Raw genomic sequence first — 136602 nt, 5'->3', positions numbered from 1 at the left:
AGATCAACAATTGCCTGTAGCTGTAATTTTTCTGTTGCAGTCCCCAGTGTATGAAATGGCCTGCCTCATGATGTCAGGAAGATTCCCACTCCTGGCATTCCTCAAACTATGCAAAACTGAATTGTTTGGGAGGACAGTCTTACACGGGTTATACTGTAACAGAAAGATGTTTTAAAGAAGGGAAAGGGGTTAAACTATACAACTGTATATAATAGTACGTATCTGTTGCTGTATGTATTATCCTACTATGTAATTTCTGCGTTGTTAATACCATGTTAATACTTATGCTTTGTTTCAGATTTCTGCTTGGTTTTGTCATACTTTATTTATACCCTACCTTTCTTTCCAGTGGAGACCCAAAGAGGCTCACATCATTCTCCTGTCCTCCATTTTATTCTCACATCAATGCTGTGAGGTAGGGTGGGCTGAAAACGTGTGACAGGCCCAAGGTCACCAAGTGAGCTTCCAACCTCAACCTCCCAGTTCCTAGTCTGACACTAACCATCACACCACAGCAGCTCTCAATCACCAGTTTAAACCAACAATGTGAAAGTCCTCGTGAATAATTCAGTTTCACATAGTTTGCGGAATACCAGGCAGTCCATCCCATAAGGTGGGACTGCAACAGAGAATACACATATACAGGCCCTCGTCATCCTATTACATTGTTCATTGGATGTCCTGTTGATTGTTTTAACTTCTTCTAAGTCTCAGTGAGAGAGGCAGACTATAAACAGTGTAGATAATAAAAATCTGTGCAAAGCTTTCTGGAGGTGCCTCCTTGCGAATTGGTAAGATTAATAATTGTACAAGTGCATTCTCTGTTGTGGTTCCTTCCTTGTGGAATGGGCTGTCTGAAGAGATCTGGAAGGCTTCCGTGCTTCATTTCACACATGTGAGATAGAGTTGTTCAGGAGGGCATTTGTATAGAGGTAATAGGCTGATAGTATAATGGAATGATTCGGGAAGGCACTTTTTATAAAGAGAACAGGGCTATAGTCTATGCCACTGTGTTCACTATCATATATTTGCTATGTCTATTAGCCGCCTCTTACTGCACAGTTTTCTACTTACACAATTCCATTCTCTGCATCAGTTGATACAGCATGTCTGATGCTTGGCACTGTTACTAATTTTTGTAATCTTAGTTCAATTGCTTTGCTTATTACATCTCTTATGCTATTTAATTACATTGTTTTACACTATGTAATATGCCTTGAGTGCGCATGAGAAAAACGGACTATAAACAAAGTAAATAAAAATGCTTCAACTGGTGCAAAAAGAAGTGCTAAAATTGCTTGCTGGTATGTGTTACAGAAAGCACATCTTGCCCATATTAAGAGACCTCCAGTGGTGACTCATTTGCTTTTCAACAATACAAAATGCTGGTTATTGCCTAAAAAGCCACAAATGGTTTGAAACCATAGAAAGTCAAAGACTGCCTATTCCTGGCTGTCAGCTAAGAGCAGGCACAAATGCAGCAGTTCAGTTTTGTCTGCTCTTTAAAATGAATAATTTTACTATATTGTTTTACATGGATTTTCACCACCTGTTTTCAAAGCTTGTGCTTAATAGTTTTCCTTGATGCATTCTTTTCCATGTTTCTGTATAGTTTCTCCTGCTAGCTGTTCTTCTGCCTTTTCCTTCCTTTCATTTTAATCTCTTAATATCCTTCTAAAGTTATGGACATCTAGTTAGTATGCAATAGTCTTGTTGACGTTCTTTCCAAAAAGGCACACTTTTATATTGCTGCTTATTTCTCAGTGGTCCTTGTTTCACCTTCACAGCATGCTGTTGCTGTTTTAAAGTGATTTTAATATGCCGCAAGGGCCCATAGTGTGGCAGGCTGAGGGGCTCTTTTTATCCCCTCCATGTCCTACCAAGTGCTAAAACAGCCACACAGACACACAGAGAGAGAACTGTTTCGATCAGGATTGGGTCCTTGCAGTGCTTTAAAATCAGGAGGATGCCATCATGTCCAGTTTGGCCCTGACTCCCTAAGGAACCGGGCTGATTTCATGAGGTTTCACAGCTTCCCTCTTCCCACTGAGCCCCTTGCTGCTGCAGTTCTGCTGCTCGGGCTCCTGATCAACTGTGGGGAAGTGGGAAGGAATCTGCACTGAAAGGGAGAATTTGGCAAGAATGACACACACGCCCAAGGGGGGCTTGATCTCTTGAAAACTGTACAAGGTGGGATAGGAGCCCCTCTTCCCTCATGTCCTGAGCAGAATCGAGCCACCCACAGCATTTGTAAACAGGGAATTCCAGAGGTAAAATGGCGGCAGTGTCCCAGGGGGATGCCATTTTATTCAGGTTCTCTTTCCCTTGTATCCAACCCAGAATCTCTCTAATTTCATAGATTGTCTTATTTCAGGAACTTTGTCCCTAGTAAGTGGAAAAAATTATGCAAAGAGTTTGTCTTCATAAATATGTAACTTTTGAGTCATTGAAGCTACTTCAGTCAGCCTTCAAGCTTCAAAATACATCTTCAGAAGGGGTGAGAGAAACAGGGGAATGCTTTTGAAAATTAAAAAAAAATATTCAGCATATTTATACAAATACACTAGTCTAAGAAGCACCTGGTGATTCTCCAGAAATATAATGCACAGTATTGTTTTGCTTACTATATTTTGAAAAGTGCTATTAATGATCTAGAAAATATGGGTGCTATAATGAGCTCTATGTTAGGTATTGGTGACCAGTTTTCAAAGTCTGTATTTTAATTAGTTTAAATGTTTACTACAAGGTATCTATGTTTTTGCAAGCCTTTGTTGTTGTTCTCACTTTGTCCCTTCGATGGACAGGAAGGACCATCTATATCATGCCAGGCTGCATGGAGGCAACTCAGTGTACCATACAGAAGTCATGGTTTAACACCTGATACAGGGAAAGTAATCTATACAAGAAGAAAGCAGAACACTACATTTTGCTTTTTCTCATAGTAAAACTGGGCAATATTTTCAACCTGTTTAATTACAACTTGGGATCTACATCAGAGCATGAACCATATTGCTTCTCAGGTTCCATTCAGCTTAGTCTTCCTGTTGAATATCCTTGGCACAAAGTCAGAATCCAGCCATTTGTTCCAGATTCTCCTGTCCTACGCACACCTGTCTAGAAGAATATCCACTTTAAGCACTACTGAAAAAAAATATTTAAGACCCTTTCCTTCCACCTTCAGCCTATGCATCAGAAGTAAGATTCCTCCAGAAAGTGCACCATAAATATTGTAACTTTGATTAGAAAAGCTGGTCCAAAATATTGTTCTATTGAAATTTTGTAACATTCAGCAATCAGCATAGAATTCTGTTTTCTTTTGCTGAGGATGGAAACCTGGCCCTGAAACTGTTACTTGTACTTAACATCTTTTCCAGAAGTTGTGCTTAAACTCTGCCACATTTTGTTGTGCATAACCGTCATAATCTGAACATTTGATAAATGAAAGGAGCTCAGGCCTGCAGTACCATCTTGTGGCTATTAGGCAACATTGGTGTTTTGATACAAGGCTCATCTCTGCCCAGGTTTTCTGTGTCTCCCATGTTGTTCTTTGCACTCTTCCAGGGTAACTTTGGATAACTCCACTTCTAGCAGACATGCCAGGCAGAGAGCCCAGTGGCCCTTGTGTTTCTGACCACAGGTGACCATTAGATGGAAACTCACTGGTATCTCCAGTGGTTATGTACTGAAGTATTTTAAAAAGAAAGCCTGACATCCTTACAGTACACTGTTTTTTTACAGTCCTGTGTGAGAGTTTCCCTGATTTTCTGAAGTTGCCCTGATTTTTCCTGATTTTCTGAATCAGCTTTTCAAGACAAGGGCTTGAGGGGCTGTAGTTGCATGGGGGTGAGCAGAACACAGAAGCCTTACAAGGTACACAAGAGTGCTGTGCATTAAATAGCTCTTGAGATCCTGACTAAGGCATCACACTGAGCACTAAATAACTATGACAATACTGTGACTTATACATTGTTACCACACCATACAGTGCCATATCATGTCCATTGCCACAGACTGCACCAAAAAATCATGCACACACTGATTCATGGCACTGCCAAGGCACAAAACCTGCTTCAAAAGCATGGATCTTCATGGATCCTTTATATGGGGTCACCCAAAACTCAATGTAATGTTGGGTAACTCAAGTTCTCCACTCTCTGAAGTCTGCACAGCCTAAACTGTCAATCACTGGCTCAGAGGACCCTTTTGCACTACCTCAGTGCAAAAACATGCTTCAAAAGCATGGATCCTCACAGGGGCGGGGCATCATGAGCGTTCATGCTGGACGTGTGAAGATCAGGCTCCTGGCTCCGTCTTCCCCCCGATTGACTTAACAAGCAAGGGAGAAAAATCTTCAACTTAAAACCATGGGCAAGACAGGAGGCAATAAACAGAAAGCCTCAGAGCCAACAACGCAGTCTGTAAAAACCATTTTTTCAGCAGCTGAGCCCAGGAAGGAGGCCGAGGCGGAGCCACATTCTACAGCTAAAATGGCCGCCGCAAATGCTGACGATCAAAAAAATGAAGGAATACAGGTATTGGAAGCTATTATTAACCTTAAACTAGAGCAACTTGAAGAAAAATTGTCAGTTGGTTGGAAAAGATTCTCAAACCCATGAATGACCAGCTTACACCAATTAATGAGACGCTTCAGCAAATTACTCAAACTGCTGATTCAGCTTTAAATCTCAGCCTGTCTCTGCAAAAAGATGCATGCATAATATAATCAAATGAAACCTGGCTGAAGAATAAAGTGCTGGATTTAGAAAATAAAATGAAATACAACAACTTGAAATTCCGCGGTTTTGCAGAGTCTGAGGAAGGATCATCAGACTTAATAGCATTCTTGACTGGATGGCTTGCACATGAATTCAAGTTAGAAGAGGGGGGGTGTCTAGCAGAGCCCCTTTAAGTCTATTGCCTGTATTGGTTCAGGCTTCTAAGTTTCCACAGGCCCAGTTCAAGTTTAACTTCCTGTGAGCAGAATGTCTGGCTCAGCTAATTAACTGCACCTGCAAGCTGTTGCTGAGAGAGGGGGCCTTGAGAAACAAGGGAGTCTTATCTCTGCACGTACTCCTCTCAGTTCCCGCCTAGCAACACTGATTGACGGCACCTCTGATTGGCTAGGAATCTGAGAGGGGGATGTTGGCTCCTCTCAGCCCTCAGATTGTATCACGCGGCTGCCACCACATCCAGGATAGGGGTCCAAGGGGCTACCTCCCGCCTGCCATTTCAAGTGCTGCTTACAGCCACTCAACCCCCTAGCAGGCCTCCTGGAAGAATAGCCCTTACCCCTCCTGTTGAGACTCACCGGTCTCTGGGTTCTTTTCCAACCTGGGGGACTCTGCACACACTTGGTCAGACACTCACAGACACAAGGCTTACATAAAAGGTGTTTATTACTTCAGAAGAATGTATGCAAGTAGCAGGAACCACTCTACTAAGGCACAAGCAAAGGACATTTTAAACAATAAAAGCTTGTCTATTGTAACTATAGCTGACTAACTAAAACATAAAGCTGGCTAACTTAGCATTTCTCTGAGGAAAACTTGAGGCTTATACTCACTAACATACTCCTTAAACTATACCAGGCAGGTCTGGTCGTCAGGCCTGGCATAGAGCAAAAATCTCCCTCATGCTGATGGAAAAGTAGCCTGGAGCAATTTGAGGGCTGAGAGGAGCCAACATCCCCCTCTCAGATTCCTAGCCAATCAGAGGTGCCGTCAATCAGTGTTGCTAAGCGGGAACTGAGAGGAGTACGTGCAGAGATCAGACTCCCTTGTTTCTCAAGGCCCCCTCTCTCGGCAACAGCTTGCAGGTGCAGTTAATTAGCTGAGCCAGACATTCTGCTCCCAGGAAGTTAAGCTTGAACTGGGCCTGTGGAAACTTAGAAGCCTGAACCAATACAGGCAATGGACTTAAAGGGGCTCTGCTAGACAGGGTGCACCAATCATACTGTCTGCATATAGACTAGGCTCCCCCCCGCAACTTAAAAATGAACACCAACAGAGACATAATCGCCAGGGTTTCGGAGTCTCATACTAGAGAAAAAATCATCCAGGAAGCAAGGAAAAAAGGCTCATTTTCTTTCCACGGGAAGAAAATACAAGTTTTCCAAGACTTATAAAGTGAAACTCTCATGCAAAGAAAGGACCTTAAGCCTATTATAACAGCACTGAATAAAGCAAACATCAGATACAAATGGGTGACTTCAGCTAAGCTCCAAGTAATCCTTAATGGCAGAGCACTCCATGCAGTCGACATGGACACTGGTCTGAAACTGCTTGCAGAATTAAATTTGCCTACTCAAGACCTGGACATCAAACCATCGGAAAACAACATCTTACAGAATCTTTCCACACAAGCAAGATGGATCACGATCCCAAAGAGACTACCACCACCATGAAAAAGTCATCCTCTGATAGTGAACTGTGTCTTCCTTAGATTCTTCTAAAAAGCTCAGGGAAATTACAAACTCTATACGTCTGAGTACCTTTATTATTCTTGCTCATATCTATCTTTTCCTACTACTACTGCAACTTTTTACTTCTTTCTTTTTTCATTTGCTGAATTTCCTTTCTCTCTTTTCATACTAATCCATTGTTTGGGGGCGGGGGGAGATGATACCTGGTTTTCATTAAAGTTCCCAGTTGGTTTAGGGACCTCCAGTCAGGGGGAGGAAAATTTTTCTTTTCCATCCCCACCTGTTTTTGTGCAGAATGTTTAGCTCTGTGCTTCTGGAGAGGTTACTCCTTGATTTAAAGGAGATGAGTAGCGTGCAAGTTCAATTGTTTTTGTTGTTTGTTGGGGGGAGTTGGGAAGCTGTTTGCTCTAATAATGATTGCTCTTGGAATGACAGTATTTTTTCTGTAACTACAGGAACTCTTAATGAAGGTAATGTTGATGCAATTCAGCCACTACAAGTGGTCATTATCCTTGCTAAGCTCCAATATGTATTATCAGCATTGTTAAACATCCTTTCTAATTTGACGTACTATGACAGATAAAATTAAGATTATTACTTTGAAATGCAGAGGTCTAAACAACCCGATAAAACTTAAACGTGTTTCTACAGCACTAGTGAAGCAAAATGTAGATGTACTGTTTCTGCAGGAAACTAACTACAGAAAGAAAATGCCACAGGTGCTGGAATCTAATAGGTTTATCTTACAATTTCAAGCCCCTGGCTCATCGAATGCATGGGAGGTTGCAATCTTATTTTCAAAAAATGTCAAATTTCAGTGGATGGACTCTAGGATTGATCCCAGGGGTCAATTTATATTTATCAAAGGGATTTTAGAAGAAACAAGAGTAACCCTAGCTTCAATATACGTGCCAAATGATAAGCAACTTGACTTCCTTCAAAATACTTTTTCTAATTTGTACACGTTTGCAGATGGTGAAATTTTGATGGGGGGGAATTTAACAATATAGCAGACTTAAATTTAGATCGATCCCAGAACAATAGGAGTCATCAGAAGAAAAAATCACACCAATCAAACGTTCAACTTTTATTTGACAAATTTGCTGTCAAAGATGTCTGGCGCTCACAACATGGGCTAGAAAGGGATTTTACATATTTTTCTCCTCGTCATCAAATACGCACAAGAATTGATTATATATTGGCCTCATGTAAAATTTATCAAAATTTAATTTCTTCCAATATAGGCAGTAAAATTTGGTTGGATCATGCCGGGGTAGAAAGCCAACTGAACTTGTCTGAAAAAATAAGACATGACACCCACTGGCTGTTGAATAAATCGCTTTTATTACACCCAACAATTAATAAAGAAATAGAAAAAACACTGGAAGACTACTTTAAAGACATAGCAGGTGAGGTTGCACAGGCAACAATCTGGGATGCCATGAAAGCTGTAGTTAGAGGGTGGATCATTTCATTGGCTTCATTCTATAAAAAGACAAGAGATTTAGGCTAGACATCATAGACAAAATTCATGCACTAGAATATAAACATAAAAAATATAATAGCAAAAAGGCTTATAAACAATTATTGTTAGAAAGGAAAAAGCTTGAAACACTAGAATCCTCTCGTATAAAAAAGAATCTTCTATTTTTAAAGCAGAAATACTGGTATAATAGTCCTAAGATGTTACGCCTAATTGCCTGGAAAGTCAAAAAGAGAGCCTCTTATAACCAAATCAATCTGATCAAAAAAACAATAAGACCTATACTTCTAATAATAGGGAAATTTTAGATGTATTTTATTACACCCTTTATACAACAACAAACCCTTCACCAACTGAAATTGACAATTTCTTAGCCTCCTGCGCACCACTAAAACAACTTACATCAGCGCACAAGGAATTTTTAGATAGCCCTATTTCTACCCAAGAAATCATAGATGTCATCAAAAGACTCAAATTTAATAAAACCCCTGGCAGAGACGAGACGGCTTTCCTGCCGAGTTTTACAAAAAGTACAAACACATTTTAGTTGAACCACTTAAACTAACCTGTAATGCAGTTCTTACACAAGGCGTCCTCCCTCAATCCTGGTATGAAGCATCGATTATTGTGATTCCCAAAAAAGGGAAAGACGTCACTCTTCCATCATCTTACCGTCCAATATCCCTCCTAAATCAAGATGCAAAAATTTTCACAGCAATTTTGGCCAATAGATTAAATAAAATTATACACCAATATATACACCCCGACCAAATTGGCTTCATTCCAAACAGAAATATTGTAGACAATGTGAGAAAATTCCTTAATATTATCAATCACTGTAACAACAACCAAATTGAAACACTTTTCTTATCATTAGACGCTGAAAAAGCCTTCGATAGTTTGGAAACCAAATTCTTACTGAGGCCCCTCTCTAAAATGGGATTTGGCCGTGCCTTTATTCAAACAATCAATTTACTTTATGCTAAACCCACAGCTCAACTAAAAATAAATGGACAGAAATCACGAAATGTATGGCTCACAAGAGGGACCAGACAAGGGTGTCCCCTCTCCCCACTTTTATTCGCCCTTTCAATAGAACCACTGGCAGAAATCATGACGCAACTTAGAAATTAAAGGCATTAAAGGACAGAATCTAAGAACAGACCAACTCAAATTTCCACTAATCCTTTCTTGAATACTACCTTAAAAATATGGGATCGGACAAGACAAACTTTAGCCCCGTCATCTTCATCATTATTGTCCTTCCTAGATCAGACTTGGTTTCCACCTGGACAGGATCTAAACTCATTTCAGCAATGGAGGATAATCAACAAAACAAGAATAATAGATATAACCAAACAAGGTGTAATTCTAAATTGTGTACTGGGCCGAGCAAGGCCTCTAAAGTAGTTACTGTATTGATTGTAATGCACTATACTGTGTTGAGCTTGAGGTTCAGTCAAGGCTCCCAAAGCCTGCATTCTCATTGATCCATAATCCCTGCAATATCACTGGATACTTTCTCAAGACAGCAGTCAATCGGTCCTCTATAATAAAGACCAATCAGTGGCCTGTTTACTTCAAACATTGTATATAGTTTATGCAAATGATGGTATTCTAAAGTATGTATTCTCATTGGCTATCAGTTATTCTGGGGGTGGAGCTGCTGTATATATATTGAGGGCTTCTGTTCAGTCTGTCAGTGTGTGTTGTGTTCCTGCTAAATAAAGAGCTGTTGAATCACCTTGTGTCTGAACCCACTATTTAACATAAATAAAGGGCAATTAGAGCGCAATACAGATGATACTATTCCATGGTACCAATATTTACAAATGAAACATCTTATAGGCTGTCAGCCAATTGCAAACTCATTAAAACGAGAACTAACAGATTTTGAATATCTACTTCAAAAGGGGCCGTAGAATTGGACGCCATGGTCCAATATTCATGAAACTTGGGTGATCTTTAGAGTACAGTCAGAAGAAGGGGCCCTGAAAATTTGGTGGTGTTTGCTTTAAAAATGCCACCCCCGACCCCTGGATAGTCCTCAGATAGTTTTCTCCATGGGTAATAGTGAAGAGCGGCTGGGGGCACCTTGTTTGAGGGCTCATAAAATTGAACACCAGGGCCCAATCTTCATGAAACTTGGAATCTAAAGACAATCGGGAGTAGGTTCTCTGCAAATATGGTGGAGTTTTCTTGAAAAATGACCCTCCCCAGCCCCTCTAATAACCCCCAGATAGTTTTCCCAATGGGAAACAATGGCTGAAAAAATCCAGGACTCTCTGATCTGTCTTAACCAGATTAGAGAATCTTTCCAAGATTTCAGGAGTCACAGGGTTTTTGTTTGTTTGTTTTGTTTTTGGATCCTGAAATCTGGGCCTGAATTTCCCAGATTTTTTTGGGCTTATGTGCACACCACTACAGTTTACTTCGTGAGCAGAGAACTGCAAATTATGTGCAGTGACTTGTTTTTTATAACAAAAAGAAGACTTAGGGAGCTGAAATTCTGACCAAAGAAACAATGAATAGTAAACACTTAACCCTTTGCCTCTGGCCATTGTTCCTCCTCCGAGTGTCCCATCAAGCCACACTACATATATACAATGAAGTAATATAGTGATCCTCAACTATATGTTCTCCAGTTGAAGGGAGGAAAGGCTCAACCACACCCCACATTCTACATGTAAATCGGAGGCCATGTGAATGGAATCTCCTTTTTCACCAGGTTTCACCAGTATCCACAACAAATTGTATTTACTTACTTACTTACATACTTCATTTATACCCCCCTTTTCTCCCCAGTGAGGACTCACAGTAGCTTGCATCTATCTCCTGTACTCCATTTTATCCTCACAACTACTCTGTGAAGTAGGTTACAGAGAGAGTGTTTCACTGGCTCAACATCATTCAGCAAGCTTCCCTGTCACAGCAGGGATTCGAACCTTGGTCTCCCAGATCCTAATCCGATACTCTAACTACTATACCACACTGGCTCTGGTGTGGGATTACAGAGTGAATTAAAAAAAAATATTTAAAAAGAAAAGATATAACAGTCAAAAGTGCATAAAAGCTTATACAAGTACTACCTTTGAAATTAGATTAAACTAATAGACAGAATCAGAATATATAACAACACAATTTAATTGTATAGTAGCTCTCTATAAATTGTATAGTAGCATTTTAACTTGTTCCATTTCTGTAAAAATTTTGTAAATTTTCCCTAATAGATGCTTCAAATCTCCAGATAATAATTGAAATTCTGTTTTTTCTCTTAACCTGCAGCCTTCTTTAAGAGTTTGTTCTTTGAACCTTGATACTGTTTGGTGATACATCAGCTATGGAATATTTTTGCCTTGTGCTTGAATTTCTTACCAAGTTTTTACATTTCCTTTCTTATCAATCATAGATTCGTAGCTGAGCTGATCAATTCTATTTCTAGCAGCAGCGTCATAATGGACATTTGTTAACGACATCAGTGGGGAGATCAGTGGGCTCAGTCTATTTCTGAATTGAAACCATGTTTTAAGCAGTCCATCTCTTAGTATATGGATTCCATCCTGGTTTTGAATAGATTTTAGTGATTTCTTAAGCCAAAAATAATTATGTATGCCTTCTTTAGCATTTGTTATTTCCAATTTAATGTGCTACTCGGATTTGTAATCCAGTTTGTTATCCAAACTAGTGCCACCACTTGGTGATACAATTTGATGTTTGGTACTGCCAGTCCTCCTCATTTTTTGTCCTCTTGTAATACTTTAAATCTTATCCTTGGTTTCTTCCCTTTCTATACTTTCTGCCACTTATTTAAGATCTTTTGATCTATATGAATTGGGACCATTTGAAATAAAAAGTTCAATTTTGGAAGTATGTTCATTTTAACAGCAGAGATTCTTCCTAGCCATGAAATGTTCAATTTTTCTCATCTTTGCAAATCTTCAGTAATGTTTGTCCATGCTTTTTGACAGTTATCCTTATAAAGATTTTCATTTCGTGTTGATACATTTATCCCTAAGTATTTTACTGGCTTTTTAGTAATAGCACAATCGGTTATTTTTTCAATCTCTTCTCATTCCTCTGTTGTTGTTGAAAGTAACATTATCTTTATTTTTATTCAACTTGTATCCAGAGTACTGTCCAAATCTTGATATTTGGTCCATTACATAAGTCAGAGAATTGTTTGGGTTTGTCACTGATATGACCACATCATCTGCATAACTTTTCGTTTTATTTATCTTTCCCCCCTCCTTTATTCCATCAATTCTTCTATCTTGCCTGATTCTCACTGCCAAGATTTCTAAGGCAATAATAAACAATAGTGATGATATTGGACATCCCTGTCATGTTCCTTTTATTTCAATTTTCTCCATAAATGAACCATTTACGAGGACTGCAGCTTGCTGATTGGTGTAAATACTTAGCATCCAATTCAAGAACTTAGTCCCACAGTTCATTCTTTGCAGTGCTTTCATGAGAAATTTCCAAGACACATTATCAAACACTTTTTCAGCATCTAGAAACATAAATGCAGGGTTTTTTCTCCCTTTTTTCTTGAATATTCAATTGCATTAAGGAGATATCTGATATTATCTTTCATATAACTCTTCAGGACAAAGCCTGTTTGATCTTCCTGAATTACTTCTGAGATTCATCTTCTTAATCTTTTCACTGTTATTGTTGTAAATATCTTATAGTCCACATTCAGTAAGGAGATGAGTCTACAGAGTGAATTTTGATGGGACTCCATTAAAAAATTATGAGGATTCATGAATTTTAATGTAGTTGTCACACAATTGACAAACCATGAAATACTATATCTGTTGTTCTTCTGGGTCACTCTATGGTCATTGGTGAGATATGTGAGTGCACCATATATTTTGGTGGAGCAATTTTAAATATCTTAACAGTCCATGCGGATCCATGTATTTAATACAGTTTTGCACAAAGACAACACCACAAAGACTTGGATTGAGGATAGTGGGGTTTTTTGGTTCATTCTGTGTCCATGAATGTGAATACTTCATTTAGAGTTCTGAGAGGCCCTGAGGATCCATGAGGCTCAGTACATTGGATCCATGTATCATGGCTTTGGTGGTGAGTTGACACAAAGCAGTGGATTTAATGTTTGTGGTGCAGTCTGTGGCTATGCCCCTGACCTGGATAGCCCAGGTGAGCCTGATCTTGTCAGATCTCAAAAGCTAAGCAGGGTTGGCCTTGGTTAGTAATTGGATGAGAGGCCTCCAATGAAAACCAAGGTTGCAGAGGCAGATAATGGAAAACCACATCTATTATTTTCTTGCTATGAAAACCACACCAGGGGTTGTCCTAAGTCAGCTATGACTTCAGAGCACTCTCCACCACCACTGTGGCCATGGGCATGATGACAGATTTGATGGTGAGTTTTGGAGGACCCCATAGAGAAATCTTGGTGATCCATGAGTGTCCATGCTTTGCAATGACGTCTTGGTGCCGGGGAGCACTATGAGTACATGGTACATGGGTACATGATTTTTGTGGTGGAATCTGTGGCAGAGGACTTGATATCTGATTGTTTGCATGACCCCATGTAAAAATCCTGAGGATTCATGAGGATCCATGGCTTGCATCCATGTTTTTGCAACTTGGCAGCCCCGCGCAGCGATGGATGTTTGGTTCAATCTGTGATGATGGACATGATATGTGATTTGATGGTGAGTTTGGGGTGGCCCCATGTAAAAATGCCAAGGATCCATGAGGATCCGTCTCTTGGAACCACATTTTTGCACTGTGGTAGAACCATGAAGCATAAGATGCATGATGGTTTTGCTGGTGCCTATAGAGTAAGACATGATCTTCAATATGACAGTGTTTTTATTTTGTTTAAAGGTAAAAATCATATGAATTCATAAGGAGTAATGCCCTGGATCCATGTTTTTATGCCGTAGTGCTGCCATGAATTTCTGTATCTGTGTTTTTTATGTCTCAGTCTGTGAAACTGGCTGTGGTATATGATCTAATGCTAGATTTATGGGTGTTCTATTTTTAAAAAAACTACAGGATCTGTTAGGATCCATGTCTTTGAACCACATCTTTGCACTGTGGTTTCCCAACAAAGTGGTGGATGCATGATTTTTGTGGTTCAGTCTGTGGCTATGGTTATGATATGTTATTATATGGTGTAATTTGGGTGACCCCACGTACAAATCCAGGAGATCTCTATCTTGGAACCATGTTTTTGTGCTGTGGTGGCATCAAGAAGTGGTGAGTGCATGATTTAGTCTGTGTCTGTGGCTGTGGACATATGGAATTGGATGGTGATATGTGGCCGTGGCCGTGGCTGTGGACATGATATGGGATTGGATGGTGAGTTTTGGGCAACCCCATTTAAAAATCCAGAGGATTCATGATAATCCATGCTTTTGAACCACATTTTTGCACCATGAGAGTGCTACGAAGTGGTTGGTACATGATTATTTAGTACATTCTCTGGGATTGCATAGTGAGTTTTGGGTGGCCCGATGAAAAAATCTAGAGGATCCATGCTTTTGAACTATGTTTTGCTCAGTGGTGGTGCTACAAAATGGTGATTGCATTTTTTTTGCTGCAATCTGTGATAGTAAATATGCTGTTTAGTTGCATGGTGAGTTTTGGGTGGCCCCATGTAAAAATCCAGAGGAACCAAAATCCATGAGGATCCATGCTTTTGAACCAGGTTTTTGGGCCATGGCAGTGCCACAAAGCAGTGGATGCATGATTCCCCCCCCCCCCTGCAAAATGTGGCTATGAACCTGACATGGGATTGTATGGAGAGTTTTGAGTGACCCAGTGTACAGATCCTGAGAATCCATCAGGATTCATGTCTTGAAACCAGGTTTTTGCCTTGTGGTAGTGCCATGAAGCGGTATCTGCATGATTTTTTGAGTGCAATCTGTGGCAACGGACATGGTATGGGACTGTGTGGTGAGTTTTGGGTGACCCAATGTACAAATCCTGAGAATCCATCAGGATCTGCACTTTTGAAACATACTTTGGCACTGTGATGGTGCCACAAAGTGATGGGTGCATGATTTTTTGGTGTAATCTGTAGCAATGGACATGATATGGGACTACATGGTGAGTTTTGGGTGACCCCATGTAAAAACCCAGAGGATCCATATGACATTTTCGCGTTGTGGTGGATGCATGATAGTTTTGGTGCTGTCTGTAAACTAGGACATGCTCTATAACATGACGGCCTTTTTGTTTTGTTTCAATAAAAAAATCATATGAATTCATGCGTTTAAAATAATCTGGATCCAACTTTTACCCTCTCTAAATAAGATTTCCCTCAAAGCTGTCTGTTTTTGAGTTGTGGACTACGATTCCCAGCATGCCTCCTTCCCTGACAGCTTGTTTCTGATTGGCTACCCCGTGTTCTAGTTGGAACTCTGCATGTGGCTGCTGCTGTGCTGGGAGGAAGGCAGTCTTTTGCTGGCTATATATGTACATATGTATGAAAAAAGGTAAGTGAGCTCTGCTATGCGCTCCATTTAGAATGGGGTTTCCCGCTTCCTTTTAATGATTTCCCTCAAATTCTTTGTTCTTGACCCAGTTAATGGTGAGTGCTTCCCTGAAGCAGCTCCTTTCAAAAGGCATGTTTTACATTGGAGTATGTTTAAGGAAATTTAGCCAATCCAAAACTGGAAAAGCAAGCTTTGGCTGGGGATGTGCTAACGATGATCCCCCAAACGGATAAAGAAATACGTTCAGAGACAATTATTGCACACTCGAGAGCTTTGAAAGCAGGTAGCGATTTCTCTTCCATTTATTTAAATGCCAGCTATTTCTGTTCTTTCATGGAGAGAAGCTTAACTTAGTCAAGCAGAAAAGTGCAGCTCTGATACGAGAGATTTTTTTTAAACCCTGGTCTTTATTAAATGTGCCCCTTTGAGCAGTTCTGATTCCCTTCCGAAGTCATTGCAGAGGGAAGAACGTTAGGATCTGGGCTGTTGCTTTCAAATCTCTTCTGAATTCCCGTTGAAATGTTGCATTTTGTTAAAGTTTGCCTTGCATCGTGTGTGGTAAGTCTCCCCCCCCCCCCCTCATTCTAGACATGATTCTGACACTTGGAGGGAGGTTAAAAGCTCTGCAGTTTCTCGTTAAAATCAGTTTGGGAATTGAGGATAGCCCTCTAGAGCGCAGAATAATTTCTAAGCAGGTTTCTTTCCATCTAATAAATTGCGTTGCTTCATTTCCAATTTTCAAAACCTTTCCTAGGATGGGCTAGAGAAGGAAAGTTTGGTGGTCCACCAAAGTTGTCACCTGCCCTCAAAAAGATCAGGTCTAACTCTTCCTCCTTTCCCACTTCTCTCTTTTTCAAAGTTAAATCGACTAAGTCATGTAAAGTTAAATCAACTATGTAACATAAAACACAGAAAAGGCACCGAAATCTGATTTGCTGCATTCATGTTACCACTTACAGAAAAATAAAGATAGGATAGCTAGCTTCTCATGGGAAATGCTTGAAGGGGGGACTGACCAACATCAGGATGGAAAGAAGAGAGGATGTGTGTAAAAAAAACCTGACTTCTGTTAATTCCAAAATAGAGACAATAGAAACAAGCAGATGCAACAACCCTGGGAGATCCTTATTTAAATCCTGGGCACTTTGGGGAAGAACAAGCAAAGAATGTGTTGTTTGTGTTTGCACAGACACTGTCCCTTACAGGCAGGAGTAGTATGTCAAGGGGACAGACTTTCCCAGAGCTTAGCATCAGGACCTGTTTTCAGTACCAGGCCTCACCCTTGGAATACGATAAAGAGATAATGTAGAGTTGTCAACAGCCACTTGGGAAATTCCTGGAGATTGGGGGATGGTTCTTGGGGAGTGCAGAATTTGGGGAGGGAGCTCAGTGAGGATGTGATGCCTCAGAGTCTGCCTTCTGGAGCTGCTATTTCTTCCAGGGCAGGGGTCTCCAACTTTTTTGAGCCTGCTAGCACCTTTAGAATTCTGACACAGGATGCTGGGTGCAACCACAAAATGGCTGTCACAGGAGGTGAATCCAGGCACAAAATGGCTGCCACAAGGAGGCAGAACCAACCACAAAATGTCAGCGAGAGAAGTCATGCATAACTCTAATAGTGAGACTTCAGCATATCAGGCAGAGGCTCTGCTTAACAGTATGCTTTTTAAAATGAACATTTAAAAAAATACACACCACTTACCTTCAGTCATGCAATGAAGATTCTTGTGCTGTGGTTGCAGCTGCTGTTTAAAAAACTCTGCATAGCCAATGATAGGCCCTGCTGAGTAATGGCCCCCTCTGGTTCCACCTACTTTCTAAAAACACTTGGCGGGCGCCAGGAGAGATATTGGTGTGTGCCATGGTTCCCATCGGTATTACATTGGGGGACTGCCCTGCTCCAGGGGAACTGATCTTTGTAGTGTGGAGATCAGTTATAATTCTGGGAGTACACAAAGCCCCACCTTGAGGTTGGCAAGCTTATACAAGTGTGTGAAATATCTTTCCCTGTGTGGACTCAACTGGACCTCAAGAAATCTGCAATAAGGGAAAGAGTTTCTAGAAGAGATTGTGTGTCTTTTGGGGAGGCTCAAGACTTGGCAGGTCACATTCAATTAAAACCAATCTTAAATACATCTGTCTATATACTTAAGAGCTGGTGTGGTGTCATGGCAAAGAGGGAGCTGAGAGCAGGAATTCTCTGATTCAAATCTCACTTCATCTATACTGTGTCTGAATAACATTGGGGGAAGCTGCTGTTTTCTCTTTCTCAGCTCCCCATCTACACTATGGGACTTAGAGTAATAATACTAACCTGTCATCCAGGGGTTGAATCCAGCAAATCTGTCCCATTTGCAGAGGTACTTTCATCAAACTGAAGAAAGCTTCCTCTGACACAAGATGCTTTTCTTGCATCAAGGGAAGGCTCCTTCAGCCAGAGTAAAGTGTCTCTGTTGGATCCAACCCCAGGATCCAATCATTATGACATCATTACAATCATTATGATTGTAATGATGTCATATGGAAATCTACCAAATTGATTTCCTGTACTTGGTGGCACAGTGTTCTCTGTTCCATTTCAATTTGGAAATCTTGTTGATTTTGAGGAGAAGACAGGACTGTGGCTCAGTGGCAGAGTTTCTGCTTTGCATGTAGAAGAGCCCAGGTTCAATCTCCAGTTGAAAGACTCAGGTAGGAGATTATGTGAAAGACCCATGCCTGAGGCTTTAGAGAGCTGTCACTAGTCAGAATAAACAATATTGACTTTGATAGACCAGTGGTCTAATTCAACATAAGGCAGTTTCATATGTTGAAGGATCATAGCCTAAAACCAATATTCTGCCTTGTTTCTTTTCCTTTTTATGTGGGACTCTTATACATCTGCACTTCGATATGGCAAAAATAATCCCAGAGTAGACTTCCAAGATGTGATGCGAAGGCACATGATACAGCTGGGCCTAATCAGTGCCTCGATGGAAATCCCCCCCAGAAATCCTATGTGTGCACCCTTGAGTTTCATGAAGAACGAAAAGTGGGACACAAATGTAAGCTATAAATTAAACTCTGTACATGCACACAGAAGTTTGTGCTCACTGCTTTCATTTTTGCAAATGTACAAACCTCATCCACTAAGTTTTTAAACTCTCACTTCAAGAGTAGTCCTACTTCTGTAAAATCTGATCCTTCGCAGCTGGAAAGTGACCTTGGCCCAGCTAGGGGATGCTCATCATGGCAGATGACAACTTAAAAAAAAATTAATTTACATTACGTATAGACTGCCTTTCTCACTGAGACTCAAGGTGGATTACATACAATAAGTGGGCAGAGATTCCAAAACACATACTTTTGTATATGTGTTCTTGCTTTTTTTTCATTTTAAATATCCTGATGTTTAAATAACTAATTATGGCTTCAGTCCTATGCACACTTTCCTGGGATTAAGCCCCACTGAATAACATGGGTCTTCTTAGTAGACATGCATAGGATTATGCTATATACTTTTTGCACTCAATTTTACATTTTAACTGTATAACTATAGCTGAAAGTGCCTCATACCTGTGCTGAGTGAACCTATTGCCCTTTGGATTGCATTATGTTTTGAACTGACCTCTCAGTTTGGTGTAGTGGTTAAGAGCACGGGACTCTAATCTGGAGAACCGGGTTTGATGCCCCGCTCCTCCATTTGAAGCCAGCTGGGTGACCTTGGGCCAGTCACAGTCCCTCAGCCCCACTCACCTCACAGGGTGTTTTGTTGTGGGGATAATGATAACATACTTTGTAAACCACTCTGAGTGGGCATTAAGTTGTCCTGAAGGGTGGTATACAAATCGAATGTTGTTGTTATTATTGTAACTCCCGCAGCCCTACCTCAGCTTTCTGTTGCGTATATTAAATCAGGCCTGATGGATTTACACTCCAGAGCATCTGACAAAGTAAGCTCTGACTCATGAAAGCTTCTGCTAAACAAATTTTGATCGCCTTTAAGGTGTAAGTGGACTTGTGTTTTATATTGAAATAAGTAACAGTTATATTACCAATAAGCTAAAAATGTTCACTGTCCCACTAAGCAGTTTCTAATAGCTTATTCTTTCCATAAGCAGTTACTTAAACAGGAGCATTCCCACTGGACGTGTTCTCTGTTAATATGGGAACTTCTGTCCACTTGTTATTGCAACTCATCTGATCCTAGGTGGATTTCAGCTGAACTGCACGCTTTCTGAATCTCACAGATATTAAACGCTCATCCTGACAAGCTGCTGACCAGTGGGGGAGTTGTAAAGAACACTTCATAAATAGCCAAAACATACTTTACCACCCACCTACTAGCCACTTGATCCCCCTCAGCTGTTTTTGATACTCATGGCATAGTGGAATGGTCAGTAGGGCTCATTTTGGTCAAGTTACTTGGACAGCAGTGAATTAATAGAGAAAATATTTGACATTATATCCACTAAGGAAACTGCACATGGCTGGATTTTTTTAGAAACTTTGGAAGAGAAGGTAAATCTGCATCAAGGAACAATGATCTTTTACCTCTCCTATTCTTTACATAAAATATATATTAATTTTCTCCTCTCTTTTAAATCCATTCAAATCATGGCAGGATAGAGATATGTAATAATGGAATTCTGTACTGAATTCATGAATAGAAAGCAATAGCTTGGGTTTATTTAATCCTCATAATAGTAAACTTTTCTTATAGAGCTGAACATATACCACATCCAAATAAACTGGCTTAAGATTTGAACTGATGAAGTCTATCCTGAATTGCATAAGTACATGAAAACCCGGGATTTCTCTCCATTGTAGCTTAAAGTTGGTTAGTCTTAAAGGTGCTGCTGGATTTACTTACTTTGCACAGACTACTGTTGGGCTCTATTCTATACATGCCTTTATAGTCACCTTCATCAAATAAGGTACAACAGCTTAGAGGGTAGGAGATGATCTGATCAACTAAAGCTTTCATCGCTAGTAAGTTTTGAATTTGTTATCCAAGTTGTTTTCTTTCCTGATTTTTGTTGTCAGAACATAGATTTATCTGTCCACCAAATAGTTACACAGCCAACCAAAGTCCAACATTTTTCTATCAGTACTCACTTAAAATGATTGCTTCATAATGTAGTCTAGCACACTGTAGTCCTGTTTAGAGATGCAGTAGCATAAAGCACTACATTGCAGGCAAGAGATCTTTACAAACCAATGGTAACAAGAGCTATGGTTGTTGTTAATGTAAAATAAAGAAAGCTTTGGTTCATATATATAAAAATAATGCAGACTTTTTTTACAATAGGCTTTTTCCACACAGGGTGTTTTCATCAGTCCTAATTAGGTGTTGTGGACCGGGTCAGCACAGGCAGGATAGTCTAAGTTCAGTCCAAGGTCAGTGAGTGTTTCAAGTCCAAAGTCCAGAATTCAAAAGCCAAGTCAAGAGGTCCATAGGTCAGTTACCAGTCAGAGCAAGGGCTATCCAGACGCAGAGTCAAGGCACGGTCCCGTGGTCACACGGCAAGGCAAGAGCAGGGCAAGGTTCAGCAGAGTGGTTGCAGCAGGAACAGGATTCCGACGTGTTGCATCCACGCTCCCTGGTAGTCTGTGGCAGGCTTTTATAGAGAGGCTGGGCTTGCAGCCAGCTGCTTACGAGCTATCCCCTGCTCACTTCTCATCACTCTCAACAAGCAGCTGTTGTCTGGCCAGGAGGCGTGCACTTTGTCTGCTTGCCTGCAATTCAGTTCTCTGCTTCCGTCTGTGGGGCTCAAAGGGTGGAGGTGAATCTGGAGGGCTGGGGTCAGCTAACTGGGTTTCACCTGCTGGATCAGAGCTAGAGGGCGTTGGTTCTGCCTCAGCTGTTGGTGGTGCAGGCTGATCAGCAGGTATTCCCTGCTGGTCAGCTTCTGTTAGCTCCCCTTCCTCTGAGGAGTCCTTAGCTTCTGGCTGTTCATGGCTGGCTGCACGGAGCTCCTTCTCCCCTGGAGTCCTCACTATCACTCAGCCCTGGCTGACTCATGACACCAGGGCTGCCAGGTCCCCCAGTGGGGTCGGGAGAATCTCCTGCTCCCAGTCTCTGCCCCCCACCCTGCTGCCACTCACTTGGCCAGTGGAGGGGAAATGGCCTGGGGAACAGGCCCAGGAGGCAACTCCTTCCCCGGGCCAGCGCACAGTAGACATGCTCCCACTGGCTGTGATGTGTCACTTCTTTAAGTAACGTGATCACATCTGGTGGCAGGCATGATCTTTGGCCCCTGTGAAGGGCGGGAGCATGCTTGCTGCCAGGTGCAATGACATCACTTCTGGAATGAGGTTGCCCGGAGGTAAGTGCCAGATTTCCCCCCTCCCGCTGAGAGGGTAAGGAGACCTGGCAACCCTAGTTCTGGCCCCGTTCAGTGTTTGTAACTCAGGTTGCCAGGTCCCTTTACCCTCTGGGTGGGAGACCTGTCACTTACGTTTGGGTTGTCCTTGTGTGCGTGCTTTGCATGCGTGCTCCGACACTATGTGATGACATCACTTCCAGGAAGTGATGTCATTGCACAGGCCATGTTTTGCCCCAAGGAGTGCTTCTGTGCTACGCAGTGGGCTGAACTGGGCCACTGTGGAGCTCAGGAGTGCTGCCTGGATGGCGCGATGGGCCCTGGAGCTGAACTGGGCCCAAATCGGGGTGCTGCAAAGCTTGGGAGTGCTGCTGGGGTGGCGCAACAGGCCCTAGAGTGCTCCTGCGCTCTGCAGCAGGCCAACTCAGGCCCGTTTTGAGCCAAAATCAGTCTACTGTGGTGCGTGGGAACACACTGCACCACCAGGGAGTGCACCCCAGGAGGTGCATTCCCCTGCCTTTCCCCCCACTGGCCAGGTAAGCAGGATTGGGGGTGGAAAGTGGGAGCGGGGGATCCCCTGCCCCCTATGGGGGACTGGCAACCCTAGTTGTAATGCATCTGCAAAAAAGCACAAACTCACCCCCCCCATTGAAACTGCTAACATCATCTTTCCCCAGAAAGCCTTCAGTAGAAATGGCATTTTTCTCCATGCAGTGATAAAAATCAGACACCACTTTAGTTCAACTCCTTCAAGTGCAGTATTATAGGAACTCAAAGTAGATCTGATCTTTACGATCTGAAAAGAAAACCCGCTGAAAACACCCGGTGTGGAAAAGGCCCATAATTAACAGCGATGGGTGCAATTTTCTGGGAACTTCTGCTGAAAGGAAATGAATAGTACAATTTGCTCAAGAATTAAGATGAACTTTTATGCAGTTTCTTCCCATTTTTTCCCCAAAAGAGCCTGTTCAGGAGTTCCCAGTGGGTTGTGTCAATTATTTGATACCAATGGTGTTCTAACAGTTATAAAAAATATTGTGATGAATAAGTGGCATAGATTAACAACTTTTCAAGACTTTTTTGCGTTGGTATGGTAGCCATTACAACTAAAGGCTTTCATATAGTAGTATCATGAACTGGTGACATATAACTGGAGTTAGTAGGGTTGAACTGTACTGGCAAAGATGCCAGCTCTGGGTTAAGAAATTCCTGCAGGCTTGTGGGTGGAACTGAGGGAGGACAAGATTTCAGGAGGGGGGAGACCTCAGCAGAGATGTGATGCCGTAGATTCCACCCTCCAAAGCAACTATTTTCTTCAGGGGACCTGATCTCTGTAAGTCTGGAGATCAGTTATAATTCCCCAAGAATTCTAGGGCCCACTACAGTCCTATGTACTGGTGTGCTGTATTCTTCTAGCCCTGAAGATGTTGCAGTGTTATAGCATATCTTTGTTGCAGCGCCAGAATGGCCAGAGGCTAATGCGCACATGCATGTACCTCATGTGTGGATAATTCACAGCTACATTTGTACTTCATTGAGAAGTCAAGTGACATTAACTGATATGAAGGTTCTATCTGTGGAGGTTTGTTCAGACATGCAAGATAACCCATAATGCTACAGTTATTATGTGATGAACAATGATGTTTGTACTGGTCTGCAGGGGAGGAGGCATCAGATATAAAATGCCAAGCTAGAATACATGACAGTAAGCACTTAGTGTATGTAACGAAATAAAACTTTAAGGATGTAGAAAATGCAGGTTCAGATGGCCATTAATCAGTGCTCCAAGTTGTGCAAGCTATTGTCTTTCAGTACAACCTGTTCCATAGAGTTGTTATGATGATAAACTGATGTTTGGTTGTTGGGGGTTTTCCGGGCTGTCTTGCCGTGGTCTTGGCATTGTAGTTCCTGACGTTTCGCCAGCAGCTGTGGCTGGCATCTTCAGAGGTGTAGCACCAAAAGAGTGCTACACTTCTTTTGGTGCTACACCTCTGAAGATGCCAGCCACAGCTGCTGGCGAAACGTCAGGAACTACAATGCCAAGACCACGGCAAGACAGCCCGGAAAACCCCCAACAACCATCGTTCTCCGGCCGTGAAAGCCTTCGACAAAACTGATGTTTGTTTTGGTAATATATCCCATCCTTGAGCCTTGGGAGAGTGTTCATTCGTTGGTTCTCCCTCTCAGTTGTGTGCTCACTTGCCAATTTTAAAAATAAATACATGACCATTTGGAAGAGTGACTGGCAGTTTAATTGCCCGGGCAGTCACCAGGTCATTTGCAGGCAGTATAAAGCCCTTGAGCAAGCCTTCTTGGCAGAGCTGCCCCACTCACCCTTCCAGTTTTGCAGTATGGGACTAGTTAGTTGCTTCAAGGTTGAGCAGGAATTTTGGGAGGCTTTCTCTAAGTGGCTCTGAGAAGGGTTTTTTTTCACTTGTTCCATACTGTGATAGGTAGCGGAAGTTTAAAAGTAAATTGGACTGGTCAAAGTAAACTGGCAAGGCCCTAGCTAAGGTAGCAGGTTTAGTGTGAACAGCTTGGTAATGAGCAAGCACCATGGGATCACTTACTATAGGGGGAGGTAACCAAATCAAGTGCTTTGAGCAGTCCAATCCAGTACCTGGAGAGGGGACATTTTTAGTGCTGGTCATCAGTGCCTGAGCACTCATGCTGTCCAGTGTAGGGAGAATGACACTGATGGGAAACACCTCTCAGCACAACATTCTTATGCAAGCAAAAGGATAAGCAAAGAACACTTGGGATTAGTAGCCAGGGTGGTATTGCCCATATGTTGGTGCTACCATTAGGGTTGTTAGTCCCCCTTACCTGAAAAGTGGTAGGAAGGGTTGGTAGGCAGGCATGGGGCCTCGATCCACCTATATCACATGCATACTCCAGAGGCCCTGATGACATCACTTCCAGTTGAAAACCAGAAGCTTCCAGGTCTTAGTGGGGCCAAAATCAGCCCCAATCATATTTTCTATGTTTGGGGCTGATTTGGCCCTGCTGAGACCCCGTAGCTTCTGGTTTTCAACTGGAAGTGCATCATCGGGGCCTCCAGAACATGTGTGCCATTTCACTACATGCTTCAGTGGCTCCCAGCCTGCCTCCCCACTTCTTTCACCCAGCTGCCTAGGTGAGCAGGGCCCAGGGCGGAAAGGTGAGGGCAGGGGATTCCCTGCCCCCACTAGTGGGCTGGCATCCTTAGCTACCATTGGGTAGTGGCATTGCCTGCTAGTGCCTGACACCCATGTGAAAAATAGTAAGTGGCTTGACAATGCTATGATATTACTTCTAGGATGAACTTGGCAGTGATTTCATCACATCACCGCAGCACTCTAGGATTCACCTGTGTGACAGATTGCCCATTTTAAAAAGCCTGGAAGGGCTGTACACACACAGCTGCATGACTTTTAGGAGTTAATTCCTCACAGACGCAGAGAGCTTTGAGTGACAAGCTACTCCAAGGGATCTGATTGTGTAGCATAAGCTGGCAAGAGGAGGGTCTGTTTTCAGTCGTACCAAAGAAGAACAAGTGTGAAGAGTTGCGGAGTCCTAACAGAGAGCAGTTTTAACACTAGCAGGAGAACTGGGGAAAGTTGCAAAGGAGGTTTGAAAAGTAGGTGCCGACTGGGCCAAAGAAAGGGGATAGATCTTCTAAGGAGAGGAGATTTTCCCTGCCCAGTCAAACAGGGAGGTAGCTCTGGAGAATGAAGAGATCCCTGGTTGTGTGTGGTTGGAAACTGTGGAGACCTTCCGATTCAGTTAAGGACTTGAAAAACACTAGTGTGTGAAGAGAAGGGGACCGAGGTTCTAGAAGGTGGGTACCAGCATTCCCAACTCCAGAAGAGAAAGAGAATACTAAAAGAAAGTATATTAGAGTGGTAGGGAGAAAACAAGGGAACCAAAGCCTCAAAACATAAGCCGTTAAGTATCTGTGAAGAGCATAAGAACTGAAATCTGTGCATGTTCTGATTTTACCTCAGATGTGTGTGTGCGTGCGTGCACGTGTCTGTGTATGTTGAATTGCCCCAGAAATTTTCAAACCCTGTTTTCACCTGACCTTTCCCCTCTAAAGTAAGTAAATTAGTTATTTTTGGAATTTTAATTGTTTGCCATTTCTGCTGTTTAATGGTGAGAGTACATCATAACCATAAACTCTTACAGTTTTGCCATAAAGTCTTCAGTGAATCCTAGAGTGCTGCCATGACAAAATGATGTGACTGCTGGATTTGCCTGTTGTTTCTCCCTTCATTTGATATTCAGAGACATACTGCCTTGGCACATGGATATTATTTGTTGCTGTCATGGGCTAATGGCCAAATCAGGGCCCTATCCTGCATGAATTACATGGCAGGGCAGTTAGCAACATCAGGTAGTTTGGAGCAAATCCACGATGTAATGATATTAGATATGGAATGGAACAGTTACAAGATCTGGTGCTTCTTCTGTGTACATATAGTGATAGTATCACAAGGGGCACTGCCTGAGACTGCTTTCTTGCAGTTGCCATTCTCGCTGCTGCCACTTTTTGCTGCCTTTCTCACCACCCACCCACTGTCATTTCTCATTACCCCTCCTTAAGAGCCGGATAACATAATTCTCCTTTCCTCCTCATTCCAATGGTGTCTTTAAAAAGCTGTATATGCCCAGTGGGACTTCCCTAACCTTTTTTAGCTGTTAGTTATTCTAGTTTAGGGATGGGGAGGGCAGCAACAGAGGCTGCCTACTGCCTCACCTAGGTTCACTGTATAGCCATGAATACAGATAACTTATAATTAGTTTCTTCTAATGTGATGTTTTGTAATCAAAGATTCTCATTTTTTGAAGGCACTCATGATCATTTACGCAAAAACAGATTTGTGAGGTTTACACTACCTGTTGCTGTAATTTCTTACTGTGTGTTCTCTTTTGTTTAATGTGTTTTATTAATACCTAGGGTTTGTTTCACCACTGTTTTTGATTTGTTGTTTCCATATTTCTACAAGTTATATCCTATTGAATTGTCTGTTGGATGTCCCATCCTGTTCATTGTAATGCCTTATAACCTGTAATCCACCTTGAGTACTAGCAAGAAAGGCACAGTATAAATAATGTAAATAAATAAATAGCTAAACCAATTATCTATTCCAGAAATCCCATTAACAGATGCCCCAAATAAAAGTTACAAGTTCATATTACAGTTCCATGGAGAGGCATTCTACACAATCAAGAATGACAGTAACACCTAGGCCGATTCCAGACGACTAACCTTAAATCGCTCCATGCCGCCCTCTTCCGGATCGCGACGGGGAAAATGCGAAATATCGCGTTTCCTCGCGCGAGTTTTGCACGTCGTCGCGCAAAACTCGCGCGAGGAAACGCGATATTTCGCATTTTCCCCGTCGCGATCCGGAAGAGGGCGGCATGGAGCGATTTAAGGTTAGTCGTCTGGAATCGGCCCTAAATATCTCAAACTGGCCCTATATGGAAACAATAATAATATATAACTTAGAATACCTAATTGGGAACAGGAATAGATAATCTTTGCTAATGTGTTTCTGAACAGCTTATTAAATCAACTCTGTGCATTCCTCTTACATTTGAACTTTATTCAGATCAGTGGTTGTAAAATATTTGATTGTTCTCATGCAAATTTATAAAATCTCTCTAATTCCCAAGAAATGCCTGTATACACAAAAATAGTAGCTGGGTAGAGGTGCTAGTTCTCTGCTGGGGGTGAGGGATCCCCTGCTCCCACCCCCCCCCCACTTACCTGGCCGGCAGGAGGGAATGTGCTTCCTGGGGTTTGCTCCCAGGCAGCGTGCTCCTGCGCTCCACAGCAGCCGAATTTAGGCCAAATTCAGGCTGAATTGGGCAGGATTCATCCCCCTGCAGAGCGCAGGAGTGCTCCCAGGGCGGCACATGGCCTGCACAATGAGGTCACTTCCCGGAAGTGGGAACGCACGCATGCACTACACTAGCCAGGGAATCTCTCATGGATTGTTAATAAATGTGCTGCTGATTTGTCTTGTGGAATTAGCTGTTTGGCTGTCGCTTGGCAAAGAGATTAGTAAATCTGGGCTTGCAGCATTTTTCTAACAGCAGATCCTAATTCGTGTGCATGCGTGTCTAAGAACATTGTGTACTTGTTATTGAACATCTGAAATGTGCTTTCTTGTTCCTTATCTCCCGTCCCTTTCCCATTCAGATTAGACTGATCAGAAACATGTTTGTTAATTTTTATCCAATGAAATTTTTGGAAAGAACTGCTTTCTTGATTATTTTTAAAAGCATATGCTGAGGACAAGCAGATCAAGGCAATGCTAAAATCCTGTTTCATTAGCAAGATTGGCATTCACTGTCAAGTGAGGTTTCTAGTTTATAGCTTGAAATGCTTTTTTAACTAAAATAATTTTAGGAGGAGAGACTACTGCATGTTTAAAAGTCAGCCATGAACGCTGTTGCCGCTTGGGTGCATTCTTCTAGCATCACTTGGATTGCCAGTTGGATCTTCTTTCACTGTGCCAAACTGTACTTCCTAATTGAATTCCTTTGCCAGATTACTTTATGAATGAAAATCATTTGACTCGCCTTGATCATTTCAGCTTTTAAAAAATTAATTCTTTTTTCAGTTTTTTGTTTTGTAGACAGATTTGCTCCTTTAGAACATTTTGTTTTCCTAAAAAGTAACAAATATGACAGTGTATTCTGATGCTGTTTAAATGATTTCTGGTACATACCTAGATTGGTGAACATGATTAAAACAATTTGGTGTAGTGGTTAGTGTTGGGAGTAAGATCCAGGAGACCTATGTTCAGAGTGACAGATCATGCCAGGGGATGGTGCAGTAAAAATCAGCCCCAAACAATAAATTGGGGAGGTAACACTAAATTGAGGAAGTAAGGCCCTGCCAGCACACACCGAACAACAACCCCAGCTCCCGTTTCGGGCTCTGGGGGGCCTGGAAACCCTAGATCAGTCACCTTCTCTCAGCCCAACTTCATGGGGTTTGTATACCAATGTGAGCTCATTGCAAAAAGGTTGGGATAAAAATGCAATATGTCGTTTCATAATGAAATATGTTCCTTTTAAGCCTGGAAGTTAAATACTACTCACAACTATAGAACATGACTTAAATATGCAAGTTTTATCTTGTCTTTGGGCAATAAATAATTAACAGTAAAAATAATAAGCATCAGTTTTCTGTTTTGAAGTGCTTCATATATATTAGCACTGTGCAGAAGTTTGTGCAGAAATTTGAAAAATCAGAGTGAGAGAGATTCATAAATACTTTTGGTTTTAATTTGATCCATATTAAGAAGAGCATTTTTTCAAACATTCAAAGCCAATTCCCTTTTAATTTCTCCTTTTTTTATTTAAACAAAAAGGGAGTACGGAAAAGAAGGGGAGAAAAAGGCGACAAGTAAGACAAACTGTTTGCTACAAAGATTTTAAAAATACAGAGTACAAAAATCATAACCTTTACAGATATTAAAATAGTGATTAAAGTAATCATTAAGCCTGTTTAGTATATATTGTCCAATTAAACAACATATGCAGAATTCATACCTATTTCTACTTGTTATATTAGTAATAATAAAAGAGAAAAAAGACCATTATTAACAGTAACACTGCTTATTACTCAATAGAACTAGTTGTCCCCTCTTTTCTTTAAACAAAGTAAAAATTATTTTTATGGTGATGCCTTTACTTCAGAACAGAAAGGAAAATGCCTTTTGACTTCTGGACTTCCGGTTTGGTCTTATGGTGGTCTGACGTGGTCCAGGGAGCTTGACCATCTGAGTTGCTGTTTTTTGGCTGGCGAGGTGCTTGATCACTCGCAGCCCCCCGCTTTCAGGCAGAGAGTTGTCAGGAACGCTTTGTGGCCCCGAGAGTGAATGATCTCAGCAGAGGGGGGGTTCTGAATCAAGGACTCTTCCCCTGCCTTGAGGTCCCCTCGAAGAAGGGCGGCTTCTATCTCTGCAGCAGCTTTGGAGTCAATGAATTGGCATAAGATCATCGTACTCAAGCCTCAGGAACAAATTGGAGCAAGATTGGCATAATGAAACAGTGACTACAACCCGAAGAAGAAACTAAGAGGTAAAGATTACTATCTCCCCCTACGGACACGAATTTGGCTTATGGACTAAAGTTTGAACGTGGAAATAAAGGGCTAGATTAAGTAGAAGTTCTTTAAAAGCCATCCGGGAAAAAAAATTTTGAGACTTTAACGATCGTTAATGCGTAAATGAACTGAAAATGATTTTTGTTTACATATCTGTGGTCTGGGGAGATAGCGACGCGGAGGGAAGGAGTGTGGGAACAGCAGAAACATCGCAAGAGGACAACTTCTTTGTTTGTGAGAGCAGCGAGATGCAGGGAGAGAGACAAGAAGTGCTTCAGAGAACCAACGAGTAAAATATTAGAGGATCGGCGGATCAGAAGAGGAAGCGGAAGGACACCATTTTGAAGAAGCAAAAGTTTAAAGCTTCACCATAGAGTGTACCATTGAGAAAAAACGCCCGACATTTTGATTGGCTCAATGAAAAAATCTTGGAACTGTATCGAAAGTATACAAGTATAAAATTAATAAACGGAAGAAAAACGGAGCTCAGAAAGAGAGCGGACTCGTGGGCAGGTAGTAAATCAAGCCCAACAATGGCAAAAAACTGGCAGATGGCTATTGAAACTTTGGACAAAAAAGCTGACTTCCGGTTTGGGATTCATGGAGGTCTAACGCAGCTCCATTCGCGGAGCTGACCGGACTGCCGTTTTAAGCGGCCGGCGGGGTGAAAATAGCCCGCGGCCGACTGCTCTCAGGCGGAGAGCAGGCAAAGAACGCTCAAGACCCTAGGGTGAGTTAGATCTCGGACGAGGGGGGGCTCTGCGTAACGGGTCCCCTCCCGATCCTTGAGGTCCCACCTTGCGACGGGTCGGCTACAATCTCTGCGGCAGTTTTGGGGCCAATTCGGCTGGCATAAGACCTACATACCCAAGCTTCAATTGGGGGAAGAAACGGAGAGGAGAAGTTAAAATCGAAACAGCGATTACAACCCGAGGAAAGTGAAGCGAAGGTAAAGATCACTATCTTCTGATACGGGACAGATTGATAAAAACAGAGAGGAAAAAAAAGTAGACTTTTAAACTGCAACAGACTAGTGAAAAGGAGGGGAAGCTTCGGCAGGAGTTGTATTTGAAAAGAGACTAAGTTTAAAGAAGTTATTAAAGAAATCGGACTATTGTTTTGAATACCTGTGGCTTTGGAGCTGTGAGAAAAAGACACCATCGCGAGATCTGCTGTGGGAAGACGGGAGACAGGAAGTGCGTAACAACAATAGAGCGGCTGGAGAGAAGCGGCCCTTGCTGGTGGGCAGGAAGAAGGGAATCGCCATCTTTGAGAGGGGAAGGGTCGCGGCCTCAGCGGAAAAGGAAGTAGGCCATATTGGATTATAAAATCATAGAGAGACCATAGAGAAAAGACGCCCGACATTTTGGACCCTTTAAAATCAATTTATGTAAGAAGACCGGGACATTTGAAATAAAAAAGGTACTAAATTTAACGCCACGGAGCTAAGGAAGAGAGCGGACTCGTGGGAGCGAGCCAAAGCAAGCCCCACGATGTCGAAGAAAGAGTGGCAATCGGCAATAGAAAACCTGGACAAAAAACTTTTGGAGGTGATTAAAGAATTTAAAGACATGAAATTGGAGCTAATTAAAGAGGTTAAACAGACAGTTAAATCGGAGCTGTCAGAAGTAAAATCGGAGCTGTCAGAAGTGAAGAAAGGTATGGAAACAATACAAAGTGAATTACAAGGGACGCAGCAGAGAGTTAAAACAGTAGAAGGAGCGATGGAGAACTTAGCAGATACGCAACAAACAGAGATGAGGCTGATGAGGGGAAGGATGGCGGTTGCGGAAAGTAGACATATGGAGAAGCAGCTGAGATTTCGCGGCCTGCCGGAAATGGAAGGAAAGACAGCGCAAGAGCAGATGACGGAGGTGTTAGCTGAATACCTGGGGAAGGAGGAGGAGGATGTTGTGGCTATCCTAGATGTGGCATATCGTGTGAACTCAAGAATTGCAACCCAGAGGAAAGTACCAAGAGATGTGATTGTACAATTTACAACAAGAAATATGAAAGAGAAGATTGTGACTAAACAGTTTCAAGATCCATTGGAGATCGATGGCAAGACAATCATTATAATGAAGGAACTACCCAGATCAGTGTTACTAGATCGGAAAAAATATAAAGCGCTAATCCAGATGTTGAAGGACATGAAAATCAGGTACAGATGGGAGCTCCCAGAGGGTTTGTCCTTTGAATTTGGAGGTGCCAAAAAGCGTATCAGATCTGAGCGGGAGATGGAGCGATTTATAAGGGACAATGAAAAAGACTCACCAACAAGATTATGAATATGGAGTGTAAAGTATTATCTTGGAATGTAAATGGACTAAATTCACCGAATAAGAGAAAAAATATTTTTCACTGGCTACTAAAACAAAAATGTGATATTGTTTGTTTGCAAGAGACTCATATTCGAAAACAGGATGTAAAATATTTAAAACTGGGAAAATTGGGTAAGGACTTTGTAGCGGCCTCAAGTAAGAAAAAAAGAGGAGTGGTGTTGTATGTAAAAGAGGAGCTACAACCAAAATTTATAATGAAAGATGTGGAAGCCAGATTTGTAGCAGTGGAATGTACTTGGAACCTAAAGAGAGTGTTGGTAGTCGGAATTTACGCACCTAATGGTGCAAAAGAGAGCTTCTTTGAGGATTTGAGGAAGCATTTAGATGATCTTTCATATGATCAGATAATTCTTGCTGGAGACTTCAATGGAGTGACAGACTTGGAACTGGATAAAAAGACTACAATGGCACAAAAGAAAAGAGGACTATTACCAAAGCTCTTTTTTGAGCTGATTCAACAAGAGACTCTTGAAGATGTATGGAGGAGAGAATATCCTAAAAGCAGACAGTTTACTTTTTATTCTGCAAGGCACTCCACATTATCAAGAATTGACATGATCTGGGCCTCAAAAGATTTGGCGTTATGGACTAAAGATGTAGAAATAATGCCGATGGTAGGCTCAGATCATAACCCAATTATGTGGAAATTAGGGAAAAGGAGAAAAAGGAAAGCATGGAGAATAAATGAGGATTTGCTACAGGAAAAAGAGAATATGGAAATATTGAGAAGAGAGACAAAGTTTTTCATACAATACAACGTGAATAAAGAAGTACCAACTGATAAAGTTTGGGATGCTTACAAGGCGGTTATAAGGGGCATACTAATGGACTTAAATGGTAGAGCAAGAAAGAGGAGAAGAGACAAGAGATTGAGGAGAAAATAAAATCTAAGGAAATACAGTTAAAAAAGAGACCAGGGAAAAAGAAATTATACCAGGAAATTAAAATATTGCAAGAACAGCTAACAGCAATGAGTAATAAAGAATTGGAGTGGAATCTTAAAAGGCTGAATCAGAAAGCGTTTGAGGGTGCAAACAAACCTGGGAAGTACCTGGCATGGCAACTGAAGAAGAGAAGGGAAAAGAAAACAATAAACAAAATTTGTGAAGATGACAAAACGTATTTGGAACAGACTACCATTAGTAGAGCCTTTTATAAATTCTACGCTAAACTGTACAACAAGAAAGAAGTAAATAAAGACTCAATAGCGTCATATCTGGAGAAAATGACGCTACCAGAAATCTCGGATGCTTGGAGAAATAAACTGAATAGTGAAGTAACGGATGAGGAAATAAGTAAGGCAATACAATCTGCAAATCTAGGAAAGGCGCCAGGGCCAGATGGACTTACAGCTAAATTTTATAAGACTATGGCCAATGAGCTGGCACCATTCCTAAAGGAGGTGATCAATGGAGTTCTAAGGGATCAAAGGATTCCAGACACTTGGTCTGAAGCGAACATATCATTGATCCCAAAAGAAGGCCAAGATTTGACTAATGTGAAAAATTACAGACCTATATCGTTACTCAACAATGACTATAAAATTTTTGCGAAGATACTGGCGGAGAGACTGAAGGGGTGGCTTTCGGAAGTTATAGAGGAGGAACAAGCAGGCTTTTTGCCAGACAGACAAATAAGAGACAATTTAAGGACAGTGATTGATGCTATTGAATATTATGATAAGCGTTGTGATAAAGAGGTTGGCTTCTTCTTTGTTGACGCTGAAAAGGCATTTGACAATTTAAACTGGGACTTTATGTTTGCCACTATGGAAAAGCTACAATTAGGAGAAAGATTCATCAGAGCAATTAAGGAAATCTACAGAGACCAGACTGCAGCAATTGTGGTGAATGATGAATTGACTAAGAAACTGATTATAAGTAAAGGAACAAGACAAGGTTGCCCGTTGTCTCCACTGCTGTTTATTTTAGTATTGGAGATCCTGATGATACAAATACGACAAGATGAGGAAATTCGAGGAATAAAAATAAAGGACTATTCATACAAGGTCAGAGCATTCGCGGATGACATAATGTTAATCGTAGAGGACCCATTGGAGAACATGCCAAAAGTGATAGATAAGATCAAGGAGTTTGGAGACTTGGCAGGTTTCTATATCAACAAAAAGAAGTCAAAGATACTATGCAAAAATATGACTAAGCAGAAACAACAACTGTTAATGGAAACAACGGACTGTGAAGTAACAAGTAAGGTGAAATATTTGGGAATTGAACTGACTTCAAAGAATATAGATTTATTCAAGAACAATTATGAAAAACTATGGACTCAGATTGAGAGAGACTTGATTAAATGGAATAGGCTCAATCTGTCATGGTTGGGTAGGATTGCAGCAGTTAAAATGAATGTGTTACCAAGAGTGATGTTTTTGCTACAGACAATACCAATCATCAGAGACTCTAAACAATTCTCCTTGGTGGGTTGTTCCATATGAGGTGATAGACCCGAGAGCTGTTGATAATGAACGACAATGTTTAACATATAAAGAAATAACTAAAGTAGAAGCATCTAAACTTAGAATAAAGACGCAAGAGGAACTATCACCTAATTACGATTGGTTCCAGTATAGACAGATCAGAGATTTGTATAACTCGGACTCTGTAAAAGGAGGTATACGAATAGAGAATTCGGAACTAGAGCAGACCCTTCTTAAAGAGGACAAGAAAAGAATATCCAAGGTATACCAAGTACTGTTGAAATGGTATACTGAGGATGAGACAGTTAAAACACAAATGGTGAAATGGGCTATAAATTTTAACAAAGAAATAACAATGGAGGCATGGGAATACTTGTGGAAGACTACAATGAAGACAACGACATGTACAAATATCAAAGAGAACATTTACAAAATGATCTATCGTTGGTACATGACACCAAAGAAGATTGCGCTAGGGAATCTGAACACTTCTAATAAATGCTGGAAATGTAGGAAGCATGAGGGCTCCCTCTATCATATGTGGTGGTCGTGTGAGGTAGCCAGGCAGTACTGGGGGGTAATAATAAGAGAAATGAGTGAAATTTTACAATTTCAAATTAATAAGAACCCAGAACTCCTGCTACTGAACTTAGGAATGGAGGGAATTCCAGCCCATCACAGGACGCTGATATTTTACATGACGGCAGCAGCTAGACTTCTGTATGCGCAAAAATGGAAAGTACAAGAAGTGCCAACTATCGAAGATTGGATCTACAAATTGCTGTACATGGCTGAAATGGACAAGATGACAAGAAAACTGAGAAATCTGGACTCAGGGCAGTTTAACACAGATTGGGAGAAGCTGAAACAATATCTGGAGAAGAAATGGGAGGTGGGAGGAAAACTGTGGCAGTTTGAGAACTACTGAAGTATAATAAAATGTAGAGGGGGGTGACTTTACCGGGGGGAGAAGAGATAAATGCGAATTTATAAGCAGTTAGATTAACAGATGGACATATATATAGATATATATAGGTTAATAAATAGAATATTGACAGAAAATAATTAACTATAAGGATTAAATATAAGGATTGAGTAACCAACAATATTTTCTTTCTTTGATAAGATTTGTATAATGTACCAAACTGAATGTCTGAAGGTATAGATGAGTCAAATTGATTGACTATGTGATGAGAGTTATATAGAATTACTATAAAAAGACAGAATGAGCAATATATAGAGAATAAGTCAAATTGTTTGATTTAAATGTGTAAGGTTTTTATGGTTTATGATATATAGAAATATTTAAAAATGGGAAAATGGGATAAATTGCTTATCTAAGATGGAACAAAGACTTACAGTTTGGGTAATAAGAAAAATAATTAAGGATGTACTGCTTAGTATAATGGAGAATATATATTTGTTTTAGATAGAGGAATCTAATAGAAGTAAGGGAAAAGGGACAAGGGGTTGGAAAACTGTTGGAAGTCAACAAAAGGGGGGAAAGGGAGGGGGTTAGAAATGAAAAATTTGGGGAAAATTGAATGTAAATGTAAAAAATAACGGATTCTAACCCAATAAAAATTTTTTCAAAAAAAAAAAGAAAATTTGGACAAAAAAGTAACAGAGGGTAACAAGGAGCTTAAGGAGTCTATACAAAAGTCACAACAGACTTTACAAGAAGCACAACAAACTTTGTTGAGTGACATCAAAGAAGCAATCGAATCTGAAGTGGCAGAGTTGGCAAAAATATTGATGAGATTAAAAAAGAGCTCCAAGTTACCCAACAGAAAGTTCAGGAGGTAGAGAAAAAAACAGAAAGCTTAACTACAAGTTTAAAAGTGGAGACCTCAGTGTTAAATGACAGGATGGCTGTTGTGGAATGCAAAAGTATGGAAGAACAACTGAGATTTAGGGGCGTTCCCGAAACAAAGACAAAATCAACCCAGGAGCAAATTACGGATATATTAGCAGAGTTTTTAAATAGACAGCCAGAAGAAATTGCAGCTAATCTAGATATAGCCTACAGAATTAATTCAAGCTATGCACTACAAAAGGATCTACCAAGAGATATTATTGTCCAGTTAAATACAAAGAAAATGAAAGAAGAAATTATCAGCAAGCAGTTTCAAAGTCCATTAGTGATGGAGAGGAAGCGAGTGAGAATTTATGAAAGAGTTACCGAAGAGGATTTTGTTGGAGAGGAAGAAATACAGGGAGTTAACTCAGATATTAAAAACCCTGAACATAAGGTATAGATGGGAAATACCGGAAGGTCTGAGCTTTGAATTTCAAACTTTGAGAAGAGTTATCAAATCAAGGCACGATATGGAGGTTTTTATGGCAGAAAACGAAAAGGACTTACCAAAACCAGCTAGATCATGAATATGGAATGTAAATTAATATCATGGAATGTAAATGGACTTAATTTACCTTCAAAACGTAAAGCTTTATTTCATTGGCTGGCTAAACAACATTGTAACATAATTTGTTTACAAGAGACCCATATAAAAATCAGGACTCAAAATATTTAAAAAACAAGAAATTGGGGAAGGAACTTGTGGCTTTAGCAAAGCAAAAGAAGAGGGAAGTTGTAATTTATATAAAAGAAGAATTACAGCCAAAAGTGGTTATTAGTGACTCGGATGGTAGATATCTGGCTATAGAATTTATTTGGAATTCCAAAAAAAACTTAATTATGGGGATTTATGCACCGAATGGATCAAAAGAACAATTTTTCAACGAAATAGCGACACACTTAGAGCAAATGACATATGACCAGGTGATATTGGCCAGAGATTTCAATGGTGTTGTGGACTTACAATGGGATAAAAAAACGAAGGCTACTAAAAGTAAAACAGGAAGATTGCCTAAATCTTTTTTTCAATTAGAAAAACAAGAAAATCTGGAGGATATTTGGAGGAAGCATAATCTGAAAGGAAAGCAATACACCTACTATTCAGCAAGTCACCAATCTTTATCAAGGATATGGTCTGGGCATCTAAAGAATTAGCTATACGGACAAGGGACGTGGAAATAATGCCAAGAATAAACTCAGACCACAACCCTATTTTATGGAGGTTTGGAATGAGACCCAAGAAACTAAGATGGAGATTGAATGAAGACCTTCTTCAAAATCGAACTAATCTGGATGTTCTGCAAAAAGAAACTAAATACTTTATTCAGTACAATGTGGACCAAGGAGTGCCAATCCAGAAGGTATGGGATGCGTATAAAGCAGTGATCCGGGGTGTATTGATTGATTTAAATTCTAGAGACAAGAAAAACAAGGGATTGAAATTAAAGGAGATACTACAAGAAAAGATAAATCAAAAAGAACAACAATTAAAGAAAAGACCAGGGAAAAAGAAATTACAGCAGGAGATAAAAATTTTACAAGGACAAATAAAAGCAATGGAAAATAAAGAGCTGGAATGGGAATTGAAAAGATTAAGACAAAAGACTTTTGAAGGAGCCAACAAACTGGGAAAATATTTAGCGTGGCAATTGAAAAAAAAGAGAGAGAAAAGCAATAAGCAGAATTGTGGATGACGATAAAGAATTAGTCGATCAACCAGCAATAAGCAGAGCATTCTGTAAATTCTATGCTAATTTATATCAGAAGAAATCTGACCAATACCTTCAAAAGATAAATTTACCGGTTATACCTAACAAATTGAAAGAAAGATTAAATACTAAAATCACAGAAGTGGAAGTTACCGAAGCAATACAAGCAACAAAGTTGGGAAAAGCACCAGGACCTGACGGAATATCAGTGAAATTTTATAAGACGATGGTTAAAGACATTGTACCATTTTTGCAAAAGGTAATGAATGGGATACTGGAAGGAAAAGAATTGCCAGAAATGTGGAAGGAAGCGAATATCACACTGATACCAAAGGAGGAGCAAGACTTATCAAATGTGAAAAACTATCGACCAATATATTTGATATATTGTCGAAGGCTTTCACGGCCGGAGAACGATGGTTGTTGTGGGTTTTCCAGGCTGTATTGCCATGGTCTTGGCATTGTAGTTCCTGACGTTTCGCCAGCAGCTGTGGCTGGCATCTTCAGAGGTGTAGCACCAAAAGACAGAGGTCTCTCAGTGTCACAGTGTGGAAAAGATGTTGGCAGGTCATTTGTATCTACTCAGGAGGGGTGGGGTTGAGCTGAGTCATCCTGTAAGAGTTTCCCAGGGTGTGGAATGCTATTGGCGGGAGGCTTCACTGTATCCTGAGGAGGTTCTTTTGCATATGGATTGGTGCTTGATGTGCTAATCTTCTCTGCAGGGCTATTGTCGAGTATAGTTTTGTTAGCCTGGTGTTTTTCAGAACTGGAAACCATGCTCTGTTCATTCTTAAGGTTTCTTCTTTCCTGTTGAAGTTTTGCTTATGCTTGTGAATTTCAATGGCTTCCCTGTGCAGTCTGACAAAGTAGTTGGAAGTGTTGTCCAGTATTTTGGTGTCCTGGAATAAGATACTGTGCCCTGTTTGAGTTAGGCTATGTTCAGCCACTGCTGATTTTTCAGGTTGTCCAAGTCTGCAGTGTCTTTCATGTTCTTTTATTCTTGTCTGGATGCTACGCTTTGTGGTCCCGATGTAAACTTGTCCACAGCTGCAGGGTATACGGTATACTCCTGCAGAGGTGAGGGGGTCTCTACTGTCTTTTGCTGATCGTAGCATCTGTTGTATTTTTCGGGTGGGTCTGAACACTGCTTGAAGGTTATGCTTTTTCATAAGCTTTCCCATCTGATCAGTAATTCCTTTGATATATGGCAAAAACACTTTTCCTGTAGGAGACAGTTTTTCCTTGGTTGTTTGATTCATCTTGGGTTTGATTGCTTTTCAGATTTCATTTCTGGAGTAGCCATTTGCCTGAAGTGCGTGGTTTAGATGATTAATTTCCTCATTGAGAAAGTGCGGCTCACATATCCGTCTTGCGCGATCCACTAATGTTTTCATTATGCCTCTTTTCTGTCGGGGGTGGTGATTGGAGTTTTTGTGTAAGTACCGATCAGTGTGAGTTGGTTTCCTGTAGACCTTGTGACCTAACTGAAAGTTTGCTTTGCGGATGACCAAGGTATCCAGAAATGGGAGTTTTCCCTCGATTTCTTTCTCCATTGTGAATTGTTCGTTATTCCAATGGGATAACGAATGGGATAACGAATTCTATGAACAGATGGATGGGGTGGCCATGGGGAGCCCTCTCAGCCCAGTTATAGCAAACTTCTACATGAAACATTTTGAAAAAAACAGCTCTAGAATCAGCACCCCACAAACCTAGTGTATGGTTCCGGTTTGTGGATGATACATTTATCATTTGGAGCCATGGGGAGGAAGAATTGATGGGGGTTTTGAATCATCTCAACAACATCCACCGGAACATACAATTCACAATGGAGAAAGAAATCGAGGGAAAACTCCCAACTACTTTGTCAGACTGCACAGGGAAGCCATTGAAATTCACAAGCATAAGCAAAACTTCAACAGGAAAGAAGAAACCTTAAGAATGAACAGAGCATGGTTTCCAGTTCTGAAAAACACCAGGCTAACAAAACACTCTATACTCGACAATAGCCCTGCAGAGAAGATTAGCACATCAAGCACCAATCCATACGCAAAAGAACCTCCTCAGGATACAGTGAAGCCTCCCGCCATTAGCATTCCACACCCTGGGAAACTCTTACAGGATGACTCAGCTCAACCCCACCCCTCCTGAGTAGATACAAATGACCTGCCAACATCTTTTCCACACTGTGACACTGAGAGATCTCTGTCTTTTGGTGCTACACCTGTGAAGATACCAGCCACAGCTGCTGGCGAAACGTCAGGAACTACAATGCCAAGACCACGGCAATACAGCCCGGAAAACCCACAACAATATCTTTGATAAATAACTATTATAAAATTTTTGCCAGGATTTTAGCAGAGAGATTAAAAGATTGGTTGACAGAATTTGTTGCAGATGAACAAGCAGGCTTCTTGCCGGATAGACAAATTAAAGACAATTTGAGAGTGGTAATCAACGCAATAGAGTATTATGAAAAACATCCGGAGAAGGAGGCTGGTTTCTTTTTTGTGGATGCAGAGAAGGCATTTGATAATTTGAACTGGGACTTTATGTTTGCAATCATGGAAAAAATGCAGATGGGCAAGGAATTTATTCATGCAGTGAAAGCAATATATAAAGATCAATGTGCAGCAATTGTAGTAAACAACGACTTAACAAAAAAAATGGAGATAAGAAAAGGTACGAGACAAGGATGCCTATTATTGCCATGGTTGTTTGTAATGGTATTAGAAATTTTATTAAGACAGATACGGGACGATGATAATATAAGAGGCATGAAAATTAAAGGCTTCTCATACGAAGTAAGAGCATTTGCTGATGACGTGATGGTTATAATTGAGGATCCAATTCAAAATATGCCGAAGTTGCTAAACAAGATAAAAGAATTTGGAGATCTTGCCGGGTTCTACATTAATAGAAATAAATCCAAGTTACTATGCAAAAATATGACCAAACAAAAACAACAAGAATTAATGGAGATTACAAACTGTGAGGTAGTACATAAAGTAAAGTATTTGGGAATTGAGCTCACTGCGAAGAATATTGATCTATTTAAGAATAACTATGACAAGCTATGGCAACAGATAGATCGAGATATGATTAAATGGAACAAATTAAACTTGTCATGGTTAGGTCGAATCGCGGTGATCAAAATGAATGTGCTGCCAACTATGATGTTTTTACTGCAAACAATACCAATAGTAAAAGATAAAAAGCAATTTGAAAAATGGCAGAGGCAGATATTAAACTTCGTGTGGGCAGGCAAGAAACCAAGAGTGAAAATGAAAGTCTTGTACGGCTGTTGTGGGTTTTCCGGGCTGTATTGCCGTGGTCTTGGCATTGTAGTTCCTGACGTTTCGCCAGCAGCTGTGGCTGGCATCTTCAGAGGTGTAGCACCAAAAGACAGGAACTACAATGCCAAGACCACAGCAATACAGCCCGGAAAACCCACAACAGCCATCGTTCTCCGGCCGTGAAAGCCTTCGACAATACAAAGTCTTGTATGATGCCAAGGAAAGAGGAGGACTACAATTGCCCAATTTGAGACTATACTATGAAGCAATTTGTTTAGTTTGGCTGAAAGTATGGGTGACATTAAAGAATCATAAGTTACTAGCTTTGAAAGGTTATAAAAAATATTTGGATGGCATGCGTTCTTATGGTATGACAAAGTCAAGGCAGATGCTATGTTTTTACATCACTATGTGAGACGGAACTTATTTACTGTTTGGCAAAAATATAAGAGATATTTAGATGAAGAAACTCCAGTGTGGATTGTGCCGGCTGAAGTTGTTAACCCGAAAACGGAGTATAATGGTGAGGAATGGCTGACATACAAAGACATTCTGAGAATGGAACAAAAAGTAGTAAAAATTAAAGCAAATGAGGAACTACCATTTCATTATGGGTGGTTTCAGTACAGACAAATTAAAGATTTGTATGATTCTGATTGTAGAAAATCAGGATTTAGAACAAAAAACTCGGAACAAGAAGAATGTTTACTACAAGAGGGGGGGGAATTATATCTAAAATCTATAAGATTTTGTTAAAATGGTTTACCGAGGATGAAATAGTTAAAGTGCAAATGGTAAAGTGGGCTATAAATTGCAATAGAGACATTACAATGGATGAATGGGAATATCTGTGGAAAAACACACTAAAAATATCAACATGTACTAATATAAAGGAGAATGTATATAAAATGATATATAGATGGTATTTAACGCCTAAGAAATTAGCCTTTGGGAATAGTCAAATGTCAGACAAATGTTGGAAATGTAAAAAGCAGGAAGGCTCGTTTTATCATATGTGGTGGACTTGCAAATTAGCTAAACAATTCTGGGGGAATATTGTTGAGGTTATGTCAGAAATATTGCAGAAAAAAGTGAATAAAAACCCAGAGTTGTTGTTGCTAAGCATAAGTTTAGAGGAGTTTGCAGTTCAAGATAGAACATTAATGTTTTACATGACAACGGCGGCAAGGATGTTATATGCACAACTATGGAAGACTCAAGAGATACCGACAATAGAAGATTGGATTCAAAAATTGCTGTACATGGCGGAGATGGACAAATTGACAAAGAAAATGAGAGAACAAGAATCTGAAGAATTTTTTACTAACTGGGGGAAACTTAAATTGTATTTGGAAAAGAAGTGGGACATTAAAGGGAAATTGTGTATATTGGATAATTTTTAAGGTGGGGGGTAAAGTGATCTTTACGAAGGGTAAATAGATATTTGTGAAGATAAGAGAATGTTTTTAAGAAATAATATTTTACTTGTAATATAAAAGTATATAGTAGATATAATTGGATAATGGGTTGGAAAACTGTTGGAAGTCTGGTAAAAAAGGGGGGAGGAGCGGGTGGGGGAAATTAGGACATGGGGAATAATAGATTATGTATGAAATAATTTATATACTAACTCACCCAATAAAAATTGTTTAAAAAAAGAAAAGAAAATGCCTTATGAATTCTTTTGTAATAATTACATATTTTTGCATTCTGATACTAAACGGCAAAAACAGTGTTACCGTTTTATAACTTGAGAAAAATAAACTCATTCCACCGCCTTTACTCACAAGGATTCTGACATTTTATAGTCATCTATTAATGCCACACTGAAAAAGTTAGCAATTGACTTTGTAAGGGAGAAATAATTCATGCAGTCACACTGATCTCCCAGAAATGTGGCTGTGATACAAAAGTAAAATCATCCCACAGACTCTTGGTGACAAGACTTGCATTTGTAACAATTCTTTAAACTCTTAAGAGATCAAGAACATATTTCTGAAAATATACTGGCAGCAATCTATGCGTGGCAACCGGTAGCACCAGATGGAGATTCGTATTGTTGAAATCCCTGGGTGAGGCAATCAAGATGGGGACAAAATATTGTGGGCCTGGAAAGTCGGGCAAGGCAATGCTAGTGTACAGCTGCAGATTCAGAGCCAAGCTACAAGTGACGCCTTAACAGGTTGGACTCTTGTCAGCTTACGTCAAGTTTTGATGGAAAATGTAGGCATCCTGGTTTTATAGCTTGGCTGTCCATTACAGCAGTTTTCACTCTGTTCAGTTTCAGCACGCATGCACCGCAACTCCTTCATGTTGGGAAATTAGCATGATGGAGGAAAAAGGAGTCGCTGTGAGTTCTGAAGTGAGCCAATTCAGCGTACACTGGGATTCCATCCATCACTAGTGTGACAGGGAAACATGGGAGCATGCTTCTTCCCTACTTCATGTCTCCTGTCATGTTACTGTCATGTTACTATAAGTTAACAGGACTTTCTTCTTTTTCCTCTTCTTCTTACTGATCTAGTAAGATACTTCAGACCTCCAATGCTGTCTATTGATATGGAAAACAAAGAAAATGGATCTTTGGACACTGAAAAGTAAGTTCTCTCCACATGTATAGTAATAAGTCATATTGAGAGAATGGACTTTAGTTTTTGTTCATCTTTAAGCCAAAGAAACAGGAATGATACCAAATTTTGCAGCCCCATTATTTTTACTTGAAAAATCTCCATTTTGTTTTCATTTTTCCCTTCTGCAAATTGAACCAACAAGTCCTTACTTTCATGCCAGTTGGGGTAGTCGTTAGAGTGTCACATTAGAATCCGGAGTCCTGTGTTCTAGTCCCTGAACTTTCATGAAGCTTATTAGATGTCCTTGGTCCAGTCACTTTCTGTCAGCCCAGGGGCATAGACTTTCCAATTTCCCAGGGGGAGGGGGCTGTGGCTGGGCCAGAGGCATTGCCATGCCAGGGGCCCAGTGACATCACAGGGAGGAGCCAATGACATCACAGGGAGGGGCTTCCATTGCCGCCATCTATTGAGGCGGGGCCATGGGGGATTCAGGGAGGAGCTTCCCACAAATTTAGAGGGACCCATGCACCCATGGGGTGCTTCAGGGAGACTGCACTCAATTTTAGGAATTATCCTTTTCTGCAGTAGATACCACCACTCTTTTTAAAAATGGAATGGAAATTGAAAAAGGAGCTTAGGAATGGCTGAAGCAGCCCCCCCCCCACATACACATTACCATGAACAAACTAACTGTTCTCCCATACCCAGCAAAAAGAACCTCCAAAAACAAAAAACAGCAGCAACAAACAAACAAACACAGCTATTTCAACAAGGAAACAGGGCCTACCCTTTCCCAGTTTTCCATTTCCAAAATACAATGTAATGATAACATAACTGAAAAGTAAAATAAAATAGAGACTCAGTTTTTCCCTATTAAAAGGAACAGAAACGGGTCCTTAACAGAGTAGCATTGATTGCAGAGAAAATGTGATGATGGGTGGTTGGAGCATGCTGGCTGGTGTGAGTGTGAAAGTTTTAGAAAAGTTTTAGTTTTAGAAAAGAAGTAAGAGTTGTTTATTATAGGAACTCTATACTTTGATAGGAAAGTGGAGAGAGAGATTCTTATCTACCGATCTGTTTCAGAGAAGGAAATCCTGAGATTAGCAATCTACAGGATAGTTCAGGGCAGTAAAGGAGTAAACAGTAAAAAGATGCTCTGACCTGTCTGTCTTTCAGACTCTCTGGTTTCTCCCCCTCTGAAACCTTAGGGGAGGGACAGCATTATAAGTGGAGTCTTCTAACGTTCCCCAAATGTAAATTGTAGTCAAGCAATTATATTGCAATTATGTCCAAAAGAGGCCTTGCAATCTGACTGTTGCTACATTGAAAATGGGTACAGCCAGCCAGGGTTAAGGACTAAGCTAATTAGTGTGGGCTATAGCCATAGGTATTTTAAGGCAGTGTATAAATTCTTTTTTAATATAAAATTTATTTTTATAAATATAAGCAGAACAGAAAAAATAAAATAAAAATGATAGCACAATTATAATTACATCAAAAGAAAAGACAGAGTAAACATATAATATAATAAACAATATAAATAACAGGTTTTTTTATATCCAGCATATATCAATCCTTGAATGTGTTTGGTGTCTGTCAGAAAAGAAAAAATAGTCTCCAATATTCAGAGTTTTGATCCTTCAAGCTAAAAAAATTCATTACCCTATTCATGTCTCCAAAGATCATTATCTTCTTGAAAATCGAAAATGGATTGGAAAACATTTTCATAAAAATTTTCTCTTGCATTGTTTGGCACATATATTGTTGCTATTGTGTAAATCTCGCCTTCCAGGAGCCTGATTTTCAAAATCGTATCTTCTGTCGGAGTCTCTTAATTCTTCTGTAACATTTATTTGTAATTTTTTTTATATAAGCTGCAATTCCTTTTTTAAATTATAAATTCTTAATAAACACACAAATACATGAGCAAAAACAGGAACAAAGCCCCAAAGAATTATGGAAATTTTAACATGATTCAATAGGAGGGGTGGACAGTTTTGTGCTTCATCTGCCATTGTAACTGAGTCCCTCATGTGAGTTTGTCCCTGCTTGCCCCACCCCCATGGCCAAATCCAGGGGCGCACAAGCCCCTCAGCCTCCCCGTAGTTCACACCTAGCCTAACAATAGGATAAACGAGCTGGAAGAACCACATATACTACCCTAAGCTCCTAAACAAAGATTAGAATACAAGAGATTAGGGATGTAAAATTTCCAGAAATTCTGAAGGCATTGAAAAAACTGGAACATACACACTGTTTTCTTATCGAGCAAAATAAAAGACATGGTTTATAACCGAAGCAAATAAAATGATAGTATTCGGTATAGTCATGAAATTTAAAAGGATAAAATGCCTTAGTTTTCTAAAAGCACTTCTAGAAGTTTTCTAGAACCTGGACCTTGGAAGTCTGAGGTGACATCCCCCTCTGTATGTCTTCAGTTATCTTATATTCCAGATGGTTTACTATTACAGCCTACCTTATTTCTACATGAATCATTGTTCTGAGTATGCCTCCTAATTGCAAGGAGGCAAATCCAGAACAGTAATTCATGCAGAGATGGAACAAGTATTCCACTACATTTGAATACAAAGAGATGTCCAGTTCTCTAAAAGTAGAAATACTGCATCGTTAAATGATCCAGTCACACCTGCTATACTATAGAGATGCTGCAGAACTATCTGCTCCATGCAGAGAGACAAGACCATGATGATGACTCATGCAGAGATGCATAAGGCATCCTCTTAGAATCATAGGGTTGGAAGGAACCTCTGGGGTCATCTAGTCCAACCCCTGCACAATCCAGGAAATTCACAACTACCTCCCCCCACGCCCAGTGACCCCCTACTCCATGCTCAGAAGATGGCAAAACACTGTAAGCATCCTTAGCCAAACTGGCCTGGAGAAAATTGCTTCCTGACCCCAAAGTGGCAATCACCATTACCCTGGGCATATAAGAAGGGGCCACAAAAACTAGACATTGATGTAACCCTTCCTGCCCTCCCTCTCATGATCTGCCCAGGTTCACAGCATTGCTGTCAGATGGCCATCCAGCCTCTGTTTAAAAACTTCCAAAGAAGGAGAGTCCACCACCTCCCAAGGAAGCCTGTTCCACTGTGAGACCACTCTGTGACATCAGTGGAAGTCTCACAGAGCACAGGCATGCTCCAGTGGTTCCAACCAGCCTTCCAACACTTTGCCCCTCCCCCACCTCGTTGGCTTGGTGAGCAGGGATGGGGGTGGTAGGTAGGAGCAGGATGACCTCTGCTCAGACCAGGGGTCTGACAGCCCTAATGTTCAGAGGGAATACACATGGTATATTTTCCCCAGATAGTATCATTTCAGAATGCAACGGAAGGGAAAAGAATCATCTGCTTAGAGAATCACCTAATGTAGAAAAGGGCCTTGCATTTAGTAAACTAGCACATCAGGAAAATGGCTGGGCTAGAACTCTTTCTCTCTAACATGCTAATTTTCTTCAGGTTGGCATATTCTGAGGCAGCAAACCATTAAAACAGGTGCCTGGGTTCCCAAGAAATACAATCCCAGGAATTAGATATTTTATTTCAAATATGTGTAGGGATTCTGAATCCAGGTTTGAAATTCCTGGAGATTTAGGGGTGGAGCCTTGGGAGGATGCAGTTTGGAGAAGGGAAGGACCCCATGAGGAGAATCCTCCCTCCAAACCAGCCATTTTCTCCAGGGGAACTGATCTCTCTAGTATGGAGATCAGTTGTAATTCTGGGAGATCTCCAGATGTCTCCTGGAGACTGGCATCCTTAAATATATGTATACCACCTTTGCAAAGCTCAAAGCTTTTCTGAATGTGCAGATCAGTCCCTCAGTTTCAGCCGTTTCTAAGAGAGGGACCTCTGTTGTAATTTATTCGGATGAAGATACAGTTGATGTGGCATCCTGTTTCTGGCAAAGAAACAGTCACGTAGATCCAAGAAAATCTTTCCTCAAGTGTCTTATTTTTCCCTTAGTATGGGGTAGTCAGTAGGCACAGAAAACTCCACATTTTCTATCCTGCCTTCACTATTTAGCCCAAGGCCTCAAACATGGTCTCAAGTCAAACAATATAATTGAAAGGCCTTCCACATTGGAGCTTTCTGAACTGACCATGGTAATTCATTCTGTAATGCAGGTGCAGTAAGTGAAAAACAAGAGGCAGATCACACACTACCTGAGGAGGGGAGACGGAGACAATAGCTGGCCACAGGAGTGCAGTTGGCATCAGGGTTTATAAAGGGAGAGGTGGTTCTGTACCATTGTACCACTCAAATGAGCAACTATACAGGTAGCATTTTAAAAATAAAGAGAAGTGGTGAATCACCAATCCTTTGGCCTCAAACAATGTGCTTCCATTTTGTTACCTTTAAAATAATGTATTACGCTGGATCTTTAGAGAATGTTCTGCTGTTTAGAATTCTGCGCAGGCTGAATACTCCATCTCCCTTGTTTCATTTCGTTTTTCAAAGTGGTGAAAACAATTTGTCCCTCACCACAGTAGTGGCATTGTTCTCCCCTCCCCTGATCCTCATGCCCTAAGGACAAGGTACAGTTCTAGTATCTCTCTAAAAAATATTGTATGACATTAAAGCTCAAAATTGGGAGGGGGGGGGCTTTGGCCCTGGAAAAGCCCTCAGGAGCAGTTGGCACTCATGCTGTTGTGAGAGCTAGGTAGCACATACAAGCTTATAAAGGTAAGAAGAATGATTAGATATAATAGAGAAAAGAAAAGCTGGTCCTTTCGGAGTTGTAAAGAAGAGGGAAGATGATTATATAACAGCATTGTAAATGTGAGAAAAATGTTACCTGCTGAAATTATTTCTTCACAGTTCTGATGAAGGTATTTATTATTTTTGAGGATCCATACTGTACTTTAGAATGTTTCAAAATGGCTTTGTGTATATGATCTCAGTTATGCTTCCAACAACTTTCTTTCCCCCCCTCTTTTTTGTTCTTTCCAACAGCCTTTTATTGAGGTGTGAGGCTGGTTTTTAAAACTTTTTCCTGTAAAAAAATTATAAAAGCTTGTTTCTTAGAAAAAAGGAGTAAAAAGACACAAAGGAATGCTCAAGGGGTGGGGTGGGGTGGGGGATAAGAGAGAATAAAAAGAAGCGTAAATGGAACCACACGCTGAGGAAAGCCTGGGTGCTTACCAGTCCTCCTGATCCTCCATTGGTCTGCATCTTTACTGCAGCTGTGGAAACCCCTTTCATTTGAATGAGGGCAGCCAATAACAGGCCCTGCCTTAAAATGGCCCCACTCACTTTCTGGAAATGTGAGTGGATCCCATGCTGTGTGCGTAGGCTTACCATTTGCCCAGTGGCAGCAGCCAATCTCCAGCCTCCGTCTCAGCAGGGTTTTGTTGATTTTAGTGCTGTGTTGATACGGTATAAACCTGCCTGAGAGTTTTCCTGAGGTATGTACAGTGTAAAACCTAACATCCCACAACTACATTTACCTCAACTTGTGTTATTTTTAAAAATAAACATTCGTGCTCAATTTTAAAAGAAACTAATGCATGCTTGTCAGTTTTACCTCGGTTATCAATCTAGGTTTAGGTGGGCTATACTAAAGCCCAGATCTTCTACCCTCAGATTCGTTTTCTTTTTTTATTTCCCACTGGTTGCCCTAGTGCAGTGTGTTTGTGGAGGCAGGGGATCCTGTGTTGAGTGGTTCTGGTCCTCAGAAAATCCATCACAAAGGCTTATATTTTTCTTCTTGCGTTTACATTCCCTAGCCATAGCTTAGCATAGCAGACCACATGTGTTGCACACAGAAGATCCCAGTGTCTGGCATCTCCTGTTGAAAGGGTCTTGGGTTTGCAGGACTGGGAAAGAACTCTCCCAGAGACTTTGAAGAGCCATTGCTAGTTAGAGCAAGCAGTACTGGGGAGGGGGGGGGGGGCGCTAGATGGACTAGTAGTCTGATCCAGTACGTAGCATCTTCATATAAACTAATAGTTTGTCCCAATATAAGACAGCTTCATATTAATACAGCAGCATGGATGGATGCTCTCCAAAACATAGTCTCACACCCACTGAGGTAGATATGTTCTAGAATTGCAGCACTGTCATTCCCAATAATGAATAAGAACAGGCAAGCCACTTGCCAGACAAGCACACCAAACAGCATAAAATGTGATACTTTTCATGCTCTAAGGTGAACCCAGTAAGAAGTCTTTAGGTCATACCTTGAGGCTAAAAGAGACACTGAGCTGCCAGTGTTCTGTGCATTTTCCCCCTTCTTCCTCTCAATATCTAAGTAAATAATGTGATGTCATCTACACTGTCATTATCTCACCTTGCATTGATTTTACAATGCACAGGTAGATATTAGAAGAAAGCAAGAACTGACTATACCATAGCTTCTGTGGTGTCTGTTTAAACTCTTGCCATAACGAGTCTTCAAATTCTTCTTTCCTGTTTTGAATACTTCAATTTCTAGGCCGTGTTTCTGTCCAACAATTTTAAAAATGCGTCCAGTATTGCAGATTATCAATTTCTAGGTGAGGCTATATAATATATGAAAAAGAAGGGCATGAGAATTAGTTCTCCCTTTCCATTCTCCCCACTTTCCTTGGTTTGAGAAGTTAAGGAAACTCTGGAGGGTGATAATCTGAAAAAGAAAATTTTTAATAATGTTTGGAATTACCTGCCAGTAGGTGGCATTGTGGCAACAAAATTTGGCATGTGGCAGCTCCATCTCCAGCTGCATGAGTGGTGCTTCAATGGAACAATCAGAATACACCATGCAATTACAATTACTTTGTAGATGTATCAGGTTGCTACTGTTGATAGGTGGAACAAATGGAAAAATGGAGGATTAAGCAAGAAATTGCTTTTGCATCATGGTCCTAGAACCATCAAGGTAATCCTGGACAAAGGTGTGGTTCCTGATCTGAAAGGCTATCTAGAATCTAGAGAAATATATTCTTGAATGGATTCTGCAGTTTGCTGACATTGTCAGTTTAGCTCAATAGGAGAGTCCATTCATTAGCTCTCTAGTTTAGTCATGGGTTAAAGGGCTGACAATAATATATTTCATTTTGCATGGCTTTCTTTTTTCCTTTTTTTCTTTACCTTTCAGTCTTAAAATCTGATTCCAACAAAGACTGCCTCCTGGAGTTGCTAGTTAACCAGAAAAAAGCTAGTGGTCTGTATCCTACCATTCCATTAAGCAAAGTTTTCCACCTTCCTCCAAACTAGATTTGCTAGCTGCCTGTAGAAAACTGTCCTTTTAATAGAAGCTTAATAGGATGTTCTTTTCCAGAAAAAGTGTCAGCTGCCCAGTTTCACATATTTAAACTCTGTTAAAGGGGTGGGACATTTTTTTCCAGATGTTGGCAAATACCAACAGAAAAACCACTTGTTGGAAGAAGGCTCCTTAGGCTGGAGGAATTTCAAGAAGCCTAAGGTTGGATACTGCCTAGTATGCCATGTTTTCCTGCTTTTAACAATAGCTTGGTGTACAGAAATCAGCCAGTGAAGCTTTTCAAGGAATAAAAATGAAAATGATCCCTCCTTCCCCACCCATCCCATAACTGCACATCAGGCTGTACAGCTACAGTGTTCAGGAGCAAAAAAAACCCCCTCCAAAATCCTAGAGAGAGAGCCTGTGGCACTCTCTCAGCCCACAAAAGCTTATGCTATGATCAATTTATTAGTATTTAACTAATAAATTGATCATAGCATAAGCTTTTGTGGGCGAATGCTAACTTCATCAGACACCTATAATTAACCACATCCTCTGCTGTCTTGCTGAGACATTTCTTCTGAAAGGCTGTATCCTGGACAGATTTAAATTGATGGTAGTAAAGGTAGTAGCAGCTCAGTAGAAGGATGAGCAACCTGTATGTTAATCACCCTTTGTTTTTGTTAGCTATCATCCTGCTTCTTGGGGTGCTGCTGATTGCTTTCTGATATTTATTTCTGTCAGCCTTCCGGGCTCTCAAATACAATCATGATTAAGTTGTATTATAATGTATAAGTAGATCATTTACCCACATATAAGATAGTGTCTCATTCCATATTTTTAACTGTAAGATTATGGAACTGTAGCTTCTAATTCAGTTATCTTCTTTCATGGGCTACATCTACCTTCACCTCTGTTGATCTCATTTATTCTCTATGTGCCCAAACCAGTCAATATAATGAGCTAATATGCAATAAATATCCATGTATTATACTTCAAGAGGCCTCAAAGCACCCTGAATTCCAAACCTTGTTATCTAGTTTGCTGGAGGGGAGATGTAATCAAAACTGGGCCAGCTTGGATTTAATACTTTGCCTTGTGCCTTATATGATAAGGAGGTGGATACTAATTGAAGTTGGTTTCTGCTGCAAGCTGCAGGGAAGCATAATTAGCTTGGGCTGGAACTGTGAGTTTTTGAATGAGTGTGTTTGGATTTCTGTTTATCTAGAAATGTATGCAGTTGTGGTAGTGGTTATATAAATAGGTTTCAGTTTGTCTGGTGTGGTTCCCCCCACACCTCCTTTCTTTCTTTTGATGCCAGTATTTCCCAGACTTTGTGATTTCTGCCATACAATAACTATGGAGGCGTGAGTTCTGTGGCGGAGGGAAAAACAACCCACAGTTTTATTCACAATTAGTTCCTCAGCTTCCTAGCAATAGAACAAAATAACAGCTGCCTTGTGTGAGGTTTAAGGGGCATTTGTCGGCTAGGGAGCATGTTGATGCTATGAGTCTCACTGCCACTTATAAACCTATTTTGTGGAACAGTAATAAGCCTCTAAAATGAAGTCAACAGTTTGGAGTCCCATTTTTCAATCCCATGATTGTGTGTAAAGAAGCCAAATGCTTTCTTCAGTTGCAAAGGATAGCTCACAGCTTTGAACTGCTTGGGCAAGACAATCACTTGAACTAAAAGCAAGTGCAGGAATGAGAGAGAGAGAGAGAGAGAGAGAGAGAGAGAGAGAGAGATTGAAGGTGTACATTAGAAGAGAGTGGCTTTTTCTGGATTCCATTGCTTATGGATTTTACAATTGTTGGCTCTCTCTGGACATATTTTGTACTCACACCTGCTCCCATGAGTGCAAAAGAAATCAGCCTCTTGCAAGCATGAAGAATGTCAGTGGGAAGGGATCTGATCTTGGTGTATTTTAAAGGGACAGGTTCTAAACATTACACTTGTTCACCTTACCCACTTTTCAAGTGGCTTGTGTATTTTGTATATGGGAATCCATACGTGACTCCTCAGTGCAAAGGTGCAATTGTCCCTTAGTTAAACATTCTATAACATTTTGTTTGAAATAGCCCTGATAAAACTGCTTCCTGGGTAGGGTTTGCCAGCAACCAGTGGGAGACTGACTTGTTGGGTGAGGAGACCCTCACTGTCAACATAATAACATCTCTGGTGACACAATGGCGCCTCCTGGTTATGCCAAAAGCAATGTTATTGCATAAGGAGGCCATTGCTCGTCTTCCCCACCCCATTTTTCTCCACCACCCAACTGAGTGGAAGCAGGAAGAGGCAGCCAGGAGCAGAAGGTGTCCTGCCTGAAGTGGGAACTGGGCAACCTTATGCTTGGTGTCTTTGGAGAATGTTCAAAAGTCCTTTAAGCATATAAGCATACATTAAAATCAGGCTAAAAGTCTCATTTGAATTATGAAATTATTTGCTGATACTGTATTTGTAAAACCACTTTTTATTCAAGATATTTGGATAATTAGAAGGAATCTCATAAATCAGAAATGCTATTCTGTTCAGCAGTATAGAACAATCTCTTACAGTGCAATCTTGAAAATCAATTGGTTTAAGCACCATTCACTTTTTAGTACTGGGCCATGTCAAGAGCTACAAGGATTTGAACTGGTAACCCTGGGATGAGGAGTTCTACTCCTCTCCCCATGTGGCAAGCTACTGAAGCTACAGGATGAGCCTGTTCCAGAGACTATATGAAGAGCTGAGTCCTAGAGAGCTGTACCTGAGAATACAGCTCATGGGTTCTCTGATGCAGAAAGCTGCTATAAAAGCCTGAAGAAAGACTGAGCTATCCTGTCTGATCCAAAGGCTTATTGCTGGTCCTGGCAATTCCTTCTGATCTTTGCTTTCCTTTTGATCTGAGCTCCCTAGCTGCTGTCCGCAATCCCAGTCTTGGCAGGCTACCAGATAGCTGAGAGTTACATGATGTCTCTACATAAATGTGAATGTTTATGATGGCCTGCACACTGATATGCAGCTTTGCCACACAGTGCCCAGAGTGATCCTCTACTGACAGTGTGTCGATGTGTGCAACCCACCTAGAAAATGCAGAGCACAGAATGCCACAAGCACTAATATGGTAGTTGCGCTAACATGCATGTTGGATTGGGCTTGTTGCCCCATTCCTACTTTTAGGATCTTTTCTCCCGCTCTTGCTATATCAGAATAGCAGTGGAGGAACGGGGGGGGGGGGATTCAGGCATAGTCTTAGATGACTGAGTATAAGGTTATGAAAAGGCCTACTCCAGTTTCTTTGTTTTATACTATACTATCACTGCTAGGAATTAACAAGATTGAGAATAAGAGCAGCCCAACCCGTTTCAAAACCATAGAAACCTATTACATTCTTGTTTTACTGCTTACAAACTCACTCTTAAAGTACAAGAGTGTATTTAATAGGCAAACAATGGGTGATTCAACAGGTTTGAGAAGTGACCTTGTAATATAGTATATTCTGTTCCAAAGTCCATTGACTGTGCCACACTTGAGCAGCCAGAACTTTCTGGATTCTGTAGTACCTTCTGTTTTTCCAAGTGCTTTGTTCTGCAAACCAAACTTTTTCTACTGAATTAGCAGTAATTAACTTGAGAACAAATCTACTACCTCTAAAGCTGCCTGAGCTCCTCATGTGAAAGGAGTTCTTTGCATGTAGAAGGGCCAGATGAGCGATGAGAAGACTGAACGGAATTTTTTTCTGATGTGCTAGACCTTCATGAGTAGGGATATCATATGGTAAAGCAAAAACTGCAAGCTGCCACCTGGATCCTGGTATAACCTGAGAGGACTGTACTACATGCTTTCTTGGAATGTATAACTTGATCCCCAGGATTTGGTTCTTTGCTTCTAGATCTTAAAGAATATCTCAGTGGCAGAGAACAGCTCTTACACAAAGATCAGTTTTCTGTCTTTTACTGTGTCCCCACCTTTCCACCTGCCTCTAGTTGTGCAGAATCAGAATTCCAGTGAAGTCAGGAAGCACAGAGGGATGGGCAAACCACCTAATTCAGGTAAGAAGGATTGAACATGTCATGGGAGAAAGGTATTTAAAACTATTTTTAAAAAATCTGTTGCCCAGAAAGAGATTTAAGCCAAGAAATCCCTTGGCTAAATGATTCATTCAGCTAAATATGCTGAGTGAAGCATATTTAGCATGGAATCCAAATTAAATATCTATGTGAATAATCAAAATCATTGCCAAAATATATTCTCAGAATGTGTATCATTCGAGGAACAGATGAGAAACTTTAATTCTTTAAAAAATGAAGTTAACATACTTTTTGAAATGCTTCTTCATTGTGCTTGCTTGTTAACGTGATCTTGTCCACGTACATTTTAAGTTCAATTTGCCTTTATAGAAGGATGCTTACAATAAAAAAAAATGTTTGGACAGTATGCTTCCTTTAAGTGCATAAATTGTGGAGAATTTGGGTTCCCATGCAGTATTTCAGACTGAAAACTTTGTGATTTAAAACTTGAAAATGTTCCATTTTAATGACTATTTGGCTTTACTGCTAGTTTTTCTTTTGGAACATCCGCTCAGAGTTTCTGAAAGGGCTTCTAAGAGCATAGGGTCCCAGTCAGACCTAGGGCTATAAGCAGGGCTGTGACCATATTGTGATTCTTCAGGAGCACAGAAGCTGTACAGAATGTGGCCCTTGTTTCAGAATTCAGCTTCCTCAGGAGTACTGATATGGTTTCCATTAAAAAATAAAACAAACAAATATGTTTCTGGCTGTCATCAGTTCCAGGATCTCCCCATAGATATTGATTCTGGACCACTGGATCAAGCGCTACTCCCCCAGACTCCTTGAATCTTTAAAGAAATTTCTCAGGCCCCTGTGGATAAGAGCTTCCTTTCCTCAATATAGGAGAAGGTGTGTGCTGGTAATTGGGGGCTCCCTACTGAGAGGGATAGAGGGTAAAGTGTGCCGACCAGACTTGTCATCTTGAGAGGTATGCTGTCTACCAGGTGCAACATCCAGGATATGACAGAAAGAGTAAGAAGACTTATCAGACCCACAGATTATTATCCCTTCCTCTTGATGCATGTGGGAACAAATGATGTTGCCCGGCACAGTCCAGAACACATTAAAAGAGACTATGTGGTCCTGGGTAAAAAGGTTAAGGACCTTGGGAGCACAGGTTGTGTTTTCGTCAGTTCTTCCTGTCATAGGCCGTGGTTTAGGAAGGGAAAGAAGAATGCTGCAAATAAATGACTGGCTACATAGATGGTGTCATCGGGAGTGGTTTGGATTTTTGGACCATAGCTTACGCTTTCAAGATGAAGCTCTTCTATCGAGAGATGGTTTGCACCTCACAAGAGTGAGAAAAAAATGTGTTTGGTAAGAGCCTTGCAAACCTGATAAGAAGGGCTTTAAACTAAATCCTGTGAGGGAGAGAGGCAAAAATTCAAAGCCTATAACTGGAGAAGGGAACACTGAAGACCTGCAGGGAATGAAACATGCTAGGAAGCATTAGCTTGCAGAAAAGCACAGGAAAAAAACCTCAGGGCATATAACTCATGGCTTCTGATGACTCTACACTAATTCACAGAGAATGGAAACAAGCAGAAGAAACTTGAAGTCCTAATTCAGGAAGGGGACTATGACATAATAGGCATTACTGAAACTTGGTGGAATGACACAATTGGAATACGAGAATCAAATGATACAACTTGTTCAAAAGAGATAGACAAGTAAGGAAGGGGGCAGAAATAGCATTATATGTAAAAGATGTATATACTTGTGAGTAAATACATGTATCTGAGTATGAAAATTCAGTTGAGAGTCTGGGTAAAATGAAAAAGAATAGGAAATAATAGTGATACTATGGTGGGAGTCTGCTATAGACCACCAAGCCAAGCAGAGGACTTGGATGAGAAACTCCTAGAACAAATTACAAAGTTTACAAAGAGACAAGACACAGTGGTCATGGGAGATTTCAATTACCAGGATATCTGTTGGAAGTCTAACTCTGCTAAAAATGAAAGGTCAAATACATTCCTGACTTGTCTTGTCGACAACTTCATTTTTCAGAAAGTAGAGAGGGAAACGAGGGGTTCTGCTGTCTTGGACTTGATACTCACCCACAGGGAAGAACTCGTTGATGAGGTGAAAGTAGCAGGCACCCTGGGTAGCAGTGACCATGTAATTTTGGAATTTACAGTCTTCTTGGGGAAGGGAAAAGCTGTACGTAGTCAGATGTATAGGTTGAACTTCAGGAAAGCAAATTTTAAGAAACTGAAAGCTATGCTGGGTAGAATCACATGGTCAGAAATACTTAAGAAGAAGGGAGTTCAAGAGGGGTGGGAGTTTCTTAAAAACAAAATATTGAAAACACAATCACAAACAATTCCTATGAGAAGGAAAAATGGGAGGAGCTTAAAGAAGTTTTCTAATGAAGAAACAGCTTTCTAATGAATTGAGAAATAAAAAAAACCATCATCTGCTGTAGGCAAAAGTGAATATAACCTCAACACCCCACAAAATGGGGGTCCCATTAAAATGATTTGCTCACAAAGGCTCATGGACCCTTCTAGATTCCAAAATGCCTTGGGGGATTTTAGAATTCCAAACACATGCCCCATGGCAGCTGCTGTAGGAGTGTGGAACACGAAGCTCCTTGAAGCTATTGATACCATTACTCCTTGTTGACCCCTCCGACCCTTGGGACAGAAGCCAGCCCCATGGTTTACCACGGAGCTGGCTGACTTTAAAAGGGTTGGAAGACGTCTAGAAAAACACTGGCGAAAAACTCACACAGAAGCAGATAGTGCATGCTACAGAACCTACTGGAGGACCTATGAAGTGGAAATGAAAGCAGCAAAGAAACATTATTTCTCGGCAACCATTGCGTTGGCTAGCTCACGACCATCCCAATTGTTTAAGATATCCAGACACCTCCTAACCTCTAAATCTGAACCTTTACAGTCCCAAGAACAGACAATTAGCTATGAGGCCTTTGCTAAGATTTTCGCTGATAAAATAGCACGAATATGCTCTGATCTAGATGGTAGCTGCAATGCAAACAAGATGAAAGAAATGCTTAAGATGCCATCTGTCTTACATTTGGACCACTTTTGAATCAGTTGCAGTGACAGATCTTAACAGGATCTTGATGTCTATGAAAGCCACTACTTATGCACTGCTTTCTACAACCTCACTCTAGCCTGGAAGATGGCTTCTTATCTCAACATGGCTGATCTGGCCACCTGGATCCATGCTATGGTAACATCAAGGCTTGACTATTGTAATGCACTATACATAGGTCTCCCATCTACGTTAACTAGGAGACTCCAATTGGTGCAAAATGCTGTGGCTAGACTATTATCAGGAGCGAGCAGGAGCTTGAACCACTCCCATCCTACAGTCACTCCATTGGCTACCTATCGGTTACCATGCTCAGTTCAAGGTATTGGTTTTACATACAAGGCTCTTCACGGCCTTGGTCCAGCATACCTACGGGACTGCCTCCCTCCTGTTCCTCCATGGCAGCTTTGCTCATCTGATCAATGTCTCCTACAGGTGCCAGGCTGCACATGGGCAAAATCAACAGCAGCCTGTACACAGGCTTTCTCTGTGGTGGCCCCTACTCTGTGGAACAGCCTACCTGAGGAAGTCAGGAGAGCTCCCACTCTCCTGGCTTTCCACAAATGATGCAAAACTGAATTATTCAAGAAGGCTTTCTACTCAGATAGGAGGGCTGTATTGTAGGGATGAAGTCTCAGATGCTTCACTAATGAGTTAGGGACCACAGACTTCACCATGTTGCCTTACATACTATCTGCTGCTTTAAATATGTACACCTATGCACTACTGTGCTTCATGTTGTCAGATGTTAGTCCTAGAATTGATTATGTTCTGTTTCAGCTTCATGTTGTCTATTATCAGTCCTAGAATTCATTATGTTCTGTTTCAGCATTTCTTCTACTCTGTATTGGATCCTTGCTAATGGTATGTCTTTGTAAATGTGGTTTTGGACTGTATAAACAGAAGCATAGTGTCCAGATCACAGGACGTGATAGTATCGCTCTACTCTGCTCTGGTTAAACTTCACCTAGAGTATTGTGTTCAGTTTGGGGCACCACAATTTAAGAAAGATATAGACAAGCTGGAACATATCCAGAGGAGGGCAATGAAGATGGTGAGGGGTCTGGAGACCAATTCCTATGAGGGAAGGTTGAAAGAGCTTGGAATGTTTAGCCTGAAGAGGAGCAGACTGAGAGGTAATATGATAACTATCTTCAAGTACTTGAAGGGTTGTCATATAGAGGATGGTGCAGAGTTGTTTTTTGCTGCCTCAGAAGGTTGGACCAGAACCAATGGCTTGAAATTAAATCAAAAGAGCTTTCGGCTAAACATTAGGAAGAACTTCCTGACAGTTAGAGTGGTCCCTCAGTGGAACAGGCTTTCTTGGGAGGTGGGCTCTCCTTTGGAAGTTTTTAAGCAGAGGCTAGATGGCCATCTGACAGCAATGCTGATTCTGTGAACCTGGGCATATCATGAGGGGGAGGGGAGAATGGGTTACATCAGTGCTTAGTTCTCATGGCTTTCTTACATGCCCAGGGTAATGCCTTTTGCTACCTTGGAGTCACGTAGCAATTTTTCAGTTTGGCTAGGGATCCTGGAGGTATTTTGTCATTTTCTGGGCATGGAGTGGGGTGGGGATCACTGGGGCAGTTGGAGGGGTGGTTGTGAATTTCCTGCATTGTGCAGGGGGTTGGACTAGATGACCCTAGAGATACCTTCCAACCTATGAGTCTATGATAATGCCTGGTGAATCTCAGAGACCAAAGAAATGGCTGAATAAAATTTCAAGTGGACAAGAAGCAAGCATTTCAATGTGCCATATGGGTCCCTGACAGAGCAGAACTATGCAAAATAGTAAAAATTGTCAAATCATACAAAATAAGAAAAAAATCCAAAGATAATGTAATTTATATAATATGTATGTTTATGTGCCATCGAGTTGCAACCAACTTATGGCAACCCCAGCAAGGGGATTTCAAGGCAAGTGAGAAGTGGAGGTGGTTGGCCATTGCTTTCCTCTGCAGAGTCTTCCTTGGTGGTCGCCCATCCAAGTACTGATCCTGCTTAGTTTCTGAGATCTAACGAGATCAGGCTATACATGCTGCCCTCCCTCCCTTGTGTAATGTATAGAGACTGAAAAGTTTTAATAAAATAAAAATTAATTAAAGAAAAAAATTAAAGAGACTGAAAAGTTCAGATTTGTTTGGTGCACACATACAAAACTTTGGCTGTTTTTTCTTTCCATGCATGCATTTAGCTATTAACTGGGTGCCACTTATTCTACAACTGCAAAATACTGTATAGAAAGTGATAATATTTCCATGCAATCCTTCAAAAAACGACTGAAGCTGCCAAGCCCTTGAATGGGCTTTTAAATTGCTGTTTTTCTTATTTATCTTGGAATAACCATCAACGAGACCCTTATTTATTCCTTCAGTGTGTTCTTCTGGATTATGCCAGTAGAGACAAGTTCAAGGACTAGTGTCTCAAGTTAGGATCCCATTTAGACCACTCTTAGTCTTCTTAAAGGTTCTTAAAAAGAGTCTGTTATGGGATCATCTACACTTAAGGATACAGGTGAAGTTTATTCTAGATAGTTGCTGGAAGAAATTTAAGCGCACTTCATATGTTGTAAATTAAACCTTTGTTTCGATGAAAGCACCATATGGAATATTTCTTATAACTTTAATCCAGGTGGATCTTGAAGGCAGAAAAGAAATATTGACTTGCTGGTAAAACGATGAACTGGGGGGAAATAATATGAGTTACAGAGTTCAGTTTACAATTAAGTATTTAGGTTTTATGTCGGAACTGATCTATTCTATCTTAAGAACAAGATTGCCTTGCAAAGAAACGCTGTCAAACTCATAAGTGTGCCTTCCTTGTTTTATGGCATTCTTCCGTTTTAATGGTGCAATCTTATCACAGTTTGTTCTGTGAAGATTATTCTGTGAAGATTATTCCCATATAAGTGTACATAGCATTGCACTGTAAATGAACCACAGGTAGGTTACATAGGCTGAAGCAGCATATGGTACTTCGGTATATTAATATTATCAATATTGATATTATCAGAAGTTCTGTTGTTATTATCAATATCAATATTGTCAATATCAATATTGTTGTTATCAATATCAATAACATCTGTCTGCATTTTCACTTTGTAGCTTGGTAGAGAATGGAAGACCTCCTGATCCTGCTGACTGGGCAGTTACAGATGTGGTGAATTATTTTAGAACAGTGGGCTTTGAAGAACAAGCTAATGCTTTTCAAGAGCAGGTAAAATCTGTTTGGATAATCCATGTTAGCCTTTTGATATCCACTTTCGCCCTGATTCTTGAGATGAGGCCTTTACTGACAAATGTCATTTAGGATAATATTATTGAATTATTTATTCTAGAACATTAAATAGGTAGCAGAATAATTACTTTGATTACTTCTTTCACAAGTATTATTGGTTTATTTTTATTTTATTTACTTTATATCTTTCTTTATATCTGCCTTTCTTTCTGAAACTCAATGCAGATTACAAAATTTTCAAATAGTTTGATCAGCCAGCAAGGATCTCCAATAAACAACACAGTAGGACTCAAACAGCAACAACAAAAACTGTCTAAGGCATACCAATGCCATAATATAGAAACAGAAGTAGAAGACAATTCAGTAACAGGAAGGCGATACATACAGTAAACTTTGCAATAGACTATAATCCTATCTTATAAACTAATGGCCAAGTGGCCCTGATCTGAGGATACTTAACTGTGGAAATTGGAGCCATGAATGGGCAAGACAGATCTTCCTACACACCTGAAAAATGCCCCAGCTTTGCAGAAAAATCTAAAAAATACATTGGGAGGTTAAAAAAACCCAAAACAGTAAAAGGAGCACCTGTAGGTTTAACCAGATGCCTTCAGTGGCTGTTGCTATGCATCCATAACAGTTTAGGCAGTATTCCATGCTTGGCTTCTGTCAGGGAAAGGCAGGGGAAAGGGGCAGGGCCCTTTCCAGGGTTGTTTTGGCCTTTAAGGGAGGACTCATTGGGGCCAGGCCCAGAAGCAACCACCAGGTGACTTGATACTACATGACTTGCTTGACTCACCTAGGCCTTGCTGCTTGCTATTGTTCAGCAGCAGCCCTTCCCCCAAAGTCAGTGTAGCGTAGTGGTTAGAGTTTCAGAGTAGGATGTGGGGGACCCAGGTTCAAATCCCCATTATGCTGTGGAATTTCACTAGGTGACTTTGATACAGTCACACACTCTCAGCCTAATCTGCCTCACGTTGTTCTGAGGATAATATGGAGGCAAGGAGAATGATATAAGTTGCTTTGGGCCCTCATTGTGGAGAAAGGCAGTATATAAATGAAGTAAATTAAGAAATATAGGTGAAGACAAGGGGGCAGATAAAAGGTAAGATGTTTAATGGGTTTGAAGGAGAGAAGGACCTAGGGAAAGGTGAGCATATGGAGGCTGCCAGGAGGAAGGAAACAGGAAATAGTGTGGGGAAGGGGATACAGTGGAAAGTGAAGTACCTCACAGAAGTCCTTGCAGGTTTCCCACCATGCAACTAGGCCCTCCAGTTGTGCTTGGGAACAGAGAAAGGGACAAGAGCTGCCAAGAGTAGGCTAAGAGATTGCATTTTTTTAATGCAGTACCTTTGTCTCTAACCTGCTCTTAACTATTCTTGATCCTTATCCCTTCACCTCTCTCCCCAGTTGTAGTCTGAAAGGCTTAGCTATCCTTGGGAAACATTGCTACATCCTGACTGTTAGGACCTGGGTAGTACTTCCCAAAGATCTCCAACTCCCTTCTGTTGCAGCTGAGCAGCAGGAAACAAAGAAAGATTGCTGACAGGGAAGAGACCCCGGTCCTGGTCCCCTCCCTAGTGCCAGTCTGATCCAGGGTGGACTCCAGCAATGCTGCCTGGGCCCCATGGGCCAGCAGCAAGGATGAGAGGCAGTTGCTTCTTTCTATGCCGCTGCTTCCCTGCAGTTCTCCAGAGCAGTTAAATAGTTTGAACAAGCCCTTCAAAGAGCTACATGGTGGAGTACATGGTTCCTTCACTTTCGTTTTGTCCTCATAACAAGTATTTAAAGCAAGTTAGGCCTAGAGATTGACTGGCCTAAGATTGCCCGGTAATCTCCATGATCAAGTGGGGTCTCCCAGGTCCTAGTCGGCCATCTAACTGCTATACTACATGGGCAGGGGTGCTAACCTTCCAGTAGGGGTCTACATATCTCCTGGAATTACACCTAATCTCCAGACTACAGAGATCAGTTCCCCTGGACAATATGGCTGCTTTGGCGGGGGGGGGGGAACCTATGGCATTATACCCTTCTGAATTCTCTCTCCTCTCCAAACCTCACTTTCCCCAGGCTGTACCCCCAAATCTCCAGGAATTTCCCAACCAGTGATAGTAACCCTACACATGGTTCTTTTGATTTGCCTGCATGGATTTCTCTATGGACAATATCTGGACTCCATTCATTCATTCATTCAGACTCCAGAGTCTTGTATGACTGCTGTCAGGACTTTCTCTAAGCACTCATCCAAAGATACACATTTCTTCCAACATAGCCACTCCTTTTCTGACTTCCTTGTCTTAATTGGAAATGGGTGGCACCCAAAGCAGGGTTTGGTGTTTTAGCACCACTCCTTTTTAGTCTCTCTGGCTCTTCTAGCAGATACCTTATGGATACTGATCAAGAAGTATGCATTCATTTTCATCTTGATTATGGTGATTTTTTAATCCCCGCTAGTTTAAAGAAAAGGATGGATATGCTGAGCTGCTAATCCATGTTCTCCTCTTTGCTTATGGATGTGCTCTTGCTGACATTATGCTCACTAATATATATTTCTTGAAGTATTCACCTTGCCCTTTTTGGTCTGTGAGAAACAAATTACATTACCACATAGGTCTGGTACTGTTTCTGTTCCATCCAGCTTTAACAATCCAAAATGGGCCTTCTGTGGACACTGGACAGTCAGCACTACATAGCAATAGAAGGCAATAGCTGGTGATAATATACAGGTAACCAGACAAGGTAGATGTAGTCTCTGTAAATCTGCCTCACTGTCCTGTGTATTGTTTAAGCAATATTCTTTTTGTATAATATATTTATTAATTTTGCACACACACAAAAATGATAGAAAATAAAAAAGACAGATCTACAAACTTAGCACTTGCACTGTGATTAATGTTTTTTTCCTAATGCTTCCTCCTGCTTTGATACTATATCGAGACAAAATGGTTGCCAATGCTCTAAGCATATGTTGTTTAAATCATTTTTTCCCACTGACATATGAAACTTGGTTGTCTTTTCCTACGCACGCTATACCAAATTTTTCATATCATTCTTCTACTACTGGTAATTCTGTTTCTGTGAACTATTTTACTAGAGGAATCTGTGTAGTACTATATGCCCACCAGACATTAATGCTACCTTATTACAGAACTTACAGACAGCCACTGTGGTGTAGTGACTAAAGTGAGAGGCTAGGATCTGGGAGACCCAGGTTCGAATCTTCACTCTGCCATGGAAGCTGGCGCAGAGACCTTTGGCCAGTTGCACACTCTCAGCCTAAATTACCTCACAGGATTGTTATGAGGTTAAAATGAAGGAGAGAAGAATAAGATCAGCGCTGGCGCACCCGTTGAAGCCAGGTAGGCGGTGGCCTTAGGGTGCAGGGTGCCGGAGGAGGCGTGGGGGGCAGGAGTGTGCGCCACGGAGCTGCAGCCTCCTAGTCGTCCCGCCCCTTGCTGCCACCGCCACCGGCACAAGCCCCTGGCTGGGCTCAGCAGCCGTGGGCTGGCGTCTGCGGCAGCACAGGGCAACCGAGCGGGAGAGCTCGGAGGCCACCCACACGCCGTCCCAGCCGCCCGCTGCAGTGATCAGGCTAGTGGCGCGCGCACCTGTGATGACATCACATGTGATGTCATCATGCAGGCCGGTGCGTGTGTGCGTGTGTGCACGCGGGGGCGCCCAGCCTACTGGCTGGCTGCAAACACTAAAAACCCTGGCGCCGCTGCTGAATAAGATAGTTTTGGCCCTCATTGGAAAGAAAGGCAGGGTATAAATAAAGTAAAATAAATAAATATTTAGGTCGTCTAATAATATAACAAGTCTCAATAGACTCCCATATCCAGTCATACCACAGAGTTTCTTTACAGCACTCTTTACAAATATCTGGACACATGTACAATACCACCACATATGTAATATGGTGCTGCCTGACTGATTACATCACCAACAAATAAAGCCATCTTAAATGCAGGAAGCAACTAAAGTGATTTCCACATGAGAAGGGACCTGTGTAGTATCCCTATCACTGGTGCAGGTGCAGATAAAGTGCAGTGGCAATGGGGCTTCCATATGGCAGGTTTCCCTACAGTTTCCCAGCCCTAGTCCCCTCCGCTCCTCTGGGACACTGGGGCTTTTGTAATTGTTTGTTTTTTAATCTGCACTAGAATACTGTTGTATCAATATACTATTGTACCAATAGGTGTAACAGGTTCTGTGAATTCCCAGTCTTCATTTTTAAAAAAGTAGGTTTCATGCTCCTTCTGTTGTGAAGATATGCCACTCCCCCTATAGGGGCTAGAGACTTCAATTTTTTTTTATTTTACTTCATTTATACCCCACTTTTCTCCCCAGTAAGGACCCAAAGTGGCTTACATCATTCTCCCATCCTCTGTTTTATCCTCACAACAACCCAGTGAGGTAGGCTGAGGGTATGTGACTGGCCTGAGGTCACCCAGTAGGCTTCAGTGGCAGACCAGAGAATTAAACTTGGGTCACCCAGATTCTAGTCTGTCACTCTAGCCACTACACCACACTTTAAAAAGTAAGCTGAGAATCCAAATAATCTTACACATATTGTTACAGTGGTATATTGACATAATGATATTCTTCTTCCAATTTATGGGGAAAAAAATAAAAAGCCCCCTGCTGGCCTGTGGAGGAAGTGACTGCTGTGGGGATAGGATCAGGGGAAATGGCTGCCGTATGGGTGGGTAAAGCCAGACTACAATTCTCTGTACAGAAGACACCTTACACGAGTAGGATCAAGTGAAAGATCTTACACTTGTTATTCCGTTGCGGATACACATGTACTGCTAGGGAGACAGAGCACACTTGAAGACAGAGTACACACAGAAAGTAAGTAACGCAAATCTAAGCTCAAGGCAAATATATTCCATAGCTGATATATTTTCAAACAGTATCAAGATTAAAGGAAGAAACTCTTAATGAAGGTGGTAAGTTGAGAGAAAAAACACAGTATAAACTATTAATATCTGGAGATCTGAAGCATCTTTTGGGGAAGATTTATAAAATCTTACCGCGATATCATACAGAAATGGAGCAAGTAAAAACTTGTATGATAAAATGGATGGAAAACTTCGGAGAAACTATCTCAATGAATGTATGGGGAAATGTATAGACTAAGGACATAAAATTTACAGATTGCCAGTTACTGAGAGAGAATTGGTATAAAATGTTTTTCAGATGGAACATTACTTCCAGAGACATTGAGAATTAGTAAAGGTTACAGTGGACACTGTTGGAAATGTCAGAGTGTGGATGCAATGTTTTATCATATGTAAGAAAACGCAAAAATATTCTATAAAGATTCATGAAGAGATGCATAAGATTCTCAAACTTAGATTTGAAATCCGGAAAATATGTTTTTAAATATCCTACCAACTAATATCAAAAAAGAACAGGGAAATCTTTTCCATTACATGGTGACAGCAGCAAGAGTATTGTTTGCAACAAAATGGAAAACAGATATCTGTCCTTATGTGTTAGAGTGGAGAGAGAAGATTCATGAATATGCATTAATGGCTAAACTGACTACCTACTTACATAATAGACCAATCGCCGAATTTTGGGGGGAAACGAAGGATCTCTTTGATTACTTAGGAAGAAATTAACTTCAATTAAGGCAATTTAGTATAAAGATAAGAATTAAAAGAAATAAGCTGATATTGTAGTTAGTATAGGTAAAATTAACCAAAGTGGGGAAGACGAGAAGGAGAACTATTATGCAACTATGTTTAGGTATGGCAAATTTTGAATGTATTCTTTTATTAGTTTAATGTAAGTTTAAATGCAGTGCTTGTACAAGTCTCAAAACAATTTTATATGTACTGTCTATACAAGATTGTATAAGTCTCAAGTTAATTTCCAATCTACTATTTGTGTAATCTTTTATTATACACTTTCTATTTTCACAAATTTTCTTTTTAAATAAAATCTTTAAATTAAAAAAAAAGAAAGTAAGTCACGTGAGCATCTCTATGTTTTGTGTAGAGAGACTCTGCATTACTGCAGTCTTTTCCAAACTTTGGAACAAAGCAAGTTTGAGAAAAATCAGAGAAAAGTTAGGAAAACCTCAAGAGATGCACGGATGCTCCACAATAGTATAGTGAAGCAGGAAAAAACCCACCTCCCAGAAGCATTGAGCCTGGAGCAGATAACCTATGTAGAAATTAGGGTTGTCAGCCTCCGGGTGGTGGCTGGAGATCTCTCAGATTTACAGTTCATCACTAGGTCTCAGAGATCAGTTCCTCTGAGGAAAATGGCTAGGCATTATACCTAGGGTTCCCAGGTGCCCACTGGTGGCAGGCAAACTCCTGGGGATTTGCCCCTTCACCCACCAATCGCCCAGTGATCAGCGGGAGGTAGCAAGCCCGCCCTGGAGGTTACCCCCCACCAGCAGGCACCCAGGGAACATGCACAGTGCACGTGCTCCCTGGGGGCATGGTGACGTCACTTCAGGAAGTGACATTGTCGCACTTGCCGCAGGAGCGTTCCCACACTTTGTTGGGGGCTGATTTGGGCCCCAAATGGGCTGAATTGGCCCCTTGCGGAGCACAGGAACGCTTGTGTGGCTGGCGCAGTGACTCACTTCAGGAAGTGACATCACTGCGTCAGTTCTGGGGCATGCATGCACAAAGCATAACCTTGTGCCCAACACGAGGTAAGTGTCAGGGAACCTACCCTCCCAGCGGGAAGGAAGAGGGACCTGGAGACCCTAATTATACCCTGCTGAAGTCCCTCTCCTCTCCAAACTCCTCCCTCTCCAGGGTCCATCCCGAAAATCTCCAGGAATTTCCCAACCTGGACCTGGTAAATGGCCTGAAGCTCTACAAGAATTATCTCAAAGCAAACCTGTGTTTTTGCACCCAAGGATCAGCAATCTAGATATTTGATGGCAGAACTTGTATTCAAAAAAGGAATCCACAACCAGGCTTTCAGTCATGGTTTGGTTAGCGTTCAGTTATCCAGAGTTGCCCCATGGCTTTTCTGTATTAAGGATGACTTATATTATGGAGGATATCAATTTGCCTTAATGGCTTGTGATTGAAGAAAGTCTTTCTTTGCTTCCAGTTGATGCTCAGAACAGCTCTAATGATATGCTGAAGTTGGCCTGCAGTGTTTAGTCACTGGAGAGAGTTGCTCATATCACCTAGTACCTGTCAATACGTGAGGTGCTGTATTTTACTTGAGCTGAAGCTTCTGAGTAGTCCTCAAGGGGCAGCCCCACACAGAGTGAATTATGGTGGTCTTTAATTTGAATTAACACAGTTTGTTTAGCATGTGGTAGCTGCTGTAAAGGTATTCAGAGACCCCTACAATATCTGTGGGGTCTGCAGTGACTGGAAATTGGAAATCAAGAGGAACTAAGGACTTTTAAAAAAAAGTGCAATACACAATGGAATATGTAGCCACAACTTGTTGCCTAGATTGCTGTGGTTTTTCATGGATGTGGACTTGTTGTGAACTGAATCCCTTCAGAAATACTAGTGCTATGCGGTTGCAAACTCATGGTGGGTCTAAAAGTCCATACACATTTGTGACTTATCTTGCCTTGAGGAATTTCCAATGCATTCTTACAAGAGATAACAACAGGAATGTTGGATATGGCAACTGAACTTAATACTGCTCATAGCTCCAAGAACAACGTCTTGACTTTACTGTCTTACCATTGCATCAGAACTAGTCATATGGACAACCCTTTCTACATATACCTCTGAAGACTTCTTAGGGAGAGATCCATACTATTAGCGGCATATACAAAATTGTCTTTCTTCTGTAGGCATGGCATAGTAACCATGGCCACAGAAGAACCGCATGGATACACATTCCTCTGAATAGGAATAGTCACAGATGGGGGTGGATGCTGCCTTACTTGAGGCATTTCTGAAGAAGGTCGTGAAGTGAGGGAGAACAAAGAGGAAAGATTCTGGATGGTTTAAAAGAAATATGTTTTAATACTATGCTGCTAATGAATACAACTGCTTATTTTACTTACTGAGTTTTCTGTTCATATTAAATCTCAAGATTACACAAAGGCAAAGAGAAATGGGTAAAAAAATTCAGTGAAACCAGCAAACGAAGTCTATGAGTCTTAACTAAATTGAAAAAGGCGACAGTCAAATATAAAGGCATGAGTAATTCCTTACAATTTGTCTCTAAATGATCTTTTCAGGTAGCATCTGCATCACATGTATCTAAAGACATTTCATAATCCTAAAAGGACGTTATGAAGATGGACATTTAAAATTAGAATTACAGATATTTTGTTCATTAAAATCATTCTGTTAAGTTCCTGGAATGCTGTATCTACAGATAATATCTACAGCTTTGCTATCATGTCTATCTTTGAAAAAGCATATGTCTTGGCAATGCAACTGGGACAAGTGAGAGTACGAGTTAAGTGTAGATTTTTTCATATCCTGTGTTTTATACGTGTATAGGATAAAGTAAAACATTCATTGGCAATTGTCAGAATCAAAATAGCACAACTGCGTTCCTCCCTACGCTGTTGTTCTTCTCTGATATCTACTTTTAAAAGGTAAGCATCGCAAGCTTATAACCAATGGGATTGCAATATGCAAATTAATGAAATCTAGCTGTTAGCTGATGTAATGGTGATGTCACAATTTCTCCCTGGGAGTGGACTGTTTGTGCTTGTTTGAAATCAGTTGGCTGTTAAAGCAGTCCCCTCTGCTTGAATGCCCAAGCATGAAGGTACACACTAGGATATGTGGTATTTACCAATATTAAAAGCTGATTTTCTTTTAAAAAATGCACTTTACCTTTCAACTGTGAAACTGATAGGGTGTCAACAGGTAGTATAGTATTCCAACTTTCACCAGGAATAAGTGAATAGTATTGTTAGGACACGATTTTAAGAAGATGATAAATTACTATGACATTCTGGGAGTGCAAAGAAATGCATCTGTGGATAACATTAAAAAGGCATACCGAAAATTGGCCTTAAAAGTTCATCCTGATAAAAATCCAGAGGATAGGGAGGCAGCAGAGAAAAAATTCCTAGAAATATCAAAAGCATATGAAGTCTTATCTGATGCTAAAAAGAGGGACATGTATGACAAATTCAGCCACAGGCACACAAGTGAAAAAGAAAGACAAAGAAGTGACCATGGAAACAGACACAATGTTGACGGAGAAAGAGAGAGATCCAGCCAAAGGCACACAAGTGAAAAAGAGAGACGAAGGGGAGAAAGAGGTGACCATGGAAGAAGATATAATGATGAAGACAGAGTCAAAGAAAGAGTTGTTGACATTGAATTGGGTGCTCATGGCCCACACCTGAATGTACACATGGAAACAGACTCCTTTTCACTGAATATCTTCGGTGACCTGATTGATGACATTTCTGCCTCCATCAGAGGGGTATCTCCAGTTGCAGGAACTGGATTTACTTCGTTTGGTTCTAAAACCCCTGGGGGTTGCTCCAGTTCTTCCATCACATCTCTGAACAACAGTGGGAATGTCAGGTTCAAATCCATCATAACTACCAGAAAGATTATTAATGGCAAAGAGATCATTACAAAGAGAATTGTGGTGGATGGCAAAGAAAGAGTTAAAGTTGAAGAGAAGCTGATTTCTCACTGATGTGTTCCCAAGCATTATTTGGTAAGGATCAGTTTTTGTGCTTGGCTATTGAGCTATATTTAACATAGTGTGATGAACTGGTAGAAGTCTTGTCAGAGGCAGGGTTTAAGGCTGCTGGTGGTGGAGAAGGAGGTGGAGAGTGCCGTCAAGTTATGGCGACCCCTGCTTGGGTTTTCAAGGCAAGAGACTAAGGTTTGCCATTGCCTGCTTCTGCATAGGAACTCTGGACTTCTGTGGTGGTCTCCCATCCAAGTACTGACCAGCTTACTATGCTTTAAAATTGAGCTACTACAGGGAACTCACTCCTGTTGTATGGCTGCAAGTCCTCATGGCAATTACATGGCAGAGTAGTTTGGCCTTTATGCAGGCCCCTTGGGGCAGTATGTTTGGGAGAGAATTGAAAAGCAGATTATTGTCCTAAATATTGTATTTTTACAGCAAGACAAGGGAACATTTGGGTTTTCCATCACAAAATGTCTTGAGTGACCTTGATATTTGAATGTTATGATGTTTATTTCATTACGAGGTTGACCTTCCCCATCCTCCTGTTCTTAGTATCACATGTGATATATTTCTCAAGACATTTGTACTTTTATTACTAAACATTCTTTTTCAGTTAATTCCCAGTTCTGTCCACTTGTGAGTCACTGCTATAAATCTATTGCAAATGCTGACATGAACATTATTGGGGATGATGCTCTAATCGGTTATGGGACAACACCTTGCTGAGAAGCCCTCAGAGGTTTAATGCTTTCTGGACTTACCCGACTTGGAACACTGAAAGTGTAGGACTGGGATTATATAACATTGAAACTAAGACGTTTGCCTGAGGACACTTGACCTTGCAGGTAGCATCCAAAATATACTTAGGGTTGCCAGGCCATCTTAACTGGGTGCATGGTAAGCCTAAATATACAGGGAGGTAAGCACATGGTGCAGGTCTCTCATGTGTTAAACACTCCCTGTACAATGAAAGCTTAGAGACCCTCCTCCTAATATGTTAGCTTCCCGTATGCAGATAAGTTTGAACATGGGTGAATATTTAAACAAAACAAAAATCATTTTCATTCCAAGATGGTACAGGCCCAGGTGTTGCACTGCTTGTCAATAGACCCAACTGAATTCATAGCTATCATAGGATTAGGATAGCCAGGTGCCACTGAGGGTTGGGGAATTCCTGCCCCTGCCCTCGCTTTGGTGAGCACTGGGAGGAAAATGGAGGAGCAATGTTGCTGATGCTCTAGGAATTGATGCTTGAAGTCTGGTGTCACTAAGCAGAATCCACCGATCATTAGATATTGTATGTTGTAATCATTCACCTCCAGGGTTTTCCTGTGTCAATGTTTCCTGTATTTATTATTCAACCATGTATGGAATTAGTCATAAATGTATAGGCTCTCCTTTTATATATCTGTGTTAGGAGGTGTAGTAGCCGAACAGATTCTTCCCATCAGCTTTCTCTGTCTTAATATGGCAGAAATTCAGCCCTTCAGTACCTCTTCAGTTTTATTCCTGTCCTGCCACTGTTAACCTTCAGTTAACCTTAATCTCTCCTACTCATTCTCCTGCTTCTCCTTGACTTCAGATTGGTCTAAGTTCTCAGCGGTGCAGACCTCAAACCACTGCAATGTGTTTTCATGTTATTTTGTTCTTACCACAGTTGTATCTTGCTCTTCTGAAAAGGAGCTTAGCTTTGGTCAGCATATATGGGGCAATCCCACGATCTCTTTGCAACATTCCTGAGAAGTAGGTCAGGCTGAGAGAGGGGGATTGGACCAAGGCCACCCTGGTGAACTTCATGACTGAAGAGAGATTTGAACTCCTTAGTCTAAATCCAACACTATCCATTATACCACGCAGGCTGTCAGATCCTATGTAAATGAAGCCATTTTCCTGCTTCCTATTACAGTTTTCTGTATCCCCAAACTTGTGCTCCTGCAGATCAATGGACACCTCAGGAACAGTGTGGGGACAAAATGGGAGTCTGCAGGGGGTGGGGGTTGAAATCACCCTCAATAAATGGAAATGCTTTCCATTTCCATAAGAACATAAAAGCTGTTCTGCTGGAGCAGACCAGTAGTCCATCTACCCCAACATCCTGTTTCATGTAGTGACTAACCAGTTGTCCTGGAGGACCAAAAAGAGGACATAGAAGTCAAGGCCTCTCCTTGGCATTTTCTCCTAGCACTGATATTCAGAGGTTTAGTGCCTGTGGATCTGCTAGTTCCCTTTACTCATCCTGGTTAGTAGCCATTGAGGGAACTTTCTTCCATGAATATGTCTGTCCCCTCTTAAAACCATTTATGCTAGTGGATATCGCTACATCTGCTGACAGTGAATTCCACAGCTCAATTAATCATTGGGTGAAGAAATATTTCCTTTTGTCTGTCATGAATTTACCACCCATCAACTTCATTGGGTGCCCCTGAGTTTTAGACAAAACAATGAGTGGTCTTTATCATCAAGGTTGCCCTCTTCTGCACTGTTTCCTGATCTGCATTTTCTTTTTAAGAAATCAGAGCTCTATACAGTATATTAAATCAAACCATACTATAGATTTTTGCAATGACATTATAGTATTGGCTGTTTTATTTTCAGTACCTTTTCTAGAATTCCGTAACATAGAACAGCTGTCCTGCTGACAGAATAGCACCTAAGGATCCAGCCCTCAGCTGCAGCTAAAACCTGAATTCTGAAAGTAATCTGCTTTGAAGCAGTGTGACCTTCCAGCAGAAACTGTGTATCTTTAGCCTTGAAGATAATTTATAGATGACATACAGATGGGGGCTCGGTAGCAGAGCCCATCTTTTGCATTCAGAAGATCGCAGATGGAATCCTTTGGAAATACTTATGCTTGGAAATAGTCTGCCGCTACAGAGCTGCCAGTAGGATCTCACCCTTCTCACTACTGGGCAGAGACACACCAGAGTGATAATTCAAATGCCTGTGAGGTGTTTCTCCAAGAGGTGTTTTGAGGGTGTGATGGTGCCAGCCAAGTCAGAGGTGACACCTCATGCAAAGCTGTTGGCTTAGGCAGTTCTGTTTCCCTTATAAATCTTCAGGCAACTGCATCTGACCAGACAGATTCCAGACGGTCAGATATGTGTTTCATTATCGGTTAGCTATAGCTACTTAATAGCATTGAAGGGCCTGACAGAACTCAAAATGCACCCACCATGAGATGTGATCTTCAGCATGTAGTTTTCCTGAATAATCAGTTTACATTCTCCTCATCCACGTTACATGAGATTCTATGAAGTAATCTGTGGAACTACATGGAGCTTCTTCTTTAAGTAACAATGTTGTATTTACTTTGAATTATTTGGGATATAACAAAGTTATAAATAAAATAGTTGAACTCTGTTCAAATGCATTCACTGTCTTGGGGGGAGGTGACCCCTTCTCCTCCTCACCAAGATAATGAAGCCTCCTATGCCACTGCATGCATGCCTGAGAGTAGGGTTGCCAGGACACCTTACCTTCCCGCTCGGAGGGCGGGGGACCTGGCACTTATCAGGGTTGACTTCCTTGCGTGTTCAGCTGTGGGCATGTTCTCTCACTTCACAGGGACCAATTTGGTTACCTGTGAAGCACAGGAGCATGCCCTCTGCTGGACCCAATTGCACTCAGCGGGAGCACACCTCCTGCTCTCTGGCCGGGGAGGTTTTTTGCCTTCCAGACCCATTCCCCCAGCCTTTCCCTCCTGCTGGAAAGGTGAGTGGTAGTGAGGGACTGAGGCTGAAAGCGAGAGATTCCCCTGCCCCCAGGGGGAACCTGGCAGCCCTACTTGGGTTGGGAGCCAGTTGGCCCCCACACACTATTTTTAAGGAGAGTGCTGGGTCACACATTAAACGTGAGTTGGGTCAGGTTTTTCCCTCCCCCAACTTGTGTTTAATGTATCATCTAAGACCCTAAGAGGAAAAGAAGTTGTAGGCTGGCTGATGAAGAATGAGAAAGTCTGAAAAACAGAAAACCTACCACTAGCTCTTAATGTAATTTGAAACTCACTACCACTCTTCAAGAGTCCCAAACAACTCCCTTCAGTTCTCAAAGTCCTCACCATCCCCCATCCCTATCTATGAAATACCTGAAAATTCTGTCATACATGAAATTGATCCAAGACGAATTTCATTTTCAGTACACCCCATGAATCCTTCCAAAATATGAGTTTGAGTGGAATGACTGCTACAGGACTAGGAAAGAAAGGAGAATGGATACAATAAGCCCTGTGGCTGAATAATTAGGGTCGCCAGGTCCCTTGAGGTCCAAACCAGGGAGTGGGAACGTCATGGGTGTGGGGGGGGTATCATTTCAAAAAGCATAGTGGGGTGGGGGAGTAGACACAACCATGTTCTCCCCATTCCCTGTCTAGGGCTACCATCTTTTAAACTGGTCCCTTTAGCTGTTCCTTCAATATCAGTTTGACTGCAAAAAACTTTTTTTTGATGTTATTTACTGCCATGCTATGAAAACTCAACTGCCCATTTACACATATTCAGTCTCTATTAAAGTAACAGTACATTATTTTCCTGGGCAGTCTGCAACTCAACCCTTGCCTATTAGAGCTGCCAGGTCTCCCTGGCAACCGACGGGAGGAGGGTCCCAGTACTTACCAGTCTTACCCTCCTTCACAAATGCACAAAGCACATGCTCCCAGCTGGGTGTGACAACACCACTTCCAAAAGTGACATTATTGTGCTGCTCACAGGAGTGCTCCCTCAGGCACCACCCATTCATCTCCAAGAATTTCCTAAATCAGAGCTGACACTCATATCATGAACACTGCTTTTTTTGTCTAGTGCGCATGTGTATGTATGTATATTTACTGTTGTGTAGAGAGCTATGGTCAAAGCCTGTTGTTTTCACATAAAAGTTGGGGCAGAAAGTGGCACTGTTAACTGATTGACTTCAGTTCATGCCTCCCATATTTCCCATAGCCAGTCATAAATCCTTGGGCTGGCGGGCTTTTAATCTTGGTGTGAAGTAGCTCTGTTGCTTGGCAAACTACCACCAGTACAGACTTAGTCCATTATAATCTGGCAAAATCCTAGCTGGAAATAAAATGAATGTTTACCTCATAATTTTATTCTTAAACCTTTCCATATATAACCATTATTTATATATTTCATAAACATTTGGTTAATTCTACATAGAATTTCAAGTTTGCTTTGCCATCTCCTTCCAGCTAAGAAGAAAGGCGGGGCAGTGTTTGCTGCAGCAGCATCAAGCTGGTGGTCCTCTCAGCAGCAGCATCACGCTGCTCACCTGGTGATGAACCTGCAAGCTGACACAGTTTTTGAGTGCCATCTCTTGAGAGCTGTGCCAAGGGCCAAAATTTGGTTACTCTCTTGCTTTTCAATGTTGTTTATATTAATTATTAATTTTCACTTAGGAAATTGATGGGAAATCTTTACTGTTGATGACAAGGAACGATGTGCTGACTGGACTTTCATTAAAACTGGGACCAGCACTGAAGATCTATGAATATCACGTAAAACCTCTGCAGACACAGCATCTCAAGAACAGCGCCTTATAGCGTATTGTCAATTTGGCCCCTTATTGTGTGTCTCCACTGTTCATAACAAATCTAAGTGACTTGGTTTTCAGGCTAATGAAACTTTGTAAAAAGATTATATGTGTACATAAAGAATTTAAACTAAATGGGACTGATATATAGATATATATTTATATATATCCTATTGGATAGCTTTAGCAATATGCGATACGGTTATTGTTAAACAGATGGAGAGAGTGGAATTGCTCACTATTCAGGTACATGGCCATCTAAATATTCTTTTTCATCCACTCTTTTGAGATGAAAGAAATGTCAAAAGGAACTTTGACGAAACGAGACAAAAATAGTGGTGTATAAAATGTGAGGATGCTACCCACCGTCAAGACCTGCACGACTTTCTCTGAAATAACTGAGAGCTGCACAAGACTGCATTAGTGATCTAGTGCAACTCCCATTCATTTTAGTGGAAAATGCAGACAATTTTCCAAGTGATCATATCCTAGCAGTGAAATTGTAAGCAGAGTTGCATCATTCCAAGTCCATTGACTTCAGTGGACTTGGAAGAGTATAATTCTGCTTATGATTGCACTATAGTTTGGTGAGTGATGGATGGATCAGCAAAAGTTGATCCTGGTTTTTGGAGCTTCTACTTGAAGCCTCAACTCTTTCATAACGTTAGTATGCTTTTCTGAATTTGCCCAAATCCCCCCATTTTTCATAGGGTTCCTATTTTTGACCTCAAGGTTTGTTCATTGTATATTGTAATGTGCATACAAATAACTTTTCAGAGCAGGGAAGGCTGCTCAGAGATGGAACTGGGTCATGTAAATTCCCACTGTTGTTTCTAGTTTGTGCTAATGTTCTTCAGAATTTGAAGGTAGAATTTTTAAAGGTTTGTGTTGCTTCTTAAGACAAAGTTGTTTTATTCTTGTTCTAATTTATAACTTATTTAATAGTAGTTTTGCTGGGGAGAGTGTCAAAAATGTAAATCTCTGCATATTTTTAAATAGTGTTTTGTGGTGCTGTAACAAACTTATTTTGCTATAAGAAATCTGTTTTATGAGTGTGGATCTCTGTTGAAGGGTCTGTCAGTTAACTGGAGACTTGTTATATCAACAAAACTGTTTCTTGTGTTTTGTTTCAATTTAGTTCTGAGCTTTCTTTTCTTTTGAAAGTTTGATTTGTTGTGGCATAGCTGAATGCCTTTTTTCACTTAGTCCTATATTAAAGTTGTAAGAAACACCTTAATAGGGTTGCAAATTTTGCTCTAACCAGGGTCCTGTCCCTTTAAGAACTATATGAGTAGAAGATAAAGATTTTTCTTTTGCAGTATCTGCATGTTTGGAGAAGTTTCCGTGTTGGAGAAATACCCATTAGGATGTATGCTGTTCTGGCTGTTCTTAAAAGCACAGGAGCATTTCCATAATAAAGGTGACCACCCTACCTTTTGATAAATCCCACAGATTTGCCAACCACTTTGACCAGTGGAATTCTGAGGTTCGTCAAAGCATTAGCATTCAAATTACCCAGAACAATGGACTGAAAAGGGCAGTGGACAGTCTTCTGATGGTATCTAATGTATTTTGCTCTTGCTTGCTGGTGAGCAAGATTGAAACAGCTGGTACCATTCTAGAGCCAACTTACACAGCCATTTTTTTATACATTGAAATAAAAATATTCAGTTTATCCATGATTTATGCTGTGCTGCACAGATTTTGTGAATTTATGTTATAAAAAGTTTTGAAACATGGGTCGAACAAATGTGCAAACATCAAAGTATTCACAAAAGGGATTCAATATGTAAAGTTTACTGGAAACGCTCAATACATTAATACCCAATACAGCAAGGGACATCCAGCAGCCTTCCACTTGTGTTGCCCCTGCAGACATGCACAGCTGAAGGTGTATCACAAGCAGGGCTTTTTTTCACCAGGAATGCGGTGGAACAGAGTTCCAGAATCTCTTGAAAATGGTCACATGGCTGGTGGCCCCGCCCCCCCTGATCTTCAGACAGAGGGGCGTTTAGATTGCCCTCCGCGCCACCAAGCGGAGATCGGGGGCGAGGCCACCAGCCACATGACCATTTTCTCCGAGGGCAACTCACTGAGTTCCACCACCTCTTTTCCCAGAAAAAAAGCCCTGATCACAAGCATTATCAGAACCACGTTGCACTGTCCAGGTGCATCATTTTTGGTACACAAGGGTGTCCTGCATCTGAAGCCACTGATGGATGTGATTCTTTACCTGCAACAACAGCTGCATCAGGGCCAAAGTTAATCAAGCCCCTCACTTCTAAATAAAATGACTTAGGAATGGGGGTGGCCGTTGATTACAGTGAGACAGTATTACACCAGAGACTGATCTAGTTCAGTCAACATGTTTCTCACAGTAAAGTAGGGTTGCCAGCTCTGGGGCTGAAGCCTGGGGAGAGGGACGAGACCTCAGTGGGGTATAATGCCATAAAATTCACCCACCAAAGGCAACCCTTGAAGGCAGGCGACCCTACAATTAAGTTCAGCCCTAGTATGATTTCTTTTTGACATTCAAAAGAGAATAAGTTAACTAAGTTTCTCATTTTACCCTGTTTAAAAGTCTTGTTTATATTTATACGAGGGAGCCACAAAGACTTGTGGGAGGGCATCCCATTTTCCCCTCCCCCACTTTTTTGTCTTTCCTTTACCTGAAAGCTCCCATAGCCTACTTCCTTCTTTCCTACCTGCCACCAGCCAACCTATTTTCTCTGCCCCCTTCCTTTTCAGTTTTCCCTTCTTCCCTCTGCCTGGTGGCCTCTACTTGGGAAAAATCTGGCCCAGTTGTGTGGTGCCAACCCAGTCACCAGGCTGGGCCCAGTGGCACAGTGAGGAACTTGCAGGGAGCAGGTTATTTCCCCCCGCATCCCTCCCCACACTATTTCTCTCCTAATGGCAGTCCTCATATCTTCAACTTGCTCTGTTTCCTTCTCCACCAACCAACCTACTTATCTTTGAACTGCTCCCCCATCTTCAGCTATATTTATTATTTATTTACTTCATCTATACCCTGCATTTCTGGGGACCCAAAACAGCTTACATCATTCTCCTCTCCTCTATTTTATCCTCACAACAACCCTGTGAGGTAGGTTAGGCTGAGAGTGTATGACTGGCCCCAAGTCACCAGTGAACTTGTATAGCAGAATGGGGATTTGAACCTGAGTCTCCCAGATCCTGATCTAGGATTGCCACCCCTTACGCTAAACTGGGGAGCAGGGGGGTGCTCCTTCTCCTATTTTGCATGCTGCTGGAGGCCTTCCACTGATGTCCCTTCTGGCTTAAAACAGGAATGACAGGTGAACAGTGGGGTCAAATTGGCCAAAAAATGGATTTGGCCCCACTGAGATACCATTGCTTCCCTTTTAAACCAGGCATGATAACAGCAGAAGATGCCTGGAGTGTGTATACATACCATTTTTTTGCATGCTCCAGGGGCTCCAGACAGCCTCCAGACACTTTCCCTCATCAGCCACATGAGTTGGGGGATGCTTTGTCCCGAGTGGGGGGGTTGCTAACCCTATCCTAATCTGAAGCTCTAACCACTACACCACTTTGACTCTCATGGAGTAGCCGTGGTTGAACACTAGCAAGCAGCTGGGCCTGAGTAAATCATGCAAGTTGTATGTTAGCAAGTTACATGTTGTTGCTGTTGGGTCCAACTCCAATGAACTATCTCAAAGGCCAAAACAGCTCTGGAAAAGGCCTTGTCCACTCTCTCAGGCTTTTACTTACAGAAACCCAAGCTTGAAGACTGGCAATACTGTTGTGGTTGCCTAGCATCAGCCACTGATAGCATTCGTTTCTAAAAGCTGCAGGTGTTGTTTTTACTATTTGGGGGAGGGGGCCAATGTATTTAAGTTTTCAGATGTTTCTGCAATTTTGAGACTTTACTCAGGTTTATAGAAAGTTACATCTTGTCTGTCCATGGTCCCAGTTTCTGGGAGTATCCACAGATGGGCCAAGTTAAGAATTAGATGTATTGATAGCATTAAGACTCTCCTGCAGGCCAGACCTTTTGAATAATCCAAGAAATAATCTTAAATAAAGATTTACTTAAGAGAAAACATTAAATCAGGCATATTAAAGAAATATATGGGGAAAGACTACATTAATCCTGAAATGAAATGGAAAATCCTATAAAAAGCCCCTTGTTTCCCAACTGAGCCAGAGGAAGTTCCAACTGCACTGGCCTGTAAAATAGTGTTGCCTTTTCTTCCCCTAGCACAGTTATTTCCCTGTGGATAACTGTATATATAATAATGGGGGGGCATTATTTATTTATAAAATATTACCTGCTGCATTTCTACCTCTCATGCAGCTTTGTAAGTCTCGGTAGGAAAAAAATTGCCATTCTTGTTGCAGAGTCCTCTCCAGGGAGTTCACATGTTCTCCAACAATCTCCTGTACCTCTGAAGAGCTCCTGCCATCTGATTTTTGCCACTAGTACTCCTTCCTCTGCTACATTTATCACATCCTGCTTCCCTTCTCCTTGTTCATTCTTCACCCTCTCATAACAGCTAGTGTGGTTGTAGTGCTTAAAGGGGTTAGACCAGGGCCAGTTCCAAGTTTTAGCGGGCCATGGGCAAAGAGTTCTAAGGCCCCCCATGCCCACTACTAGTCTCCCCCTTCTTGCCCTCCAACCCATGTACCCTCACCTGCGTGTCCTTCCTTTACCCAATCCCAAGCTCTCCCACTACCTGCAGTTACAGCTGCCCAGTGCAGCCTGCATGCCCTTTCCCCAGTGGTGCTGGGTGCAGCTAGGAGTGCCACTGCCGTGGCCACCAGGAAAGCTGATGCTTCGTCCACCACCAACAAACATGCCTTTCTCCAGCAGCGCTAGGCAGCATATGCAGCTGAGAGCAGAGGTGACAAAACGCTCAAAGGCAGGCAGTGGAAGGGTGTGAGTGCAGGCATCAGAGGAGATGCATGAGTAAGGAGTCAGCAGTAGTGGGCCCCACCAGAAGCAATGGGCCCTGGCAGCTGCCCTGGCACTTTGCCATGTGCTGACACCAGCCTTGGGTTAGACTACACTCTTGAGATGACGACACCCAATATTCTCACCTTATGAAGCAATCCAGGAGGCTCAGTGCCAACACAAGTCTCTCTCATACTGTACAAACATGAAAGGTACTAACCTTTCAGGATGCCCAGCCACCCGTTCCCTCTCTCCTTCACACATCACAAAGAAGTTGGGAGTAGGATATACTCAATTTATGCTTGGGTCAAAGCAAGAGACACGCATGCTGCTTCTAACTTCCCTGGAAGCACTACCCAATTTCATTGGGTGATAACTAGGACTGGGATCAGGTGCATATGGCAGTGAACAAAAGAATGAAGTGACCACCACGTGGGAAAGAGGGGAAACTTTTAGGAGTAGGATATGAAAACAGGCCCTCTTTGTTCAGATGGTTGGCTCCATAGCCCCAGTTGTTTAAGGGGGCCCATTTAGGCCTGAGAACCCCTAAAATCCTAGAGCTGACACTAGGGTGTTGAAAGAGGGATTGGGCTCTATTTGTGTAGTGTCTTAGCATTTTTACCAGTTATTTAACATATCAATCCATACTCTGTTGTTTTCACCTCTGCGAAATGAGTAATGAAATACACTAGTCCATATTAATGTATAATAAAGTTTATATTTTGAAACCTACAGTTTCATATTTAGCTGAATAAACAGATGCAAATTTTTTATCTTTGCTCTTTATTAACCCTTAGTAAAATACATAGTACCCTCACACCCAACCCCATGAAGTCATAATGTAAAGCAACCAAAAACAGAATTTCTTCAAGTGAAACCAGTGGCTCTCTGGTTGGATGAAGGGATGAAATAAAGAATTAAAAATGCCAAAGTCCGAAGTACAATGTCATCATCTGGCCAACATGAGACTATATTAACATACAATCCAGGTCAAGTCCATTCTTTGGTATAGTCTTTCCAAACCAGGAAAGACTTGGAGTCCCTCTTAAAAGTCTTATTCTGTGAGCCACAGAGGCGTTGAAGCTTTATATGCTGCACGTTAAAGACATGGTCCTAATTTTCCTAACCACAAAGTGAGGGTGTTGTTATCATTGGTGGCATCACAGACACACACATCCCTTATTTTTTGCACATACTTATAATGTTATATAGATACAAGGACTGGTTTTTTAAAAAAATATTGAAAATGCATACACAAGGAAATCCTTGCATGGAGAAGCCTAAAAGGGGAGCAGCTCCACCACCCGTACCTAAGCGTCCCCTCCTCCATGGTCCAAACCAGAAAGTCCCAAGTGGGCTGAACCAGATCTAGGAGATGGAGGCTAGCACCAGTGGGGCAAACTGACCTCTGTTAAAATGGAGCTCGCAGCAGCAAGTCTATAGGGTTTTCAAACTGTACTGCTTTTCCTGGTGCTAGAAGCGGCCACCCTCAGGGCTTTTGCAATTTAAAAAAAAATCATTTTAATAGCATTATGTAGACCTAACGTTGTAACAATACATGCAGCAGATTCTCTTAATTCCCAGCTTTTGCTGAGAAGAGTAAGTCTCTAGCCCCTTCCCTTGCAGAGATATAAGGGAAAAAGCATATCACCACAATGGAATAGGCTAGAGATTTACCCTTTCTGGGGAAAGTGACTTAGAGAGCAATAGTTGACCGACTCCAGGTCTTCTTGGATAACTCATTGCTCAGGACCCTTTTCAGTCTAGATTCAGGCCGGGCCATGGGACAGGGACAGCTCTAGTAGCTTTAGTGGATGATCTCCATCTGAATATAGACAAAGACCATGATTCATTATTGCTCCTCCTGGATCTATCTGCAGCCTTTGGTATAGGAGACCATGGCATCTTAAGGCTTTTGGAAGCAGAAGTGGCTATCAAAGGATGTGCCTTGGACTGGTTTAAATTATTTTGTATGGATCAGAGTCAAAGAATCTTGGGTTGCTGCCTGACAGCTGTGGTCAGATGGCTGAAAGTGAACAAATTGAAATTAAACCCAGACAAGACAGAAGTGATCCTTGTTGGAAAGGCAGAGCTCCCCACTTTCAATGGCATTCATCTGACCCTTGCAGATGCAGTAAAGAGCCTAGGGGTTATACTGGATCCAGCACTACTGCTAGAAAAGCAAGTTGAGGCAGCTGCAAAAAAATTGCTTCCTGCAACCTCAGTCTAGTCTGGAAGACGGTCCCCTACCTCGACATAGCCGATCTGGCCATCTGCATCCATGCCATGGTAACATCAAGACTGGATTTGTATAATGCGCTGTACATAGGTCTCCCCTCTAAGTTAAATTGGAGACTCCAGTTGATGCAGAATATTGCAGCTATTATTGGTACCTAAAAAAACATGAATGTTACTCCCATTCTGCAGTCACTCCATTGGCTACCGATCAGCAGGCTCAATTCAAGGTATTACTATCACATACAAAGCTCTTCACGGCCTTGGTCCAACATATTTACAGGACCACTTCTCTCCCTATGTTCTGCCATAGCAGCTTCACTCACCTGGGCAGGGCCTTCTGCAGGTAACACCTTGCATATGGGTAAAATCAACAGCTGTCCATACACATACATTCTCTGTGCTGGCACCCACCTTATGGAACAGCCTACCTGAAGAAAACAAGAAAGCTCCCACTCTCCTGACTTTCTGCAAATGATGCAAAACTGAATTATTAAGAGTTCTTTTTATTCAAACGAGCGCTGCATTGTAAGGAAGCGGTCTCAAAGAGATACATCAGTAAAGAGATAGGGACCATAGATTTCACTGCTATGTACTATCTGTTGCTTTAACTATGATCCTACTTGGTAGTTCTATGTTTTTAATGTTAGTATTGCTTATGCCCTGTTTCAGCATTTCTTCAACTCTGTATTGGATTTCTGCTGGGTTTGAATCTTGCAAATTTGCATTTATATACCCTATTACATTGTTCACTGAAATTCCCTTGAAACTGACTGTACTAACTCACACTGTGTAATCCGCCTTGAGTCTCAGTGAAAAAGACGGCCTATAATTAATGTAAACAAAAATAAATATAAGGGGAATTCAGAGAATCTACTGCATGTATCGTTACAACAATAGATCAATATAACACTATGAAAATGACAATTAAAAAAGAGAAAAAAACAAGACGGGCAGGGAGGGAGGGAGGTGCGGGGAGAATTGGTTCAATGATGATGAAGTCCAATAATAAAAAAGTGAGTTGGAGGTAGGTTGGAGATGGTGGGACAAACAAAACTCAAAGAAACATTACACAAAAGAAAAAATTCAACACAAAACTGGCTTCCAGAAAAAGATTAGGGTAAAAGTGATCTCCAAAGAACTGGGGGGGGGGGGGGAACAGGGAAAACCCAAAAAAACAAAGTAAAAACTAAAGGCAAAAAATGTGTGTGGAAATCAGGGAATAAATCAAAGCAGTATGGTGCCAGAACTGATGGAAAAACCCGCGCGGAAACCCCGATGGCTCCTTTTAGAAAGGAAATAGGTTTCTTGTTTCTAACTGGATACAACTTGTGGCATATGGTACAGAGAACAGGAGCCTGAACAACACTTTACCAAAGAAAAAAGAAACCCAAATGCCAAAGAAACCCAAAGATGAAATGGACCTGGTACTGTCAACAAGCAAAGGAAAATGATTCTTAAGAAATAGATGTCTTGTTCATTGGACAATCTCTTGGATGTTGACAAAAGTATGTGAAATCCCTTTTCCAACCAGTCCTGCTACTGAAGATGAAATAGATATAGAAAAAGCTTCTAGAAACTTATTTGGCAAGCAGGCTATTAAGATTTGTATTGTTACTGGCAGTTTGATAATTACTGAAATATAACAAAAGGAGAGGGGAGTGACTATACCGGGGGGAGAGAGTAAGGCGAAAAAATTCTAAGCAATTATTCTATTTGATTAGTATGAATAGTTGGGTATTAATAGTGTTACTATTATAAGGATTATAAGGATAGAATTTAATTAATTTTTTTAAGTAAGCAGATAACTCTACAATGGAGAATTAATATACATTAGCATACATAATATAGGTCTAATTGATAGACTTTTGTTGAATGTGTACATGAATGGTTTGTTGTGTAGTTTTATAATGGAGAAATTAGTTAATCAAAAAGGACAAGACGTAAAAGAAAGTAAAGAGTAACACATAGAGTACAAGTCAAATTGATTGATTTATAATAAATGTATGCAATGTTTATAGAAGTATGCGAAGTTATGCATAAAGAGGGATAAATTGTCCCATTTTGAAGTACTTAGAAAGAGTAAGATAGAGTACAGAATACCAAAATGATTATTATTATTATTATTGAAAAAGATAAGTTAAGATTGTCATACTTTTACCCATTTGGGAAGGAAATTAGAGATAGCACTATGTTACTATAGAAAAGCTTAGAAGAGTTTGAAAGTATATTATAATAAGTACAATAAGTTTGAAATGAGTAGAGGGAGAATAGACAAGGGGTTGGAAAACTGTTGGAAGTCAACAAAAGGGGGGGGAAGGGAGGGGGTTAGAATTGGAAAATTTAAGGGAATGTGATTGTAATAAATTTTATGTGTCTAATCCAATAAAAATTTTTATAAAAAAAAGATTTGTATTGTTACGTTGCCCTTTAAAAACAAATAGTACAAGTCGGGAAACCCCGCAAAGATGCAGGTTGGCCAGATGTAAGATATCTAGCCAACTCGTACAGATCTCCATTAAGTTCACCTATCTTTCCAAGGTATGAGCTTTCGAGAATCAACTCTTCCTTTGTGAGGAGCTTTGACTCTCAAAACTCCTACCTTGGAAATCTAGTTGGTCTTGAAGGTGTTCTTGGACCTGGGTCTTGCTGTTTGACTGCAGACCAGCACAGCTACACACCTGAAAGTATTTTCACCTATCTTGGCTTTGTAAAAAATGTATTCAATTTTATGCTCTAGAGAGTGATTCCCAAATGGTATGTATAAGTTACCAAAGAATTTCAAGTGGGTTGCCAATTTGAGGGTCAGGATGTGGCACTAAAATTCAGGTTGCTGCAACCAAATCATATATGACCATCCATTAGATAAAATATGAAGGATCCCATAACAGGTTTCACTGGGTGATGGGCAATTGATCCTTTAGGTTAGTGCTAGATGTTTTGTGTGGGTAAAAGTTGAGGAGAGATGTAACTTTTTTGCCTTCTAAGATCCCCACATAGCCCTGGCTGAAAGTAAATGGCTGTACTAGTAGAGACAATATAGGAAGAATGCATTCCATTCTGACCTCTCCCTCAACTGCATGCGGAAGGGGGACAGTGCTCACAGAATTCTGGCATGGATGCGTACAGCAAGGCATTTCTGAGATGCTTAGGTTTGCATTTTTTTTTAAATTACCAGTACACATATAGTTTGCTTTTGTGGTCAGCTCTACTTGCTTAAATATCAGAACTCATTGAAAGACTGAAGATTCTTAACCAAGATACACATAACCCTATAAAAGTGGCTTATTTTAAGATCAACTATACAAATCAAATCAGTTGTTTGTCTCTTTGCACACATCCCAAGGTTTTTAAAGTAGAGGAGCAAAATGCAAGTAGTAAGGTACTTATAGCACATAAATATATGTTGGTCAATACCTTGCACTGCTATCATTATGACCAGTTATCATTATTATGACCAAGTTATACAATATGTATAGAATATAGTACTACTGATTCATTTGGTGCATTTGCAGCTATAATTTAATTTAATTGACATTAGCAATTCAAGATTTGTTAAATGTGAGGAAGGGCCAGATCTTCAGCTAGTATAGCTCAATGTAGTAAAGTTCCATTTGAAACAAAGGGGTCTGGCACATAAGCCCCTCCCCCCACATAGATATACTTCTCAATGTAAATCAAAAGAATAGCTAAGTAGTAATTAGTTTAAAGAACTCACTGAGAGGTTTCATGTATGGAAAAAACCAATACAAACTTCCTAATAAACTAATTTGTAAAAGAAACTTGCAAAAGTTATTCTGTTTTAGATGAGCTTTGAACATTTGGAAAGGAACATTTTCAAAAGGAACTTCATTATGATGTCAGCATATGATTTCCTTTATGTGATCCTTAAAAATTCACTTGCATTTACACGTGGAGCTATGATAATATGGAGAAAAGTATGGAATAATACACATAGTGACAGAAGATCAATTTTGTTATATATGATGATCTGATAAGGAGAGAGCTGGCTGCTCACTTCATCGCACGGTCAGACTTCCATGAAACAGTGTGACGGGGTTTGCACTCCGTTGGTTGTTCGTATTCTCCTTCTGAGCACTTCTTGCGACGCAATGTAGTTGCACAAGCGCCAAATGGTGTATCTTGAGGAGTCAAGATCTGTGTACAAAGGATACGCATGTAAGTGGTTTTGCTTCAATTAGAGTGATCACAACAAGCTGCAGAGAAAGCCTACCCAAATTTCTTTAAGGGTACAGTCACACCGCAGGCTTCAACTAAGGGTCAAACTACATGATACTCCTAACATGTGTTCGGTCACAGGTGCACAACCAGAGTCGCAGTCAGTCATACATAGGGGAAACTCACCCTAAAAAGCACTTGTTCTCCTGTGCTGCAAGGGAGCATTGCAATGGGGAAGGAGCTTCCAGTTTCCCTCCCACACCGTTTTCACCAGCAGAAAGGGCAATGGGGGGCTTTTTGCACCTTTTCTCTGATTCCACATGCCCCAAGAAGGACATGTGGAGCCAGAGAAAAGAGGCAAAAAGTGCTCCCTCCATCCTTTCCACTGGTGAAAGGATGGTGGGAGGAAAACCAGAAGTTCCTTCTCCCCTTGCCCTCACAGCACCAAACAAATGAGCTCTTTTTAAGGTGAGTTCCCCCTACATCTGGCTATGAGTCTGATCATACACCCCTGACTCAACACATGTTGGAAGTATTGCGTAGTTATGCCTTTAGTTAGCAATCATGCTCTCTCCTAAGTATTTTTAAATATTATTTTTAGTCCACCTTTCTCACTGAGATGCAGGTATCCCTGGAATTCGTACTTCAGAAGAGGAAGGACTAGGGATCTCCAACAGACCATTCTCTTAAATTTTCATGACTCTTTTCAGGGAGATAAAACTGCTGTAAGTTTATAGTTGAGAAAGGGCCTTTATTAACTTGAATTTATCACTGCTAGAAAGTCATGCATTTATATGAAGCCTTATATGTGAAGACTCTAAACACAATGCAACGGTTAGTCTCTATTTTACTCATTTCCTCTAATTAATTAATTGAATTTGCCTTTATTTCATGAGTAATATTGCTGTCATTCCTCTGCAGTGTTTTTCTTACCAATAATGAAGATTTTTCAACATATCCTGTAGAGTTACCAGTAATACAAAATAACTGCCCCTTAATTTCTGAGTAGGAAACAATTCCTTAAACAGTGGGGAAATGCTTTGAATTTGGACATGTATGTAGAGTATACAGTGACTATATCTCAATACAGATATTAGGAAACAAAGCAGATGAAAGTCTAAAGAAAGGTATAAAAAAACCTCTAAAATAGGAGTACTCTTTCCTTATTGATTTAGGAAACCGACATTCACCAGATACACTCCTCTGTAATCAAGTACTGCATTCTTTGCTCAGAAATAGTGAAGCGCTTTGAAAATCCATTCTGAAAATCCATTCTGAAAGGGTAATCGTTCATAACAGCTGATTAAGGGCTAGTTCTAGTGTATCATTGTTTTCTTCCACGAAGGAAAATATATCAAAAAATACTTCTTTGAAATGCAAAATTAGTATGGATTTTCTGCCTACACTTCCATGGATCTTCCCTGCAAAAGCTAATGGGATTTTGCCTCCTGTCCTAATGGTTTTCATATATATTCTTCCATTTATGAATAAATGCAGTGCTAGAACAGGTCTTGACAAACTAAGCTCTCATATCTCTTCCAAAACAGTTCCTAAAATTTAGGTTATAATTATTTTACATGGAGTTGAAAATGCTAGGAGAAAACACAAATGATAGCCTCTAGCATACTACCTTCAGCTGCCTGAAAGACAACTATTATTTTCCAACTTTAAAGTAGTGCTTGACACTAAGGAGGATATCTTCAGCGCAAACAACTGTTGGTTGTCTTTCCTGTCACAGTTTCCCCAAAGAACTCTGGGAATTGTAATAGGGTTAACAAGCGTTCTCTGTCAGAGAACTCTAGCTCTCCCATACAAAACTACAGTTTCTCAGGGTCCCTTGGAACAATCAATAATTATTACATCAGTTTAAGGCTAAAATATGGATTAAATATAGATCTGCCCTAAGTCTTTGTTTTTTTCCTCCACCCTACTATATACCCCACAGTAATATCCTGATGTTTTGAACAGAAATTACAAGAGAGAAGTTTCTTACCTCCTTGTCATTGCACAATCCCAGTTTGTCTAGATCTGCAACACTATAATGGATGTTGGACATGATCACTTCTACCTCTTCAATCTGGAAAAATAAAAGGTACATTATCCAGAGCTCTCAGCAATACAGTCTTATAAAGTATATCTTCATTCATTCAGACATCCTTTACAGCTGAGAGTTTAATGAGCCATTACAGGAAACATGCAATTGCTGCCACCCTGTGTCTCTTTGTCCTTCTTAGTTGTAATATTCAAGTGATGCATGATGTATGCAGTAGTACCTCATTCCCATATCTCATCACAGGTTGTTCACTGTAATGGCAAAGTGATGGACAGTATGATAATGTCACCTAGCTGTTGTGAAAAAGAGATGCAAAGTGGTTTAGATTTAACAGAGGGTTTCCACAACATTTCTCATGTTACCTATTCGGCAACAGCACAAAGTGCCCGCCAAGTGAACAGCATTTCAGGAGGCATTTGCAAAAAAATTAGGTATCATAAGACTTTTATTTTGCTTTTCCTGAAACAGACTTGGCATGATTACAGACTCTAGCTTATGGCTAGAATGCTTACGGCTACAGTATGTGCTTCCTACCTTGCAGGTACAAGTCTTAAATTTTAGCATTTTCAGATAAATAATCTCAATGATGGGAAGCACCCAGACTTACCCGGGGCCTCCTTTGCAGTCCAAAAGGGTGAAGGAGTGCAACGAGTGGTGGCCCCCAACTTCATAGGGATATGATGGCTCCCATTTACCTCTGCTTCATGCACAGCCCCAGATTCAAAATTGTTGGCCAGCTTGTGGGACAAGTCCCAGCTGGTGGACCTTGAGGGCAAAATCTTCCCTCTGGTCCAACTGCTGGGGATAAATTGCAGAGGTGGCCAGGCTTCAAACACTCCAAGTTCTCACCTATCCCACCCTCATTTTTAGGGAGTGTTGGCCTTTTGTAATGGCTCTTGGGATTTAACATTTTCTGCTTCATGGTTGCTTTTAGACTCTATAACATCTTGGTTTTATGCTCTAGGTTATTAAATCTCTGTCATAATTTTAGGAGGGACAGTTTTGGCGCTGGGCACAGATCCGGGGGCGGAGGGGGGAACAGGGCCACAAGCCCAGTTTTCCTATACTTGGGAATCCTCCTAAGGGATCTTGGGGGTGAAGCATTGCATGGACAAGCCCAGTCAGGGGCTGTCAGGGGATGCTCACTCTCAAGTGGTAGAGGGTTCCATGCAGAAATTTGTGCCCATGTGGAATCCCACAGCTTGTTATCCCTTGGTTTCCCCCTTCAGCAGGCAGGCTGAGGGATTGAGAGTATCATTGGCCAGCAGGTGGGTGGGTTCAATGCTTGGATCTGTGCCTTATGCTGCACCAGGGATCCATAAGCTGTAAACCAATAAAGGTGTGGCCTTTTCATTCCAACAAGTCATCTCTGTCTCTGTTGCCTGTCCTCATCCTTCAACACTGGACCCACAAAGACTCTTCCTATGGACTTGGAGAGCTGCCACCAACCACAGCAAACATTATTGGGCTAGGTGGCCCAATGATCTCACAATATAAGATAGCATCATAAGTTCAGGCACATGTTCAGTTCTTAGCAAGCTCTGGAATAATCCTCCATTTACTATGTACATATATAACACTTCAGTAATGTGTCAAAAAAGCAAATATTTAAAGGCAGAAATAATAATACTGGCCTGTGGAACCCTCTCCAGGATATATGTCTGAATACAGTAGACAGTCCTCTGGTAAGAAGGTGAGTAATGGCCTGTTTCAGGTGGGCCAGCAAAGGCATCTAGGGCAGCTTCATGGGCAGTTCTCCTTCAAAGAAATTCATAATAATTTCATGCTGTACAATAATCATTTTATTATCTTTTCTGTATGAACTTAAATGACAGCAATTCAGCAAACTACTACTAGAACATTTTATATTTTCACAACATGTATAACCCTCATTTCCTCCCAGTAGGGACCCCAAGAGGCTTATATCTCCTCACCTCCATTTTCACCACAAACATGTGAGGAAGGATCAGCTAAGTGCCTGTAATTGGCCTAAGGTGACCCAGCAAGCTTTCAAGGCACAGCAGGAATTCAAACCAGAGTCCCTCAGATGCTAGTCCAACACCCTAAGCACTATACAACATTGGCTCTCATGGCTATGCAATTTTGCCTTATGTAATGTATACAGTTCTAGCCGCCATATCTCAAAAAGGCTATTGTAGAGATGGAAAAAGTGCAGAAGAGGGCAGCCAAAATAATTAAGGGGTTACAACACCTTTCCTATGAGGAAAAGATTAAGAGCCTAGGATAACAGAAGTTTATAAAATTATGCATGGAGTGGGGAAAATGGATAGAGCTTTTTCTCCCCCTCTTCTAGTATTAGAACTCAGGGGCATCCAATGGTGTTGATGTGAAAAGGTTCAGGACAGACAAAAGGAAATACCTCTTTACTTAATGAATGGTTACATTGTGGAATTCACTGCCATTGAAGACAGTGATGGTCATGAGCATAGATGGCTTTAAGAGGTAATTAGACTGATTCATGGAGGAACCTTCATATTCAGAGATGCAAACCTCTGAATACTCGTGCTAGGAGGTAGCATCTGGGGAAGGCCTTTATGTCCTGTTTGTTGACTCTCCAGGATAACTGGGGGCCTCAGTGTGAAACAGAAAGCTGGACTAGATGGACCACTGTCGGATCCAGCAGGACTCTTCATGTCCTTGTGCAAAGAGGTCCCATAGGCTTTTACTGTACCATATGAAGTCATAGTCAATGCCTTCTGTGCAGTCGCCATAGCACCACTTGATCATTGTTTCCACTGACAGCACCCTGTCTCTCCTGTCTGGCAGTATGGTGTATCTATCCTTGAAGAAGTCATGAAAGCCAGATTGGGTTGTCTTCATAATTTTCAAATCCTTGATGCCAGAGAAAACATTTGGACAACCTATAATCCAAAATAGAAACAAAAACAAAATTTGCAAAGAAATAATTTCAGGCAAACAGGTGTGCTTGAGTGCAACAATAAATGCAGATAAATTAAATTATTGAGATTCCTCAGGGTCTTAATTTCCATTAATAGTAGTCTGTACTGCTTATAATTTTTCTTACAGAAATCTCGCACTAAAATTGTGGTAAAGCACTGAAGAATGTTGAGGGAAAGCTACTTGACAGACTTAGCAAAGCTCATTTTAATTTTCTTGCACAGGAGCAGAGGTCTTGCAAGTGGCTCTGGTTTGATTCAGAAGATCGTTGTGTAAGATGACGCCTTAAAATGGACTTTCCTTTGATCCTGCAACCATATATGGATTTCAACTCAGAGCTCATTTCAAATATTACAATAACAATATGATGGTGAAAAAATGGGATACCTCACCACTTTGCTAATACTTGAATTTTTCTTCCCATGTCTGAGACGTTTGTTCATCTGTTTATCAATTTGTATTCTACCATTTTGGCCTCTTAGATTGTTTGTGCTATTTTAAAACAAAAATTATAGAAATTATATAACTAAAATAGTATACTTAAGTGATCTGATTTTTAAATGTACCTCCAAAGGCATGGAAGCTTAAATAGTTTCACATGACAAGTATTGTGCTGTCTGCTGTCAGGAGGATCCTGAATGGAAATAGCACTAGATGAAGATCAATCTGACTTTCTTTGTCTCCTCTCTGCCAAAGAGGGGTTGTGATAAGAAGTAGTTTGCATTGTAAAGTATGGAAATTAAAGTGGAAAATCTACAATGAGATCCAGTGGATCCACTGAAGTAAAGAGTGAGGTCCACAGTGAGATCCCCTGAAGTAAAGTGGAAAATCTATAATGAGATCCACTGAAGTAGTCTTAAAGGTGCTACTGGACTCTTTTTGATTTTGCTACTACAGACTAACACGGCTAACTCCTCTGCATCTATGACTGACGTACAGTGGCTAATATGTTGGATAACTGGGAAGATTTGTGCCTAAATCACAGCTTCAGCCATGAAGCTCACTAGATGACCTTGGGCCAGCCAATATCTGTCAGCCTGACCGTGAGATAAACACATATGCGGAAAAACCTATCTACATCCATCTGGAGGAAGAACAGGATAGAAACATGATAAACAATAACAAAGACTGGATTCTGGATTGTTTTTTCACCTCAGACATATTGATCAAGAAGGGTTAAAACAGATCTCTCTTATCTTTCCAAACAAGGTAATTTGAAAGAAGAGGAACACCACCACCACCCCGCTTCTCTTTTTGTATAGTAAATCATTGAACAACACCTACGGCTCCTATTTCTATTCATGGCAAATGAAAGTAGAAGATATTATAGATAGAATGATAATGATAGTCTTACCGTTCAAATTCCGTTCCACTTCACAAAAGCGGACTCCTTCAGAACTATACAAAAAAGCATGGGCATGGGGGACACCATCCTAGAGATTAAGAATGAGAAACAAATTTGGTAAACAAAACTACCGTGCCTTTTGTTGAGGCTTCTAAAATGACAAAGTAAATGACAAAGTATAAGCAAATATAATATGAAATATTCAAGGCACAATCCAGCACTTCACCAGCTTCATCCCATCCCTTCCCACTGACGCCTGCATGTACACAGGACGCAGACTAGGTTGTGTCCTAACTGTGTAAGATTCACATACCTTTTCCAGGCGTTGCCATGGTACCTCCTGGATAAAGACATTGCAATATATCACATGGCAATATTGTGTGAGGAAGTGCTCACAGAGATCGAGGCCAAACTCCTCTATTGTTCTAATCTAGTGAGACAAAAGATGTGTTCAGTATCAGTTATTACATTTAGATATGTATTTAGAAAGGGTACCGTATCATATAATATGGTCAGGTTATAACACATTTTGATTAAGAGAAGCTTCCTGCTCAATACAAATGATAATCTTTATTAAACGAAACACTCTTAATACTGTATGGCAAGATGATCCACAGCTTAATTACAAGCAGATGAATTTAAAAGTTCAAGCTGAGCTCCAAAGCATTGCTCAGACTTGTACAAGAGGCTTGCACTAATCCAATGGACGTTTTGGCTTTATCTTTGAACAAGTGAACTCTACATACTATCATACATTCCTTTTGAAAATTCTCTCAGTTTATAAAGCAGATTTACAAGAATTTGTTTAAGAAAAGCAAAACTAAAGCCCCTGTGGGTAAACATACTTAGTTTCATGGTTCTCTGAATCCTGGTCCCTAGTACAATTTTATCATTTTCACTCATGTTATGTTATGAAAGAGAAAGAATTCTCCTGGTTATCAGCTGTATGCTATTTATTGTATTTTTATTCAACAAAAATCTGCTTGAAAATTCATATTGTGGCATTGAAAATATGCCATTTTATATGTTAGTGAAAATCCATTAAAAGTTTTAAAATTATATTTTAAAAATCTTCAAAAATAAGACTTAAGCTTTAAAAAACATTACCCTAAACTCAGATATTCCCGATTTTTTAAAAAATCCAAAATCATCTTCTAGATGTGTTAACTGTAGGATGAAAAAATGTTGAAAAACAATATTCCAAAAGCTGAATTGCAATTTGTCCATATTAAAATTATAATATTTGGGTGTTTTGACTTTTCCTTTTATTACTAGCCATAGATGTATTATAGCAACAGCAAATTTCATTTTCCAGTTTTGACTGACAGATGTGTAAGTCTGAAGTTACATGCTAGCAATCCCTCATAAGGCTCCATCTATATATTAAAAAGTCTTTGTGTTTGTTGGGCAAGATCATAAGGACTTTTCATCACATGTGCAATGGGAATTTTGTCCCTCCCAGATGCACACCAGCTATTTTGTTTGTGACCACAGCAAGCAGGGACAAGCAGCTTTCATCTCTCCACCCCCACCCCCTTCCTTTCACTATTTTTATCCTCAAATAGCCCCATCAAGCTGCTATGGGCTCCATTGTGAAATTACATGGAGCCAGGTAAATAAGATTTTTACAAATTAGCCAATAGTGAACTCATGGGATGATTGACAATATGAAAACAGTGGGGTCTGGGGGTGGGGGACACTATTCCTTGTGTTATTCCCCAACAAACATGAGAACTTTGTAATGTGAAGATGAAACCTTAGAGAGAAGATTTTAAGAACATTTCTGCAATCCTTTGGGAAAGTATTTTTGTTTGCCTCACTGTAAAACTGCCACACAGTTGCATGATACTCTGAGATAACTGACTTGCTGCTATGACATATATGAAATCATAACTGTAGTCCATCCATCCTCCCCTCCCTCAATTTGTCCCAAGCTCTTTTTTTTTTGACTGAGAACTTATTTTCTAATGACAGGAAGCACTTCAATACAAACTATAAAGACAGTGTCAATACAAGGCTAAACATGGTTACGCTAAAAAACATACCCCTCGGCACTTTGCCAAAGCCTGGATTGTATTCTTAATGGTGTCTGTGGGGATGACGCACGAATTGTCGCTATTCTCATATTCATTGACACTATTCAGTCTTATGTGTAAAGAGATGGTCAGTTCTTTGATGCAGTGTATCTTGCCCTCTCTTCGAATGTACAGAAGCCTCACTGCATTCTTTCCATATTCAGAATTCACATATTCCACATCCTTAGGCTGTTATGGAAACATAAAACAGTTTTCCCCATCAGACTTTATTAAAAATATAAGACATATAAAATATGAAATACATGAGGTGAACCAAATGTCTACGTCTTTATTCACAGATGGGTTAGCATATGCTTACTGTTTTACTTAGAAAATTCAAACTCCAAAAATCCCAAACCCAGTAACATGGATCGCCAGTGCAGACACTGTGTCACTTTACTTTAGGAAAGTGGGGAACTTCCTTTGAATTATTACACTGCATGCAAGTTTCTGTCTCTCTTTATTATGCAGAGCTTCTGAGACATGTTTCCAGTCATCACACTCCTTTTCTACTCCATTATCCAAATACCATCAGTGCAAGTTACTGTATCTGTCTGGCATGAGATGGGGTGAGAGATTCAGAGGTAGAGTGTCTGCTTTATATGCAAAAGGTCTCAAATATCCCTTTGAATGAACAGTCTTCCCCCATCTTTATACCACACTCTTGAGTGTCATTACCCCATCAGAATTTACTCACATCTTTTGCTATTCTATTTTGTCACTAAGGTTTAAGGTACACATGCATAGGTTTCCAAAACATTGCAGGCTAGACTCCTTTGGAAATAGCAGCTTTAGCTGTTAAATGTGATCACAAAATTTGTTCTTTTGTGAGGCAATCTGGCCAGATAACATACAAGAATTTTATCTAATAGCTGAAAAGTTGAATTAACTGAAGGAAGTAAGGGTGAAATGGCTGAAAAGTCTAATTAAGTGAAGGAACTAAGGTACCTACTATGGATGGTAATCATTTTGGCATGGCTAATTTCTGTTGTGTTTTACAGCACTTTTCAGCAGAGTGCTTTACAGCAGAACAGATCATGCAGCATTATATAGTTTATTCGGTTTACAGCAATCTTGCAGCAAAAATGATTCCATCATATACATAGTGCCTTTAGGTTGTAATTCAGTTGCATCTTATCTGTAATGCAAATGCATATACTTGACTATGCATAAATAGTAGGTACTATTTCACAGCCTGTCATTTTAATATATTGCAGCTACTGAGTAACATAGGCTGCAACTGTAAGAACACTTTCTTGGGAGTAAGCCTCGTCAGATAGAAGGGACTTACTTCTGAGTAGAGGTGGGCGCGAACAGCAATATGAACAAAAAAAAGCCATGAACAGCCCAATCTGCTGTTGGTGAACAAGCTGTTCATGAGGTTCCATTCTAAATAAACAGGTGGTCATTGCAAGCCTCGTTTGTTGCTGTTCGTCAAGCCAGACAGTCTGGCACCTGCAATCAATTCCCTTGGAAACTTAGGCAGGGATTGTCTGAACTCTGTCTGAACTCCTGCTGTTGCCCTGGAAACCCCAATCTAAGCCCAATTTAGCTTGATAGGCAGGTCTTCCTTCCAAGAGTGGTGCTCCAAATTTGTTACAAGAGAGCAAAGACTAGGGGGGAGGCGAAGGGCTGGCTTTCAGTCTTTGCAGACAGTGGAGCAGGAGAGACAGCTGCTGTTAGCATTTTGATAGAGACAGGGAGAGCGCATTGGAGCTTGAATTTTCTTTGTGTGGGGTGGGATAGGGATCTACCCCTTCAGGTTCCAGGGCTGCTGCCAGGCTCTGGAGCCAAGCAATTATTTACTATTCGTACCTTTCCTGCTGCCTGCTCAGGTAGGGTTTCTGGGAGTGGTGTGGTAGGGATCTACCCCTTCCAGTTCCAGGGCTGCTGCCAGGCTCTGGGGCCAAGCTATTATTTATTATTGGCACCTTTCCTGGTGCCTGCTCAGGTCAGGTTTCTGGGAGTAGTGCAGTAGAGATCTTGACCAAACTTGGATGATGGCTGGAGGAGAGCCTGCTGGCCCCCATGAACATCCAACCATGAACTTGTTCGTGAACAGGTCATTTTTGTAAACATTTGTGACTCCCTGTTTGTGGATGGCAACGAACATAATGTTCGGTTTTTTTCTGTTCGTGCCAATCTCTACTTCTGAGTAGACCTGCTTACAATTGCTCCCTTAGGCCCCAGATCATGGTCTAAGAGCACATAATGTAGCTACCTTATTGAAGCTTACAGGTCAATGTCTTTCCAGAAGCCCACCTGAAAACTCTACATATGCACCAACTCGAGCTCTGTAGAAGAAATGATGGTATTTGGAATTGTTGTTGGACTATGTCTTTCACCAAAAGTTCAAACAGCATCTTGACTTTTAACTCAATGAAGAAGAGGCTGTTGAAGAATAACAGTGTCGCAGCAGGAACAGAACTTGTAATAGTGATCAAGTTGCATTGGGGATCCAGCAGTGATCCTTGCTGTGCATGAGTTCATATCCTTCCCTTCCTCCAAACTCTCCCATACAGCATAGGAATGAGGAGATAAAAATGTCCTCCCCCTTGCACTGTACCGTTCAAGTCTGAGCTAGATGAACATCTTCCTAATCCCAAATCTCAGTAGGCAACACTAGCGAGGGCAATTCCACCATTGCACTAGACTGTTGAGCTTCAGAGCCACATGAGCGGTGAGCTGCTTAGCTTGCCCCAGGCTCAGCACTCTCATACAACTGTGCTCTATGGCAAAGAGATTCCCCCAATTGTTTGCCTCCCCGCAATTTATTTCGGGTCTCCACATAGTATATTATTATTGTTGTTGATTCAATTTAGTGGTTTCTTTTTGTGCTTGTAACACCCAAAGAAACAACAATCAAATGAACACTAACTTAGAAACCCAATGCAATTAAAGCAACTAATGGCATGTATCCTACCTTAGGCTGGAGGAAAGGAAATTGTTCCAGACTAAGGAGACTTCCTCCACTTGAAGTGACTCTTGTGTTGAAGGAAGAGCCACTTAAATTGGAGGAAGGCTCCGCAGGCAAGTAAAGGATTTCCCATTTGCATGGGGGTTTAAAGCAAAGGAACATTCAAAGCTGGAATCCACTACTGCAGTCGGAAGTGGAGCAATCCAAGCCACCACCTCAGCATTCGACCACCTATTTCCCCTACATGGGTAAACTAGGCCTTGGTCAGTCACTTGGAAAGTTGCCTGCCATGGTTCTAGGATTTTCTCCAATTTCTATGACCTTTGCTATGTAGATTTGGGGGAATTCCTACACGGGTGCGTGGGAGGAGGTGACATCACTCTGGGTGGTCACCTGGAAGCAACATGGCTGCATCAGTGACACCTTTCCCATATGCCATGATGACCCCCAAAAAAGTTCCCAGGGGTTGCCAGCCCTGCAGTAATTGTGTATAAAGTCATAAGAAAATTCTGTCTGCGATGTATGATCTGTGATAGTCTTGTGATGATCATTCTTGTTTTAAACAAATCAGTATGAACAAATCTGTGATGGTTTATTCAGATGTACAGTAGCCTTCAACTGTGGAACTGTAGTGCAGAACAAACATGAGTAAACCACGACAGCTTAGTGGTCCAGACTCAGGCCTGCAATAATAGAAAATGTGCAGCATGACATACTTGGAATAAGCAGCCAAAGGCAGACAAAACTAATACTTTGGTTGTTGTGGGTTTTCCAGGCTGTATTGCCGTGGTCTTGGCGTTGTAGTTCCTGACGTTTCGCCAGCAGCTGTGACTGGCATCTTCAGAGGTGTAGCACCAAAAGACAGAAATCTCTCAGTGTCCTGTAGCACCAAAAGACAGAGATCTCTCAGTGTCACAATCTGTGACACTGAGAGATCTCTGTCTTTTGGTGCTACACCTCTGAAGGTGCCAGCCACAGCTGCTGGCGAAACGTCAGGAACTACAATACCAAGACCACGGCAATACAGCCCGGAAAATCCACAACAATCATTGTTCTCCGGCCGTGAAAGCCTTCGACAATACATAAAACTAATACTTTTTATGTAGGCTTTGTACTTTAGGCTGACTTTTGGGAAGAGTGATTAAATAAGTGCTTATGGTAGATCTGATGTTTGCCAAGTCATTTTTGAAATTTTGTAAAATTTACTAATATTATTCACAGGGTCAAACTAGACATTTGAAGATAAACTACAGTTACACAAGACCCCAGTTCAGATTAGGATTAGGACAGAAGGTAGGGAAAGGTTAACCTCATTCTTACATGGTTTTGCTAATCAAAACCAGAGTACCCATGCTGTCGCTAGTTTTAAAGGAAAAAAAGACAGGTAAGTATCTTTTGCCTGTTTTTTTTCTTTACCAGTACAGGAAGCCTAGTTTTGATTTGCAAAACTTATATGCCGGTGAAAGGGTTAAATCTCTTCAACCATCCTTGAACGGAGGGTCCTTTGTGGCCTTCTTTAAGCTTTAAAATATACTGGGAAGATCCAGTCATGGATCTGTCATGGTCTTATCTACTTTGAGCTAAACTGCCAGTCTGAAATTTAAAAAGACAACTATCTATGTCACACTAAGATCAAGAGCAAAATTAAGCTTTGCTTTAGGGACAGCCATAAGATCCAATACAGAAAAAGTTAGTCAGGTCTGACTCTGAAATAAGTATCAGTTAGTTGCAAAATAATTTAAGACACACTGGGAGGGGGTTTGGCCTTGGGCTGAAGGAAGTTTCTCCAGCCTTAGGTTGGAGACTTCCTCCAACCAAAGTGGCTCTTTCATTACAGGAAGAGCCACTTAAATTGGAGGAAATCTTAGGCTGGACGAGGGCTTCAGACTTTGCTTAGTAGAGTGCTAGGATACAGGCCACTGATTTCAATGGTATTTAAGTGTCCTATCACTGAATTGGGGCCACCACCTAATACATGAAGAAAAAAATATTCTCAGTTCAATCCTACCCACTTCCCATGTCTCTCTGCTTTATAGCTATCTTGTGTATAATCTGAGTTTATATTTCAAAATTTGAGAAATAACTCAGTTATGAATATTGATTCTGCTGTATAATTTACAAATACCTTTCTTTGCCATTTTAGAAAATAGCAACATTTCTATGTTTTTTAACATTTCTACCAGAAAAATTAAAATATATACTTGTGGTACTTGTACATTTTCTGCCAGGATGCTCCATCGAGCAGCTAATGCAACAGTAATATATAAAAATTAAAATATGCAGATTAGGTATTGGAGTAGCACTTTGACTTTTGAAGAGGTTACATGAGGGCTACTTTTGTCTTTGCGTTTATATAGTAGAAACGTCAGCTAAATTTCCCATGAAACATTGATCATATGCTTAAGTCTCCAGGCTAGAGTCACCTCTTGTACTACAGGTTCTGTTTGAAAATTACTCCACCTCACATCCCAGTTTAACTGCTTTCCATAGGGTTTTTTCTCCAGGGGAGGGTGGACAGGGTTAACACCTCACCTCACCCCTCTCAAGAATTTCACTTGTGGGTAGCCTTCTCCTTGCTATGTATTTGTCTGGATATATTTATTTTTGCTTGGTAGTCATGTAGGCGGAAGTGATACAGACGGGATTCCTGCCTTTGTGAAAAATGAGATGGCTCAATTTGGCCTTGTGTGAACAACCAAGCTATAAAAGTAATTCCACACCAGTGGATATGTGGGTAATTGGCTCCCTAAACCAGAGCACTAGTAACGTCAATCCACACATTTAGGGAGCAACAATAGTTCCTGCCAATATTTTTCTACAATATTAAAGAAGTCTGTACATAAACATAACATTAAAACTGTAAATTTAACAGGAAGTTTTCTGCACAAGGAAACAGAAAATTGTGCAAAAGCTAAACTCATCAGTTAAGTTCAGATGAGGAAGAAGCACAACAAGAACAGGAATTTGCAAGCCAAAACTGGGGTTGTGAAATATGGCAGCATCTCTTGTAAATGCTGACCTGATCCATACCTGCTGTGCTTAAGCAAGACCGCTCTATCCTGTTCCCTACAACTACATCCGTGGATCAAAAATGCAGTGCTTTCCAATGGGATTAGTTTACTCTTTAAACTGGGAGTCATCAAGTGCTAAATAATCAACAGATGAACAGCAGAAGAGAATATGTATATGCTCCCGGTCTCCAGCAGTGACTTAGGCTCCTATAATCCAAGGATGAACAATAGCAATCATTTCTGGACACCTTATTGTCTTCCTTCAGGAGCTCTCTTACTTGATGAAATTCACAACTATTTCCCCTTGTTGACTATCTTTATTCTGTATGTAAGCATTGATTTAATTCTGCTGGAAAAAGAGAGAATCACAAAGCCAAGCTGTCACTCTTTTTAAGAGAAACAAAGCTAATAAAAAGTGCCAGACTGCGTTTCCTGCTCTTCCCCTTCCTCAACATGCTGAGATTGGACAGGGTTAAATGTAGTTATAGTAGCTTCGCTGCATTGTGTTGCTAGCAGATTGTAAAACAAAACTGAATAGAATGAGTGCAGGAACTTCGGTCTGACTTCCTGTTTGTGATCTGCTGATGGAGTCAAGATGACTGTGAGATCTTTATGGTGTGCATCTGTGCTGTCGCTCCTTAGTCTTACTCCACCTCTGTGGGCCACTGAAATTTCCTGCAGAAATGAAGATGGCAAGCCAGTTGACTGGTAGGTAGACAGATCAGTATTTGGGGGGAAGGGGTCAAAGCAAAAGCAGACGTTGTACTAGAAATGACATCATGTCGCTTGACCACTCAGCTCTAAGAATAATTAGTGAATTTATCTTAAAGGCTGCTAAGGATATCCTTTGAACTGCATCTAGAAAATGAAATATAGGTTACTGAAATCTGATTAGTGTTCTGTGCAATTTAGGCACATCGTTACATTCTGACTAATTGCAAAATAGTCCTTGATTCACAGAGGACTTGTTTCTTTTGATCAAGAGAAAAATAATTATGCATTATAATTGCAAGCCTTAGGGAAGCAGAAGCCTTAAAAACAGCACGTACTTCTCACTGAATCTCATAGACATAGCTTTTTCACCTTCTGTGATTCTAAGAAAGCTGGTAGTTCTTTCTTGATGCCCGTTTGAATCTAAATTTTTCAAAAATATCTACAGTGCAATCATTTTTAGAGTAGACCACATCATTCTCTTGATAATCTTAGTCTAGTGAGAGAAACTAGACTTTGTAAGTTAGTTGACTTGTATTGCGGCTAAGCAGGGATAGGAGAGTTCTCATCATGAGGATGATGTTGTTCAGGGCTGAGGGAAGTTTTCTGACCTGGTCAAAACCCTCTCTATCTGTCAATACAGTTACGGCAATACTCATGCAGGATTGCCAGGTCTCGGGGGGGGGGGGGCAAACTGGGAGATGGGAGGCATGGGAGGGGAGTTGCATAGGGGGGAACTTAACTAAGCTGGAGACTGATTTTCACTCAATCAGCCCCCGGCACAACCCATTACTTCTGCATCGTGCCAGGAACAATGTCCATCCTGGTGCTATGCAGGCATGCATGGGGGTGCTCTAGAGCATGTAGGAGCACACTCCACCTCCACCACCACATTCCCGCATCTTTCTAACCCCACCCCCCTCGCCAGCCAGGTGAGAGGTGGCGGGTGATGGGGGCTGGGGATGGGGAGAAATCCTACAATTGGTACTTAGCCAAAATGATGTTTAATTAGGACAGGGTAGCATTTCTTGAAGTTGCAGTAGTTTTCAGTAGTTATCTTAGTTTTCAAAGCTCAGCTTCTCCCCACTATTCCTCACCATATGGGCAAAATAGAGTCTCAAGGTAATGATAGTCCTGCCTAGTTTATGCCAATCTAAGGAGAAGAGCAACTTCAACAGCACCTTCTTCATCCTGTCCTGGGAATGTATACTCTCTCCTTGGAAAGTCTGCCCCCCCACCCCACAGCCATTCTGATCTTGCTTCCTCAAGAGTAAGAGAAATCTAGACATTTGGCTGTTTCCTTCTCTGCCCCTTGATGTATGACATTCCAGCAAGTTGTAAGATGGCAAATCTATTGTCCTACTTTGGCCAAAGCCATTAGTATCTGTAAGTACTAAAGCATCCTTTGCTTGGGGCCAATGTCTCATCTTCCAGCCCCCTCCATTCTGCCAGTTATGATTTTGCTGCCAGGCTCCAACTCATGGAAAGAGTATAGTTATAATGGGGTGAATTTAGGGTGAAGGGCATCCCTCCATATTCATCAGAAAGTATAAATAATTAATATTATAAATATAAATGACCAGGTTTTTTTTTAAGAATAAGCATTAAGGGATAATTTTTGATGCATATAAAAATATGAATCATAAAAAGCCGCACTAGAGTAATCATTTGTGTGATGACTATTTCAATTTCTGCTTGGTTATACTTAGAAAATTAGCCAATTGTCCTGAAAACAATGCACAAAAGTAAGCATGCTTTTAACTGTATATGAAGTCAGAGGCTTTGCTCACATAGGCATATTAATTATCAGCTTACTGAATAAATAGGTGAATCCATTGCAACCCAAAGGCTCTAGAACAAGAGGGAACATCTGTTCTCCAATTCAATGTGAAAGATTTACAAAGTTTCTTCTGCCTTAGGGGTTAAATATGCTTTTCATATTATACAATTATAGTAGGGAACACTGAGGCTATTGCAAGGGTTATTTAAAATTCATTCTCCAGCACGCATTGGAATCCACTCATGTCATGGAATAATGTTTGGAGGCAGGCAACCTGGGCCGAATCCACACTTCCCTACCTTCCGGTTTTCCTGCACATTTTTTGTGCTGGATTCTATCCCGCAATGTCCCAGGCTGTGTTCACATTCCCTTTCCTTACTCAGTCAGCATCGTGCTAGGCTTCATTCACATCCCTGGGAGAAAAGCAGTATAAGGGGTAGATCTAGATCCACTGTCACCGATGATGACATGACTTTTTAAAAAATTTAACGAAAGATTTCCGCTATATCGATTTTCCTCTGTATTGCAAATACGTTTGATTCATAGACAACTGAGACCGAAGTAGCATTTTCTGTTGGTCAGAGAGCCCCAGGAGAGCACAATGGGTCACTGAAAAAGATTGCGGACATTGGTGGGACACAGGTGTTCGCATGGCCAATTACCACAGACTACTGTGTTACCGCTCAACTATATTTATAGGATAGCGATTTTTCACTATACCAATAATTTTAATTTTTTAAAAAAAAACCTGGAAAGAGTCAACCTTTGCAGCCATAATCCGCTTATCTAGGCAATCCGCTTATCTAGAAATTATTTAGGCTGTCCTTCAGCGGTAAAACATTATTCACTGTAATAAAAATGGCAAACCCCCAACCTGATGCCTCCTTGGGCTTTTTACAACGCCACTTCCCAAACTGATTGGGAATTTAAATGGGATTGTGCAATAGCACTAGGAAAGCACCCTTAAAAAAAAATAAACTGGACAGGGGTATGGGCATGTCTTGGACAGAGTTGGGAACATAAGAATTCCTTGGCAAAGAGGGACAATGTTCTGTAAAGGCAAGAAACAAGGAAGTGGGGGTGGTTAAGAGGGGGTGGTCTCTTTGTGAACCGCTTCTATTTGTTCACACCCATGGTGAGAACTGTGCAAGAGAAGCGTTGGAAAGCATGACAAACTCGTCTGTGGCGCAGCGCAACAGATGCGAAAGAATGGCGGGACTGAGGTGAGAGTATGTGAACAGCCCTCTGAGAAGCGCATAAATGGCAGGAAAATAGTGGCAAACTTGAGCCCTGTGGATTCGGCCGCTGTTGCAGTGGTGCAGAGCCAAGCAGCTTTCAACAACATGTCACTGAGCCAACTGAAACATTAAGATGTTCGAGGAAGAAACATTTTCTTTCAAATCTGAGTAATAAAAACATCTTTCCCATTAGCAATGCCATTTCTTAGTTGTTTTCAACCCACAAAGTTACTGGTTTCCAAATGTGTGTTATGCAGAGCAGAAGTGAAACTATTCTGTAAAAAAAAACCCAAACATTTTGAGCAAGCTCTGCGTCCTCTGAAGCAGATGCACTCACCACTAGCAACATGTCTTAAGCCCTGTTCACAAGTTGCAGAGAATGCATGTACAACCCATGTTTAGTATGCACTTGGTTTTTCTTTATATGTGCATTTGTTAAGTTCAATGCATGTACAGCTGAACATGCAATTTTCACATTTATCCAGGTACTGGTCCCCAGTTTCATTTGTAAAGTGAATGCACATTGGCTCTTTATCACAAATAGATGTACACACTTTAGGGATGCCAGGTCTCCCTGGCAACCAGCAGAAGATCAGGCAGGTGGGGCAGCATGGGAGTGTAGTACTTACCTTGGTAATTCGTGTGTGCGCGCAAAGTGCACACCTCCATGTCCTGCCATGATGATGCCACTTCCAGAAGTGACGTCATTGCATGGGAGTGGAAAAGTGCATGCCCTTTGCTGGGGCCAAAATTCTGGGCTGATTCTTAAGAAATTTGACCTGGCGTGAAGCGCTCAAGCTCCCTCACTCCCCAGAAGTAATATCACTCCCCATTTCCAGAAGTAATATCACTACAGCCAGGCCTTTTTTTCTGGGAAAAGAGGTGGTGGAACTCAGTGGGTTGCCCTCAGAGAAAATGATCACATGGCTGGTGGCCCCACCCCCTGATCTTCAATCGAAACTCCCCTCTGTCTGGAGATCAGGGGGCGGGGCCACCAGCCACTTGACCATTTTCAAGAGGTTCCAGAACTCCGTTCTACCACGTTTCAGTTGAAAAAAAGCCCTGACTGCAGCAGGGCACATTTGCCCAGGCTGTCAGCCAATGGCAGGAGGTTGCCAGGGGGCTTGCTTCCTCCTGCCGACCGCCAACAATTGACAAGCTGAGGAGCAAACCGGCAGGAGTTTGCCCACCACTAACCCTAACACACATTCACTATAACTTGTAAATCAACTTTGGTAGAAAGGTTAAAGAAATTCCAGCAGGTGCATTTCATAACTGTACTAATTACAAAGCACCTGTGCCTAAATTACTGGTTTAAATGGTGCATTATTTTGATCTGATAGGAAAAACTGTTTCTCTAAAGCACATGAAAATTACAGGATGAATTTACTTGAACTCATTCTTCTACAGAGGAAATAGGATCTTCAAATCTATGAGATATTTAATGAATACAGAAACTGTCTTAGAGGTCACAACATAATGTTACCCTGTAGCAGTTTCTGCATTCATGTACTCCTTGATAATGTGACGTTTTCCACACAAATACAGTTTCCTGTGGTTACTTCATTGCCACTGCATCTGCTGATTAATTGCAGCAGCAATGGGGCTTCCACATCCAGGTTTTCACACATTTTCTCTGCACCAGACCCTCATGGCTGCCATTTCCCCCTCATAGTAGAGAGATTTTAAAAAAAGAAATGGATATTGCTAGATTGCTAGTGTTATCAGGGATGATGCCAGGGTTTCCGGCACCCGAGGCCGAGGTTGTGCGCATGCACATGCGCGCGCACCCGAACTGCGTGATGATGTCATGTGTGACATTATCACGCAGCACGTGCTGCAGCTAGCTGGCCCCTTTGGTGCGGCGGGTGGCTGGGGTGCGCGGGTGCCGTGCACTGCCCCAGACACCTGCCACACGTGGTCCGTGGCTGTTGCACCTGGCCGGGGGGCGTGTGCTGGTGGTGGCAGCAGCGCAGGGCAGGAGGGCTGGGAGGCTGCAGCAGCTGTGGCTTCCCATCCCTCCCACTTAGCCACCAGCTCCACGGCATGTGCCTCCCCCCCGGCACCCCCTCTGGCCCCCCATGCTCAAGGCGGGGGCCTACCTGCCTCAATGGGCGCACCGGCCCTGAGTGTTATAATATTCTATGATCTATTGTCACAACCTCCTAGTTCCCAGTTCTCATTTACACACAGCCCCAAAGGTCTGTGTAGCCCTTTTCAGTTGGGGAATTATAAGGAGAAAGGTGTATGCTTTACATTTCCCCTGACAATCCTGAAATGAAGACTACAGACTGACTTTTTTTATATGAAAGCTGGGAACTAGTACATTGTTGGAATAGATGATTAGAATGTTATACACTATATCAATGTAGCAATACCAGTTTTTTTCTTTAAAAGACCTCCAGTGTAAGGGGGAAATGACAGCCATGTCAGGCCGGGAGGGGGGGGGAATGACACTGGGGCAGAGAAAATGGCATTGCTGTGGGAAAGATCCACACATTCCTGGCCATATGGCAGCCACTCTGTCTTTGCTGCAGTCTTTCCAAGATGATTACAGTAAAGCAGACTTTGGGAACATAGCAAAGAAAACCTGGCAAGTGCATGAAATCACGCAGATACAGAAAATAAACTTGTTTTACAATATCATCCAATCTAAGATAAAATGTTAATAGCTCACTTTTTTTTTTACTATATTCCGTCGCATAGACACAAGTCTAGTTTAGCCATTAGGGATCTAAGAGAAAAAATAAGCAGCTTTTCTACAGCTTTCCTCTCCAGCTACCTAGATACAACCATTTTTACCACAGTTGACCCAGCCACTGGCCATTGACAAGCATATTCTAATGCACAAAAAGTTTGACGAGCCTCATTGATCATACTCATCTGCATTAATAATTTCACAACTGATAGCCTACAAGAAAAAGAAGTACTGCTCTCTAGTGTAAAAAAAAAAGTATCTGAGAGTAGTCGCCTGAATGCAACTCTTATTCATCATAGCTGATGCCCTTTGACAACTCAGTGAAAAAACTTACACAGATTTTATTTGGAATGCATTCACTATCCTCAAACTAAATAAGCAAGTGAGCATAGTATAGTGTCCTCACACAAAAACAAAATGGTTTATGGTGGCAGAAGTCAATGCGTTTTGCCACAGCCAGGGCCTGTTTCAAACACTAAAAGCCTGAAACCTGAAGTGAATGTTTTTAGTTGATTTTCCCACCCCATTTTGCGCAATTATTAACTCACATCATTTCAGCTTGTTATCAGATCAACTTTCTGGTGGAAAGAAAGAAAGAAAGAAAGAAAGAAAGAAAGAAAGAAAGAAAGAAAGAAAGAAAGAAAGAAAGAAAGAAAGAAAGAAAGAAAGAAAGAAAGAAAGAAAGAAAGAAAGAAAGAAAGAAAGAAAGAAAGAAAGACTATATTTTTCCAGAGCACTTTATGATGCTTTTCTGAAAAAACTCTTGGACATTTTTTTTACCTCAGTACCCCCAATACTTTCTATTGTCTGGGACAAAAAGTAACCCATTAACAAATTCAAATTATTTTTCTAGAATTGTTTTATGCCTTGTGCCCTAAAAGATACAAAAACTAGAATTGTTAGGGCATACAACTATTCTTATCTATCTTATTTTACCTTATTCAAAGCAGATAAAAATTCATACACTATAAGAAATTAAAAACATTCATAGTTCAAAGACTATTCATAGTAGCCATACAAACCATAACAAATTATGTCTACATTAACCAGTACCACAGCCCAAGCTCTGTTCACAACCTGAGTTTGATCCTGGCGGAAGGTGAGTTCAGGTAACCGGCTCAAGGTTGACTCAGCCTTCCATCCTTCCATGGAAGGATAAACGTGGTTGGTAAAATGAGTACCCAGTTTTCTGGGGGTAAAGTGTAGATGACTGGGGAAGGCAATGGCAAACCACCCCGTGAAAAGTCTGCCAAGAAAACATCGGGATGTGACGTCCCCCCATGGGTCAGTAATGACTTGGTGCTTGCCCAGGGGACTACTTTTACCTTACCTTTTAACTATTCCCTTTCTTAGCAGTAATATTTTTAAACACTGTTCCTCACAAGCAAAAAGGTATGCTTTCATGATTGGAAACAGAAATTACATCAATACTTAATCCTCTTCGTAGCAATCTATAGGCAGTTTCCTTGGACAACCTGTGCTTTTGTGGGCAGATTACTGATCAGGGACCTACATTGCTTCCGTGGCTCCAAATGTTTACACAGAAGCATTATCACCTTGCGGTTTCTCACAACTTGACTTCCTAAAATTCCCTTCAGGGAGCCAACAATTATTGCTGTGTACAAGCTGTGTGGGTGGGAGGAGTCTAGGAGAGAAGTTGTGAGAAAGAAGCTGTCCCTCCTGGAGCTTTACTGGAAGTATCCCCTGCCCAGCCAATGATAGATAAGGTGGGCCTGCAGCTGGTAACACCTGGAAAGAACAGGGGATTTGGATGTCTAGCAGTTGTCTGGCTGAGGCTAGTGCTGCGTTCTCTGAAGCAGAGTCCCTATAGCAGCTGGTAAAGACTAAGGAGTGCAGTTCCCACAACTTTCTTAAAATTTGGGATGGTTAGTCTGATAAATTATAGATCAACCAACCATCAAATTGCACTTTTTTTCTACAACTGCATGAGCAATCCTAAGCAGGTCTACTCAAACCTATTCAAGTCTATTCAACAAGGCTTACTCTCAGGAAAGTGTTCTTAGGATTGTACTAACAGTGTATCAACTTAAAAAAAAAACTATTTTAAACAGTTTTCTAAGAAAGTCTGAGACGTTTATTAGACCAGCATAGAAATATTTCAAATTAAACACTTTAGCTTTTGTACGCAAGCCTAATAAATAAGTTATCCAATTATCACAAAGAAGCATCCCACCTTTATCAGAGTCACCTCCTATCCTCAAGTTGTTTTTCAGATTTTAGCTTTCCAATCATCAAATTGTACAATTAATTAACCATTGCTCCTAGCAATGATTGAACTAATCTCTCTTTTCCTTTTTGTTGTTCTGCTCCACCATTCCATATATTATTGTGATTAATCTTTTTTTTCAAAACAGCTGACTTATTTTCGGATTTTTTTTCATGACATCAGTTCTCTTATATGCCATCTCAGACTTTTTATAAATTCTGTGCTCTAATCTGCTCCTTTCAGATAAAAGTATTTCTTTGAATTCTTTTGGTGTAACTACAGTTGTAACATCCACTCTTGTCTATAATTTTTTGAGCCAGGTCTATAATCAGAGCAGGTATTTTGTCTGAAAAATAAGTTGGGATTTTAGCATGCTTCTTCCCCTGCCCCTATATTGATAAAGTTAGTTTTTTTACCATTAAACAAAGCAACTAAATATAGTGCATAATAAAATCAATTACTATCTAAAGGACCACCTCCTCACATATGTCCTCTTATTTATTAAGTTATTTATTGGACTTATAGTCCGCTTTCCCTGCAATGCAGGCTCAGAGCAGATCACAACCCAATTAAAATACAATACAATATACAATAAATAGAAATACAGCTAAAACAATTAAAACTAGTAGCAAAATTCAAGACAAACGGAAGATTTCACAGCCTGCATAATCACTGGGTCCAGGGGGCTGATGTACAACAATGAACTAAAGACCTGGAAGGGGTAACCCTCCCCCCCTCGGTAGGAGGCCGGGGGAGGCCCACCTGCCTCAATCACCAAAAGCCTGGTGGAACATCTCTGTCTTATAGGCCCGGCGGAATGCTAGAAGATCCCGCTGGGCCTGAGTTGTCTTAGAGCCAAACTACAAGTGATGCCTGACACTAGTTGGACACTTGTCAGCTTCCCTCAAGTTTTGATGGGAAATGTAGGCAGCTTTGCGGAATGTTGGACAAGTGACAGTTGAAAAGTCCATTGGAGAGCAGTCAGAGAGCCAAGCTGCAAGACCAGGACGCCTACATTTCCCATCAAAACTTGAGGGGAGCTGACAAGTGTCCAACTAGTGTCAGGCGTCACTTGTAGTTTGGCTCTCAGACAGAGAGTTCCACCAAATTGGGGCCAGGGCCAAGAAGGCCTGGGCCCTGGCCAAGGCAAGGCAAGGCACTTCCCTGCTGAGTGAAGTGCCCTCCAGGGTATATAGGGTGAGAGGAGGTCCTGAAGGTATGCCGGTCCCAGTCTACTAAAGGCCTTAAAGGTCAAAACCAGCACCTTGAACGTGGTCCAGAATTCCACCGGGAGCCAGTGCAGCTGGCGAAAGACAGGTGTTATATGAGCCCGGAATGGTGTTCTGGTCAAAAGTTGCGCCGCTGCGTTTTGGACCAGCTGTAGTCTCCAGAGCAGGCCCAAGTGCAGCCCAGCATAGAGTGAGTTACAATAGTCCAGCCTGGATCACTGGATCACTGTTGCAAGGTCACGAGGTGAGAAATAAGGGGCAAGCTGCCTGATCTGGCAAAGATACTAAAACACCAATCTGGCAACCGCCATGATCTGGGCCTCCATAGGTAAAGAGGCATCCAAGATCACACCCAGGCTCTTCACTGTCGAAGTGGGCGTAAGCAATGCCCCATCGAGAGGTGGAAGCTGGATCCCTGAACCCAACAGCCCACAGCCCAGGTACAGGACCTCCATCTTCGTTGGATTCAACTTCAGTCTGCTCTGCTTTAGCCATCCGATCAGGGCCTCCAGAGCCCTGGCCAGATCATCCAGAGTGGTATCTGGCCATCCATCCATCAACGGATAAAGTTGGGTGTCATCCACATATTGATGATATCCCAACCCGAAATTCTGCACCAGCTGGGTAAGGGGGCACATATAGATGTTAAACAACACTGGGGAGAGTATCGCCCCCTGAGGGACACCACACACCAAAGGGTGGCATGATGATAACTGGTCCCCAGCACCACCCTCTATCCCCAGCCATGAAGAAAGGAGACTAGTCACTGTAATGCTGTCCCATGAATCCCCCCACATTGGCAAGGCAGTGGGTCAAAAGCTCATAATCAACCATGTTGAACGCTGTGGTAAGCTCCAATAAGACCAGCAGCGCTGACCCGTCTCGATCCAGCTGCCCGCGGAGATTGTCTGTGAGGGCGACCAACACCATCTTCGTCCCACGGCCAGGGCGGAAGCCAGACGGAAATGGATCCAGAACGGAGGAATCTTTCAGGAATACTTGGAGCTGGTCTGCCACTGCCTGCTCAATCACCTTGCCCAGGAACAGGAGGTTCGAAACTGGGTGGTAACTGGCCGGATCAGTGGGGTCCAAAGATGGTTTCTTCAGGAGAGGCCACACCACCACCTCCTTCAATGATCCAGGAAAAACCCCAGAGCTAAGGGAGAGATTGACAATGGACCCTGAAGTCCCTCCAGGCTGGCTTTCACCAGCCAGGATGGGCAGGGGTCCAGGGGGCAGGTGGTGGGCCTCATTGCTCGCAGGGTCCTGTCAACCTCATCCTGGGAGAGCAGACTGAATTGATCTAACACAGATCCAGAAGACGCCCAAGGGGCCTCCAGTTCCCTTACTGTATCTCTCGTGGCCGATGGGTCGCGGTGAAGAGATAGGATTTTACCTGCAAAATAGCTCCCAAAGGCCTCACAGCTAATATCTGAATTAACAATTTGTTGATCTCCCTGTGTAAGGGTGACCCAAAGACCAAACTACTTGAAATATTTTTTCCAGGTGTGAGCTTGTGGATGCGATAGAGTCGGCATAATACTCTTTCTTTGCCGACTTCACCACCATCTCATAAGCTCATTTCATAAGCATCCTATAGGATGTTCCTGTCTCCTAGCCACGAATTGCAGTCTTCAGGCTGCTACAAACTGGCTGTTCCCCACTTAAGGTAACCAACCTGGTATCAAGCAGAACCCCCTCTTTTTCTATTGTAGCCCCACTCTATGGAACACGCTTCCTGAGGAGGTCATGGGAATGCCTTCTTTAGAAATCTTCAGGAAATACTACAAGGCCATTTTATTCACCAAGGCTTTTAACAGAGTATAAAGGGAGGGATGGGGTATAAAGCAGAGGTGAGTCCCTGGGCTTTTCTTTTATTGGTTTTAAATCGTAATGTTTTAACTGTGAGATGTATGCCACCTTGAAACAAAAGGAAAGGTGGGATACAAATATTTTAATTAAATAAATAAATTTATCTATCAGTTTGTGAGCAACTGTTTCACCCAAAATACAAAAGATGAGATCCATAGTAGTAGCTGTGTTAATTTCTGCAGCCAAACCATTGTTCAATAAGCTTTTGCGAGCAAGAACAAACTTCATTAGATGCATCAAGTGTTCTGTTCAATAGGCAGAAATATACACACAATAAGCAGAAGAAATTGTGCTGCTGCAGAGAAAGGTCAGAAGACCAAGTTTCCCAGGACATGAGTGCTTTACACTACATTGCCAAAGACAAAGATCAAAGCTGGATCTTGATTGAATTTTCTTTACCTGTGCATCACAATAATGTAACACACCTATATCCTGGGAAACTGGGCCTTCTGACCTCTCATTGTAACATATATACATCTCTCTCTCTCTCTCTCTTTCTGGCTATTGAATCATACATCTGACAAAATGGTATTGACTCAGGAAAGCTTAAACCACAATAAATGTATTAATCTTTAAATATTAATCTTTGTTGTTTTTATAAAAGATCACTTACCCAAAAATGTATATAATGCTAAATTAATCAGATTTAATACATCTCATGAATGTTAATTGAATGGCTTCATTTAATGGACTAGGATTATAATTTCAATTCCCACTGTAAAGTTTAACACTTTAAGAAAGGCATCCAAGATAACACACTTCTTCAGAAACTTCCAAGTAAAGTTGGCTATTATTGTATGTGTCTGATAATCCTTAGTATATGCAGAATTCTACAAAATCAATCACAAATCCCTACTAGCAGCTCAGAATCTGAAATTAGACAAGACAAAATTCCAGTGTGGTAACCAAGTTAATCTACTCCAGCTAAAACAAAGTCTAGTGCCACCTCTATTTCTTGTGACCGAAGCTTTTGTGAGCCACAGCCTGCTGTTTTAAATGCATCTGAAGCAGGCTTTTATTCACAAAAACCTAGGTTACAATAAATGTGTTAGTCTTGAAGATGCCACAAGACTCAGTTGTTTTGACAAATGAAGGACAGCTAGAAGGAAAGAAAGGATGGGAAAGATACATTTACCTTGGGAGCCATTCCTTCATTTTGCACAGAATAGATCTGGACTTGGAGCTAGGATTGCCAGTCCCCCTCTGGGGGTGGTAGATACCCCACTCCCACCCCCACCCCCACCCCCACCCACCCGGCTGGTGGAGGGAAAAGGGGGAATGTACCTCCCAGGCTGCACTCCCTGGCAGCAAGATGCACTCCTGTGTGCCACAGTGCTCCCACACTCCACAGCAGCCCAATTCAGGCCAAATCAGGCCTGATTCAACCTGAATCCAGTCCAAACTGGGCCACTGTGGAGCATAGGAGTACTCCAGGGCCCGTCGTGCTGCCCCAGTCATGCTCCTGCGCTCCGCAGCAGTCCAATTCAGCCCTCTGCAGAGTACAGAAGCACTCCCAGGGGCGGCACACTGCCTGTGTGATAACATCACTTTCCAGAAGTGACCTCATTGTGCAGGCCGAGAACACCAGTGCCAGTTCTCCCACCTCCCGCCCGGAGGGGTAAGGGGACCTGGTAACCCTACTTGGAGCAGAGATCACCTCAGAAAATGTAACTTCTTGTAGAAGTAGAAATGCTACCAACAGAGCTGTCCTATATTTTACACAAAGAAATTATATACTAGGCCTCAAGCCAATTTAATTCTTCCTTTCTAATTATCGTGCAAGTACAACTGCTGTTGCTTATATATGCTTCTTTGTACTGGTAACACCCTCATCAAAAAACAAATCCATAAAAATAACCACCTTATCTTCCTCTTAATTCATTACATAAAATTGCCACTGATGCATGTTATGTAGGTTGCTGCTGTGCCACCAGAACACGTACACTAGTTCATCTATACTATGATCTAAATGTACATAAAAAAACCTTTCGGAGTGGATATATTATTAACTCTTTATAATTTGCCATTAAAGTACCAATTCTATATGTTAGGTACCTTCTTTGTTTTATGCTCGTCTTATTATTTGCAAATATATATATATATAAGTCAATGCTGATTTTTAAAACTTTTTTAACAGGTACATTATTTATAAATTACCGAAGTATATGAGACATGAAGCTGCTGGATCTGGGCTAGAATATATGATTATGGATTCTCTCACTGTAGTCTGGAAACTGAGTAAAAATTTGATCAACATGACAAAGAGTGCTCTGGGGCAAACATTACAGCAGCTCTACCAAGTTTACGAGTCCAAGGCAAGTGATAATAAATATAAAATGAAGCAAGCTTGAAAAACTTTCTTAAAACCCAGAGTGAAATATCTGTAACAAAACAAGGGAGTGTTTATGAGAACTGTCTATCATATGATACATGTTGTTCTTTTTCAACCTGGTTAATGACTAGTAGCAAATCAGCATATTCACAATGATATACAGTATGACAGAAAGCATTTCCCTGGGATGGGTGAATATATTTATTTATTTAAAATATATCCCACCCTGTCTCCATAGACTTAAGGAAGCTAACAAAGGAACAAGAAGTTGTAAGGACACAAAATTATAACAAACATGTTAAAAATACAGCAGATCTGCCAGATCCGTTTCCCTTTCACCAAATGGCCTCAGAATGCTTCCTGAATATAACAAATGAAGGCATTCTCTGCACCATTATGGTAAGCAATTCCAGAGGATTAGACCTACCATAGAAAAGTCTGTGATTTAACTAGTGCCATACAGATGAACCCACAGGCGAACAGATGACTGAAGAATGTGTAGCAGGTCCATGGGAGTATACTAGGTGATACAGTTCAATAAGACTGAGAGCCCTAGGCCTGTGAAGGACTAGGGATAATTACCAGCACTTTGAATGGAGCCTGGAAGCAGATGACCAGTGCAGCTGATGCAGCACAGAAATTACATATTCCATGTGGCCGCCCCAACAGAAGTCTTGTTGCCTTGTTTATATAGTAGGAAGATGCTTCCATTGTGACTGATCAAAGCCTAGTCTCAAATTATAGCTTTTATCATGAAATGAAGCAGTACACTTCAGTAGGTATACTCTGGCATATTAGCATAGTCCTAGGCAGGGCTTTTTTTCAGCAGGAACGCGGGGGAACGGAGTTCTGGAACATCTTGAAAATGGTCACATGGCTGGTGGCCCCCGCCCCTGATCTCCAGACAGAGGGGAGTATAGATTGCCCTCCACACCGCTCGGCGGCGTGGAGGGCAATCTACACTCCCCTCTGTCTGGAGATCAGGGGGCGGGGCCACCAGCCATGTGACCATTTTCTCTGAGGGCAACCCACTGAGTTCCACCACCTCTTTCCCCAGAAAAAAAGCCCTGGTCCTAGGGGATGTCACCAATTTATTCTTCTGAGAGATTAAGTCCTTGTAGATGGTAGGCAGGCTGGAGTAATTTTCTTTTACCAACAAATTTACCATTGCATAATATTAGTTTAACAAACAATGCTTTTGCTTCAGAAGAGATTATTATGTAAATAAAATTAGTACCATTGGTCATTGTCACTAATGCACCAGAAGGAGGAAAGACTACATAATCTCTTTTCTAAAATTATACACTCATCTAACTTTCTCTTCTTTTATCTTTTTTGTAAGAATTAAGCAACAAGACCCCAAATCTATGGATCACAAGGAAAAATGTGTTCCCAGCCCTGAGGGAAAGCAAACAAAATTGGCAAATACCACACAATAGATGGGGGCGGGGGAATAAAAGAAGCAAACAAGGGCAATAAAACAAAAAATCAATTTGAAGTGTTGTAAAAGAGAAGAGTCTGTTTTCTACTCAGACTTTGGGAGACAAACATGTTTGATGGTTGAGGATCTGTGTCACTGCTTAAAACACCAAACTCAAATAGCATAGTTTGCCTCAGACCTACAAACCTGAGAGTTTCTTTTACACCGTATTCAAGATGTGTCTTGCTGAATATGATTAAGATCCATCTAGCTGGGCATTCTTTGCAAGAGTTCCAGCAACCATCATACATTTAGTGGCCCACCAGAAATTTGCCAGTGGTCCATTGGTGGACCTCAATCTATGTTCTGCCTAGTCCTGTTTTAAGACCCAAAGCCATTTCACATAGAGGGATGAACAAGTTTATCAGGCCTCATTGTTCACCTGAGCTGTGACATTTCCCTGCAGCAGTACATTATAGGAGAAATCCTTCAAGAAATTTTTTCCACCATTAATGATAAGCTTCTGAAGAACCTTATGGATTCCTAGAATGCAGTTTGAAAGCCACTAATTTAGAAAAAAGGGCATTTTTACTTTCATTTTAGATGAACTGGAAGCTTGGCAGTGCAATCAAAAGTGGACGTATACCCTTTTAAGCCCATTGACTTCAATAGGGTTTCACTCTGCTTGAGACTGCACTGTAAAACAAAACATACAAAATGGGAACTCTCTTTTCATTTGTTTCAACACATTCCTATAGCCAACATTACTAATGCACCACTGTTGGCTAGAAGATGCATGTAGCTCAAAACTAGTGACAGAAGACTGTTCTTTCCTTTTAAACTCAACACAATTTTGGAAAATATTTGTTTTTAGAAGAACAGCACTGCATATGTGATGTACAATGATGGTCCACCAGGCAAAATGAATTACAGCTGGAAACATGGGCATACGAAAGGTAATTTACTTTGAACAGCTTCACTTCCTCTATAGATGAGCATATCTTCTATGTATCCTGGCTAGTCCATTTTTAAGCCGTTAAACTAGACTTCAAAGAACGTCCAGTCAGTCTGATTTATTGATCACTTAACATCTACCACTGCCAATGGAAATATAAGTTGCTTATCGTTCAAATTGCAATGAGCAATGTTTATGGAATTCATTTATATACTTATTTAAGCTCTGGTTCCACATTCCTGCCTTAAACCACTATTTGCCTTATCACATATTGGAAGGCATTATCAAATGACTGATAAAAATATCTTATGTCTTGAAAAATCCCATAGAGTAAATTTACTCAACATCCTGACTGGTTATAGTCTGATCCAGAAATTTTAACATATACACTATTATAATCATTCACCTCCTGGATTGTCCTGTGTTTACAAGAAAGTTTAGAACATAAATGATTATAATAGCGCAACAGCCAGCAACATGTTGATCCAACCATACTGACATGAATAGGAAATAATAAACTTATATCACCCTCTGAACTGAGACTATAAATTACAAAATGCACAGTGACTTCTTCACCCAAGCAGTTGCACAGATACATGTGCCCAGATCATATGCTTAGAAGCTTTTTGGTGGCACCGACTAAAAAGGTTGCAAGGGTAATCAGTGGTGAAAAAATTATATCGGTGGCTGCAGTTTCATATGTCACTGAACCCACATTTTCCCATATTTAAAAAATCATGTAACATTCATGTAACATTCATTCCCTAGGGACATGTTAAAAATATTTACAGCAATGGATAAAGAATGCATTAAAAAGAATTTCTAATCAAACCATTTTAGAGAGTAGAAATGGCTCCGCAACTCCTTTAAACAAAAAAATAAAGAGACAATTTGTGTGTGGGGGGGGTGCCTTATAGTGTAATCCTAAGTAGGGCTACTCAGAAATCTATTCAGTTCTATTCAGTGGGGCTTATTCTACTGATAGCAGAGGTGACAAGATCCGCTTAGAAACTGTTGATCTTCTGCCCTTGCTTGTCAGTGAGAAGAGTATTCTATACAGAAGGACATATATGAGGTCAGACTGATAAAACAATAGTGTGAAAAGAAGAATGATTGTAAGCCATTTTCTTGTATATCCAGATATTTAAATTATATAACTGGAATGAATCCAAAACAGAGGCCTATGACGTTGGTGCTCATAAGAAATTCCTATCATGTCTTTCTACATATCAGTGATGACCGCAGAGCACACTTTCAAAAAGATACATCCGTGACCTCCTTTCCTGATTGTTGTTAATAGGTATCTCTACTGCTCATCAGAATTTTGGTAGTCCATAAGTAGTAGGTTGAGTAATTCATTTGTAACTTTACTTGTGACCATTTGTAGACACAACGAAAGCCTAGAAATGAAATTGTTCGCTTTACTTCCCTGAAGGATTCTTGATTGGCATTGGTCAAAATAAATTAGGGCCATTTCCACACGGCTCCACACTGCTCGTAACAACCCAGAAGATCACATGACGTTGCGCAAATCTCACAAGAGAAAACGCGATCTTCCGCGTTTTTTGCGCGATCTTCCGGGTTGTTACGAGTAGCGCGGAGCCGTGTGGAAATGGCCCAGGTTCTTTTTATCTTCATTTTCTTAGCTGCCTAATGAACATTGTAAGCTACCAGTAAAGGTTAATTGATAATTACTGATAGGCTGAGGAATAAATGTATCCGTACCAAAGAAAAACATTATAAATTGTGTGTTCATATAACAAAGTATTGGCAGTAAGGAAGGTAGGAAACAATATTATGCAATGGGTATGATTGTACTCCCCTTTAATGATGCATCGAACCAATTGTCACTGTTACTTTTACATTCTCTTTCTCTATACGCAACAGGGTTTCTGCTTTTGGACAAATCCCAAGGTTTCTGGGTAATTCACAGTATTCCGGAATTCCCTCCATTTCCTCAGAAGGGTTATCACTACCCCCCCACTGGACAGAGAAATGGACAGACAGCAATTTGCCTAACATTCCAATATGATCAGTTTGCAAAAATAGGTAATGGAAAGCCTTCTTATACATACACAAACCTACCTCTATGTTCTTTTTTGTTTATTATCACTTATATGATTGGTGTTTGGTTTCAACTGATCAAAGAGCTAAACTCACAGTTAGTAGAATGAAACCCCTGGTTTTAAACTGTGACTAGGCACCAAGTGCCACTTGTTAGCACTTCACAAACTGCAAGTAATCTACAGACAACTAGTGGACTTTGCATGCCATTTTCAGACACACTGCAAATGGCAGGCCACTACCAGACAGGTTAAAGTTAATATTACAGCTTAAATAAATCATGATAACTCAAGATCGTGTCCCACAAGAAGGCTTTGGGTATAGGTCAAGAGCAAAACACAGAACTGGGGAGTGAATCCTCACCATTCAGGGTAATGAGCCCCCCCCCCCCCCACACACACACACCAGTCTCTCTGACTAACCCTCAGCTGTGAGACCGAGGGACAAATCTCCAGCCCTACTTGGTATTAACAAGAAGTCAAACCTGCAAGGTAGGACACTTGCAGAATGAGTTCCACATAGAGCTGCCAGTCCCCTGGTGGGGATGAGGGATCCCCCACTTCCAGCTTCTGTCCCCTGCTACCACTCATCTGGCTGGCATGGGGAAAAGATACAGGGAAAGGGCCCAGGAGCTCCACCACTCCCACTTGTTCCGGAGCCTTCTTTTGTCATGCCAGGAATGATGTCATTTCTGGCACGACAAACAAAGTGAAAGGCCTCAAGCGGTGCTATTTGCTTAAAATCAGCCTTAACTTCCTTTGTAACACCAGGAATGACGTATCCCAGTTTTAAAGCCAGGCAACCTGGCAACCCTATTACTGGGTGGGTGTATCCAAGGCAGGCCAGGGGCACTGGGTCTAGACTGATACCCCCAAACCTCAATAACACCACAGAAATAGTATTGATAAAGCTTATTAAAGAAAAGTGCAAAATACAATTATAGAAGCAGTGCAAAATAGGAAAGAAAATAATAGACCTAAATAACTATCCTAAAACACTACACAGGCATTAATGCTCTGACAGTCTAGGGTTGCCAGGTTGGGAAATTCCTGGAGATTTTGGGGGCAGAGCCTGAATAGAGTAGGGTTTGGGGAGGGAAGGGGCCTCAGTGGGGTATAATTCCATAGAGTTCACCCTTTAAAGCAGCCATTTTCTCCAGGGGAACTAATCTTTGTTGCCTGGAGATCAGCTATAATTCCGGGAGATCTCCAGCTATCACCTGGAGGCTGGCAAGCCTATCTGACATGGATGTTACTTTGTCAGACTAGAGTCCAGAGTCCAAATAGATTCCAAAGTCCAGAATCCAAAAGACAAGAGCACAAGAAGACAAGTATCCACCACAGCCACACAGGGTAGGGAACAGCCTAGAATGAAGCCCTCGCTTCATGGCCCCACTGCCTGCAGCTAGCCTAATCCTGCTAAACCAACCAGAGGGGTTGTTTGTATCTCTGCAGCTGACACATACTCAGCTCTCAGATCCATTAACTGTCAGCACCTGTGCCTTGGTTCCATCCCATCCATATCTCTCTGGGAACTGCAAAGTCATAGTGATAGTACTTTTCCAGAAAGGGCCTTCTAAATAACTTACCTAGGCCAGAAAGCGTGAACGGGAAACTTGAAAAGGCCAAGAAACTGACTTAGTAAGGCCAGTTTCTTGACAGAATGTGATCGTAAATCAAATAATTCTTTCTGCACTGCCATCGATGGATTTGGTAACCTGATAACAAACACTTTTAAAATTGCCTTACTCTTTTTCACATGTGCAGTGCGCACAAATAGTGGAAGAGCGGCTGAAAGAAGTTTAAAATGGCCTTGTGAATTCAGTCTTAGTCTTAAATTTTCTGTGCAAATGTATAAAACTGTGATATTAGTCACTCAAAAAAATCAAGAACTGGGCTTGCCTTTGATCCAGATTGCCACAAACAGAATGGGACTTTCTCATTTTTCTTTCCTAATGCAGCCCCTTTACTAAAATGCTGCTCCTGAGGGCCAAACTACATGCTATTATTTGCCTGTTGCCTTTCCATATTGGGACTAAGGGTACATCAGGTTGCATTGATTTCAGAGTCCAGCATCTGCCCACTTCATGGTCAGTGGAATCAATGGTACTTAAATGTGCCCGTCTTTGACTGGATCATCTACTATGAGAACTCTGGAGGGCTACTGGGAACAATTAAATCAATAAAACATATTTTATGAAGCAAACCACAAAGCATTTAAGCCAACACATTTAATTCATGTGAGTCAAATTCATCAGATAAAATAATTTGTAAATACATTCTGGTACCCTCATACATAGACGTATCAACCAGAATATTTGATGGGACCCTGGCTGGCCTGGCTTTGAGAGAGCTGAAGGCAGTGCTTAGGAATCAGCAAAACTTACCTTAGCCCTAAAAAATTCTGCTGCCCGAAAACATGATGTTGGCTTTGGAAATACTGATGCTGCTGCAAAAACTTTATTCTTTTCATCCTCAATTGTTGTGCTGGGTTAATGCTGTGATTTGTGGCCTTGTTCTGATGTGGATGTTGAAAGTCCCCTTTATAAGAACTGATTCAAGTCTTTCCTGGGCCAATTCATATAATGTGGAAGCTGTCCAAAACTACTTCACATAACCCTGTTACTGCCCGTCCAGCCCAATAGAGATTATCTACACCAGTGCCAGTGGCCATAAGAAACTCCCTCCACACGATAGGGCACCAATATGGCTTTGCAGATATTACAGCCTAAATAAATCATGTCGAATGTTTCAGGGCAGCCTAGGGCATGCCTTGGCACACTTATCTGACAGTAAGCCTTACTGACCGAAGAGATTTATGCATAGGATCAGGCCTTATGATCAGTTGATCATCAGTGAAGTGCAGACATGAAGTAAGTTTGGGGAAAGAAAAATGTGTCACTTGGAAATAAGGAAGAGCATCTCAGAACTAGGTCCCAGGCACTCTAAACTGGGAAGATGGGGGGGGGGGAAGTAGTTGCCTAAAACAACATGGACAGCATGTCATGGGAGAAACCCATGCCAAAATGACTGCTGATCGTGGAGAACCAATGTAGAAGAAGGACAGGAAATCAGCAGTATCACATATCTTGGAAGGTCATATCCAGTCAATCTGTACAAAGGCCATTTACAGGCATTCTTCAAAGTTTGAACAGAATTTAACATTTCCCCTGATTTTCTTTAAAACAGTCTTGGCTAACTTCTTTTTCATTTTTTTCAGACAAACAATTGTTATGCTACAATCCAAATGTATACAACTGTTCCATCCCAAAGATTTTTTGCCCGGAGCTGTCCAATCTGCAAGAGCTGTGCAAAGGATCAAAGCTGCCTCCAGTCCCTCAGAAGCAGTGCCTCTCCAAACTCCACTCAGCCCAAGGAGAAAGTCTCCTGAGCTTTGCTAAAACACAGAGTTATCATGAGGGTAAGATAATCCATTGAGAAGGGGTAACATTTGTGGAGAAATAGAAAGGCTTTTTTAAAAGGAGGAACACAGGGGACTGAAGGCCAGAAAAATTATACATCCAGCTAGGGAACAGCGTAAAGACTTAGGCCCAAGCTAGATGTGCAGGTTTTTAAATAGCTGGAGAATTGCTGTTAAAAAATAAAAGAGAGCCCAAATGGCCTCAGAATGCCTCCACAGGGAAAAAAAGAGCTCCTCCCTTCTCCCTCAAACCATTTCTCAGGTCAAAATAGCACAAGAGGAAGCCCCCCCCCCTTTACTGCTCCACATGCACAGAATACTCCACATGGAGCAGAAAAAACAAGGGAAAAAACCTCCCTCCTGTGCTATTTTGATATGTGGAAACAGCTCAGGGAACCCAGACCCAACTCTTTTAAAACCTGCACATCTAGTTTGACCCTTAGATGCTCTTAATAAAGCCAAGAGTGCAGTCGAGTAAGGTGGAAACATTAGAACTGGTTTTAATGAAACTGAAGTGGGAAACATTGTTTTGTGTTATTTTAAGATTGTGAGAGTTTGAGTGTTGCCACAGGGTTCAGGATGACGGAGAGAAACATACCAGACTGACTGGTTTTCATCATAGGATAAACACATGAGCCTTATGTGAATGGTCGCATGAAGTTACTTCACTCTACTCAGTTTCTCCTCTTACCAAATCCTACGTGTAGGTATAAAAATGAATTTTTAACATGAGGAGATAGACATTCTCAATCTTGTTATAAAAACTCCTGTAGGATAGAAGATCTCAAGGGCTGCATTGGTATAGGGTATATTCATGGAACACATAAGTATACCCTGTTATTGCTTGATCTCAAATCATTTTCCATGGGGCTCTTACTAGGAACTTGTATATCTTGGCTGTATTTTAAATTAGAGATTTATCTTTACTTGACACATATGCATTATGTGAATTTTCCTCTAACGAGTAGAATTGTGACATCCAAAGAGATCAAGAAGGAAACGGTGAGCAAGCCGGAGGAGGAATGGGATCATGCAAGTGTTGCTTTAGTGTTGTTAGGTCCTGTTTAATTCTTAAATAAAACTAGTATTTCAGGGAATTTGTTTCTGTAAGAAGTTTCAATATCCTGCCTAAGAAAGGAGTGTTCACTTGTCAAAAATAATGCTGAAAGGTTTATTTATTTGTTTGTACCAAAATAGGCTTGAGAGACATGATATGGGGGAAATAAACCACTGGAAGAGGCATGGCTGTTATTAGTTTCAAGCTTCCTTCTTGAATAAGAACCGCTTCCTCTTGTGTTGGTTCCTTTTGTGCCATGCATGTTGCATTCCAGAGTGGGGTGGAGGCAGCTAAATTCCAAGGCTTGGGAGCAGGACCACCATCCCTGGCCAAAGTATCTCATGGTATTGAGCCTGTCCAATTGCACTGTCATGGCCAGCTGATTACAGGGGCAAGTGAATTAAAGGAAGAAATGCTGCAGCTTCTCTGCCGAACCAACTTCCACAGGTGGGAGTGTCTTACATTCATCCACCCCGTTGGTGCAAGCCTAGCTGCATTCAGACATGGGATTTAATAGGCAGGGAATGATTTGCAGGGGAAAAGGAAGCCTTAATGAGGCTGGTTGGAAGAGGAAATGATGGTACTTTTCAGTGAACCATCTGCAACTAAACAGAGGTGCTTCCACACTTGCATCATCTCTCCTGCATCCCAACAAGCCTAGAAGACCAGCCAAGAGGTGATATGTTGATGAACTGCAGGAGCTGGATCAAATTGTGACACAGGGACCTGCCGGCCATCCCCAAATACACTCTCTTAAAATGTATAGATAAACTACTTGGTAACATTCCAGTTATTTTAAACAAAATAACAGATATTCCCACCAAACCATCAAAGCTGGCAATTGCCTTTTTTTGGACACATTTAAGATTTTAAAAGTAAAAATCTGAAAAGAAATAATGGATGCTATGATGGACCCCCCCCTTTCAGTCCCCCACTGTGAGGCAGATTTTCCTGCCAAAATTCAGTTTTCCTGCTTTGGCTGAACAGTCTCAAGTAGAGTGTAAATCTTTGTGGTCTGAAAGTCTGTCTCTACCCCCTCCTGACAGTCAGATATAATTTGGGGTTATTAGCCCAGTCCAGGAACTTGATGGGGAGAAGCAGAAGCCCTCTTTCTTGTTGGAAATAGCACTGGAGACTGTATTAATGTTCAAAAGGAAACAATAACTTTATTTAACAGACAAGGATTGGATAAGTGTAGTCAGGGAATGAAAGTGATGAAGTAAAATTTTGTTGGTAATACAGAATACACTTTGAATAACAGGCCAAATAGTTTTCTTGAAACTTAGTTTCCTAAATTCTTAGCTGTGAGAGGTGTTTTATTTAACATTTTAGTTACAGAAATGTTTCTTCACAACATTTCCTATGACAGCTAAGGTTTCTGAAGTTAGTTTAAAACTGTTTTCCATTCACAACAGACCAGGGGTCCTCCTCAGAGCCAATCCCCCTTTAGAAACTGGGCAGGAATTAATCTTCTCTTAAGAAGATATAACCCTTCCTCCTTTGTCTTGAAAAGGAGTCTAACCTACTACCCAATCACTCTTGCCCTTCACACTCCCAGTTCTATGGTGTTTCTGTCAAGTGGGCTTCAGCTTCTGCTGTCACTTATACTAAGAATTCTTAAATTTAATTCTTCTTCAAGACAGTGATGTTACAGTAAAGGAAAAAAAATCCTCTTTCACTTCAGAGGGGAACCTGTCTGACCTTCCCTGTCAGACTTACTCACAAACTCACTCTGAGCAATCCTGACAGAAACCAACTGTCAGCCCTTCAGCCAAGTTCTACCTGACCAATCAGAGAGGAAGGAGCAGCCTGTCACTCAAGTTCTCTATTCCAAGCAAGAGTTAACGCTTTCCCTCCCAGCTTTCTGAATGCTGCACTTAAGAAACCTGCTTTCAAGTGCAGTTGTCACAGAGGGGTATTCTTCACAATTGAAAATGAAGTAAATGTAACAAGCCAATCCAACAATCATTTCTTACTTTTTCCTATTTACCAGATATCTACTTAACCTGGATGGCTCCAAAACTGAAAACAGATTTGTTAGTAGAATCCTGGCAGCGTAAGGGACGTGAATTCTTCTCAAATTGCTCTCTTCCTTACCATGTCTATAATGCAAATCTAATCAAGACACCATGGAATTCTTCCTTCTCCACATATGATGATCATTCTAAGTGGTGTGTCTCAAGAAGGTATGAAGACCAGTGGACATGCATTGGAGATCTAAATTATGCACCTCAGCAGGCTAAGAGAAGTGGTGGCTTCATTTGCATGCAGAATCAGCATATTTACAAAGCATTCAGGCAACTGGTTTACCGTTATTACGGTTGTCGGGTCTCATGAATTTGCACATGGGTCAAGACTGTTGTGTAAATTATTCTTAATAATCTCAGATTTTATTATTTTTTAAAAAGATGTTTCTAGTCTTCATTGTGTTGAGAATATTTTTCAGATGGTAAATAAGATGCTAAACAGTCTTGGGCACGACAGCAGGAGAAAACAGTATGTCTCTTTGTTCCTATCCATCTACCTCTGTTACCCTCTGACATTGCACCTCTTTTTTCAATCCCTAATTCTTTTTTTTAATCCTACGCAGTACACACTCTACTTTTTGCTAAGAGTTTATATTCCATATGGTCTGTAATATTAAAATTTAAAGTTATGGAAGTTTATGCAGGCACATGTGATTTCTTCTGAATGTAATTTGTTCTGAGTGCAAAATTGGAGGGCTGAGGTTAGTGCAGAACATGGGGTTCCTTGGTGTATAATTTGAGCTGGGTTTTTAGCTTTGAGTATTCACTGCTTGAAGTGACTATAAAAGCAGTTCTTGTTTATGAACCTCTGATCTCCAATGCATCTGCCAATTACATATAAACAGCATTGAGACACTCCTTTCCAAGGTAGTTCTACCTGTAGGAAAAAGGTCACTTCAGTTTAACAGCTTGTTCTTATGTGACTTCTCATAAGAGAGGATCCTAGTGAAAGTTCTTGTTAAAGGGGACCAAGATGAAAAATGAATATATGTTCTCTTCATAGAGACTTTGATCTTTTGTACTTGGTATATATACTCCAAGTCAAAAAGTCAAGTGAGAACCAGCCTTTTAATAGATGTAAGTTCAGTTTAATAAATGGTTTGGATCTTTAAAATCCAAAATGAAAAGTATGATTTTCAGCCATCTTCTATATGGGTGGGGAGATACTGAAAAGAAGTGTCCCCCAGTTACAAGGGGTTAGCAAAGACTTCCTCTACCTTCTCTCCTCAGAAATACCAAAGGCGGGAGAATGAAGACTACCAGGTACTTTCAAAATGAAGATCCATTCTTTAGGGGCAATACATTTCATCTTAACTCTTCTAGCTATTCCTATCTGTATTCCAATCTCCACAAAAATTTTAAAAATTTTACTTCACTGATACCGTGCCTTTCTTCCCAATGGGGACCCAAAGCAATGTACACCATTCTCCTCTCCTCCACTTTACCCTAACAACAACCCTGTGAAGTAGGTTAGACTGAGTACAGCATTGCCAACCTCCATGTTGGAGGGAGTTCTTCTGGAATGACAACTGGTCTCCAGTCTATAGATCCATTCATAGGGCACAGAGCAGACTCTATGGCATCATTCCCTCACTGAACTCCATCTCCCCCCTTCCCAAACACTGGCCTCTCCAGTTACCACCCCCAACTCTCCCAGAAATTTCTAAGCCAGAATTGGCAACCCTACATGGGCAGTTCAGTGATGGGAGGCACATTCTTCCTGGCTTTCCAAGAAAAGGCCCTAAGTGACAAAAAAAAGTGAATAGGGAGGAGAGTATATCAAGGTGGGCATTCAGTCAGTAGCATTGCCAACCCTCCACTGGGGGTTTCTCTGCCAGGGCCTCTGTCCCCTGGGAACATTTACCTCCATCTCAAAAGGTATCCCATGTCACTTCTGGCAAAAAAATTGGAAGTGAGGTCATAACATTGGGGTGATGCTGTAGGATTCCGGCATCCCTAGAGTGTAGGTGCCAAACCAGTCTGTGGCCTGCTGGTGGTGGAGGAAGCAGAATGAAAGAGAACCAGATGCTCTGCTCTCCCCTTTAGCTGCCTCAGTGCAAGGGCTTCTGGGCACCACTTCCTGGTACGAGCAGCAGCAGAAGAGACACATCCCTGACTCTTTCATCTCTTTTCGACCTAAAAAGAAGTTGAGAGTGGTACACTTCTCTCTCTCCAACATTAGGAAGGGGGAGACAAAAGGAGCCACAATACAGCTGCTAATTGACACCCATGGTGAGGCTGTGGCTCAGTGCATCTGCATTGCAGGCAGCTTCAGTCCCTCACATCCCCAGTTAAAAGGATCAGGTTGTGTGAAAGGCCACCTGAAACCCTAGAGAGCTGACCTGGATAGAACAAGGCTCTGACACAGTATAAGGTAGCTTCATGTATTCATGTGATCACTCTGTGGTCAAGGGCCCATAAGAACTTGCAGCTGGTGTGGCTGATCTTCACCTCTTAAACTCTTTGTTATTTTAGATGCAGCAGATTAATATACCACCACCTTGGAACGTGTTGTAATGGAACCTGGTATGTACTGCTGGGTAACTTGTTATGATTTGGATTTGGGTCCCTTGCATAGAGGGGGAAGCACTGAGCCCAGACATATGGAGAACAGGAAGCTGAGAGTGATGAGGCGGCTGAGGCAAGGCAGACATGGGCCGCTGCCACACGTCTCCCCCTCCTGAAAAATAGCGCAAAACTTATGGAACAACGTGCCTTCATGGAGTGATTTTCCATCATGACTTTGCTTCGTGGAGTGTTTTCCAATGTCATCGCACCACGAAGCAAAGTCATGTTGGGAAATCACGCCATGAAGGAGCATCATTCCGTAAGTTTTGCAATATTTTTCGGCAGGGGGAGAAGATGTGGAAACGGCCATGGATGGGATGGAAAAGGATTTCCAGAACAAGAAATTCGATCCTCTTCCTCCTCCCCTATCACTGTTCCACCCCACTATCATTCAATACAGAGCTCCGCCACTCTCAGCTCCCTTTAATGCTCAAGTCTTTGATGTTAAAATGCTGTGAGAACAGCAGCATTGGCACCATGATGCTCTTTCTGGCCCAGAATGTGGTATGGTGTTAGTTAGGAGGAAGAAGAGGGTGTTTCTTTCTTATTTGAAGGGAAGAGCTTCTTTTTGAAGGAAGCCGACAAATGGCTAATTGCATCCACATCTAAGGTTATCTTCTATCACCACACCAGCTTGCACAAAGAACAAACTGGAAGAGGAGGAGGAGGTCTGATGGCTAGGGAAGATTTCTTGCTCAGGACATGTGCAAACAGCCTTCTGTGTTAGAAGATTTAAGAAAGTACCTGGTATTTTATAACTAGCAGAATACACAGGGCATGCTGACCCAAACTAGGGTTAACAAGTTGTCATGAAACGTGTGTAGGTAGGGATCCCATTTCCCTGGTGGGGCAATCCCCCTGCCACTGCTTACCTTCCTCGTGGGGGGAAAGGTGGGGAACAGGCCTTCCTGGCGCGCTCCTGAGGCTGGTGCAACAACGTCACTGACCTCATCATGCCACTCTGAGAGCACTCCCATGCTTTGCTGTGGGCTGATTTGGGCCCCAAACAGGCCAAATTGGGCCTGTTTGGGGCACAAATCAGCCTGCTGCAAAGCATAGGCATGCTCCTCAGCCTTGCACAATGACATCATTTCCCGGAAGTGATGTCATCATGCTGGCGAAGGACCATGGCAAGCTTCCTAGGAGCACCAGAAAGGTAGGTACTGAATGCCCTCCTCCCACCAGGAGGGCAAGGGTACCTGGCAACTAGAGATGGGCACGATCCGAATTGTGATCCAAAAAACCCCACAATAATGGCGATCACGCGATCGTGACTCAGTGGATCGTGATCGGCCACGGCCAACGATCCAGTGATCGCGAGGGGGGCTGGATCGGGGCTGGATCGTGCTCGGATCGGGAAGCCAGACACTCAGGCTCCAGTAATCTATTCCTGGGGCAACGGAGCCAGGGGAATGCCTGAGCTGTGTTTCCACTCCTTCTGCTGCCCTGGAAACCCAAATGGAAGCCCAGCTTTCCTTGATCAGCAGGGCTTCCTTCCAACCACGGAGCAGCAAAGCAATCACCAGTTGGGAGAAGACACCCAGGGGAGGGAGGGGGAAGGGGGTGTTCTGTAGCCATGGGCACTCCAATCTCATCCCTGCAAACCCTGATAGGCATCTCTGACGGCCAAACACAGAAGGCCAAACACAAACACAGATGCCGCCGGCATCACCCACCATTCTTTTCTCACCAGCGCGCTCCCTTTTGGCCAGGCGGGCGGGCACATGGGGGGTGCCGCCGGCGAGCGGCCAGTCCCCCTGCCCCTTGAGGGGAGGCGGCTCATCGCCGTCTCCCCATGCCCGGTGGCCGCCGCCAACACTCACCTTCCCACATAGCTGGGAATAGCAGTACGCCCCGCTTTGGCCTCCACAATCCACGATCCACGGATCGGGAACGGGAGATGATCGGTGTAGATCGTTTAGTCGGGATCGTCACCGGCACCAATCCACGATCAGCTGGATCTGCAATTTTTTTTGGATCGTGCCCATCTCTACTGGCAACCCTACATTTAGGAGAGGAGGCCGGTGAAAAGGAAAAGGGAAGGAACAGCTAATTTGTCTCCTGCTTCATTAGTGTATTTTAAGGTAAACATACCTTCTCCAGACTGCAACCTGGCAACCCCAACCCAAACTGAATTATAGCAATGACAAAGTGTACCAATAAAACAAAGCCTAGTAATTACTACTAAAGATCTGAAGGCAGCACTGGGTTTATCATGCACTGTGCTTCAGAGCAAAAACATGCTTTTCATAACTGTAGGTGTTGGGGAAGTTTTCCAAAATGTATGTTGTTTCTTGCCTGTTGTATAAATGAGGAAAAAATTGAACAGAATCACATTTGTTAAGCAAAAGTAACATCTGAAGGTAATGCCAGCTGATGTTGTAAGAATGTAAGAAGAGCCTTGCTAGATCAAACCAATAATCCATATACTGTTTGTGACAGTGGACAAACCAGAGGCCTCCAAGGCCTACATGCAGGAACATGGATCACTGCATGCAGAGAATACTTAATTTTATCAGTGCACACGGCCACCTCCAGACTCATAGTCCAGTCCTATGCCAAGTTACTCCAGTATAAGCTCATTGATTTCAGTAGGGTTAGACTGGTATAACTTTGCATATGAGAACATTTTGATTTATGATATATGCTGATACGGCTGCATTATATTCTTGTGAGCTGTTTCCAGTGAGGATTTTGAATTCAATTTTTTTTAAAACAGTCTCTGGAAACCTACAAGAATTTGCTTTCATAACTGCAAATTTACATTTCATGAAAAAATACAAGAGTCAAGCAAACCAATAGTTTTGATTCAAATACCATAGATTTTCTTTGTTTCAGCATAATAGCTATAAATACATATCAGTCAAAAGAATTCATCCTGGCACACAATCTTACAAACTTACTGAAACAGTTAATATATATACTGCAAATGCTCATATTAGAATCCTCTGCAGATTACTGAAATCTCAATACAATCAACATGTAGAGGGTGGAACAGCATCATGGTGGCTTTCCCCACCCATGACCACCACATCCTGATCATGTCTTTTATGAAAAGCCTACATGCATAGAAGCTCAGCATACAAAGTGTGATCAACACATGGATGTTCATAGTGAGACCCGCCACTGCAGTTATGCTCACTCACCCACAAGTTGAGGGTACTTTGATTTTCAATCATCTCCACAGGACTTGGTTTTCATCAACTTTTAACTGCAGTAAAATTGGCCAGATGCATTGGAATTCCAAACTACTCAAGAGCAGGGACACATTTATACACAAAACTGAGCTTGTTGTAGAGATTTTCTGTCTTTGGAAGGCAGTTGAACAGAAAACCCTTTCAATGTCCAAAATCATGTAACAGATAAGGATATCCGAATGAGGCTTCATAATGCCTTCCACATTTCAGAATCTGTTTTATTTGAGGGAAACTCTTTTCTATTCTTTTTCACCCTCTTCCACAGTGACACATTTTGAGTCATGTGTCAAGCATCCATCACACTGTCATTTATGCCCCATATAATCTATAGTTTAATGTCTAACATATAATGCTGAGATCTTGAAGTAAAGCAAGGCCGTAAGGAAGGTCCATGCACAGTGATATAAAAATCCACTAAGTGTAAAAGCATATACTGAAAAGAAGAATTCTTGAACTAAGATAAAGGCAAAGGCACCCTATGCTACCTGATATCAGTTAACTTGCCAGGAAAACCACAAAGTTTAACATCTATTTCAGTCCCTAGGAAAAGTGCAATGATGTGTACCTAAACTTGTTTTTCCAGGAGTAACTCTCATTGATATCAATGGGACTTCAGTGACTGTACTTAGGACTGAAGCTTTACAAAGCGTAAAAATAAATCAGATGTCTGATAAGCACAATTTGATCACGTTAGAGTTACATAGCAAGAGCTCTCCTTGATCTGATTTACAGTCCATCTAATCCAGCACTGTATTTTCAGCAATGGCCGGCCAGATGCTTGCAGTAATCCTACAAAGCAGGGCGTAAAAGCATCAGCTCTGTCCACACTGTCTCTCGCATTTAGTAGTTAGAGATTTGCGTCTTTGAAAATTGAGGTTCATGGCTAATAGCTGGTGACACAGACCTTCATGAACATGTCTGACTCTTCTCAAAGCCATCTGAGTCAGCAGCTATCACTGTGTATCTTCTAAGAATGCATCTGCTGAATAGCTTAATTGGAAGATCCCCAAACACTAGTATTAGGAAAGAGGAAAAGTCTCTCTATACACACTCTCCAGCTCATCCATTATTTTATAAACTTCTATAACCTCCTCTTTGTTGCCTTTGTAAAGAAACTGAAACTGTATCTCACAAATGCACTCATAGAGCCCTCCCTCCCCATAAAACGTTGAAGTCTGCCATTACACATGATTTCAGAAGACGGCTGAACCGACAGATGATAAGAATGGAAATAGTGACATTAATTAGTTGAAAATGTAGATTCAGTGTACAGATCCCAACCATTATACCCATCATCAAAATGGAATAGTTTGCATTAAATTCCATGATGTAACAGGGAAAATTCCATCAAGTAGTATACTTTTGGTGACAAGCAGAATCCATTAATTTCACATGTTTATGTAGGATTATGGTGTAAATTCCAGGATAGGAAGCCAGAAACCACAATAAGAAGCCACTACTCAAAATATTTAAACAGTGAAACCTCTAATTCACTTGAAGACTAGGCAACAGCATAGGTATATTTTATACTGTAATTACTAGTACATGTGTGCCTTTAATACCATACATTTTTGCAATGAATGGCAACAATGATGCTAAGCAATGGTATGCTTTATTTAAATAACCCTCCATAACCCACACTGCCCGAGCAAGACAAACTTTTTCCAGACACTTTCACATACACAAGGATTCAAATCTGCCTAGCCCAGCTTACTGCAGCAACTTCAGAGCAGAAAACATACCTTTGTACTTAAGTACAACTACATCCTACCACAGAAAAAGCAACACTTAAGTTAAAAGTTCAGACTTACTGTAATGCAACACCCTCCAGGTCTCTGTATTTTCGCCATTTGGAGATGGCTCAGGAAGGTAATAGCAACTCACAACTACTGCCAGCTGCCACTGTTGCTGCGAGTGCTTTATAAAATGTGTCATCTTTGTAATGTGTAAGGCGGAGCAATGATTGAGGGTTTGGCCTGTCAGATGTAAATGTTGCCTGATTTATTCAGTAGCATAGCATTTTTTTTTGCCCTAGGCAGAAATTTTAATGAAGAAATGTACTTATGACAACAAAGGAAATTCAGAGAGACAAGTGGATGAATCCTGTTCACAGTTAAAACGATGGGAGTATATAATCAATGTGAATGGTAACAGGACTTTAAAGACTAAACAATCGCTAATAAAAAAACCTCGGGTGAAAGGGGGGACAAAGAAGCCACAAGACATGCTTTTGTGAGGAGAAGGTACCCTGAGGAACTGGCACAGGAAGCCGGGCAGCCAGTCACTTTAATTGACAGACAAGAGCTTCTCAATCAGAGACTGAGAGTTGGTGATTGTAGTATGAGATGGTCTATGCAATTTTCAATCCTAGCTGATAAGATTTAAGAGAATGGTGATAAAGCATTGACACTTAGTTCTAGATATTCCAGGATGTGCCAGTCCTCCTTCAGTAGGGTATAGAAGAGCCAGGAAGATCAAGATTTACTCGTGCATTCTCAGTTCAAGGGCAATATCGATCAGAGGAGTGAGCCTACTTTCCATTGTATCCTGGGGTGGGGGGGGAGTACAAGCCTTTCTGCAACACAGCCACAACCATATCTAAACAGAGCACCAACAAGCAAGAAACAATCCTGGTGGATCCCCCCAGCACAGCAACAACAACCCTTTAGAAATTAAAATGCAGTACAAACACAACCAAATCCAAATAGAATACCAACAAACCATCAACAACCCGGAACAACTGCAACCTGGACCCTCCCCCAGGCAATTAACTTTAAAAATTAAAATGCAACAAACAGAGCCCAACAGCCTTTAAAATGAAGCAGTACCTCCTTTAAAAAAAGGTTAAAAAAGCAGAAAAATAAAATCAAATGACCTCCTCAACAGAATTACAGAACACATAAATAAAAAACCAATAGAAGAAGCTGCCATTAACTCAAAACCAGTGCACCCCAACAAAAAGACAAAAGAAAATAAACTTTAAAAAGGAACCAGAAAGACAATGGCTAGTCCCTAACCTCCCTCCGCCCACAATCCAGCACCAGTCCAACCTTCTCCCAAACCAGGAAAATGTGAAGATTTGTCAATCTCACACTAGATCTTCAGGCAAGAATCTCGTTTGGCAGGCAGCAGAATCCTCCAACGCAGAGACAACTAAAGCAGCAGGAGCAGCACACTCCAGTAGTCGCAGACTGTTATGTAGTTCTGCTAGAGCCCTGGCCAGCATTTAGGCTCTTTGCCCATGCTCAGAAAAAAAATGAAAAAGGCTACCCATGAGAGAATCACCATGATTAGCCAGACACTTAGAGCTCTCCCTAATCCTAGATCCCATTTGCCAATGGCAGCTACCTCACTTTCCTCTCCCTCCTGCCTCACTCCCCCCCTCTCCTGTTGCCTAGGAAACAGTGGAAAGGGAAAAAAATAAG

General features: G+C 41.3%; 4 protein-coding genes across 4 annotated transcripts; 3 read left to right on the top strand and 1 right to left on the bottom strand.

Annotated features, from left to right (window-relative positions):
* The first annotated feature begins 15321 nt into the window (after positions 1 to 15321).
* On the top strand, positions 15322 to 78397 carry SAMD13 (sterile alpha motif domain containing 13). The gene is made up of 4 exons (XM_054981004.1): positions 15322 to 15385; positions 43961 to 44033; positions 61433 to 61544; positions 76582 to 78397. The coding sequence occupies exons 1-4, from the start codon at positions 15364 to 15366 to the stop codon at positions 76723 to 76725; spliced, it is 351 nt and encodes a 116-aa protein (XP_054836979.1). The 5' UTR covers positions 15322 to 15363; the 3' UTR covers positions 76726 to 78397.
* LOC129330805 (dnaJ homolog subfamily B member 6-like) lies at positions 70467 to 71189 on the top strand. The gene is made up of 2 exons (XM_054981003.1): positions 70467 to 70678; positions 70763 to 71189. The coding sequence occupies exons 1-2, from the start codon at positions 70467 to 70469 to the stop codon at positions 71187 to 71189; spliced, it is 639 nt and encodes a 212-aa protein (XP_054836978.1).
* Positions 78398 to 87897: 9500 nt separating the features above from the next.
* LOC129330339 (uricase-like) lies at positions 87898 to 100723 on the bottom strand. The gene is made up of 9 exons (XM_054980372.1): positions 100692 to 100723; positions 97454 to 97472; positions 96425 to 96637; positions 94693 to 94809; positions 94389 to 94467; positions 92808 to 92997; positions 91750 to 91873; positions 90056 to 90139; positions 87898 to 88041 (listed from the first exon to the last, which is right to left on the bottom strand). Exons 1-9 carry the CDS (start codon positions 100721 to 100723, stop codon positions 87898 to 87900), a joined length of 1002 nt encoding a protein of 333 aa, XP_054836347.1.
* A 2207-nt stretch (positions 100724 to 102930) lies between these two features.
* Positions 102931 to 128009, top strand: DNASE2B (deoxyribonuclease 2 beta). Its single transcript, XM_054981445.1, has 6 exons — positions 102931 to 103090; positions 116275 to 116452; positions 118764 to 118845; positions 120732 to 120893; positions 124128 to 124328; positions 127379 to 128009. Exons 1-6 carry the CDS (start codon positions 102978 to 102980, stop codon positions 127720 to 127722), a joined length of 1080 nt encoding a protein of 359 aa, XP_054837420.1. The 5' UTR covers positions 102931 to 102977; the 3' UTR covers positions 127723 to 128009.
* Positions 128010 to 136602: the final 8593 nt, after the last annotated feature.

The sequence above is a fragment of the Eublepharis macularius genome, chromosome 5 (assembly GCF_028583425.1).
Source record: "Eublepharis macularius isolate TG4126 chromosome 5, MPM_Emac_v1.0, whole genome shotgun sequence".
NCBI lineage: Eukaryota > Metazoa > Chordata > Lepidosauria > Squamata > Eublepharidae > Eublepharis > Eublepharis macularius.
The sequence above is the reverse complement of the archived record's forward strand: the minus strand, read 5'-3'. Positions and strand labels throughout refer to the sequence as shown.

Excerpts from the sequence above, each read along its gene's own strand:
- LOC129330339 (XM_054980372.1), bottom strand. The coding sequence starts at position 100,723 with ATGGGTACTCTGGTTTTGATTAGCAAAACCAT. Across the intron at positions 94,810-96,424 it reads CTTTGGCAAAGTGCCGAGGG|ATTAGAACAATAGAGGAGTT; the intron begins GTATGTTTTTTA and ends TTGTCTCACTAG. Across the intron at positions 90,140-91,749 it reads TCCTGGAGAGGGTTCCACAG|ATTGAAGAGGTAGAAGTGAT; the intron begins GCCAGTATTATT and ends TTATTTTTCCAG.
- LOC129330805 (XM_054981003.1), top strand. The coding sequence starts at position 70,467 with ATGATAAATTACTATGACATTCTGGGAGTGCAAAGAAATGCATCTGTG. Across the intron at positions 70,679-70,762 it reads TATGACAAATTCAGCCACAG|GCACACAAGTGAAAAAGAGA; the intron begins GCACACAAGTGA and ends ATCCAGCCAAAG.
- DNASE2B (XM_054981445.1), top strand. The coding sequence starts at position 102,978 with ATGACTGTGAGATCTTTATGGTGTGCATCTGTGCTGTCGCTCCTTAGT. Across the intron at positions 118,846-120,731 it reads GAAACATGGGCATACGAAAG|GGTTTCTGCTTTTGGACAAA; the intron begins GTAATTTACTTT and ends TATACGCAACAG. Across the intron at positions 120,894-124,127 it reads TGATCAGTTTGCAAAAATAG|ACAAACAATTGTTATGCTAC; the intron begins GTAATGGAAAGC and ends CATTTTTTTCAG.
- SAMD13 (XM_054981004.1), top strand. The coding sequence starts at position 15,364 with ATGTACATATGTATGAAAAAAG. Across the intron at positions 44,034-61,432 it reads GGATCTTTGGACACTGAAAA|CTTGGTAGAGAATGGAAGAC; the intron begins GTAAGTTCTCTC and ends TTCACTTTGTAG. Across the intron at positions 61,545-76,581 it reads CTAATGCTTTTCAAGAGCAG|GAAATTGATGGGAAATCTTT; the intron begins GTAAAATCTGTT and ends ATTTTCACTTAG.